General features: G+C 47.0%; 3 protein-coding genes across 8 annotated transcripts; 2 read left to right on the top strand and 1 right to left on the bottom strand.

The window, feature by feature from the left end:
* Window positions 1-7,715: 7,715 nt before the first annotated feature.
* On the top strand, window positions 7,716-31,987 carry RAVER2 (ribonucleoprotein, PTB binding 2). 4 transcript variants are annotated; one of them, XM_065737440.1, is made up of 12 exons: window positions 7,716-7,904; window positions 12,529-12,595; window positions 15,764-16,233; window positions 19,245-19,436; window positions 20,324-20,450; window positions 20,983-21,065; window positions 24,531-24,632; window positions 24,827-24,938; window positions 26,064-26,290; window positions 28,625-28,736; window positions 29,083-29,228; window positions 31,820-31,987. In XM_065737440.1, the coding sequence occupies exons 1-12, from the start codon at window positions 7,719-7,721 to the stop codon at window positions 31,964-31,966; spliced, it is 1,971 nt and encodes a 656-aa protein (XP_065593512.1). In that variant the 5' UTR covers window positions 7,716-7,718; the 3' UTR covers window positions 31,967-31,987. The 4 variants fall into 4 exon arrangements, with proteins under 4 accessions (XP_065593512.1, XP_065593492.1, XP_065593501.1 ...); XM_065737420.1 differs by having other exon boundaries at window positions 26,061-26,290; XM_065737429.1 differs by having other exon boundaries at window positions 20,980-21,065.
* Window positions 31,988-33,946: 1,959 nt separating this feature from the next.
* Window positions 33,947-81,981, bottom strand: JAK1 (Janus kinase 1). Of its 3 annotated transcripts, XM_065737279.1 has the most exons (26): window positions 81,936-81,981; window positions 58,041-58,120; window positions 56,755-56,953; window positions 55,006-55,129; window positions 50,621-50,774; window positions 48,903-49,066; window positions 48,331-48,673; window positions 48,043-48,216; window positions 47,137-47,294; window positions 46,277-46,400; window positions 45,283-45,469; window positions 43,344-43,450; window positions 42,194-42,340; window positions 41,404-41,491; window positions 40,739-40,866; window positions 40,157-40,292; window positions 39,569-39,720; window positions 39,233-39,383; window positions 38,190-38,284; window positions 37,579-37,771; window positions 37,379-37,503; window positions 36,682-36,854; window positions 36,176-36,293; window positions 35,814-35,924; window positions 35,489-35,620; window positions 33,947-34,419 (listed from the first exon to the last, which is right to left on the bottom strand). In XM_065737279.1, exons 2-25 carry the CDS (start codon window positions 58,044-58,046, stop codon window positions 35,519-35,521), a joined length of 3,459 nt encoding a protein of 1,152 aa, XP_065593351.1. In that variant the 5' UTR covers window positions 58,047-58,120; window positions 81,936-81,981; the 3' UTR covers window positions 33,947-34,419; window positions 35,489-35,518. The 3 variants fall into 3 exon arrangements, with proteins under 3 accessions (XP_065593351.1, XP_065593333.1, XP_065593342.1); XM_065737261.1 differs by lacking the exon at window positions 33,947-34,419 and having other exon boundaries at window positions 35,171-35,620; XM_065737270.1 differs by lacking the exon at window positions 33,947-34,419 and having other exon boundaries at window positions 35,171-35,620; window positions 58,041-58,116.
* Window positions 81,982-95,019: 13,038 nt separating this feature from the next.
* On the top strand, window positions 95,020-104,110 carry AK4 (adenylate kinase 4). The gene is made up of 5 exons (XM_065737683.1): window positions 95,020-95,397; window positions 100,201-100,320; window positions 101,805-101,977; window positions 102,806-102,924; window positions 103,529-104,110. Exons 1-5 carry the CDS (start codon window positions 95,253-95,255, stop codon window positions 103,641-103,643), a joined length of 672 nt encoding a protein of 223 aa, XP_065593755.1. The 5' UTR covers window positions 95,020-95,252; the 3' UTR covers window positions 103,644-104,110.
* The last annotated feature ends 1,654 nt before the right edge of the window (window positions 104,111-105,764 follow it).

Genomic DNA, 105,764 nt, shown 5'->3' with positions numbered 1-105,764 from the left:
CTCTGTTGCAGCTCTGCCAGAAAGATCTGAGTGCTGTATAACGTTGCTCCTTGAACAGCTATCAAAAACTCCAAGCAATCAGAAGCCCCTTACTTTTATCTTGTTTTGTTGTTGTTTTAAATTACTGTTTGGCTTTTATTTGTTTATGAGCTGCATCTCATTTCTGCTTTACCACTTCTGTTCTAGGACATATGGAACGTTCCTGGTTCATGGGATCTGGACAACCTTGCTTATGCTTCAAGTAATGAGAAGTGCCAAAGCTGTTGCTATTAAGGAATGATTAAGGAAAAACAGAAAGTCACATCTAGAGGTGTGTCAGATGGTAAATGCAAATGCTGACCTTGTTTTAGCAGGAGTCAGTATAATGCTGATAATGATACTGGAGTTCATCTAAAGCAAAATGTGATAAATAACAAAGGGAGCATTGACACAGTCAAGGTTTATAAGAAGCTGTGTGCTAGCCCTCCCATTTTCATTGCAGGTGCTGTTCACAGCCTTCCCACCCCGTTATTATTTTACTGCGTTGGCTGTGGAACAAGATCACAAATGAGCAGTTGTTTGCCTGACTGGGATTTATATCCTGCATCCTCCTAATTTATAACTGTTAGACTTTGTGGCCATAAGTTGCTAAGTTGCTTTAATGTCCTGTGTGTTTTCTTCCATTTTACTGGGGAAAATAATAATAATAAAAAGTTATCTTCAGGTTTTAGGGTTTTTTTCCCCAAGCAGTGATTACAGTGAGTTTTGCCCTCAGTTTGCATTCACTAATGTTGAACAGACATAATGCTTTCAGTCTTTGTGAAGCGTATTGACTTTTGCAGTACGTAACAAGCAGGTCATCCCCCCACAGAACCAAGTAGAGATGGAAGCTGTTCACGTGTTCAGAGTATGCTGCTTTGCTATGGAGGCTTTTTTTGTTTGTTTACATTATTGCCTTGATAAAAAATATGATTTGGAAAGAAGAGTACGTTACAACCGCCCTGTGAGCGTTTTATAAGGCTGCTTACGCCATGAAATATTATCTTTAACCTTGCCCTTGGCAAGGAGAGAGAAGAGATGAGAATTCATCAGGTTTCCCATGTGCAGGGCTTGTGACTATAAGTGGTCAAAGGGAGATCTCTAGCATTCAAAGGCTTTATTTTGTAAAGTAACCCAGAAATGGAGAGGAGAGAAAGTATATTTGTCAGAGTAGAAATGATTGCAAAGCTGGCAGCAGGCGTGGAAAAGGGGAGGAAATAGGAGGCTGGAGTCCTGGATCACATTAAGAGAGCATAGGTAATCCAGGAGGCTGTATGCAAGGGTGAAGATTAATTTGCAGTACTCATAGCTCGTAGGTACCCCCTCCATTTGTTTTCTGAAAAAGAATCCCAGCTATGGCTGAGACTTTGGAAGGAGCCTGCGCCAAGCTTTCAGCTCCTCTGTCATTCAGTGCTGTGTGGAATATCAGTTCCTACAGCAGTTAGTTCTGTTTCTGTCGGGTTGTGGTTTTCCATACAGTGTCTGTTTTGCCATTGATCCTAACAAGGAAAAAGTAATACAGACGTAAGAATGCTTTACTTTACTTATTTGCAGCTCATCTCCTTGACGAGAGGTGATTATTTTCTCTACTTTATGTGCTTTGAACTGAGTCACGGAAGGACGTTGGCCCAGAAGGGCTTGCGTTTTGGAGCCAAGGCTACAGTGGAATTTGGACATTCAAGTCCAAGAGTGAAACTTGTTAGCAAAGTGCCAAACGTAACTGGTGCGTGCGCAGAACTGCTGCCAGTTTTATCTCAGTAGAAGAGGCCGATGCTTCCCTGCCCCACCACCTTTTTCATTGCCCGCTTTGGATGGTGCATTTCAAGGCTGGGGTACTCCGACCCTCTGCCTTGGAACCCCAGGGAGCCTGAGCTGGCAGGACTTCAGGGCGTGTGGAAAGCAGTTTCCGAAGTGACTTACTGACTGCATAGCAGCCTGCACCATGACGTGTACTTGTTGCCTGCCGAGTCCCAGGGAAGGGTTTGATTTTCTACATTTCTGCTGCAAAATGAGTATCCAAAGTACATAAGGAAGAGTTTCCTTCAGATAATCAGATCTGCTGTGTTTAACCAAGGCTTTTGTTGTGATGCAGGGCAATTTTATGCCATCAGAAAGTGGTGATACCAGGCAGCAGTACTGATGACCTGAGCGAGGAGCACAAGTTGGATGCTGCTGAACATTAATTAGGTGTGGAGTTTGTACCTTCAGCTCAAAGATGAATCACAGGGGTCTTGTATAAATTCTGTAGGAAAAACAAAGAAACTAGTTCTTATTCCTGGGCTGAATCCATTGGTGGTAGCAGCAGGTGGTGCAGCTCTAAAAACTTGGGAGCCAGTGGATACCATTGTGTTTCATTTTACACTTCTGTCGTTGACACTGGCAAAAGCACCACCTGAACAATTGCTCTCCACTGTTATTACCACAAATGGAGCAAAAACAGCGTTAGCAAAGAAGGGAAAATGTTGGCCAAAAAGCACAGCCCAGGAAGCTTTCTACCCCACCCTCCACCTGGCATCGAAGTGTGACACTGCCTGCTCCAAAGATAAAGTAAATCACCTCCAGCCAGTAGTTTTTACAGGCAGTATGTCTGTGGGGAAAAAATATGAAGGAAGAGGTATTTCCACCCCACACCAAAGTTCTGATAAAGCTGACAGGCTGCTTTTTAAGCATAGGGCAAGGGTTGGCCTTAGATGAGGCTGTTGGTGGAGTTTTCTTATTTTAAAGCTGTGAGAGGTGTAAAATCAGATGCACTGAGGCTGGCACCGAAACCAGCAGGAAACGAGGAACTTGGTCGAATAGTGGTAGAATTCCTCTTTTCTGTAGTCCAACTTTCTGTCAGCTTTCAACATCTGATTTGCTTCAGCTATCCATTCTCCTGGCATAATGCATGCAAATTGCATGCAACTGGGAGAGACTGAATGCCGAGTGATTAAACTGGGTTATCTAATTCCTACAAAATAGTATTAACCTCTTTAATATGTTTATTTCGTTTGCAGCTTAATGGAGGATATCTCTATATGCTGTGTTACTGCTCTAACAGCCAGGTGACCTGGATAGCTGGGAGTGGAGGAGGTTTTTTTGCTTCACATCAGGACAGTAGAAACATGCAGAAGTTAGTTAGACCCTGCAGTGTGTTTATAGCAAAAAGTTGTGTTGCGTGACGGTTCCTATGGAAACCTTTTTATAACCAAATGGCAGAACACTTTAAACTCATAAATTTGTCTTAAGAACGCATTGGGAAAGTTGAGCTTGCATTGCATCCTCCATGCCAGTTTTCCATATTTAACAAGTTCACTGTGTTTTTAAGGAGAAAATACTGTGGTGGTATTTCAAACCTCCGACCTCGACTAGCAGGGATAAATCACGGGCTGGTTCATCGAGTCAAAACGAATGGCTGATAAGATGCCTGCTCTGATACAGGCCAGCTACTCAGTCACTCACCTCCAGGATTTTCTTCAAGTCTACCATCTGTAATCACTGCAAATGAGGCCGTGATGGAGGCGTGCTGATTCCACGAGTGAATGCTTTGACTTGGTGCTAGGACTTTGCTGTGTTTCAATGCAAAATGATTTTGCATTTTCCTCTGAACTCTCAGCATTCCTCCCCAGCTCCTGGAAAATAGGCACTTGTGGAGAAGCTGAGACAGAACAATCTGAAACTCCCATTAGCAGCACCCAACAGGGCAGCCAGTAAAAACAGTCTGTAGGAATGCTGGGTGGGCTGTACCTGATTTTACTAGAAACCTAAGAAACCTTTCTCTTCTAGCACTGCCAAAACATACTTGCTGTCAATAAGTTATTACTAAATTTGAAATTGGATCTGGATGGGGGAAAATAAGGCCTATGAAAAGAAGAATGGTGACTTAAAGCAGTGGGAGCATTGTGTGAGGAGAAAGTGGTGCAGAGGTTCCAGCCCTTGGGCCCAGAAATGGGGGAGGACTGCACTGACAGCTCTTTGATCTCACTGTCTTTCGTTCCCCTTTAGCAGTCAGGAACCTGGCTTTGTTTCGTGGTGCTTTGCTGGGAGTTTTACTGTGCTTTTGCTGTCTTCAGATGTAACCTTCACGCTGATTGGCTAATGATATGCATGGAGCAACAAAGGTTATAAATCCTACTGCAAAGACTGCGATTCCTAAAATAGCCCCATTGCAGCGTAATGGTTTCCTGAGAGTAGTTACTCACCCTACAAGTTATGGCTCTTAGCTCTTATATCTTTTCAGTATTTACTTGCAAACCACTGCGCTACAGAATGGAAACAGAGATGTTGCTAACCAGTCTCTGTTACTGAGTTAATCCATCATCCCTGATGCTCTCAGGAGCAGTGTTACACCAAGTTTAACAGCTATCAAATCCCACTTAAAACGTTCAGCTGTGGGCAAAGTCTCCTGGAGTGTTTTTGTCTGTACAGAAGAGTGTTTCCAGAGTAAAGAGACGGCCCATTTTTGGTCATGCACTGTAGTACCTGGCAAATTCCAGTGAATGTGAGCTACATACGGTACAAATAAGGCACACACAAAGGAGCACAAGCAAACTGGGAATATCTGGTTATTGACTGCATCTCTGAGTGAGGCACGTGGCTGCTGTGACCTCTGGAGCAATCTGTTGCCCATCTGGCTGCTCTCAGACAAGATGGGCACTGCTGCGATGTGATTTGGTGGCCCTGAAGTCTGATCCTATATTACTGCCCTTCCTAAGAGCTCAGAGAACTCAACTCCAATCAAAATACATCAAAATACCTCTTGTATTAAAATGAGCTTAGCAGTTAATTGGGAAGACTGACCACAATAGTTGTTGTCTCAACAAAATTTCAGCCTAGAAAGCTGAGGTACAAGTGGTACATCCAAGTTTGAGGCAATGCTGCAGCTGACTAGGGGAGGGATGAAGGTTTTGTTCCTGTTTTGTGGCTCATTGTGCTGTGCTGGGTTGGGAATTTGTTACCAAGTTCCATTTGTTTCTTGGTGATCCACACTGTTACTCCATGCACGATACACTGAGAATGCCAAATGCATTCAGATTTGTCACTAGAAGGGCGGAATGAACTCCTTTTGGCGTGTTTGTTATATTATAGAGTAACAAATGTAGAAGTGTGAGATAAACATGTTGATGGAGCTCCTGCGTGCTCATCACAGAACTAATGCACACCTGCAGCTTTGGGTTTCAGAATGGTAGGTTCCTAATGAAACAAAAGGAGCAGCTGGAGGTGGCAACAGTGGGGATACCAGGGACTGAATTTAAGTGTTGCTTGCACTCTGACCATTAACAAAGCAGTGCTTGAAGTGATGCTAGCAATGGGGAATTTTAATGGGAACTTAGCTACTGATGAATTCTGGACACCCACTGCAGGAGAATGATTCAGGTTGTAGAAAATGGTTTGGATTTCTCTTTCATATAAGAAATCCATTTTCTAAAGAGCTCACAGATACATTCCCAGTATCCACAGTACTCAGTTACCTAGCAGAATTAAAAACTGTGGCTTTTATCTGCACAGATCAGAGCCTGTTTGTACATCTGAACACAGATGCTTGAACCCGGGCACATCCTTAATTCTGGAAAGATGTTTGTGCTGCAGTTGCCTTTCAGTGCTCTCTCTCCATTAAAAGAATGGCGAGAAAAAAAAAGAAGGCTCAAAGCTGGAGAAACATGGTAAGTTAATCTTCAGCTTAGAAGAGCTACAAAAGCCACTCCAGTGGACAGGGCCATTATTCTTAATTAACAAGGAATTTAGTGAGCTACAAATGAATTACTGCAAAGTGGCTTAGCTGTAATAGCATCAAGGCAGCCACGCAACCAAAGCTGTACTTACAGATCACTCTGGTTTTCCACGATATTTAAATGGTGGTTTTTGGGTTATGCAGCAGTTCAGAAACTTAATGGACGTGCATTGGAAAAGCAAAGGCTTGTCAGAGTGCAAAGCATCAACACGTAGGGCTTGTTCTGCAAGCAACTGTACTCATAGAAACGTATGTTTACCGTGTCTGAGTGTGGAGGGATGGTCTGTAACAAAGAGGAAACTTGGGTGCCCCGCAGCCTATCCAACAGAGACGACAGCTGCTTTTGAGAAGGCAGTTGTTACAGGTGTGATAAATTACCAGCAGCATAACAGGTGAACCAGCGTGTGTCCACCTTCAAACTGGAAGAATTAATGTGGTAATTAATTACTCTGCTTTCACAGCTTCATTAGCTTCATTAAACCATGTGATGTTTGGGCAGATCCGTAATTTCTACTCTAATTGCTTCATCTGGCGAGTGTTTCAGAGGAGGTGTTACATCTTCTATTCCCAGCTGAGTGAGTCATGGTCCCTGAGTAATTTATATCTCCTAATCTGTGACATGATTTGGGTGGGTTTGGAGGCGGCAGTTTGTAGTATTGCTTCCTCAATGCCATAATTTCAATCAGTTTGTAACTACTCACTGCCTTCTCAGTCATTATGTTTTATTTATTTTCCAGGGAGTAATGCCATAGGTCGTATTATTGATAGTTTATACATCCTTAGGCGTAAGTTATCCAAACCTCAGCCAATGCTCATCAGCCCCACCAGGTCCTTTAGACCAGTTCTCACCCAAACCATTTGTTGTGATGCGTTTCTCTGCTTCAAGTTGGAAGGCGATGCTAACAGCATCCAGACAGGCTGAACCTGGCTCTGAAGTATCCCCGTGATAAATATGTGAACAGTTAGCAGCTGCCCTTTAAATTTCCCAGAATTTCACTGAACGTAATGCAGATGCTGAGAGAAGAGGGACCGCTGCCTGTTGGCCAAAAACTGGGGAAGGGGAAACTGGAACAGGAGCCTGTCTGCTCTGACTGCTTCTTCTCATATATATCATCAGAAGAAAAAGAGCACCGTCATCACTGTTTGCTCAGTAGCTTGAAAATTAATGTTAGAAGTGATGAAAGTCCAATATTCTTGGCAGGTTTAACTTGGGAGCTTTGGCTCGGACCAAGGTGTGTTTCTGAAAACCTAATGTGCGTTTGATGGCTGGCTGTTGTGTGTTTGCTGGGTGTTTGCTGGCTGGCTGTTTCCTGCAGCTGTAATCCAACCCCTACAATACCATTTTGAGCCTCATCAAGAATCCTCACCCGGAATTAGGCCCTCTTGATAAGGACGTGTTCCCATATACCTGTTCTAACTCAAACTGCGTTTCCCATTTCCTTTTGAAGGCCGTTTCTCAGGCTTGGATTTTCTTTTGCCCACTCTTAGTGGTCAGACCCATTTCTAAAACTGGACACATCTGTTTATTCTTCATTCCGTTATCCACCCGCTGACAACGTTAAAAACCCGAAATGTACTGCGATAGTGCAAGCTATCTTCTTCTTCTAAGAGAAGAAACGCGTGAGGGAACGACGTGTGCGTTTCACTGAAGCGCCGTTTGCACAGGGGCGGGCTTTGCTTTCGCAGAGCGGCTGCACGCACCTGGCTGCCATGTGCCACGGGCCCCGGCGGAGGGAACTCGGCGTGGACGGCAGCAAGCAGGCGCCGCTTTCCCCGTGGGGATGCTGTGCCCTATGTTCGGGCCGTACCCTCCTGTGGGGACTCCGCAGCGCTGCTGGGAGCGGCAGCGGGCCTCGTGAGAGGGGAAGGTGGGCGGCTTCTTTCCTTCCTCCCCCGTCCCCACCCCGCGGGGGCAGGCTGAGGGCTGAGGGCGGGGCCGCTCGTCGCGCCTTCGCGGTTCCCCCCTCCCCCCCCCGGGCGGCTCTGCAAGATGGCGGCGGCAGCCGAGCGCGGCGCGGAGCTGCCCGCTGAGCCGCCCCCTCCGCCTCCGCGCGGGGTTCGGCCGCCGCCGCTGTGCCCCGAGGAGGTGGCGAGGCGGCTGGCGGTCACCCGGCGGGAGCTGAGCAACAGGCGCAAGATCCTGCTGAGGAACCTGCCCGCCGAGAGCGGCAGCCAGGTACGGCCGCTTCGCGCAGCCCCGGGGCTCAACAAAGGGCGGCCTCGAGGCTCCGCTCGGCTTCTCCCGCCGCTTTGTTGCCGTCGGGGCGGGAGGGAGCGGGCGGCTCTTCCGAGCGCATCGCGCGTGTGGCGGTGCCGGGAGCTCGGGGAGGAGGGGGGAGCGGCTTCCCGGAGCCGGAAAGTTCCGCCGCTGCCGGGCAGCGCTGCGGGGCCGCCACCGCCGCTCCGCTGGGGACGGGGCTGCCCGCCGCCGCCGTGGGGCTCCGTCCCGCTGCCGGAGCCTTTGGGTCGGAGGCAGTCGGAGGTGTGGAAGTGAGGATTTCGCGTGATGCCGTGTGATGATTTACACGTAGAGCCTCACCTCTATTTATAGCAGCCCGAGGGGCTCGCCTGCAGAAAGGGCTCGGGAACTCGCGGCTTGCGAAACCCTGCTAATCCCCGTCGTCTACTCGAGAAGCCGTCGGCGCTCGCAGCGAGCTTACCGCCGCGGACGGGCGGAATGGCCGAGCGGTTGGGTGCCCTGCTGCCGCCCCACACCCGCCCGTAGCATCCCCGCGCTGTGTTGGGATGGAGCTCCGAGAGCATCCAGCCCCGCTCTGCCGCAGGTGTGTGCCCCAGCAGGTGCGGCTGTGGCACCGCGCACCTCCAGGGATGGAGCACCCGCGGTTCAGCTGTGCTCGGCTCGAGGGAGGCTTCTGTCCCGGGGCAGCTGAAGTGTGCCCGCATCCTCTGCTGCTGTGCATTTCCAAAGCTCCCTGTTTTTGAGTCAGACTAACAGCCCCTGGTAGGTGCTGTGCGGGGGGCTCGGCTCTTTGCTTCTTGCTTAGCCAAGTAAAGTGAGATAAAACATTCCTGCCCTGGCCAGTTCGTTCTGCAACGTGGAGCAGGTGGATGTTGTGAAAATGCAGTCAAGTGTTCCGGAGTGGGATTTCATAGCTGTAATTATTCATCTCCAGTCAGCGGAGCATTGGGTTTGCTGTCAGTCATCGTTACCTTGTGAGGGGTAAGGCCGAGATGCACCATTCCCAATGGGGGTGGGCAGGACCTGTCCTGGGGAGGAGGGCAGCCTGGCCAAGCCTGTTGTGCGGGGAAGTTGGCCTTCCTAAGGAGCTGACTTCACGAAGTAGATGTGGATCAGATGAGGCAAAATTACATCGTGGAAGTTCTTCCTGCTTTCGGTTTTATAGTGCAGTCTGCAAATATGTACTTGGCTGGATTAATGTTGTTACAAGGGGTTTTCTCGCTGAAGAAGGTGTTTCTGCAACAGACCTGTGGCAAGAAAAACTATGCTACAGCTCTGTCTCTCATCAGAGTAATCCCATCATCTCCCTGTTAGGACAAAGGGCAGCAGGGAGGACCCAAGGAGGTCCTGGCAGTACACTGGTATGTGATGTTCTGTGTTAGGAAGGGCAAGATCATCCCACTGGTGTCAGGCTTCTCTAAGTGTTGATGGAGGGCCTGTCCTGGTGGGGGTTAGTGTCCTCCCGTGCAGCTTTGTGGGGTTATTCTGTTGGAGTATCATACAGTAAATCTGCTGTTGTACGTTTTGTTGTTTGTGATTATTCTGCTGGATTAGAAGAACTGTTTTTTATTTCTCCAAGCCATTCATTTCTCAATTACTAGTTTGCCATCTATGTCTGATTGACTTCCAGACAAGCAGTAGCTTCTAAACGAGAGAGAAGCCGGTGGTCTGTCATACTGGTTCAGATCCCTTGGGACTGATTCTTGAAACAGCAGAATGGCATTCCCTTTTTTGCTGGGCTTCGTAGCAAAGCACACAGTCTTCTCTGCTGGGGGTGGAATATCAGCAGGGACCCTTGGCTCTTTGATTCCCTCTTTGCAGCTCAGGAACAAGGGCTGCAGAACGAGGTTGCACCTGTTTTCAATCAGCTCTGTGCTGCACCTGGTTGTCTTTGAATGCAGCTGTGTTTTAGTGGTGGTTCTGCTTTTCTCCTTTAGTATCTGAGGGCACAGAATGAAAGAGATGTTCTGCCTTAGTGCAGGACATGAAGTGAAGGAGAGCTCGTTAGTTATTTTCACATCCTGTAGCTCTGCTGTGGTGTGACAGAACATAGGAGAGATAAATCACATAAGTATTGATAGGAAACCAGCGCAGTCCACCCCAGATAGGTGTTCATTTTGTGGTTTGGGATGTAATGTTTTTCATCTTTCCTTTAACGTCCATACACTGTGCTATGCCCAGGATGACTTCCAGTCCCATAGCATTTCTCTTATCGACACACACTTCTCTAGAAGATCAGAGAAATTTTTTTTTTCATTCCCTACCCATCTTACGTCCATGAAGAAGTTGCTCTTCTCCTATCTTAATGACAATATTTATGTGTATTATGGTGTTAATGACCTTTGTAGGGGTCAGACATGGAAGTCAGTCTGCAAACACAAAGATGCCATAGCTGTAGTGTGCCCCAGAGGCCGGTAGCAGCCTGCAGGTGCAGCCTGGCTCCAGTCCCAGCTCCCAGGTTTGTGGCTGTGGGAAAGCAGACTCAGGGCTCTGGTTCTCTCTTCTGGATGCCTTGGGGGTTTGTGGGGGCTCTGCTGCGTGTCCTGCTCTTGGCAGCTGCATGTGCCAGCTCTTCTTCTTCAGGCAGCATTGGAATACTGAGTTGAAATATTTCAAGGTGATGTTTATTTTAGTGGTAAACCACAGAATCCCAGGGGTTGGAAGGGACCTTAAGAGACCATCAAGTCCAACTCGTCCCACAGAGCACATCTCTACAATAGGTCGCACAGGTGGACGTCCAGATGGGTCTTGAATATCTCCATAGAAGGAGGCTCCACCACCTCTCTGGGCAACCTGTTCCTGACCGTAAAGGAGTTCTTCCTTGTGTTTGTAGGGAGCTTCCTACATTCTAGTTTGAGGCCGTTGCTCCTTGTCCTATTGCTATGCAGCTCTGGGAAGAGCCTGGCCTCATCTGTTTGCCTCCCACCTCCCTTTAGACATTTACAGTTCCCCCTCAGTCTTCTTTTCCCAGGTGAACAGCTTTTCCCCGTACAGGAGATGCTCCAGGCCCTTTGTCACCTGTGTGGCCCTCTACTGGGCCCCTTCCAAGAGATCCCTGTCTGTTTTGACATGGGGAGCCCAGAACTGGACTCAGTATTCTAGACGTAGCCTCCCCAGGGCAGAGTAGAGGGGGAGGATCACCTTTAAACAACTTTAAATAGCGTACTTAAAAGCATTTCCAGTCTATATTTACCAATACTTTCTCTCAAACACCCTTGGATATACTTGGTTTTGCATTTCCTGCCAATTCTGAAGCATGAGCTGATGATTTTCTTCTTAAGTGAGGAGAGGTAAATGCATCCCCTTTTTTCTGAGCAGAACAGACGTTCTTGCTTTGCTGTCTTCAGTGCTGCGGTGGAGCTGAGCTGCACAAAGCTTTGCATGTAGTGCCACATCTGCTCATGGCTGAGTTGAGCTGTCCTGGAGTTGTCAGTGGGATGGCCAGGCCTCCCCCCCACCATCAGTCTCTGCAGCCTGCCCAGCTCGTCTTGCTGCTCAGAAACCATATCCTCACCACATCTGATCGGGATGGCTGGTGGCTTGAGAAACACTCTCCTGTTTTATTAATGCAGTGCTTGACAGCTGTTAACTAGTGAAACCAGATCTCGGCGTTCCCTGCACTAAAAGGTGTGCACCTGATAGCAGTCAGGAGAACCCAATTAACCTCCAGGCTGCAGGTATTGGGTTAGGTGCTGGCAGGAGGGCTGCTCTCCTGGAGATGAAGCTTTCAGACAACGTTTGTTGACTGTCTTGGCACTCAGCTGGCCTCACTGCAGTGTATGAGACCCAACTGAAACAACAAACACGTCCAGGATGCTGCTCTTTTGGGGTGATTCATGCCCATCTCTGCATTCCTGCTGCTGATTGTGGTGTCTGTGGGGCACGTGGACTTCTTGCTCATGTTGAGGAGCAGCAAGATCAAACTCACACAGCTCTTACAGTCACCCCTGCCCCCTCCTCCCTCTCCTGTGCTCTTTCTCCTTTAATTTATGGGAGCAAACAGTGCCCTTGGGGTTGGTTCTCCGTGGGATGCCTGTGCAGTAATTGCCAGAGGATAGGTTACATGGAGCACTCTGCACAGGATTCACTGCTGCCCGAAAGAATATTCATTATTAAGAGAGCAGAGAACTCCCGAAGTGAACTTGAGCAGTGAGAGGAAACTGAAGCAGCTGTTGTGTTTTGTGGCAGTGCTGTCTGCCCTCGGTAAACTGCACCATGTGATGCTGCTCATATCTCGTGTCTGCCTGGAATTTTAACTGTAATAGCTGTACTTTGGAGACAGTTATTTTGCTATTTAATGAACTGTGCTGTCATTTGTCTTTATCAGAAGGCAGTCAACAGCATGCCACCTTGTGCTCATGTGACTGTGTAAGGAAAAGAAATTAAATCACGTTCAGTAAGACAGCTCTTTGCAGGAGATAAAAACACTGCTGCAAAGCATAACCAGCTCTTCTGAAAACAAATATTTGATAGCGTTTCTATGGTGAGATTTCTCTGTTTATTGGGAAAGTTTTGTTTAAAAGTGCAGCTAAATTCATACACTTGTGCATTTGATCTGGTGAACTATTTAGCTGATGTTACTTGTACTTTTCTCTTTCAGGAAATCCATGACTTATTTAAAGATTATGAAATAAAGTATTGTTATGTGGACAGAAATAAAAGAACAGGTAAGAGCTTGAAATCTTCCAGCATAACACATTTCAGTTCTGTGATGAAAGTAGTGAGGAACATCCTGTGCCACGGACGTGTCTGGTGGCACGCAGCCTGATTTGGTTTGATTTTTGCTTGAATGTGTCTTCAACCTCTTCTGAAGCCATTGGAGAATTGGAAACTCTACTGACAGGCTGGCCCACTGTGATCCTTCTCTTCGGGCTGCTCTCAGGCCGTTCTCTGCCCAGCCTGGATTTGTGCTTGGGATCGCCCCAGCCCAGGGGCACGCGGCCTTGTTGAACTCCATGAGGTTCACACGGGCCCACCTCTGCAGCCTATCCAGGTCCCTCTGGATGGCATCCCCTCCCTGCAGTGTGCCAGCTGCACCTCTCAGCTTGGTGTCATTGGTAGAAGTGCACTAAATTCCACTGTCCGTGTCACCAGCAGAGATGTTAAACGGCACCAGTCCCAGTACTGACCCCATAGGGACACCACTTGGCACCAGTCTCAATCTGGACATTGAACCGTTGACTGCAACCCTTAGACTGTGACCTTCCAGTGGTCCATCCATCAAATCCATCTCTCCTTGGTGTGGAGGCAAAGGTTTTGTGTGGGGCAGTGCCGAATACCATGCAGTAGTCCAGGTAGATGGCACCAGTTGCTCTTCCCTTATCCTCCAACACTGTAATCTTGTTGCAGAAAGCCACCAGGCGTGGTTTGCCTGTGGTGAAGCCATGCTGGCTGCCACCTCTTTGTGGTGATGGTTCTACTTATTTAGCATGAGCTGCTTGTGTGAGGAACTCCATTTGTAGCACATATCTAACAAAAATAAATACATATGTCTCCTTTTGTCTGAAGGACCTAATGGGAATGTTGTAGTGCTCTGTAGACCTTCCCCATGAGATCTTGACATTCACAAGATTACAGAAACCCATTTAAAATCACAGTAAACTCAAGGAAGTCACCTTTAATGATCTCAGAACATTTGAAAAAAAACCACAATGTTTTTAGCTTAAAAAAGCTAATAGCAAACTTTAAATTGGTTGTCTTTTATCCATGTCTTCTGTGTAACTATTCCTAGAATCCCAGATATTGTGCTGTTATGGAAATACGTGATGCTGTGTCAGAGCACAGGCTTGCAGAGTAACAGATTGCTCAGGAATATTTTAATCTCTCTCTGATTTCCACACCACTTCATCCTCATCTGATTACCAATACATCTCTTGAGCTACTGCAAATTGTAAAATCCACTGCAGAGGCATGATTTGCCTGTTTGTTCAAGCTGACAGCTTCAGGATGTGTAACAACATCCCCTTTGACTGGTGTGTCAAGTACAGCATTTGGCACCAACGCTTTCCTTGAGTCTTTTTCTTTGTAGTCACAGCTACAGCCCAGATTAGAGCTTGCTTTAGGGCACCCTATGAGTGTTTACATTTGACTTAGAAATCTTCCTTCAGACCGTTGTAACTCCTGATTATTTGGACGGGAAAGAAAATATTAGCATTTCTGCCCCTGAACGGTGCCATCTTACGGCGCATTTGCTTTTATTTTTTCTTCACCAGTGCAGCGATGGTGGTAGGAGAAACAGATGTTTTATAGGTGATCTGGAAGAGAAGATGTTTTCTGTTTAAAGAATAATCGTGCAACCAGAGCTTCCTGGAGTTGAATTTCAGGAAGCGGTTGTGTTTCAGCGTGGTGTGTTTTGCTGTGACTAGCAGAAATCTGCCCGTGGTCACCGTGTGGTCATGGATAGGAAAGGAGGCGGAAAAATTTGCATTAAAATGCCATCTGAAAGAGGAGAAACAAATAATTAAAAACGTTGTCTCGATAACTGTACTGGGAGAGCATATACTGATATATGGCAACGAGCTTTGCACTGCCCTGAGGTTTGGGGTAGCTTTGTGGGTTGTTTTTTTTTGTCTTGTGTTACTCTTACAAAAGTGATAATTGTGTAGTGAGGAGGAAAGCATTGTTTATACTCATTTCTGGACAACAGACTCCAAATTTGGATGTAGAATAAGAAAACATGGTTAGCACAGTTTTCGGGCTGTGGCTCCAGACATGTTTCTTGGAATGAGTATTGTTGCTGCTCTTTCCTCTCTTTCCTTTGGACCTTTTTGACTGGGCTCCTTGTTTTTCCCATCTGCATCACGAGTACCCACAGCAAACTGCAAATGGCAAAAGCTTCCTGCTCTGTCTCCAAGAGATGCAGGGAAAGTTGTGTTTGCTATGGTTGAATGCGCTCTGGTGGCTTATGTCCCACCATTGCAGCACGGGCAGAAGGCAGGCTGGGAGCCTCCACAGGCCACAGCACAGCCTGCAGCAAGCAGAGCTGTCCCGTGGTGTTTCTGTCACCAGTGACACTACTTCCAGGACTGTGGTGTTTCTTTGGTGTGGCACAGACATGTAAGGGTGGCATTTGAGGGGTCAGGAGCAAAATCTGAGAGGACAGTGTGAATGGATGACCCATTAATGCCTCTCGTAGGTTAACCTTCCCATTTCAGTTCATTTTGAGGCTAGAATGTTTTACAAATTTGGAGCTCTTCACAAAGAAGTTCATTCTAGACACATGCAGAATCAGCTTTGCACTTTGTGCAACCGAAGGATGGGAAGTGTAAAATGTCCTCAGTCTCCAGCTGAGTGGTGAGGAGTGGAGGGATGGGAGCGTTTCGTTTTGTGGATGTGTCCACATCTGAGGCTGTGGCTGTCGAAGGAGAAACAGCAGCCTGATTTTGGGGGCAGCCCCTGCCACCCTCCCAAGGGCATTCTCAGCCTCATGCCGTAGCTCCCCATCCTCTGTTTCCTTCACAACCAGTAGTTGGTTATCGTGAACCATCTTGGAACATCCATCCCACCAAGGCCTAGCCCTTGGGTACCCAAGGAGGAGAATGCTGAGCTGCCTTTCCCACCACTGTAGTGTGCTTCCAGCTCCTTGCAGGACGGGGTTGGGGAGCAAGATGGGGCTGTCTCAGCATCCACATGAAATGCTGACAACCCTTCAACAGAGGGCAAGGAGGGAGAGGACAGGGGTTTGTCAACGCGTGGTCTTGTCCACGTCCCAGCGTGCAGTTGTCAAGGATATGGGGCTCAGCAAGCAGAGCTTGTTTTCTGTTGGCTTTTCATAGAGGAGGTGGGCTACGGTGTTTATATAATAATAAGTAATGTAGTATTTCTTTCTCTTTCAGCATTTGTTACTCTGTTAAATGGAGAGCAGGCTCAAAATGCAATTCAGAAGTTTCACCAGTACTCTCTTCGAGGAAAAGAAATATCCGTGCAGCTCCAGCCAACAGATGCTTTGCTGTGCATTACCAATTTGCCCATTTCATTTACATTAGAAGAGTTTGAAGAACTTGTGCGTGCTTATGGCAATGTGGAGAGGTGTTTTTTGGTCTATAATGAAGTTACTGGTCATTCCAAGGGCTATGGCTTTGTGGAATATATGAAGAAGGACTCTGCTGCAAAGGCAAGACTGGAACTTCTGGGGAAGCAGTTAGACGAGAGCACTCTCTTTGCACAGTGGATGGATGTGAACCAGCTGACTACAAATCTAATTCACTCCAAGTGCCTTTGTGTAGATAAATTGCAAAAAGACTACTCCGATTCAAAAGAACTGTTGCAGGCTTTCTCACTGCAGTACAAACCTGTATTCTGCCAGGTACGTTGCATTTATGTCTTCTGGAAGATGAAGGTTGTGTTTTCAGTAGCTCTGTTCTCATCCTGCGTTGCTTGCTTGTCTTAGATTTTTCATTTAAGCTGTGAATGAGTATGCATCTGCATTGCAGCATGTGTTGTGGTACAGATGTGTTCCTGGTGTGAGCTTGCTGTGGCTGGATGTGCCATCTGGGAATTCTGCAGGGGACCGCTCCTGTTAAGAACCACTGAAATGTTTATAACACATCCCGTTCCCATATGTTTTATTGAATATTGGTTTAGAAATATTTTAGAGGGCTTTTAAAGTGAATATTGCTGGTGGGTTTATTGTTCAGTTAAAGCAAGCCCAAGTATGAATACCATAAGTGATAACTATATAACTATATAACTACATAACTATCTTTTGTCTAGATATGTATGTGTGTGTATATAACGTGTTTTTTCCCTAACTGGGAAAGTTGTAGGCTTGGGAGCTTGGAAGCACTGGGCTTGCCAGTGATAGAGGTGCTACTTGCAGGCACAGGAGAGGTAGATCCTTACAAGTCCTTGCAAATGGTAAGGATTCCTTTTCACCATTATGGCTTCTGAGATACTGGACTGCAACATGCTGCTTGTGGGAGTGTTGTAGACCAGAGTAGTATAGACAGGTCATAGAAAGAAGACTCTATTTGTAGTCATGCAGTTGGGTACTATTTCACTTGTTTTTTGTTCCCTGGAGTGTCTTGGAAGGCTGCTCAGGGATTAGCTTCAAGGATCAGTAACCAGAGGCTTTCAGTGTCTAAGAGCAGAAGGCCCATTAGGCTGTCTAGCCTCACCACCTGTTGGCCATCACATTTCCCTAGTGCTGTTTAGGGCCCCCATCATTTGTAATTGGTTAAAGCATATCCTTGTTTTTCCTTGATCCACATATATCAGGAGATTGAATAAAGGGCAAGTGACTCTTTCCAGAAGGTGCCCATCCCTCATTCTTCTGTACTCTTGTAGGCTGAGTGGCCTTTGCTCCCCACTATTTTCTTCCTTAGCTTTTCTTCCACTTGCTCCATCTTCTTTTAATAGCTGAACATATTGATGCTGTGAAATCTTTATTTTGGGGCACTTTTCTAGCTCTCAGACAGTCCTGAGGCTGTTACCAGGTCCCCCAGCAGTTTCTCAGTGCTCTTTTAAAATCAGGAAATTCAAAGACAAGTGTTCTCCTTTGATAAAGATTGTTTTCAGCAACACCATTCTACTGTGCAGTTAAAGGCAACTGAAAATTGACTTTTACCTTCCCTCTTTAATTACAGCCATACACGAGGCACACTTCATGTAGATGAGGAGCGTATGCCTGCATTTATGCTGTGTCAGTAAATGGCATTAAATAAGTGTTTCTATGAAGTACAGGAAGTAAAAGGGATATATCTCAGGAAGTAGGCACCCAGACAGAATTACACCCAAGATGTGTTGTCATACTGCCTGAAACTTGTATAAGCTCACTGTGTAACAGACAGGCAGGTTGACAGTAGAAGCATGCTAGGAGAAGAAGAGTAGGTTTACTTATGATGGTTTAAGATTTATTCCCAGTAACTCAGAGAACAGATGTGTGGTGTGTTCTGAGCTGTGCCTCGTGTCTCCCCACAGGACTGTTGGGTAAGGGAGGCTCTGCCCTGAGCAGCAGGGGAAGCAGCTCTATGGAGTGGGCAGGGAGGAGGGTGAGGGCAAAGCAAATAGAATCGATGGGTTGAGGTGAAAAACTATGCACTGAGACAGAAGAGGAAGATAGTAATAGTCACAATAATAATATACATTTACAAAACAAGGGATGCCCAGTGTGTTAGCTCACCACCCACAGACAGATGCCCAGCCAGTCCTCCTGGCCAGCTCCCCACAGCCATGGATGCCATATGGGATGGAATGTCCCTTTGGTCAGTGTAGGTCAGCTGCCCTGCTTGGGATCTCCTGGCTGCTTGTGTCCCAGCACCCTCGCTGGTGGGGCAGCACAAGGAGCTGAAGAAGTGGAACGTCTTTGGCTCTGTGCTGCCCTGCTCAGCAGCAGCTGAAATGTCACTGTTATCAATGTTCTTTTTCTCCTAAAGCCAGAGCATAGCATCCTACCAGACACTATGAAGAAAATCAGCTCTGCCCCAGCTGAAACCAGGACAGCTGTTTTTCTGATTTATTTCATTTTTTTTGTAAGCTGTCATTTTTTGAAGTCAGCTTGATTTCTCCTCTGCTGCAAATAGAATTGTTCTATCAGGAGCAGCTGAAGCCAAGTGTTGATATGTGGTTCTCAGACAGTGGCGTTTCCTAGGACTTACAGGAGCACAAGTTGTCTTCTGCTCCTTTGCCCCAACAAAGTGCACAAAGAAAGCTCCTTCCTTTCTCTGTGACTGCAGTAAGGTCCCTAGTTGCAAACCAGCATTTTCGTAGGTACTTCATGTCTGTGCCAGTGAAGCTAAGCTAGGGACTAGATTTTTTTGCCTAAGCTTTGTACTCTCCCTTTTCACCCTCTTGTTTTGTTCTGCTGGATTTAAATCTGTTCATTCTGCTATAAAAACTCTGCAAACAAAGGGCAGAGCATTGTTGGACAAGTCAGCCTCTTTGCAGTCTGCTTGGCTGATCAGCCTGGCATCTTCTGTGCTGGCACTATGTTCAGCTGCAGACTTCAGTCCCTCCTACGAGGCAGAATACAGCAGTAGAAATCAAAACAAACAAACAGAGGTCGTAGCTCGTGGCTGCGTTGAAGTTCTCCTTCTCATCTTATTTATTATGTAAATTAAGTGTTTCATAACTCAGGTTCTCCACAAGATTAGATGAAAGTTATGGTGGTAGTTCAAGAAGATGCAGCAAGCGTACCAAGTCTAATGAGAAGCTGTGATGCTCAGCTGAGAACATTCCAGAAAGAAGCATGCTCGTTTGGGTGGATGTTACCATCCCTCAGCTTTAGCAGGGCGGCTTGCAGGGGTTGGGTGCAAACGTTTCAAGACAGTTCCTGAAGTTCTCCGTTTTGTTGAATTGCGTTGTGAAATGTTGTTGCAGTTTGCTCAGGACGAAGATAGTTACCTTGGTGACTTTGCAGTGGTCGAGTACGAAACTGCAGAGCAGGCTGAGAAAGTGCAGGAGGCGATGGATGGCACGGTGATCAGAGGGAGGAGGGTGCAGGTGTCCTACTGTGCTCCAGGAGCGCCGGGCAGAAGCACGCTGGCAGCGCTTATCGCCGCGCAGAGGATGGTAAGATTTTGCACTTCTGTTTTCACAAAGAGTTTGTTAAGACTCGAGCAAGCTGGGCTGTCTCTAAGGCATTCAACTGCTTTGCTTTAGGAAGCACCTTTGGAAGAGTTAGCTGCTTGGGCCTTGCTGTGTGTTGGCCAGTCAGCCCAGTTCAGTCTCCTTCCTAAGCAAAGCACGGCCATCTATTGCCAGGAGGCAAAGCAGAGCTGGAGGATATATAAAGTAATACTTGCAGAGCTCTGGGGTTTTATTAAGTTTAGTTTTCTGACAGAGGAACTGTTCCCATTCAGAGCAGAAGTAAACGGAGGTGGAGGCATTTGATGAGCTAAAAAGGAGTTTCAGTTTTGGTTTAAAACAGGCACTTTGACTGTTTTAAGGTAAATTTCAAGGAAGGAGAAATAGTTTAATTTCATGCTCGATACAAGAGAAAGCTTTTCATACCCACATGTCATATCAGGTTATTTCCTAGAAAACTGGATGGAAAAAGTGTTAAGAGGAAGCTGTCCTAAAGGTAGAAGCATTACTTTGGGTAGGTCTGGCCCATGTCTTTATATGAGACAAGTGGGGCTATGACAACACTGCATGTGCTGTTTATGTTATTGCCCCCTTTTGTGTCCTTTATTGATAACACTGTCACAGTTTGAAGGAAAAAACAAAGGGCAGGTGGGGGAGACAGCACTTGTACTGCCCGAGTGAAGGCAGTGCTGATGCAGCATCAGTTAGCTGTGCTGGACAGAACGGAAGAGTGAATGGTTCAGATGTGCACTGTGCACATCCAGACTTCCCTCTTTAGGATACCTTGTTCAGAGAAACAGCATTTATCCAGAGATGTCAATGGATGCGTTGCTATCTCCTGTTTTTAACATCTTTCTGTCTCTCCATTTGAGATGAGGAACAATAGGAAAGGATTGCTTCCGGAGCCGAATCCGGTGCAGATTATGAAAAGTTTTAACAATCCAGCAATGCTGCAAATACTGCTGCAGCCCCAGCTGCGTGGACACGCTGTCAAACCTGGTAAGCCATGTGACAACTGGTTTAAAACAAAACCCCGTTCTTACAAAGACTGCCAGCAAAGGAGGGAAACACCACTGCTCTTAAAATGTGTGCAGGCAGCTTCAGGGTGTCTGTGTAGATACTTTCTCACAAGCAGGAGGTGGTTTGGCACGCTAGTCTCAGGTGGTGGACAGCTGAACTTGTTGCAAAAATGCTGTACTGCTTCTCGCTTTTCAATTCTAACAATAACATCAGAAGATATCAATAAAAATGGTGTGGGGAACCCTGGTGTGGCAGCCAGCTGCAGCATTTCTGCCTCTCCAAGCAAAACATCAGCTCCAGAGGAGCTCCATGCAAGTGCGTTTGTTCTCTAATTGCTGCTGATTGCAGATCAAAGATGACTGTATGGAAAGGTTCATTGTAACGACCCTTAGTGTACTGAAAGCTTTGTAGGAACCCAATGTAAAAAAAAAATCACAGATTAACTCCTCTGAAGGTGATTGCTTGCCTGACTTACTAAGATGCTGCAACTCTTGTCTTGTTTCTGAAGCAGTTCTGGGAGCAGCTGCGGGTTTGCCTCACCTTATGAACACGGCAGTCAGCCCTCCTTTCCTGCAGCTGAATAAAGTCCATCAGGTAGGTGTCAGAACACACATTTCTGGAGAGCTCGGCATGAAAAAGAGCATTCCACTGTCTGGTTTCAAAAAATTTCAGCTGAAATCAAGTGCTCTTACTAAAGCGATCTTTCGAAACAAATAAGAGCAAACCAACCACTCGCTGTCCACAAGTGACTTGTTTTATCTTACTTGATGCTTCTGTCTGCTAACACCTGCTGGCACAGAGATTACTGACAGAAAAACTCTTAAATCAGAGGTCGGGGGGTCTCACATCCATTTCTCTCTCAGCTGCTTACACGTGCTTCATACAGAGACTGTGTTTTATCTTCTTCAAGCCAAGAAGCATTGCACCACTGGAAGTGTTTTTATTTTAAAGTTTGAAAACCAGGGTGTGCTATGTAGGCCGTAAAAATAGGAATTGCAGTTGTTATTCCTCAGTCTAAAAAAAGAAAATAAGGCTGCAGGCTGCTTCAGGTGTTTTCAGAGTGCCTGGAAGTAACTGTAAATTGGGTCAGATGTCCATACGGGCTCCAGAATCTCTGTAAGTCCTACAAAGGATACTGGGGATGAACTGGGGATGGGAGCAGTGCCCGTGGACACGGCCCAGCCCTGCAGCAGTGCTCCTGGCCAGCAGCCTGCTCCAGGTTCTGTCATTTCTCCAGCTCCTCCAAGAGCCAGAATTTACCTTCAGTACCAGTAGAGGGGAGTATTCTGGAGTACCTTTGAGTACTGTTTTCACTTGCTATTGCAGATGTTTCAGAAATTCCCATGTAAAAGTAAAATCCAGTTCTTGGTTAGTTCTTCAGGCAGACACAGTGCAGACGTAATAGATGTTAAAGAAAGACTTCCATCCCGAAGGATGAATTGTGCAGTGAAAACCATACAGCATGATTTGCTTGTACTTCTTGCATGTAAATGGCTTTTTCCTTTGGTATATGTAGTTACTGCAGCTCTCTCTTGGAGAATCTCTGCTTCTTTGGAAGGCAGTGTGAATGTTTTCTAATCACAGCTGGAGAGAGGCATGTTTTACACAGCTAGCAATGTGATTGATGGTGATCCAGTGGTTTTGGCTTAGAGTTCTGCAGCCAAACAACTTTGTGCTTTCTCTTTGGATGGACTTCCATGTCTAATTCTCTTCCAGGGGACTTCCTGTCAGTTAATTATCTCCAAACCTGATGGAATAATCTGAATTTTATTGGCAGTGATTTGATCATCCCAATCCCTTCTATTAGACACATTTTTCTGTTATTCAGTGACTTATTTCGGAGTACTCTCAGAAGGCAGAGAGCCAGGTCACTGTTGTTACTGCGTTGAGACACAGTGTGCAGCGTGCAGGAACAGACACTGTCCTGACTTGACTCTCCTTCCATCTCTCCAGTTACACACTGGTTGGGTTTCCTCTGTGTCTTATTCATTTTGTTTTATGAGTTTTGTAAAGTGATTTAATGGGGAGCAGCAATATTCTTAGCACAACTCTAGAACAGCCTTTTAGAATAACTGATAAAAAAGAGATTGAACAGAGAGAAATGTGAACAAGTGGGTTATTTGTGCAGTACAGTTTCAGCCCCAGACACTGCGTGACTTCTGATTTTTTATTGCAAATTCTCTTAGTTCTGGTTGTCGCGTGCCAAAAACAATGCATTTTAAACTTTCACAGTGATGTGTTTTCCTGACTCATCCAGCTGTTCCCTAATTCCTTCTTAACCAAGAGGAGTCTGAGCGATCTGATTTTTGTTTCTGAAAGTTTTCCAGTTGAACTAATACATCTTTATTGGTGTAACAAACTTTAGAAGGAACACCCATTGGCAGTGGTGACATTTATCAGCCATGAGTGATTTCTGCTGGAAATCACTGGCACAGTTAAAATAGCAGATGCAGAACTAACGTCTGTATGACCCTTTGTTTTAGATTTCCATTTACTTCAGGATCCAACACTGTAGCTCATAAGATACTGGTGTGGCTCATTTGGTGTACTGTTATAGTTCTTAAAGAGTTGGAAAAATTGAAGAAGTTTATTTTAATAAGAAAAGACCATATTAGAAAGCTTTTACCTCGTGGTTTGACCTCATTACACAGAGATAACAACCAGAGCTTGATGCATGCGAGGAGTGTTGCAGGAGACCCTAAGATATGCAAAGCCACACATCCTGAAAGCTTCTTTTTGACTTTAGCTTAGTTACCTGGTTTTGGTGAGCATTCTGTATAGGAAGCTTTGGACAGCAAGGAAGGCTGTGCTGGTTGTGATTTGACACAGTGTCTCGCGTGTCTGTTCGTTCACTATCAAGCAAAAAGATCTGTAGAGCACCTGCTGTTTTGCCTGGCAGATTTCTCTCAGGAGCTGCTGCCAGGAAGTTTCAAGGCAGTGATCACAACGTGCTTTTGGGATCCAGAGTGGATGTAAGTTTTCTTTGGAGCCTGAGCACAAAGCACGTGATACAGCAATGGCAGACTGACCATGGTGCCCCCAGGGCTCTTGGTGAGGTGTCTCAGCTGTAGTGGCAGACACTGTTTCAGGAAATTTGACTGAAATACTTGTATTTTGTGAACTGTGGCAGTGCTAACAAGTTGTCATCTTTTAATCATCTTCTGAAGTGTTTGTTGGAAAACATCCTTTTTAATGTTTCACAGAGAAGAGTTTTGCGTAGGTTTCTCCCAATAGAAGGGGGAATAAAACCTTGTGGCTATTGCACTCTGAAAGTAATGATACTGTTTGGCAACTGCAAAGCAAGGATTGAGAGTCCCTGCCAATTGTAACAGAGTCCTGGAAGCCGTGCAGATGTTTGGTGGAGATTATGTATTTGAAACGCAGTGCAAGGCACGATGCAGACATTAACAAACAATGAAGTCCTTATTCATACAGCTCGTAATCTGCTGAAGTCCTTGTGTCTCATCTTTCTTATTGGCATGCTGTAGGTAGCTCCCCTATCTCTTCCTTGTCTGCCTGCAAAGGCTTCAGGCACGGGTAGGTTTCCCTGTTGGCTGAGACCAAAGGGCGTCAATGGAGCCTAGGTTCTGTTTGGAGTATACTCTTGTTCTATTAGAAGCCATCAGAAAATTTTATTTGTGGTTATAAGGTGAAAAAAGAGCTGGGACGGAGAAGTTAAAGAACTTGAAGTCACTTTGTGTGAACAAATCAAGAGGGTCAGGTTGGACATTGGGAAGAATTCCTTCTCCCAAAGAGTGTTGGGCCACTTTTACTCCCCAGGGGGCGGGGGAGTCGAGGAATGTGTGGATGTGGCACTGAGGGACGTGGCTCAGTGGGGAATACTGTTGGTAGGTGGGTGGTTGGACATGGTGATCCTGGAGGTCTTTTTCAACCTTGGGGATTCTGCTTCTAATTTGGTTCTGCGGAGGAAATAGCTGCTTTCCTTGTTGACTTAGTTTCTGAATTAATTTGAATTTCTGTAAGCAGGATCATCTGAAAATGTTTTGGGAATGTGCAGTTTTCCATGACTGCTAACTGACACTTGTACTGATTTCACAGAATTCGATTCTGGGCAACACAACTAACCTGCTGCTGCAGAGCCCTGCTCACCTCCCATTGCCGCAGCAGCTGATGAAGATGGAGAACATCCAGACCAATAGTGTAAGGTCATCACTTTAATTTCGGCCGTCTCTGGGCCTTCTTAGAATTGATAAACAGTTGAATTTTGTTATTTTTTCATCCAGTCTAATTTAACTGCTTAGTGCATGTAAAAAGATTGACTGAATGTGAAAGTTATAAGAAACAGCTGCAGAGAGATCTTAATTGTTTACACGGTTTTCTGTTGTTCCTTACAGAAGCCAGGTTTGCTGGGAGAGCCTCCAACAATGCTGCTGCAGACAGTGCTGGGAATAGGGGTAATGCCATCAGTGAATTCAGGCATGGGAACCCGTGGAGAAGCTCTCAAGTGTAAATGTCATCTTATTTCATACCAAATCAGTACAAATGCTCAGCTTGAAATGAAGCACCTTCCTTTCTCCCACATTATCAAAAGCTGTGTTTGAACCTTGGCACTTGACAGGCAGTAGCCATAGAGCTGGGCTATACAGTCATCCAGCTATAGAGTTACGCAAGCTAGCGACGATATCGCTGTTCAGCTGGCTTCAGCCTGCTGACCCAGCAGGTTATGGCCATTTGAACTTGAAATACCTTGCTTTGTTGCCTGGTTTCTCTCATCTGTTTACTCAGGGAAGAAAGAGGACGCTGTGGCATTTGTTGAATATTTGCAGACGGTTAAAAATTCTGCCTGTTCAGTTAGTACCGCGTTAAGAACACGTGGAATATGCTTTTCTTCAAAATCCTGGGGGTTGTTTCAAAGAAGGTAAATCTGAGGAGCTGAAGGAGCACTGCACGTAGTTCCTTTGCATTCAGTTCATTAAGCAGTAGAGCTTTAATGTCCAGACTGACAGATACTGGCCCTGATACTGGTTCCTGCACTAGCAGTGCCCTCAGTTTCTATGAGGAAAGATGAGTTGTGATACTGCTTAGAACTTCTTTCTCTTTCCTCCACCGAGAGCCATGTACTCTGAGGTTTTACAGGCAGCTGGATTGATGGCAGTAGTCAGGAGCAGGGAGAAGCCTCCTTCTGTGGGAAACAGCAAGAAACCCACGCTGAATGCCTGGATTTTAATTTTAGAGATGGCATTCTAGCTGTTCTGTTTGTGGAGAATTTTACTAATGCACACGGAAGTTGGAGGTTTTTCCCTGCATCCTGCACAGGATCCCTGAAGGATGTTGTTCCTAGGTTTTGTGAAAGAGAGGAACTTGTTCTGATAGGCATTGTTCAGAGATCTCGGGCTTTTCTTTTATAGAATTAGCTTTCAGTGACATGTGCCCCCTGCGTGGTAGAAGAATAAAGGCTAAATCAGAAGCCAGTGTTCTGTGGTAGCTGTGAAGTAGATCTTTACGTGTTCTTTGGATCACTTAATAGAAACCACCAGCAGAAAGTACTGATGAAGCCTGTCTAACAGAAAAGTTTCTCCATTTATGGTTGACTGCAGCATCTAATCTGCCTCCCAATTCAAACAGCAGCAGCAGCAGCAGCAGGGATGGGCTTGTTGCCATTCTTTCCAAATCAGCACATTGTTGGACAAGCCATCCCAGGGCAGAACAACGCTCCAGATAAAGCACTGAGTGCTGAAGGGGTCGTGTCGGGATCGCAGCCGTATCACCAGAGCGTCAGCAGCGCTGCGGCGGGAGCCCTGCGGGCTGGGCACACCAAGCAGCAGAGCCAGCTGAAAAGCACTGATACGAGTCTGGGGGTAAGGAACGCTGCGTGCTGATAGTGCTGGGGCTCTTCTCCTGGTGCTTTTCATCTTACAACCTCAGGGGTTGCTCTTAAGCTTGAGCGTGAGGTTAAGAACAACTCCTTGTATTTCCTCACTGTGGAGTCTGTTAGATCACAGGATCGTTCCTGAGCCATTTTAAGGTCATTCCAGTTACGAATTATAGAGAAAGAACAATAATGCTCTTTGGTGGTCCAAGTGAATTAACAAAGGAATCTTTTTACAGCGCTGGAGGGTTTTTTTTCCCCATGTGTATGCTTCATAGTATTTGATGATGAAATTATCTCACGGGCAGTGTCCCTGTTAAACACTGAAAACTGAACTTATGGTTGAGTTTCATGACTAATCAGGAGCAATTGTGCTGGCACAGTGTAGGACCTTTCGATTTCCAGATGGTGTATATATACAAATGTATGTGTGTATGTTAATTTTCCATTTGAAGTCTGTATCCCCTCAGCCACAGCTGACATCTCCTTCATCTAAAATTAGTTTTAATATTCATTCCCATGAAGGCAGAGGGGGAGACACATAGGATTTAACCTGAGCTAAAATGGTCTACTGAAGTTTTTTTTGACATATTCTGTTACTAACAGGATCCGGTCTATGCACTTACTTCTTTTTTTAATATTATACATACGTATTTTGATGTTTTCTTGCTTAATTCACATCCCATCTCACCTTTCCTTAGGTATTTTTGAAGCACCTGACGTATCTCTTTGTAGGTATTGGTGTCCATGTTTGTTAGACAGCTTTGATCCTACTGCAGAAAGTACAGTTGAGTTTTACCTGTGGGTGGATTCACAGGGTTAAAATACACAGCACGCATGTGTGGAAATATATAAAATCAGTATTTTGTTCCTTTGGTGAGAAGGGAATGAGATTAAACAATGGGAAGTCTAGATATTCCATTGGTTTCAGTGAGTAAATATAGTGTTCACATGGGTTGATTGCGATAGGATGAGGGGGAATGGTTTTAAACTCAGATGGGGGAGATGGAGGTTGGATGTGAGGAGGAAGTTTTCCACTCAGAGGATGGTGATGCACTGGAACAGGTTGCTCAGAGAGGCTGTGGGTGCCCTATCCCTGGAGGGGCTCAAGGCCAGGCTGGATGTGGCACTGGGCAGCCTGCTCTAGTGCTTGGTGACCATGCCCACGGCAGGGGGTTGAAACTGATGATCTTTGAGGTCCTTTTCAACCCAGGCCATTCTGTGATTTACCAGGAAAATCCCTGTAGATATAATTGTTTACTTCCTACATCAGTAGACAGGCAGCTCAGTTAGCAAGCATCTCTTCCATGGCAAGTCACCCAAGTCCTGATCCTTGACCCTGAGCTGCCATCCCATCCCAAACACCTCTTTAGTGTTTGGTTTCTATGAAGTTGGTGACTTTAATACCGTTTTACCATCCAGAAGCGATGGATTTTCTTTTTCTTTAACGAGCTTTGAAGGAACGAGCAAGGGAAGTGGAGGTGAGGATGCTGTGTGAACATCTTGGAGCCATGTGATCCCAGGCAAGCGCTGCAGCTTGCCGCTGCCCCTTGTCTCATCCTTATTTCTGCTGCTCTTCTGAATGCTGTACGATTCGTGTAATGTTTGTCCCACCCAGCCTCTCAGTTATTGAAAACAGCAGCTGCTGGCAATGCTTTTTCCCTTGGAATGAGTTTTGCTTTTCTCCCCCATTGCACTGTTCATCTGTAGGTGCACATAACCTCTCTTTAGAGAGCCCTCTGCTACCAGGGGACATGGGCCACCAGGGCGCCCTTCGTGGGCTTTCATAGGGAAGAAAGCACTGCTGGCTGTGCAGAGAAGTGACTCACTTCTGATGCTTCATTTCCACTCATTAACATTTCCCTCTTTTAAAGTAAGGGTTTATAAATAGAGGGATGGGTAAGATGTGATATAATGGCAGATTGCAGACGGTATCATCTCTCCGGTCCGGGGTTCGTTTGTCCTTCACTTGCTTTTGACTGTGGGTGACCAGAGCTGACTTTGTCTTGGCCATGAACAGAATGCTGCCTCCCTAATCTTGAGTGATTAGTGGTGATTAGTGTTCATTTACTTGAACTCATAAGGAGGTGGTGGTTGTTTAATATCCTTCAGTAACTGAGAGTCTAAAGGGAAACATTCCTACGGAATCATTTGTCAGGAAAACTATGTGGGCAGCACGTCCAGATCATTGTCCCCACGATTTATTTTAAAAGTTTGTCCAGGACAAGCTAAGCTTTGTTGAAAATCACGCCGGGATGCTTATCCTGTTTCTGAGATGTGTGTGAATACAATGCATTCTGATCTATTCCCCTTTTTCACACAGACTCCTTCGAAAAAACAGACTTCTCTGCTAGGAGAACCGCCAAAAGAAATACGCCTTAGTACCAACCCCTACTTGAATTTGGCAAGCGTGCTGCCTGGTATCTGTCTTCCAGGTAAGCAGACATTCAACAGCTGTGTTGGAAAGTTTCCTCCACCAGAATGTGGCAGATCCCTGTTGCCCTTAGCAGGGATTGCAGTGGCCGCAGCATAATAAAATCCTGAATTCTGCGTTGAAATTGCAACGTGATCCCTCCTGCCTTTGTGAGGAGGGTACATTTGCAGCATTGATGGGCGAGCTGATTTGATAACCTTCTAGAAGTTCTTCCAGTTAGTCGTAGCACTGCTTAGTTTTAAGCACAGTCTGATGGGAAGTAGCAGTCCCAGACTGCTGCTGAACGAGCGTGCAGTGCACTCTGTGCAGTTTGCATGAACTGAATGTGTTCCTTGTGTTACAAACAGCGATTGCCAGCAAAGCCACGAGTCCACCACAGCAGAGCGGGCTGTCCAACAACATCATGGATGCTGCTGTGTCTCAGGGAACCACATCACAACATGCAATGGAGAATTATTTTAATTACACTCAGCAGCACGGGGACTATGCGCAGGTACGTAGTGTTACAGCGTTCTCTTCTGCTGAGTGCTTTGCCACCAGGAGCTGTGGCAGCAGGTTTGTGGCAGGCTGAGATCCCTGCCTGAGCTGCTTGGTACTCAGAGCACTCCTTGGTACGTGTGGTCTGACAGCCCTGCACGCAGTTGAGCAGCAGTGCCTGATGTGATGAGCCCCCTCAGGTTGTCCCCAGGCTCCCCTGCAGCTGAAGCCCACCCTCTTCTTCAGGGTGAAGGCTGCAGGTCCTCATTGCTGATGGTTTCTCCCTTTCAGCTGTGCAGACTGCTTTTAGCACAAAGCACACCTGTCTGCAGGCAGAAAAAGCCTCAGGGTCATAGCTGTGGGAAGCTTGCTTCTTGAGAGCCTGAGTTTAGTGCAGTCCAGTGGAGTTGTTCTCATGCAACTCCTGGCTTGGCTTTTGTCTCTCTTCCAAAGCTTTTCCTATCCTACAACATTTTTAAAGTTTTCTTGAGCTTTGGCTAGATCCCAGAGAAGAGTATGCTGCGTGTGGCAGAAGTTGTGGTGTATCTTTGGGAATGTCTGTAGCCTTTGCCTGCTGGATTCACAGATTGGGATTTCTTCACCATTTAGGGATCAGGGTGCAGCTGTTGTGCTGCCTCTGTTCTGGAGGTTGTTTTGTCCTAATTCTGAGGGTGATACAGAGTCACAGCATGGTCCAACCCAGAGCTGTTCCCAGCAGCACATCCACGTGGGTTTGGAGATGTCTGAGGAGGAGATCCCAGCCCTGTGTGAGGGCATAAGAGCTGCTTTCCTTTGATGTGATCTCAGTAGACCGCTAATGGGAAGAGGTTTTCTCCTCCGTTATGGGAAGCTGCTGTGCAGTGCTGTGAGTGTTATGCTCAGGCATGTAACTGTACCCAGACAAGAGTCAATGACATTGGGAATGAAGCCTCTGAGGTGAGAATTGCTTTTCTCTGGGTGCCTCTGTGCTTCAGGACCCTGTGCTGGTGGGGTATGAAACGCTGCCACCAAGAAACAGAGCACTGTAACATCACAGCCTACAGTGCCTGCTCACAGGTTGGGTTTTACAGTGGAGCCCAGGGGTCATTGCAGCCAGGCAGCTCTCAGCTTCCTCCCCAAAACCCATTGAAGGTGAGAGGAGATACAGAGCGGAGCTGCAGGCACAGCCCAGCCCGCGTTGCTTTGAGTGCTGTTTGTCTTATGCTGCCACCGAGTGGCTGCGTGGTAACCGAGAGGATCCCGAGGCACAAGTGGCTCAAGTGCTCCCTGGGAGCAGCAGTAGGACCAGGGCTGGGGGTCACTGTCCCTGGGGGTGTCCCAGAGCTGTGGGGATGTGGCACTGAGGGATGTGGGCGGTGGGCTGGGGTGGGCTTGGGAGCTCACATGGCTTTTCCACGCTCAGTGATTGTACAGATTGAAGCTCTGCTCTTCCTTCCCCAGTGCTTAGTGCTGCAAGAAGTGTGAGGGAAAAGCAGAATCTTTCTTAAAGCAAATTCTTGTTGGTGACAATGACAGGTGCCCTCCTAAAGTGGCAGTGGACTTTTGCAGGGAGTAACTTGAGCTCCGAGTGTGATCTAGCAAGGGGAGCTCCAGAGGTTTGCTAGGGAACGTTTGGCTCAGAGACACTTGGTCAGCAGGGCTGCACTTTCGGTAAAGAATTGGTTTCCTGGATTGTGAGATGTGCTAGGGTTCTAAAACACCCGTTCCAGCACGAAGCAGAACCCCACATGGTCTGATCCAGGAGCCAGGCATCACCCAGGCTGCCTGCTGTGGTCAGGTGGAGGCGATGGTCACAGGGCACACCAGAAGAAGGCAGATGGTGCAGCCCTTGGTAATGAAACCAGTGTCACGCTGGTGGAGGAGAGGAGTGATGAAGACTCAGTGATGAGGGCGGTGAGCTCTTTGTGTAGCTCCTGTGGCTGTAGGTGCCATGGATGTTGTAATGCTGTGAGGCATCCCAAAGAGCTGAACGTGAGCCTGGCATACCCCAGTGCCCTTGTTTTGGGGCACTGGGCCCTGGCCCACCCCAGAAGCATGCTCTGGGACACTGGGACTGTGCATTGGTGTGAGGCATCTCAGTCCAAGCTGTGATTCAAAGCAGGGTTACTGCTCTTTCCTTCACTTGGGTCCCACATGTAAATTCCTGCCTGTGGGTGGCCAGCAACACAAACACACTTTGGCATGGCTGGACAACAAGACCTCAGACACATTGCTTGTAGTGCCGGGACACCTTAACCTGTTGAGCTTTTCAGGGAAAGCCGTTGTGCTCCAGGTGCCCCACTGGCAGTGTCCTTCAAAGGGTGAAGATGGCCGGAGCTGCAGGGAATAGCACGGCCTGGCAGCACGCATCCCGCAGCGTGGGCAGCAGCCCTGCCAGCCCTTTGCCCTCCCAGACATGCACACGCAGCACCTGTGCATTTACCATCAGTTTTTAGGGAAAGGGCACAACCACTGACTCATGAGCTGTCTATAGCTGACTGTAAAGCAGAGGAGCGGGCGTTGGAGCTGGTTGCTGGCTCCTGGTCCTTGCTGGTTCCCAGAGCCATGCTTTATTTATTGATGCAGTTGCTCTGGATCATGTGTCGCCTGTTTCCTTCTTGCCCTTAGGTGGCTCCGGCGAGAAGCGAGAAGCGAAGCTCCTCGTACCTCATTGCCTCCCCAGAACCTGGCCCGGTGGAGTACCTAGGCCAGCACGCTCAGGGCTCCGCAGTGCGTTACGCAGAATCCTCCCTGAAAAAGAAACGCGTCTACTGAGACCCGGCGAGCCGGCCCTGCCCTGCGAACCTCTGCTATTTATTGCTGCCTTAACTTCAGACAGATACCTTTTCTTTCTCCGTGGGTTATGAATATCCCAAGAGGAGCAACCCTGTGTGACAGGCAGGTTTGCCAAGTAAGCTGTAGGCACCGAGCCGCCGTTGGCCGTTTCTCAGTAGTGTGATTTGCCTTCTGGAAGGGGGGAGGGGGTTTCCTTCTTCATCTGCTACCGAAGCGAGCAGAGGGCTGAAGCCGACCCAGAGAGGCAACTGACTCTGGTAGTTCTTGGCAGCATACAGCCGAAAGCAATAAAAACACTGAGGGGGGAACGTGGATCCTTTCTCTAGTCCTCAGGCTGAGGAAGTTAAAGACAAAGTCTTAATAGTAATTCTCTTTCTTATTTTTTTAACTCGAGAACGTGGGGTTGTTTTTTTTTTTCCCAATCTTGCGTATCCCAGGATTAAGATTTTCTGCATTTACAACCTTTATATTTTTAAGATTTCCTCTTAATCCTGGAGTGGACATAGACATACCAAATGTATTCCTAGAGTCGCTGTGACCTTTTCAATAAATGTTCCTTCAAAGTGAGATCCTACGCAGCGTGCTGCCTCGCAGTATGACGTGGTTTGGCCAACAAAGTCACCTTTCTCTGCATTGGGCAAAGAATCCACAGCTTCCCCTTGGAGTAGTTGAGTTGGTGAATGGAGCTGTGTTACACAGCATCAGAGGCAAAGCACCAGCTCGAAGGAGCAAAGAGCAGCGGGCTCCTGCAAGCTCTGGGGGTGTTCTGCAGCCATCCTCCTTCCAGCAGGATCATGGTAGGTGCTGGGTGGAGGTAACAGGGAGTACACACCGCCTCTCTGGCTTGGCCTGGATGAGCTGCACATAGAGCAGAAGTGCCCCTCCAGTTCTGCCTGCTCTCCTCTATTTATTTATTGTTTCCAGCCATCTTTGGACATTAGCTGCAGTCCGAGCCCTGCTAGAGCAGAGCACCTTGGCTCCTGCTCCCTTTGCTTCTTCCTGCTGCGTGGAGCTGCCGGCCAAAGGAGAAGCCTTAGTTTGGCACACGGCGGTAGGTGGGCGCTGCTCCGCGTGCGTCTCGGTGTCTTTTTATTTTTCAAAAAGACTCGCTATTTTTTGGCTCATGGAGGCACTCTGGGCCAGGCTGTGTTTCCTGCTGTTGCTCCTTGTAGCTGAAGAGTGAGCGAGCTGGGGATGATGTTTGTGGGGGTGGGGGCTGCTGCCTCATAAGCCCAGTGCAGATTGACTTGGACTCTGCTCACTCAGCTGCCATTAAGACTGCAGAAGCAGACCTGAAGCCCTAGCTTGGTAGACAGTACCCAAGACATATTTTTTAATACCGATTTGTCTCTATTTTTTATGAACAATTTAAGCTGTCTTTCAAGCTTTAGTGTGCGATCAGAAGAAAGATTATTATTATTTTTTTTCCAGGCTTTCTTTCTTTTTTTTCCATCAAAATCTCTCCTCCCCCACTGGGTTGTGTGGTTAGGCAGCACGCACTGCGCACAGCGGCGCGGTTACCAGGAGACACGGCGTTGGGGGGGTGGGATTCTGTATGCATCGATAAGTTCACTTGTAATATTTTGTTCAGACTGTTTGTATACACAACTTTCTTAATTTGTTACCCTTTTCAGTGAAAATAAAGTGTTTGGTACACATTGGCAGTGGAGTTCTGTGGAGGAGAAGCATCTCTGGCCTGCCTTTATGTAAGTGCCTGTCTGATGTAGGGGGAGGTTGTTCTGAAGCCAGCATGGGTGTGTGGGAGACCTGCAGACATTGCCCTTGGGGACGGGGAGTGGGCACAGTGGGGTGGGGCTGGGGATGGACTGGAGGGGCTCAGAGGTCTCTTCCACCCTTAAGAAGTCTCTGTTCTGCTGGCCATTCCTGTACAGGTCACGTTATAAAACCTTCCTGCTTAATGTAGGTTGTAAAAAAAAAAAAAAAGACATTCATGTGGAGGAAAAAAAAAACCTTTATTAGATTTGTTTGTATAAAGAGTAACAAAGTGCTTACGGATTGAAATAGGGCTCATACATGACATACATACAGAAAAAAAACAAGTAATACTGTAAAAATAAATCTGTCCTGGTCGCTGCTCTTAATTACAATTTTTTTTTTAATATATATAGAGAGAGATATTTAAAGACGTCTTTCTGTTATTGCCAGAACTATTTCCACTTTTAAAATCCACGTTTGGTGGAAAAACCAACTTTGCCCAAAGGGTGGGGGGTCAGCCAAAGATTTCCAGTTAACCCAGTGCTCCTGGAAGAGCCCAGCCTGACGGGGCAGGGCCGCAGTGCCCTCACGCGGCTCAGTGGCACTTCGGTGCCAGCCCTGGTCCTGCCAACACCGCGTGCGTGGTCCCAGGGAGCCTCACGGGGCTGTGCTGCTCTGCTGGGCAGCACAGCATTTCACAAGCACGGGGCTGGAGGCTGAAGTCGAACGAGACGACGGCCAATGCTGTTATTTAAAGCAGTCAGCCAAGGGAGCAGCTTCACAGGAGCAAACTGCTGGGATGCACGAGCATGCTGCCCAAGGAAGTCACTGACAGAACCACGTGTGGCACAAGGTGACTTTTTTGGGTCAAAGCATTCCTCCCTTCTGCTAGGTAAGCTCTCCTGCTGCTCCCATCTCTCCTTCACAGAATTATTCTTTGCTGGGGGAGTGTTCCCCCTAAATCTGTACACGGTTTAGTTGTCTTCTCTCCTCCCCCAAGTTAATTACTTTCCTGTGCACATTTCTCAGCACTGTAGCTCACTTAGTCGCAGTACAAGCTGGAAATCAATGTGTTGGCACATTTAATATCTACATCAGGAGGGGGGAAGGAGGTTTTAGGGGGAGAGGTGGGTAAGAAGGGTGTGCAGGGCTGGCTGGGAAAAGCAAATACATTTATCCAGAACGGGCTTCTCAATGAAATGCATAAATATACATGCTCATTCATGCTTTTCTTTTTGGAATATGACAATTGGACAACACCAAGTATATTTAAAAGCCTGAAACTGTAGCTGGCTTCACATTATTTTCTTTAGGGTTTTTTTTTTTTTCATGCCCAATTGGTGCTTTGTTTCAGAGCTGTAAGTGCACAGGGGCTTGGGCAGCCAGAATTTTCTACCAGCTTCCTCAGAACTCCATAAAAAGTGGCAATGATTCTCTTCCATCCATTCACTCACAGAAGCAAACCTGTAAATGCCACAGAGTGCACTGAGATGTGCAGCACTGTGGTGATTTCTGACACTGCTTTCAGCTCACGTTCCTCAGGATGGTTCAGAGTGGAGCGAGACCAAAGAGAAAACTGTCTTCTTGCAGTAACTGGTACAAGAGCAGGTGAAGCCGTTGTTTTTGCCATACCTTGTTAATTAATTTGATCCAACTGTTGACTGATTTTTTTTTTTAAAGGAAAACTGTTGGAAAAATAATCCTTTGAACACACTAGCACAGTCAGAATACAAATTACAGTAGTTAAAAAATGAAAGGTCTTGAGCGTTTAGATTTTTCACACACCTCTGAAGTACTGGCAGTATAAAAACTGAGTTACATCTTGCTCATAATTGTCTCAAAGCCTTGGATCAGGTTGTGAAAGGTTGTCCGTTTGTCATGCTTGAATATCCAGCATTTCCTCATCAGCTGGTCGATCTAAGAGAGGAAAAAGAGAAGGTGCTCAAGATTGAGTGAAACAGAGGGAAGCACTGCTGAAAACCAGTTAAAGGGAATGCCTAAAGAAGGTGGAAATGCCATGAGGGACTCCACAGGGAGGATCTGCACCCTGAGTGTGCTGCTGCTTATTCACTAAAGGAATTAGGCAGTGATAGACATGGAGCTGTGTTACCTCCTCGGGGCAGTTGGGTGGACGTGGCAATCGCTTCTCCTCTTGGAGGACACGCACGAGCCGAGCTACTGTCATCTGCCCCTGCGTGGGGCCAATCATCTTCAGGAACTCCTGGGGAAAGAGCAGCAGGCCACGTGAAAGTGAACAGATGCCTGTCACGTACACACGTTACAAAGCAGGAGTAACATCTGTACGTCCCCAGGACACATAGTCACCACAGCCTGTCTCAGAACAGGGTCTTCAGTGAAAGACAACCACGAGGGTTGCTCTGAGAAGATAAAATTCTTTCCATTTCTCTTTTCCACACAAAGAAAATCTGATGTGAGCATCTTTAGCAGCAACTTTCCCCCACAAGCACTTACTGTCATGGGGCTGGACTCCGAGTCACAGTAGGTGAGCAGTTCGTACAGCGTCACCCCGAACGACCACACGTCCGAGGCGATGTAAAACTTGCTCTGAATCAAGCACTCTGGAGCATACCTGTGGCCACAACAGGACAGTGTTAAATGCTATTCAGGGCTGCACCACCACTGTGAAGCTAATGTAAGAGAGCTGAAGAGGCACGTGCTGCATTTGTCCTTACACAGAAACATGGCCGCAGCCACATTAAACAAGGTACATCTCACACAGCTAATCACTGTGAGGCTAAGGGAGACCTAAAGCAAAACCCATGATCATCGAGTGCAGGTGGACACTGATGCAAGAGCAGATTAGTTTAGCCAGCCAGCTGCCTCCTCCTTGCTCGGATACTGGACCAGTACTGAGGCCTCTCAGGGAAATGGTTAAAGCCTTCAGGACACCCAAACTAACGGGAGCAGATGAGTCATTCTGCCATGCAGTGTGGTTAATGAAAACAAGTTGTTATTACCAAAATACAGGGCTGTCCAGGTCATCTTTGACAGTGTAGTACTCCTTGTCAGTCTCGATGGCTTTGGTGAGACCAAAATCCCCAATTTTCACTCTGTTCTCACTTTCTACAAGGACATTTCTTGCTGCTAAGTCACGGTGCACGTACTGCCGGGAGCCCAAGTAGTCCATCCCCTGTAAGAGGAGAAAGCCTTTTACACTAGTTTCTCCAGTACTTCACATCACTGTTTTTTCTCCCTCCTTCCCCTCCAAACATCCCTTTGTTCATGCAGTAGCACTCCCTCCTTTTCCATGGAAAGCTCTGCTGGCACTTTCCAGGGTCCTTCTCTGTTCCACATCTTCCCTCTAAACTCTGCCTTTGGGTTCCCCATCTCTTGAGGCAGGCTGTTGTTTCTGCTCTGTGCCTTTTCACGTTCAGCTGAGTGCCCACTCTCTCAGAGCCTTCTCTCCACGGCATCTGTTCCTCTGCATGCTGCTAGGACTGACTGTGTCTGTGCTGCTTCCAGCTGCCTGCTCTGCCACAGTGACAAAGCCACAGCCTCTGGCAGAAGGCACACAGCATTTTGAGGACAAAGCAGGGAGAGTGATTTTGACCGTAACACAAGCCTCCTTTCTCCTCCTCTCTTAGTCTGAGTGTTAAATGAATACTAAACTAATCAAACAGAAGAGTTACAAGAAAGCTGTGGAGCCAGGCTCACCTTGCAGATCTGAACTGCATATCTGAGAAGCTGTTTGAGATTGATTTTGTTCTTGTTTCGTGGCAGGTACTCCTTTAAGCTCCCAGAAGGAAGAAATTCCATGATGAGTTTAATCCCATTTCCTCCTAAAACCGAGTGCATGGTTAATTTACACTCACTCACCCATCATGAACGTCAGAACTTTCCTCATGAAGACTTACCATCTTCTGTGCAAATTCCCTTATACTTGACAATGTTCTCATGATACAGATTCCTCAAGATTTCTATTTCCTTCTTGAGATCAGCAATGTGATTCCCTCCACTCTCTGGCTTCAGAGATTTAACTGCCACTTGTTCTCCTGTATTGTCACCTTCTGGATCGTATCTGCAGAGTTCAACCTTCCCGAAGTGGCCCTAATTGTCAAGGAAAAGAGCATCACTTAGCAGTCCCTGACCAGAATGTCACTGATGCTCCACTGGAGGCATTTACAAGTGATGTCTTCCTGCTGTGACACAGAAAGCACACACAGATCTATGCACACACACACACACACACACCCCTCTATAAAAATGCAAAGGCCAAGAGACCAGAAGTTCTGCTGACAGTTCAGCAGGATTAACCAAGAATGCCCAGGCACCTTTATCTATGCCTGAGTGCATGCACACCTCCTCCTGATACCCCCACTCCCCCCCCCATACCATGTTAAATGTTCAAAAATGATCACAGCTGTTCCTCATGCTCAGCCCTGACAGGAATCAGGGGCGGTCTGCTCTGGGAACAGTCCTATATCTCGCCTCCAGTGTATGGACCTAAAGCTGACATTCCTCTTACCTCTCCCAGATCACGGATTCTCTTCAAGAATCGTTTTTCGAAGAGCGTGGGATCGACCTCTGTAACAGGCTTCTTCTCTGAGACAATATCAGGGTCTGAGAGTGGAAAAGCACCAAGTTAGGCAGATTCCTGAAAGGACATCTTGGTCTTGTCAGACACTTAGGGCACCCTTGTTCATCTGCTGCCCGTAGTGCCTCTGTCCCCACTGTCTCAACTTCTTTTACTTAAACCTTGCCTGGTTCTTGGCAGGGAATTTCTTCCATTGCTATGTGCCAGTCTGTCACTTTCCCAGGCTGACTCAGTCTTCTCTCAGCATGCCTGCCCACCTGCAGTACTTACTGAGCTTCTGTGACGATGGATTGCTAGAGACAGAAGATGTGGCTTTGCCCTTGTGTGCTCATTTTCTTCGGTAACACACAACGAACCAGGAACTTCGTTAATGCTCTGATGCAGTCAGGAGTGCTGCAGAGATTTCATGGAGCTCAAAGGCCACCATGAAGCTAAACTGGAGCTATTGGGCAGCCTCGTTTCTTAGAATACAGGCAACACCTGCTCCTCCTACATTCTTTGTTTAAAAACATTCAGGGCAAGAATCTTACTCCACCAAGGAGCAGCAAGTGGGTACCTGACAAAACATCTGCAAGATCACTGTGGAAGTGAGACTGTTTTGTACTTAACACTACACATTACAATATATGGTTTCTAAAGAGCAGTTTAGCTGCCAGAGCTCAGAGAGTGTTGGGCTCCACGCTCCGAGACAGCATTTGAAGTTGGGTGGTGCTGCTTGGAGCCAGGGCTTGGGCTCGATGTTCCTTGTAGGTCCCTTCCAACTCGAGATACTCTTTTGATACTGTCACCATGCAAGAATGCTCCTGTGAGAGCACAGAATCACAGAATCACCAAGGCTGGAAAGACCTACAAGATCATCCAGTCCAACTGTCCACCTCTCACCAACAGTTCTCTCTAAACCACGTCCAGCTTTACCCAAGCAACCCTCACTTCCCTATCCAACTCTCCAGTCAGTCACCAACACCAAGCCGTACTTTGCTCCTCCAGCTTGTTGATGTCTCTCATGATGGCTCTGAAGAAGGGTCTCTGGTGGGGGTCGTAGTTCATGCACTGTTTCATCAGGTCAGCTAGCTCCTTGCACGACGGTGTTATCAACATGAAATGCCCTTCGTAGAACCTTTCCTTCTGTGAAGTGCCAATGAAAATTCCCACATGAGTTTTAGCTTGTTACTTTATCAACCTATGTTCTACATTAGTAGATAAGACAACTTTTTCTTAACTTCATCAAGTTAACTTCTATTAGCAAGCTGATAAATGGAAGCTGAAGAAGATAAATGTGACTCGTCAAGGTTTAGGCAATGTAGTTTTACCTCTGCCAATGTTTTGTCTTTCAGTGGTGTTTCTCCATTATAGCAGATTTCCCACAGTGTTGTACCAAAACTCCACTTATCTGCTGCAATGCTTAAATTTTTGGAGTCTTCAACACATTCGGGTGCAATCCAGGGGATTCGCTCCACACATTCTTCAATAAAACAAAGAATCAAAGCAGTTTGGAATTAATAGGAAAGTATTTAAAAAAAAAAAAACAGTCCTCCAACTTATTCATGTCTTAACTACAAAAAACTGAAGCCAGAGTATTTGCTCAGTTTTGGGAAATCATGATTCTGAAATCCCTGATCTCATACAGACATTTCCATGGCTTTTATAAGCTCATGTCTGGGCCATTCAGAAACAGATTCTTTCTATACTGTCTCACTGGATCTTGAGATGGAATTAAGTAAAACAAATCCAACAGGCTCCAGCCATCAGCGGTGCTCCTTCGCTTCGGTGTTGTGGTTTTCAGCTTCACAGTAGTGCACTGCTTTTATTCTAGATCCAGTTCTAGACGGTATAAATGGTGGTTTTAATTTCCCCTTCTCAATCACAATGAAGAGAAAAATCCAGTTCTTGTAGCATACCTTGCCTGGACAGCACAGTGATTGGTATTCCTGGGTCACTCAGCTTTATGAAAGGACCATATTCGGTGTCAATCCCCTCTCTTGCCAGTAGGATGTTTTTAGTACACACGTTTCCATGTACCAAATCCTTATCCTCCTGTAGCAGGGTAGGAAAAGAGTGCAGTGAGTGCGCTGAGCAATGCTCTGCAAGTGCATTTGACACACTATAGCATCAGGGTATAGAACGCTCCAAGCTGAAACCCAAAAATACAGCTTGGAAGAAATTATCCTAGAGAAAACCAGGGCAAGGTTTTGTATTTGTAAATGTGGTTAATTTGGGGGAAAAAAAAATCCTTTTTCATGACAAGCAAAACTGCAATTTCCAAGTGATGGCAAACACAAGCACAAAGAACGTCTGGTTTGCTGCCAAAGAAGGTGCCCATCCCCTTCTCTGAGAGTCTCTCCTTATTTAAAGCAACAGAGTTAATATTAAAAAAAATATCCCCTACGCTGCACAGACCCACTGCCCAGTTAGTAAGCTATGCACGTGACACCTACGTAACCTCAGACTGCAGCGAGCTAAGGGCAATGCTCGTGTCTTACCAGGTAGCTTAGTGCACTTGCAAGTTGCTTGGCTACGTTGAATTTCCAGGGAGTTGTCAGGAGTTCACTTTTCCGATGCATAAACAAATCCAGGGGCCCAAATTCAACAAACTCTTCAACCATGATATCTACAAAGCCAGGTGCACAGTCAGCATTGCAAGCACCAGTGTCTGGAGCAACCTGATACAGCTTGTTGCCATCTCCCACCCCTGCCCCAAGGCAAGCTGCTTAGAATGTCTTTATTTCACCTTCTTTAAAGTTTATTTCAGTGCTCAAAGAGAGACTGTGCATAGTAAAAAAACAGTAAACCAGGAGCAAAGCATTTCCAAGGCAACGGAGCAGAGCCATGCCAGGGAGATGGCTGCTGCTGGAAGGCTGGTTTGTACTGACACTACTGCCACCACTTTGCCTTTCTGACCTCAGGGAATCATCCAGTATGACATGTATTCAAAGGAAGCACTGCAAAGGAAATCTGATTAATGGAAAGGACCTTGCAGATGCCTGGCTGCTCCAATTCCACTTCTGTCTGCTCTGAAAAGTCAAGCAAGAGATGGCAGCAGCCAACCACATCTCCCTTGAGAACAGCCCTGATATGAATGGCTGTCCTGTACCTACTGAAGCCTGCTGCTTAAAAATCCCATCTAAGAGATGTTAACTGAACTCACTTTCTAAGTCACGGACGCAGACTCCATGGAGGAAGACAATGTGCTTATGAGAAACCTGCCTCATCATGCTTGCTGCTTCAAAGAAGGCCTGTCAGAAAGGGAAGCAGATTAGCCATTCAATCACTGTGGCAGTCATCCATGCAGTTAACAAAGCAGAAGAGCAATAACATACACATTTGCAGAAGATGAATGTCCTTCCCACAGCAGGGTTTGCCATCCCCCCATCGTAACGGGGCAGCAGCAAGCTGCCATGGATGCACTCACTGTTCCCTGGGTCACATCAGCAGCCAGTGCTCTTCTCTGCCCTCTCACAGACAGCAGGTCTGAGCGTCCCTCTGTGATGCATTAGCCTCTCTTTCCAGATGATTAAGCAAAATGCAAATCAAATAACTTGCTTGCGGCCACTTGAACAACTGATTTGGTGAAAGCCTCCCGAGCTCACTGCACAGCACAGGGGCAATTTCTGGTACAGTGCAGTACCTTCACTGAAATCCTTCTCTCAGCTGACACGGTTCAGACCTGAGGGATGGGGGTGCCTGTGCATTTTGGACCACAGCAAGGTCTGGCTCCATTTTGCTTGTGCTTACGGCCTGCACACAAATGCAGCTTTCTAGGTATCTCAGAGGGCTGATCCATGATAGACCGGTCTGCCTAAATTGCTGAGAGATACCCCCAGCATTCTCCCATTCTCCCATTACATTCACCAGCCCTGTTGTTCTTAGACACTCCACAGTTACAAAGAGGTGAGGTCCAGTGCTTACAGTTCAAGACAAAAAAAGAAACAACTTGCCAAAGAAATGTCTCTGTGGCTGGGGTCCAAAACCTTGAGGAGCACTTTAATCTCTTTCTCATTTTGATATCCTTCATTCTCATCATCTTTGTAGTTAAGAATCCCTGAGTAAATCTGTGTTCTTGTCCCTCTTCCAAGATGCTCACCCTATAAGACATAACACAGCACATACTTTCAAATGAGGACACGAAACAACCAATGCAGATGTACAGAAATACACTCTATTCTGCCTCTCAGAATCAGCCCTACGTACAGGGTTAGAATCGTTAGAGTGAAAAACCAAGTGACAGTGTGTTATTCTTCAGTTTAGTGATCTCTGAGAATGCTTACCACTGTAAACTCATTTGATATTAAAGGGCTGGTGCCTCTCTCTAACATTGAGCAGCTTCAGTGTAATCTAACATCGTTAGACTAAACATCAAATGAATAAATAGTAACTGGCCTCTTATTTACAATAAGCTGCTACTGAGTCGATCTTTTATGTGCTTCCAAAAGTTAAAGGAAATCATATTTCAGTAGAACACTTTGTTTTGGAATGTAATTTCCTCCTAAATAATAGAGGATTCTGTCTTGGGATATTTTTGAAGGAAGTCTGAGTGCTGCCTGTTAATACAGTAAACTAAAAACACTTAATATTATCCATTCCTGTTTTCCTCAGCCAGTAATGCTTTTCTTTTTAAAATAAACCTGCCTGATTTAAGAGGCAAAGACTTTTCCAAACAGTCACAGTCATTCATGCATTCAAACCACTGTGTGTTTTTTATTCAGGTGACACGTGCCATTAACTGCAAAGGACCATCAGAAAATTTAGCCACGTGCTCAATCAGTTTGGAAATTAGGTTTTGAATGCCAAGACTGTTTGAATCTTTTGGATGCTTTGCCTTTTATTTCCCGTAGGATAAGCTGCCTGTTCCTGCAGTGGGTCAGGCTTCAAGAGGTGCAGATGTATGCTACGGCACGATCCAGGTAGCAAGAGCAGCTCCTGAGACTTCCATGATTCTTCAAGAGTACTTTACAAGCAATTCATTCCAAATGCAGTGGGAAATTGCTCCAATATCCATTTGTGCAATATCCGACCATCCGGAATGCAGTGATTTTATATAACCTGAGGATGGAGGGCTGCCACACGGGTAGATTCCAAGACACATACCTGCATTATTTCTTCTTTGCGGATTCGATGGAAACTCAGCTGCCCTAGATGGTAAGCAGGCTGACATTCCTGAGCCTTCTTGGTTGCAACTAGCAAGTTGGAGATTTCTGGAAGGTGAGGAGAGAGAACATTCCTGAAGACTTCACAAAGATAACTCCATGCACTCACCCTTCTCCATCAGTTACATTTCTGTATACACACACTGCTAAGTAAATTCCCAAATGAGAAGGGAGAAAGGAAGAAACTGATCTAATTCCTGGGCAGGTAAGTTCTGCTCACTGTTTCACAGAGAATTCACCAAAGTAAAGCTATTTTATAACGTATATACAATCATATTTACAGGCACTGCTACTGCCACAGGTGAGGTAAAATAACACACGTCTCTACTCTGCCTACAGGCATGGCCCTTTTCAGTGTGCAGATGGGTATGAGACTGCAGGAGCCTCATTTCTTTACCACCTTGAAAGTTTCTTTAAAGTGCTCTGGGAGACATCTATTTTCAAAGCACAAGGACTTAAATTAGGGAATGGGAAACAAACAGAAGGAAAAGACTCGAAAACCTGCTGCTGCTTCCCCACACAGCTTCTTGTCAGGGAGAAGCAGTTAGATCTACATAATTCATTAATTAATAATTTTGTCTTCCTGTTTCGGTAGCTGGCATTATTAATGACAATATAATGACTTTATACGCCTGTGTGCATCTGGCTTTCCCATTACTGGGAGAAGAACATGTGCACCAGGACTCAGAAAGCAATCAGTGACAGACCATACGTGCAAAGCACTGTTCCTATTTGTGAGATTCCAGAAGAAAAAGGGGAAAAAAGCCAACAGAGAAGAGAGAGAATATGGAGCAGCAAAGATAATACACTGGGTCCCACTGAAGTTCAGAGGTGCCACTGTGCTGACTAAAGGAAACAGTGTGCCAACACAACACTGAGGTGGGCAGAAAACTCCTTGATCTGATTATTCCAAATGCAGCTGTCAAAGTTTGATCAACAGGTCCAAGTTTTAATCTCTCTGTGCTCCAGACAATTACCAGTGTTCTTCAGCAGGGTGGAAAACTCACGTGTGTAGCTACAGGTTACTCTGCTTAAGACCTAAATAAGCAGCTAATTAACGCAGCTCAGTTATTCCCCTCATTCTAACAGGAAACCATTATCTGATCAACCCAACCATGCCACTGCGTGTTTCCTCTGTCATACAACATTCAGCTGCACGATAATTGCACCTTACAGCACACGGTTCTGGGAAGTGTTGGCAGTAGTAGCTGAATGAATGCACATTCATCACCTACGATCTGATCACACAGACAAATCCACTGCTGCGGGGGTGCTCTGCTCAATAACACTCCAGCCTAGGTCTGGTTCACTGCTTTGTGAACAGTAATCAAGTAAATAGCACATCATCATTAACAACAAGCAAGCTCAAATGCAAGGCTGCCTCACAACCCCTTGCAGGCTGTGAGCCTCCTTTGCTGGAGCAATGCAGGCTGCATGGCCACGCATACGTGACTTGGTGGAGAGAAGGAAGGACCTTATATGGGCCTTGCTTTGACACAGCACTGCAGCCCATGACTCAGAGTCAGCTGTGACATTTTGGTTTTACACAAATCTAGACCTCAGGCTCCACCATCTGCAGGGGATACTGCAGGGGCCCGTTGTGAAGGTGCAAAAGGGGAAGCTGCTGTCATCAGAAAGTTCATACAAACAAGGCTCTTGAAAAGCACCAGCCCATGAACATCCTGTGCTGACCTTGTAGCACTAAAGGGAACCCCCTAAAGCTTTGCTCACAGTGCTTGCTTTTGTTTCTTGACAAGGCTCCCCTTCCAGAGAGAAGCAGTGAGTAATAAAAGAGCTTCACACAAGAATACAGAAGAGAAGACATTAGGAATGCTTCCTATTGCTGAAGCTTGTTGTTTCTCTTAAAGGACAGAGGCTACCTCTTGGCTTTGGCTGGCAACACCTCTTCAGTGTAAAGCTGATGTTGTCTGTGCGAAGGATCTGTCCTTTCAGGTGGTCCATCAGCTCTTTTAAGGATGCAAAAGATCTGTTTGAACCATGTAGGAAGTACCCGCCTTTCTTCACCTCAATCTGGAAGTTCTTGTACTGGATTGAACTATTTATCATCTGTAATTAGAGAAGGGAGGTGGGAAAAACAAGCAAAATACTGGTCACTGAAGTGAAAGAACACCTGTAGGAGTGAATATATTTATAAAGCCTACGAATTCACATCCGGGACCAGTTAAACATTTGCTCCTACATTGGGTTCCTCTAAAACTCCAACAAGAGGAGAAGGCCCCAAAATTCCTGTGCCCTTCAGCCCCAGGAAGGCTCACAGAAAGAGTGGAAGAAGAGCAACATAAGGATGCAAACCTCTAACAAGTCCCAATTCCCCTCGGTCAATAACTGCCGAATCAAGAATCTGGAGCATGGTTTCAAAATCTCACTTAAAAACAGCAAGAATGCCTTTCACAGCCCGGGCTGTCCAGCAAAGATTTCAGGCTGTGGTTCAAATCCTCCAGTTTCACACAAAGGTACTGGGCAAGAATGACTTCTGTATCTGTTATTCTTCTTCAGTATCATTAGAATTACATTCACAGAGCTAAATCAGGGAGCATTAGAGAAGGTGCAGCAGCAAATTCTGTCTGCTGTTTTCCCAGCAGGTGAGTTTCCAAAGCTGAATTTACATCACGTTCATGCAGTTTCACTGCTATGGATGGAAGTGTTCTGGATGCAACAAATTACATTTTCAGAGCACAAAAAAGTGGGCAAAACAAAGCTATGAGGACAAGCATCCTCCACTTGCACTCCAGCTGCATCCACTGTCAGAGAAAGCTGAGAGGGATTCCCCTACAGAACATAAATGTAACACTATGGGTGATGGGGAACCACCATTCAGCTAGGTAACTGCTGGGAAGGCCACACCTGACGTACCTCTGGGCCTTCAAAACAAGTCACAGTCATGAGGATGTGGTTAAAGTTCGTGCAGCTCCACCTCAACACATACATTCCTGCTTCATTCCCTTCCTGTCGCAGTTTGTTGATGGCGTATTCAGTGCTGAAAGAATCAGTGTGAAATTGAGGAAAACGTTAAAAGAGCAGTTGCATCCAAAACCTACTATTAGTAAGTACACAGGAGAGTAATCCTATATTTGGAATAAAAGCATACACCCACAACTCCCAAATATTTATACTATTATTAAAACATAATGTGAGTGCATTACACATGCTCACTATTTATTATTATTTTTTACACAAGAGCAAAGAAGGAAAGATTTCTTGATCTCTTAGCACGCCCACTGGGGAAATTCTGCCTCCATCACAGTGCACATGCAAGCTCTCTTCTAGTTTTCTACATGCTGCATCTGAAAATGTGAAAGCCAGGAAGGTGGACAGAAAGGAGAATAATTCTTTCAGTAAAATAATAAAAAAAGAAACATTAAGTATTGCACATCCATCCACTTACTCATAGGGCCACTGTAAATAATGATCATATTTCATTGCCTAAAATATTCCCATCTGCTCAACGGACCATTGTAGCTATTAGTGAAATAAGTCTCAAAATACTCCTGCAGGAGGAAGCATGGCTTTATAGATAAGCAAACCCAAGGGGAGAGAACTGGTGATTTTTTTCATGGGATCAGAAGTAACAATAAGTTGTCCTACAGCCTTTTGGTAACTACTTCTGGTCATTACAGAAACCTATCAAATGTTGGATTTTCTCTATGTGTTCCATATGCAGCAGAATTAGAAGATTCATCATTCGAGTGGGTAAAATAAACCAGTTCACTAACCAAATGGGTCCGTGGCAACCATTTTTTATGTTGTGTTCAATCAGTGGGGGAGCCACATCCGTGCAGAGATAATGGTGGGCATCTGCTGTAAGTCTGAAGTATCCATCTATCAATGATGCAAACGACAGAGCTTCATCATGTGAGGACAGTTTTAATTCCTACAAGAGAAAGGTATTTTAGTCAAGAATTCTTACAGTTCTGTTAAAACACTGCAGGAAGGTTTCAATATCCAGCAGTTTTTTTCACAGCGGGTATAAAACTGTCCAGAAACATGGCAGAAAATCATTCAGGGGGCAAACAGTGACCATTCTCTATCCTCCTCACTTATTACTGGCTAGAAACTTTCATTCTCCTATAGCATGAATCCTATGTGAGATCTGCAATGCAAACTCTTGTGCTAATTGCTGTGAAACCTTGCAAATTCAAGAGCAGGGCAGTCACGTAGGATGGGAAGCCAAGGGACAACCCAAGCAGTTGGTTTAGGAACACTAAAATTGCTTATCTGTGAACTGACACTCCTCCCTCTCTCTTCCAGGGTCCCTCTGCCATCCTTACTGAGCTCATCCTCAATCTGATTTTGCTAATCCAAGCTGTACATAGGAAGGCCACGGGTTGAGAAACGTAGCTAGGAGATCATGAAAAGCTTGGGGAACTGATAAATACTGGTGGTATGCAGTAACAAGTGCAGAGATATAACCATCCTCATCAACTTGCTACTCTTCTAATTAGCACTTCTGCATTTGTACAGTGATGAATACAGCATATTTTAACTGATTTAAGTGATGAAGACAGCTTATTTTATTCAATAGTCCCATTAAGAAAGCGTTCCCCAGAGAGGCTGTCACCTCAATACCACGCCACTAGCGCCTCCCACAGGAGGGAAAACTATCCAGCTTTGCTTCTTACCATTTTTTTGTTATCCTGCTTGTTAATGCTAACAGTAGACTCCTTGATGACAATGTGGGTGATTTCAGGAAAGTAGGAAAAATTGTTCCACAAATCTCGGGTTTTGTATCTTTCTTCATCCTTTTTGATTTTGCCATCAGATTTTTTCTTCTTCTCCTTCTCTGTCTGTACAGACTGCAAATACATTCCAGATAAAATTCATAAAAGGAGTCTGACAGTGCCTGAAAATCATTTTTTCAACAGCTGTTATGGCCCCAGAAGCAGCCTTCAAATTCAAGGGATACTCACAGTTGGCTTGAGCCGCCACTGAATTCCATTGTTTCCCGTCACGATGACTTCATACAGCGGAATGATCTCACCATCTCCGCAATTAAATCTATTTATTTCACTCTCAGATGAAATGAGCAGAGATGAAGTCTCAAATATTTCTGCTCCATAATATTTAGTCAAAGTCTCCATTGTCGATAAGTATTTCACCTTCAGATCGCGTGGAGACACGCTGCTGTCACAAATGGTTTTATTGTTGAACTCTTTAAGGAAATGCTTGAAAACGTTGTTTATCCGAATCCTGGTTAAGAAGTTCCTCTGTCTGATAGTCTTGTTCAAAGTTTCAGGAATATAATGTTTATAACTAGAAGGAAAAACAACGCTGTGTGTTAATACGGTTGTTGCCTAAGTTCTTCATTCTAAAACGTGCTCATTCCTTACTCTTTGAACGTAGTTTGCAGAGCACAAGATGCAGCAAAGCACTGTGCAGTTGGAGTGCTGGAGCTTCTAACACCTGCACAGTCAGCCCCTGGAAAGTAAAATGCTTAAGATCCCTTTTGGAAGCCAAGGGCAGCAGTGTTATCCTGACTTACCTGATATCTTTGGGCAGCTCTGGCAGCTTCACATTTTTCTTGATAGCATAGTGAGAGATTGCAAGCACAGCCATCCCCAGACACTCGTTTTCAATTTCATGAACTTCTTGATCATTTTTAGGGTCACGGATTGGTGCCAGTCCTTTCACTAAGTCATACTGACCCTTAATAGGAAGCAGAAAGACGAAAACAAGTGACTCCATCTGGCATTTGTCATACTAACAACCAACATCACAAGAGTCACCCAAAAGCTGAAAGTCGTGACAAGAAGGGGCAGAGGATAAGCACTGCACAAAAGATGCCATCTCCTCTTAGAACAGTGAGTGCAGGAAGAACTAGTCACCCCACAAACCTGCCAGTTTGAGAAATATCAACATCTGTGCCCTACAGAAGCGTTTTACAATTAGGGTTTGTGGAACAGGTGGCATCACCACGTGTATCACCTCCACATTCCCACAGGTTTTCCACCAAGAAAGCAGGCAGGCTCCCAGGCACAACACCTGCACTGCTCAGAGACCCTTCCAAACACTCCTCTGTAAAAAAACAAAACACTTTTCTAAATTATCTGAAGTACACCCTTGCATTTTTTCTGTAATCAATGAACACTTTGCCTCTGTTTTACCTTCCATCCATCAATGGATTCTCTCTGTGAACTCCCACACTCATTCTTCAAGCTACAGCTCAAAGCTTTAAGACTGCAAGCTCTTGCCCCTTGCTCTGTGACTGTCTGAAAGGCACATGGTTGTCAAAGCACATGGATACCTCTGTGCCTTGCATTAGCATGAGCATTTTTCTACTTGTCTTTTATAGAAAATGTGATGACCAATGGTAACATACAGCCTGACACAATATTGTCTGGAAATATTCATTATCCTACTCATACTGAGGTTTCACAACAGAAAAATGAGATGTGCTGGAGCAGCTCCATGCCATCAACCTTCTGAAGGACACAGCCACATTTCCAAGTCTGAAAACCTCGTAGCTACTGAACTCAGAACTAACTGCAATCATGCTCCCCTCCAGTGCATTTACATTTACTCATTTCACAAGCCTTCATCAACTCCAATCTTTTTAAGAAACTATTTCCCTTCCCTCTGCTGAAACCACAGTGCCTTGTTTGCAAAATCACTGGTGTGTACACAACCTTTGTTGTGCTGGGGAACACAAGCTTTCTGATACAGGAACCCGTGTGCTTGGAAGGAGCAGCATGCAGCGTGCTGCCAGCAACTGGGAGGCACAGCAGGAGAGAAGTGCACGTAGGCAGGCTGCGTGGCTGTGGTGCTATGAGTCAATTTTTGAACACCACACAGTAAAACAGACTCATTAAGAAGTCACAACATCGCAGATTTAATAATGCTACTGTTCATCTGTTGGACTGTAGATGTCAAAGTCATTCTGGGCAGATTTTTCACAAAGGAAATGATGACAGCGTTTCTATTTTAAATAATAGTTAATATTAAAGAGAGTGTGCTGTAAAACTGAGCTTTTCTTGGACAGTAAGGCAATTTCTTTACATGTTCCATAAAGGGTTATTCATGCAACAAATCCTCTTTTCTCCACAGTGCGAAAGAAAACCCTCACCAACACCAACCACCAAGAAGTAAAGTTAAACATACATCACAGCTGGAAAATAAGTTTCTAAAGCAAAGTATTCCTGCTGGATCTGATCGTTTTTGTGGGGGTGAAACAGCACGGACCCCTTGCACACAGCCCCCTACCTGTGCAAAGATGTATTCCAGTGAGTTTGCATCCAGGATTGGGGTTCCTTCTGGTGCCAGCTTCTTGTCGTAAGAGCTCTTCGACTTCTTTGGGGAATGCCTCCACACCGAGGGTTCATTTTCACTAGTCCCATGCCAGTTTGTAAAGTAATATCTTGCAAGAAAAAGAAGGATTCATTAAAAAAAAAAAAAGATTGGATACCTATTTTAAACTTTCAGAAGAAAATCAGGTACACATCAAAACCCTTCAATCTTCTGCCTCAGTGTAAGCCAGTGTGCCTCTACCAAGCATTGGTTTGTCTGCATTCCAAGATCTATGGCTCAGCTGAAGGGTTATCAGGGCTCCAAACCTCCTCTGCACTGAGTACTTCCCTCTGGGCTGCACATGGAAGCAGCCATGCACTGGAGTTTCTGCTTCCCTTTGGGTTGGATGGAGATAGTGAAAAAGAAACTAATTGCAATCATCCAGTTTTTAAGTTACACGGTCAATCTATCAATTTTATGTGCACTGCAAATAAGCTCTTTACTCATATCTGCACACCAAGCTATGTACTTAAAAACCTGCTAAAATTGCTGGCATCTGCTGCAAGTTTATGGAATTGTAGAGATCAAGCCTCTGCTAGAGGCTGTTGAAAAATCGTTGCCTAAATTACCCCAGAAATTTGTTTTTCTCTGGGTTCTATTAACATATTAAATCAAGTGAACTTCAGTTAAATCTGGTTTGAATCATTGTGCTTTAGGAGAGTTCATGCCTTGTGCATGATGGTGACGTACTTACAATTAGAAGGGCACGCCTGAGCAGATTACTCAGCTCTAAGTAGGAAGGATTTCAGTAAGAATATGCCACTCTCACTTCAGAGAAGTACTCAGCAGTAGCCAGAACAAGCAGTGCAGAAGGACTTAATACAATGGGAGGTGAAAAGGAGACGTTCCTGGTGCACAGTGACCACAGCCAGCTTCGTATCCTGACAGCTAAGCTTCTAAAGCTTTCAAAGTCTGCCTAAATGTGTAATCAACAGAATCACAGGGAACTTGTGCAACCAAGAAGCTTAACACGAGAAAAAGATGAGATGTGTTTTGGTCCTTTCTTTCCCTCTGATACGTCTTTGAAGTCCCACAGAAGCATACGTATATAGCGTGGGCAGGAACACTGACACACAACTATGCCAAAAACTACCAACAGGGACAGTAAGGCACTGCAGAAATCCTTTGGTTCAAGCACAAAAAGCAAAGCAAAGCAAACTGCTGCCTCCAGGAAATCAGTTTGTTTTAACATGTTCCTTCTTAAGATGGAAGATAATTAATAACTCCAATTCTTTTGGTATTTCCTGAAAATAATTATGAGCTAGGCATTGTGTATTGTTTGTAACTGAGTGGAGAACTTGTTCTTTTACCATTAAATGTCTACAACACTTATAAGCTGCAATAAAAATTAGAGCCCCATTGTTTGTGGAACCATATAAACAAAGCAGAAGAGTCTCTGCCTTGAAGGAACTGATGGGCTTGCAGTAAAGAGAGAAAAAAAACCACATTATTCCACTTTCGCAACCAGAAATGGGAGCACCATTTCTGGTTGCTCCCATTTCCAGAAGCTCCCAAATTCAGAAGTCCTGCAGACCTGGAAAGGAGTTCTGAGATCCATTCAGTCTGGCCAAGGAATGCTCTTCTCTTTCTCCTATAGTGACTCTGAGGACTCTTCTTTCCCATACTTCCACAACATATGCCTTAGGTCCCTTTGGCATGCCAAGAAACACTGCTACCACTGGCTTCAACAACAGCCAGCTATGAGATAGTTAAACTCCTCCATCACCCATGTGCTAATGAGGCAGGATGTTACAAAACACTGTGGTTTCTTTTGTTGTAGACTCCTTTTGCACTTGATGCAAGAGAAAGAAACATGGGGCTTGCTGCAAAGATTCTAGTGAAAAAGCCAAGTCTTTCTAAAATCTAGTGAAAACTGTACCAGTGGGCATGGATTTAATGGGGAGAGGAGGGTGGGAAGCCCACACAGTCAGAAACCAAGCATCAAGCTTTCAGCAGCAGAAGACAACAAGATCTAACATCTAAAGGCATTTCAAAACGCTGAGTCACATACCTTCATTTAATAGATACATCATATTAATAAAGCTTGGCTAAATCAAATCTATCGATGTAATGACATTTCAGAAATGAGGTTGTCCTCATAAAACTGATTTGTCTCCAAATGACTCCTCACAACCTAACAGCCTATGAAAAAATCCCAAGCCGTATTCCTTTCTCAGAAGAAACTCAGCCTCCCACAGAGCTCTGAGTAAACAATATTCATTCAGAGAAGTTTCACAATCCTGTGCTGCTCGTCATCTCTCAGTGCTCAGCCCTACCCAGTTCAGGTGCCCAAGCCAAGACACACAACGGTCAGAAGTGAAAGAAAGGAAAACCCCACTTCACCAACGCACTACAATACTGCTGGGGAGACTGGAACATGCAGATTTCAGCACCTTCATTTATATAATCTTTCTAAAAGCACATTCAATTACTTTCCATACATCTATTGGCCCAAAGTTTGCCAATTTTCATGCATAAAGTACATGGACAAAAGAGAGTCCCCTGCCAAACTTCAACTCCCAGCTCCAGAGCTCACAGAAACAAACCACCACTACTACAAACGCATTTTTCCAAGGCTTCGTTCTGTATTAGTTAATCAAAACATCGAGTTCCTAATCAAAGGATTAAAATATCTTTCTTTTTTTCTCTTGCAGAGCGAAGCAGATCGCATCAAAAATGTCCAGGCCCAGATCGTACCGAGAATCTCTTTTGTTATCAGCATACTGCTAATCTGACTGCTCTTAAAGCAAGAAAGGGCACTTAATGCTCTGTAAGAGGCCATCAGAGTCCTCCCAGCTTTCTTCAGTCACCCAACCCCATTATTGTGCGCTGTTTATCAGCCAAACTTAATCACAGCTGTTTAAATCCAAGATTACCTGAGATTAAGTCATTAATGCTGCTAATAAACAGTGGTACAGAAAAAGAACAGACTGTAGCACCCTCTTCCTCTTTTAAATATAGGTATCAGTACCATCATTGTTTGAAAAGCAAAGATCTTTTTGTTCACTGTTGATAATTCTTCCCTGTAACAACTCATCCAATAATAACAATTCCAGTCTAGCACAGATTGCAATCACAATGCAGTACCTTGCAGTCGAAAGGTCATATTTACAAAGCTCTCTGTGTAAGGAAAGGGGCTGTTATCCTCCAACAAGCCTAGAGATCAGTTTGGATGCACAACCTGAGTGTCACACCTTCTCTTATCAGCATGTACAAGTTACAGTCATGCTGTCTTAACTTCAAACTATCAGAAAAAACACATAATGCACACAGCTGTATCACAGCTTCTTTTACAGTTGTTTCTCTCTAAACTCCACACTGACTGTGTGTGCCAGTATTGCAACTCGTGGCAAAGAAGGGATATGAGGTAGAAGCTTATTATCTTACAGTATGATGACCAGTGGTGGACTTGATTTAGGAATTTGGGACAAAGTTTCTAGACTAGTTATTCCTGGAAGAAAAGCTTATTGTACTTCTTGCCTACATCACACACTTAAAGCTCATAATGACGTAAGAGGGAAAAGACAGAATAAAAAAGAGAAAAGGCAGTGTAATAGTTGCAGAAGTGGACTTCTAACAAAAATAGTATATTAAAATAATATCAAAAAAGAAGGACAGCCTTCCTTCAGCCAGTGCACGTGCCAGCATGTCATACTGCTGCTTTCACTTGGCAGTGGCTGAGGGCTAGAACGCCCATTCTCCCCCATGCATCTCAGCAAGGTACATGCTACACTTTAACTCCCGAAGTTCAACCTGATGGTATAGATAGAGCACAAAGATCCCTCGAAAAGGGTCTGGATTTTCTTGTGCCTTCTGCAGGCTAGTAACTGCCACCCACAGTCAGGCCTCACGGATTCCCCCACAGTCCTACAGGAGAACACCAAATGCATGTTGCTTTGTCCTTTCAACTTAATAGCAAAATTCCCACTGACTTCAGCAGGAGCAGGGTTCACTGTGAATCCTTCAAATGGAAACTGAAACATGCCAAATGCTAACAAGATAAAGCAACATTTTGAGGCCTTTTTTTTCAGGTTAGCTTTTAGATAGTTCAGTCACCTACAGCTTCATGAACATGAGTTCAACTTCTGGTGTGTTTTCAAGGTTATATCACAAAGATGAAAAAAATCAGGAGACGTTTTAAGCTTTTCCTGTTAATGTTTTTTTTTTTATCTGTGAAGGGCAAGCTGCTGCTTTTGGTTCTGCTTTTTAGCTTCTTCATTGTGTTCAGTAAGAGCATCTATGTATTGTTAAGAAAAACCCGTGGCTCCCAAGGAGTCATTTTTCAGCTGTTTTCCACTTACCTCATTCGATAATAGAGCCGATGTGATGTTTTCTCATCTACCTTAAAGACCTGGTTTGGTGCATACCACAGCCTTGTGTTCTCATCAAACAGTGCAAAGAGATTATGGCACAGAGGAGATATAGCTGTCAGAGGAAAGAGAAGCAGCATGTCAATTCATAATGCTGCCAAATACATGCACACTCCAAATACGTGAGGAGGGTTTTCCAACGTGGAACAGACTTTAACTGGTAGGTTGAGGCTGAGCTGTGTTAACCCTTGTACATCACCCCAGAGAGAAGCAGGCCACAGTTTCCTTACAGAGGTATGGCTGTTTCAATTCCTTGCTTGTTTCCTGTTCAGCAGGAGGCAGTACCTTTTTGCAAAAGCCCTGTCTGGGCAAGCAGCTCTGCTCCATGCATGTGCCTAAGTGCCTTTCTGAACTGGGGCCAATTGCAGAGTCCTACAGAACTCAGGGAAACTGTTCCTGTTTCGAACTGGGAAGAGAGTAAAAGCGAAGAAGACAAGGAAGTCAAACCTGAACAACCTAATGGCAAAGCTGACAGCAGGTGGGGCTGGGCAGCCACAGCTTTCTGCATGCCAACCAGTAGCATGCAGGTGCCACCAGAGGGGTAACTACCCAAGCTGTGGCTTACAGCAGAGACCAGCATCACCTCTTTGCTGAAATGGGTAAAATTTCTGTACCTCACAGTGTCTGCCATGGACTTAACAAAGGCCAAGAGGAGGCAGATGAAAGTTCCCATAAGGATAGCTCACCTAAAGTCACTTCTTGAAAGGTTTTAAATTTCTAACAGAAATTACTGGCAGCAATTGCACAGTCCATGGGTTCACAGCTCTATAAACAGCAGCAGCTCATAGCTCTCACATGCTGACACAAACAGGTGAGCCTTAAGCACTCCTCATTTTCATTAAAACTATTCAAAAGCAATGTGAGTACTTATTTGATGAAATCCGTCCTTCAGATTCCCATCATTCTTCTCTTTGGAATGGTGGAGAAAGGCAACTCTCAGTGTCAGAAGAACCAAGATGACGCAGGGAAAGAAAACTCTGGAAGCCATATATGTCAGAAGCAGGCAGTTAGCTGCTCCTACAGCCAGCCTTACCACTTCCATATCACTGAATAGTATTTAGTGTTCCAGGTTTAAACATAGATTCAATTCACTGATTCCACCTGAATAATCATTTTGCTGGGTCAAGGAACACAGTGAACAAAGCAAGACATTTTCATTATGTATTTTGTGGTCGTACAAAGTTCAGGAAACTTTACTGGTCAGTTATTAAAAGTAAAGATACTGTAACTCTACAAAGGAGTGTTAGGCAACAAAGGAGAAAAGTAGAACTGGGAAAGCAGCAAGTGAATACATTTTCTCTCCTTAGTCCTCTCCAGAATAAAGTGAAACAGACCTCAACAGGCTTACCAACTAGTGCCTTAGGTAAAAACATGTCTATGTAACTTTTTTGTATACTTTGTCCTCCCAAAATAAGCCTGATTCCATCCCACTAAAAGAAGGAAATAGTAGTATCTGTCAGAAACCAGGCTGGGAGATCATCATGTTACATGGATCTCAGGAAAGTCACTTCCATTTCTTCCACTCTGAACAGCTGAAGAACCCACAGAGCAAAGATTTCCATCCTGAACAATATACCATGAACATTTTTCCTATAATCACTGACTTATGCTCAGAGGATATCCATTTGTAATACCATCAGGCCTTGTCATTGAAAACTCATACAAAATCCATATACTCACAGCACTTCTGGGCAGCTTCAATGCACAGCTCCTCCGACGTAAACTCACCACTGGTGTAACAAATGGGGCTTTTGTCTTGCAGGTAGAAAAGTATTTCTAAGCCCTGATGCTGAGCTTCCAGGTTTACTTCGCTCTTCTTCGTGCTCCTCATTTTTGCACAGAAAGCCATGGCTTTGCAGTCCTCTTTTACATTTAGATACTGAAAGGAGAGAGAAAACAGTTAAAGAAAACATGATGACAGAGAGTGTGACTGATTTGGTTCATGCTTCCAGCTGTTAGCTCAGGAGGCAAGTACTCCATACTGAACAAAAGACAAAAGGAAAGAAAAAATGTGACTGCAAACAGACTATTTAGGTGATAGAATAAACAAAGTGCAATTCATGGATAAAATCAAAGATGGTTTGAAGGCAAAGAAATTAGAGCTAAGTTTGGCTCTGAGTTTTGGTTCATTCTTATTTTGTGTGAAAATCCTTGTCAGTACACAAGTCTGGTACTAGTGAACACTGACAGGGTAGGCAAAGCATTTCTCCAGCTTCTCATACCAGAATCCTGATTATTCAAACCCAGAGCTTTTCATAAATGAGGGGAAAAGTGAAGCAAGAATTCTCAATGGTTATTCTGCTGCTGGTAATGCTGTTTCTGGTAACAACTTCATTTCTGGTGCTTCCATAACTATTCTGAAAGTTTCATTTTCTTACTGTAAAGCAGGAATAACTTTCACATCCTTAAGCACCAAACTGGCTGAAAAACAATCAGTGAATGCTCCAGACTGGCTAATATAATCATATTAATATAATATAATATAATCAATATTAAATCATATAATATAATCAATCAACACTTCCCTTAAAAAAAGAAGTTAGCTTCTAATTTTACAATCTACTTTAACATGCAAACATTTTTGAAAGCTTCCTCCCCTCTCACCCTTTGCCATTTTTAATACACTTGAGGTATCAGGGTGAAAAGGCCTTTACTGGAGAGCTGTTTTTATTGTTAAAGCAGCACTAAGGAGGTTTGATGACACCTCTTCCGTGCTGCCAAGAAGGATCCAAGCGAGCAGCAACTCGAAAGGAAAGGCACGTGGCATTTTGTGTCTGGTACTTAAATAGAAAGAGCAGAAAGGAGCTGGATGACCACAGACTTCAGCTATTATGGGGTCCGTGTTCCACTTTTTACTAAACTTCAGCTCAGTCAGTAACAAGAGCCCAAACCACCAACTCTGCAGTTTACAAACATAACTCTCCCACTGAAAACCAAACAAAGCCAAACCTCAGAACCCAACACACCTGCATTTATGTGCCTGTCTGATCCTCTACGCAACTGAAACAGATTATCTTCACGCTCTCCAAGAGTAACTCGTGTCTGGCTGGGAAAAAAAAAAAAGTCAGGAATTAGTTTGTACAGTATCTGAGGCACCAAATACACAGTCAGGCTGATAAAAAGCCACTTGCAATCAACTTGATGGGATCTTGCTATTAGTGGACTCTAGTCAGGGTGAGCATCTAGGGGTGTAAATCTGCTCACTTCTTCTGCCTCTTTGGATGTGCAGATTGAGAGGCAAACAAACCCAGGGGGAAAGCCTCAACTACTTCAGTATCTCTCCACATTTTCAGAGCATCAGCAATCTGTTTGGGGCCATACCCATGGCAGCCCTCAGCAGTGACTCAAAGGAGTCTTTTTCCCTTTGCTTCACGGCTTGACAAGTCACTTCCTTCTTCCTATTTTTAACTGAATACTGGTAACTCTAATTCTTCCTCACTCCCTCCTTTCAGAGTACCGGGTTTTGTCCTTTACCACTCTCCTTTGCCACGTGGAAGATGCAGAGCTCTGGATGGGCAGTGAAGGATGAGGAAATAAGTATCAGAGAAGGCTGGCTCTGCTCACATGGGACACTGCAGTTACTGCTGTGCCTCAGGCAGCAGGAACACCTTCCAATAGCCTATGGTTTTTAAGCCTTTCCTAAGACCACAAACCACCTCAGTATGCTGGAGCTGGCTTGCAAAACGACTCCCACCCCAAGTTACAGCTCACTGCTAACCAGGGAAACAGCAATCCATCTGCACCTCTTTAATGCTAAATCTGAGGTTCCATGCACACTCTCTCAGCAATGATACAGAGAAGAAATAATTGATAGTGATTACTGGAACATGCAAACAAGCTGCTAATTATTTCTGCAGAGCACCAGAAAATTTAAATGCAAAAGGTTAAGAATGGAGCTGAAATCTAACTGAAAATACTCCCTTTAGAACGACAGATCTGACAAATGAAACTCAATATATTTTAATGCTTGTGTGGGCATAACATTAAAAAGATTGCCTAGAGGTTTTGAAATGTGAAGGGAAATGTAAAACCACTGTCTTCTTACAGATGCATCAATTTAAACTGCTGCTTTTCAGCACAGCATTCTTCAGCTTTGCTTAGTAGCTCCTGCTGCTTCGCAATCATGACAACGACTCCCAGAACACCAAAGAACCATAGGCACTGCTTCATCCAATACTCTTTTGAGGATGAAGAGAACAAACTAATGTCCAATTTCTAGCTTGCTGTTTACCAACAAGTTTTCCAGATAGTCCTGTGTTCAGCATCAGGAACGCATCTTTTATTAAACATAACCTAAAGAGTGTCTCACCTCCTAGCAATCCCCACAGCAAAATGTAGCTTTGGCCATTGGAAATGCTGACCAGTGCATACACACACACTCACCACCTTTGTGAAATGCCTTATTTTGGGGGCAGTAAAGCAGGGAGAGCTGATTCCCAGCTCAGCAGGCCCACCAGCCCAGGGGGACAACAATTTGTCCTTCTCAAGTGGGGATCAACCATATGTGTGATTCTCAGTGCACAAGCACATAAAAAACACCAGGGCTGCCCAATGCCATCACTGACATCTCATCTCTTTGGACTCAGTCAACGAGCAGACCTGGAGCCCATAGAAATCCCTTTTAACTCATGCACAAATGAGGACCTCATAAAATTTTGGTATCAGAAAGACAGAAAGTCAAGAACTACAGTGAGGGTTGCTCCAAATTGATTTGCTTCTTGTCTGGCTACTAAACCATCAAGACTTTTTAAAACTGAGAACTATCTGGTGAGAAATTCCTGTTCTTCCCTACAGCTTGCTGCAGCCAAGTGCTCTTCAGTAGATTACAACAGTTGGAGCCCAATACTCCTGGCATTTCTAAGGAAAAAAGGGCAACACACAACACTTGAATAACCCCTTCCAACCTCTGTACACCTCAAAGGTCAAGGAAATAAATGAAGGGAAATAAATACTTTTTGTCCCTGACCAGAAGAGGATGTCCATATGCTGACATGGATGGGGAAAAGCCACAACATCTCCTGCCAAGCTGACATGCTCTGTACCCAGTGAGAGCCCACACCCCACAGAAACACCAAGATGTGCAAGAAACTCTTCCCTTGAATAAGGAAACAGAGGATTAAATGGTCAGCTGGGAAATACTTCAAGGTGTCAGACACCACATAAACCAGCTCCAAGCTTCACTGGGCATTAATAAATCTCATCCCACACAAATTCAAAGGAAGCTATAGATTCCCATAGATCCGTTTTCCTACCTTAGCAACAGATTTGTAAATGTAAAATTGGCCCAGGCAAAGGGTGACTGAGCTTCCTACACATCTTGGGGAGCAAACAGGGCATGGAGTGTCTGTTTTGAGGTGAAAGTCCCTAAAATGCACGGAAAGGAAAATCCCAGGTAGCGTCTGGCTGAACCAGAACCAGAACCAGTTTTGTGCACCATTTTTGGGTTCTTCCTCTTTTTCTCTCTCGCAGCCCGTTTAGTTTCTCATCTCATGAAAAGGACACTGCAGGGGATGTTTACGGTTGCTTATGCTCGGAAACTAACACGTAGACTTTCCTCAAGTGAACAGAGCGTGCCATTTTATAGTAATAATAGTCTGTGTCAGCTGGAAATTTCTTGACTTATTCTTTTCGACACACCAAGAAAGAACCAGAGCACAGGCGGTACAGCACAGGGCATCCCACTCACGCAGCACAAGCTATTACATTGCTCTACGTGACACATTTAAAACAAACCTGGGTGCTCTGCTTAACCAGCTTCTCCAGTCCAAACAAGGATAAAGGACAGGACTCCAGCACAGCAAGCAATGATCAAGCAGCACATTAAAATCCCAAATCTGGGTATCCCACTGGGTATCATGCTGCTGAGCACTGCTCTCCCTGAGCCACCTACAACCACCACCAACTCCCCTTCGGTTTTTCTATAGCATTCATTCTGCGATATGACTGTTGCACGTTGTAAATTTTGTTTTAAACATCGGGCTGAGAGAGCACAGGGTGGAAATTTTCAGCAAAAAAGTTAAGGTTAACGCACAGCAAAGTTCTTAGAACTGAAAAACAAGGTGCCCACCATCGGGTCCATCGGCCAGCCTGTGCTATATGCAGGCCAACGTTACCAGATGTTCTGTGTTTCCATTTTCAGCCATCTGTCTCTCCACAGCAGAGGCTGCAGACTCCTATCGTGTTCACATCATAACTCCTTCAGACCAGACCGAGTGCTTTATGAACCCACTCAGTTCACCATCACACTGAGAACTAGCAGTGCTCATTTCCTGTGCTTTTCCAACTCAATTTCGACAACTTCTCTGAATTTTGTGACGTCGTGTATGTGGGAAGGACTTTTTCAGCTCGCCCATCAAGCTGTGTGCTAGTTTACCACTGTATCATCCTGTCCGTAAGCGCTGCTGTACATGTGTGCATGTGCACACAAACCCAGGCATAATTGCTCTCCTTTCAGCCTAATAATCCTTTGTACACCCACAGGGTTTCTCCTGGCTGGGCTGGTATGGAAGGAACAGCGACCAGCAACTTTTATAGCTTGCTTCTTTTAAACTGTAGACATGTATTAAACCCTTCCTCATCCACCATTTCTGTTGTAGTAACAACTTTAAATTATACAATCTGTTATTATACCCTTTTATTGTCACTATTAAACACCTCTCAGCTAAACCAGTATCAGTTTCATAGAAATCACAGCATGGCTTAGGTTACAGATCATCCAGTTCCAACCCCCTGGTGTGGACAGGGTTGCCAACCAGCAGATCATGCTGCCCAGGATCCCATCCAACCTGGCTTCAGGCACCTCCAGGTTAAGTTAAGGTACCCACAGCTTCTCAGGGTAGCATCACCATCCTCCGGGTAAAGAATTTCCCCCTAAAACCTAACCTAAATCCCTTCTTTTAGGTTAAAGCTATACCCCTTGCCCTGTCACTATTAGACCATCAGCCTCCCTCATGCTGAAGCTCCCCTTCAAGCACTGGAAGGAAGTCCTTGAAGGTAAACATATTTGTGTATCAAATTTTGACCCATTCTGGAAACCTACCATGCAATGACATGAGTTTTGTGTCACTACTATGTAGCCAATACCTCCAAACTTTCTACACACCGAACTGTTTTTTTTTTCCTCCCATAAACCAATCACATTAAAAGTTTTACTACTAAGATTGATGCTAATGGAACTGGAGGGGGATTCCAGGCTTAAAGAGGATGGACAGCTTGTTTTTATCCCTGCCTAGAGAATGACATTAATGATCCTTTTCCTATTCTAATCTTTCTTCCATGCTGCTCACTGCTGTCCCTCTGTCTGCACTCCTCAGAGGTGATGGAGGCACTCTGGCAGGGAGCCACACCATCTTCCAAGCAATGAGGCACATCTTCAGGAAACTCAGCCTCTTCCTGGTGGTATGGCACTGATTGAAGGGGTTTCCTGAAGTTCAGTTTCTGATGCATGGAAAAGCTTGCAAAAAAATCAGTCGGTGTGGCAAAGATCTCCAAATTTGTGTTTTCTTGGATGAGAAAGTGGTAAAGGTGTGCCACAGAGGAAAGCACGCTGTAGGTGTCACATAGATCCACCAGAAAGGAAGGAGTGGAAATGAACAGAGAAAGAAAGGAAGAAAAGCCACAAAACCACACGCAGCATTTCCTCTCTGGCAGCAGAGAGACTACAGGGGCCAAGGTCATCATGCAGCTCTCTGCTGTGGATGCCAAGGGATCTCAAATGTACAGGGGAACACTCAGAGTCCAACAACGTGTTGGGACTTTTATAGACCTTCAGCACTGCCTTGCTTCCTGCAGAAAGCACCCTGGTGATCCACGGCCCCTCTGCTCTGAAACAGCGATGTGGGAGCAACCAGCAGCGTTCCCATGCAGCCACCAGGATGGAAGTGAAGCACTTGGGTTGTCCAGCCTTCCAGAGCAAGCTCTATAACAGCTCCTCTCTTTATCCGGACAGGATCATGAGGTCACCATCAACTTTGTGCTACTCCTGAACCTTGAAGTCCCACAAACTGCACCATGCTGAAATGTGCGATGAGGAAAGCTGGCACCTGAGGACTCACCAGGCACCTACATGCCACAGTCCACCCATCTCCACCCTATTCATTCACTCATTTCAGCTGTTCAGCAGTATGCTGGCAGAGAGGAGATGAGCTGCAGGACCTGGACGTGGCACTGAGTCATTCCACACTGCCTCTCTTCCTCTGGGTAATTACTCAGACTTAGCGTGTACCCGGGAGGTGACTGCTTGTATCCCATTTTTGCAAAACCACTACATCTCCTTCAGCATAATAAAGAGATGACACATCCCTTCAAGGCCATCTCCATGATCCACTGGTGCTCCCCAACAAGGGAATATTTTGTTTTGAAAGAAAGAAAGAAACCTTAGATTTACAATGGTGGAAGCCAGACTTCCGATCCTGTCTTAGATCTCTAGTAAGGAGTAAACGAAAACAAGTGAACAGCTGATGCCAAGCAAAGGTAAGACTGGTTGAACATCACCAGAAAGCTACCATCCTGCAAGTCAAAAGAGGAGAAATTCAATGACTTACCAAGGCAATCAGCACCCACCCTAGCAACCCACGTGGGTCTGCAACTTGGCTGCCTCTAACACAGGGCAGAGTTAGCAGCCGTTTCTCCAAACACCAAGGGGATGAGTAAGCAGGCTTCACACACACTGCAGCTTTCTGGTTTGTGAGTATGTACAGCACGCAAAGGGGCTGGGGCTTGCTGGTGACCACAGAGCTACTGCAGAGCTGCCCTTGGCTGGCTGCCCCCGGCTGCTCGCAGCCCGCTCGAGTGAAGCTCCCAGCACAGGAACCACGCGGGGTCACTTCTCTTGTGGTCAGCCCTGTAGCCACTTCCCTGAGAGCAGCTACTGACATTCTTAACCTTTCTCATTTTCAACTCACAAAATGGAACCCCTCGTCCCAATTCCCTCCATCCCTTCCTTCCTCCTGCCCTGAGCTTGGGGGTCACCAGCCCCCGGGCCCTGCGCACCCCATGTCTGCCCACCATGTGCACAAAGAGGATTTGCCACAGCAAAAATTCCTCACCCAGAGGAAGGATTTGCACAGTGTCATCCTTCAATAGGGCAGAGGTGCCCAAAACATCTCCAGAGCAGCAGGAAAGAGCAGCATGGAGCAACCTCAAGTCAATCACAGCAGCCCTCAGAACAAGCTAACCCACCAGCACCCCCCTGCATTACCACTGGGTCAAAAAGAAGAGCCACTAACCTACTGCAATTAAACTGCTAATAAAGGCTTCAACAGCTTTAAATATTTGGTCATCATCTACTCTGCACATGGCAAGAGCTCCCCAGATACTTTTAGTTGCAAAGATTTCTGGTATTCACAGGCTTCCCGTGGTGGCTTTGCACTTTAGTAAGTGTTTGATGGTTTGGGGTTTTTTTCTTTGTTTCTTTTCTCTTTTGTTTTAATGTGGTGAGAAGATAATTTTAAAGCTCACTCTTAGGGGCTCACCATTCAAAACAAGCTATAAACAAAAGCAAACAAAACATTACCAGTTATCTTTGTCCTTCTTTACAGAGCAAAAGCCACCAACAAAGACATCTGCAAACCAATAAACATTCTTTCTATAACGTATTTACAAAGCCATCCAATTTCACAGCAAACTTTGGGTTAGCTATCAACAGTGAGAGCAACTTGGCCTTAAAAGTCTCCCCACCCCCAGCCCAGCCCCCCATCCCACTGCCCACATCCCTGCTGCCCTCCCTGTGCCCCCAGTAACAGGGCACCTTTCTGCCCACTGCTCAGCCCAGCTGGGCCAGGGAACCCCTGGCTGCAATCTGCAGCCGACAGAAACCCACAATGAAACACACGGGTGGCATTGCTGTGCCCCCCAGGCAGAACATATTTGAGAGAGCAAAAAGTCAGCAATGGGAAGAAACATTTACCTTCAGTTTTCCTCTCTGCCTCCTTCCTCCCAGTTTGTGCACCAGGTAAGACTGTGATGATGCTACCTGCTAGCACTAACGTGACACTCCTCCACTCCAGATGGTCTTCCTGCACAGCACTGAATCCTCTGACAACCAGAACAAAAGCTTCTGGTCCAGAAAGGCTGCTCCCAAAGACAGCACTGCATCTCTCTCAGCCGTGCTATAATCTCTGTTATCTCAGGCAAACTACCACTTATGTTTGAAAACACATTTGCTCCACAACAGATTATTTCTGCTGCTGCTGAGATCATTTATATGCAGATGCTTGGTTGTAAAGAAGTTCCCAAGAGGTGCTATGGGAAGCCACAGACATGAGACTGGTTTATAGATAGACAAGTGCCACAGCACTACAGCAGCCAAAAACAGAGGGTAAATGCTTTAACAGGTGTAGGCACAGCAAGGAGGAAAAGTTACTTAATACCTGAAAGCCTTCAGGCTAACACTGCAATAAACAATAACCAAAACCTTTGGTTTTCCACATACGTGCATAAGAGAGATGGAGAGAGGAAAACAAACAGTAAGGAGCTTTCCAACACAGAAGTTCCCATGGAAAGTTACTGGGCTAACTATGTTAACCTTCATCACAATTTGGACAGCACGCAGAAAAGATGTTTCAAGCTTAGACATGCTGGAGGAGAGAGACTGGCCTAGCACTTGGTGTTATAAAAACCAAAGCTGGGGACAGGGCCCAGCTGCAGGGACAACGGAGAGCTGTATTTTTCAAGACGTGCATGGTTGGAAATGACAGACTGACTGAGCGTTGTTAAGACACCACTGTCATGAGTGGAAAATGCAGTTTGCTATCACCCATCTGTTGTGATAAACACACATAGCAATTATTGTTTTATGATTGACTGATCAGCAGAGTACACCTGTGAAACAGCAGTAAACACCTGTGTTATTACTAGTCAGAGAAAGGAGCCCCAGCCAGGTGTCAGAGCGAAGCAAGAGGCAACACTGAGGTCCCCCTTTCTCCACCATTCATAGCTTTGTTTCTGCTTTCAGCCCTTGGCCAAGGCCAGGTCTTGTTGGGGAGCACAGGGAGCAGCTCAGCCCCAGGTCCCTGCCAGGGCTGCAGAGCTACCTGCAGCATCCCTGCACCAAGGGCTTCTTTGGATCAGGCATCCCAAGGGCCAGCGAGGGCAGCTGCAAGCATGGGAGAAACAGAAAGGACAGAAAACAGTGCATAAACCAACCTTCAGAAAGAAAGAATTACAGTGACAGATCTTGAAACTTTTTATTTTCAGTCTCTGCCTGAAAAGTCTCCTTAAAAAGCTGAGCATGGCTATACCACTGCTCTCCCATGATGAGCAGCACAGGTAACAGCTGATAAAGGAGTCTGCTCTGCCCTGTGCTCACTCTGGTCTCAGTAAACCATTTGTTAAAGGTAGTGGTCAGAATGTGCTTCCCAGTGGGAGCTGAGAGTGGCCAGCAGTCCCAGCACGTCACCCATTTTCCCCATATGCTGACTAAAGGCAGGCATCTGCCTTTGAGCTGGATGCCATTTACTCCTTTTATTGCCAATCTAGACAACTAAGTCCAAAACACTTCTTCCCCCTATTCCAAACCAGAAACCTGAAGCAGGCCAAGCGAGGCTGCTGAGCCTCTCCTTAGACTGAAGAGGGACCTCACGTCTGTAGCCACACTTATCTCTTTGGACTGGAGATTCAAAAGCTGGACAAGCAGATTCTCCCCCAGGACTTCTGTTTACATTGCCCACGTCCCTCCAGGAAGAGGAGATAAGCCCCAAGCATCATCTGTAAGGGTGATAAAAGCTACAGATCTCATTTTCAGCCCTTATTCTCAGATCCGAAACTGTGACAAAGTGTTAAAACCAGAAAAAAAAAAACATCATTTTTCACAGCTGCAGGATTGTTTCCTCCTAAATACCAAATACAAGTAAATGAGCAGAAATCAGTTAAAACAGAGGAAGCCAATCAGTGAAAGTCAGAAAGAGCTGCTTAGAAGGCTTGGGCAGACAACTCGAGCTTTGCCAAGAGCATCACCTGCTCCCTTCAGCATGCACATGGTGTCAGCACAGGCTGAGAAGGAACCCGAAGATCGAGCCCACTCCTTCACCATCACCAAAGCAGCAGCCACCAACAGCCAGCCTGCCTGCACACCCCTGGGCTGATCAGCAGACAAAGCAGCACGGTGCTTTAAGACACCATCAGAGATTAAGGACTCCTTACAGCAAAAGCTATAACATTTTTTCTCCAGTAGAGAGCAGAGAACTTGATGAATATCCAACTTAATTGTGAGTGCTATGGCTTGGCACGGTGTGCTTGCCACGAACTGTCAGAACACGTCTTTTGTAAACTACCAGCTCTATCCTAGTACCGTGCCAAGCAAACAAAATATTTGCATTCCTAGCATTCAATCTCTTGAACAAATACAACTCTATTTTTAACCCACCAGATAAATGGACTGTTTTACTTGTTGACCTCAGAGTTGTGTCAACAGCAGTTCAAAGGTAGCGAGACACGTCACTGGCTCTGGTGTACAGCACTGAGCAGGGGTGCTTTGTTTTTCTTTTAGGGAGTCCTGTTTGTGCAATGGATGTTAGAGTTTACACTGCAGATTTCAAAAGCATCCTCTCACTGATGGTTTGGTCACAGAATGACTGACTTATGCTTATCTGTACTCAGATGCTGTGGCTAGCACCTGATACAGAGGTGGGGCAGTGAGCAGGGTCCCACCCCATACAACAATCTCAATCTGGCAGCCTCAATATTTTTCTGCCTAGAAAGTTTTACACATTTTCTGGTTTACCAATCCAATTTAACACTTCTAAATTTTGGTAGGGCTAAATCATCTCGTGCTGATTTATGATTCACTGCTGTATCTCCTCAGGGAGCACTCGCCTGTCCCATTTGCACTGCTGTTGCATGGTAACTTGGTGGTCTCCCCTTCAACAGTGAAATCATCCTCCTATGAGCATCACACAAAAGCTGTAAAGAAAATGAGTCACATATACTTTATATTTCAGAATAACAAGTGGGACTCTTTGAAATCCAATGAGTTAAGGCCTGTAGAAAGTAAAATATATATATAGTTTATATTATCATGTAAAGTTACATTTTCAGGAGTCTGTTAGCATTCCTTTATAACATAAAACTTTACAGCAGCTTACCATCAGCAAGAGCAATTTCCTAACAGTTTATGGCCAATCCTCACCATTCACTTTCCAACCATAATTACATGTCAGTCCTTGGGAAGCACACACTGCTCAGCTGCAGCCCTCCCTCCCTCTTTGCACACTTTAGATTCAGGAGCACTACGTTGCTGCGGTGGTTTGACACCAACAAACCAGCAGGCACTGCTTTGCCTCCTCCTGCTGAGGAGCTCCCAAGGCAGAGCACACACAACAGGTCAGCCTTGCTTCCCAACAGGCCGACGACCAAAAGTTATCTCAATTTTCACAGCCCAAACAGGCTCAGCTTATCGCAGTTCTGCCAAAAAGCCTCCAGTCTCAAGAACTGCAATCAAACCTCGCTCCTTAGCTCCAGTGCCAGCGCACAGCTCAATTAACTTAGCTGTCCATTGGAAACATTTATCAGCAGCATGAAAAGAAAGTGACTGCCAGCCAGCACAGGGCTTCCACTGCTGTGAACAGCACCCACACTGCAGCCACTCCTGCAGACTGCCAGGAGCTGAGGACGGCAGGGGAGAGGCAGCTGCAGAGCTGTACCAAATCCACAAGCCATGCTCTTGCCCCTGTGTTGGCTGAAGCCCCAATCCTCACTCAGCAGCAGTAAACAGGAAGCCAACACTGAACTCCATGACACATACGTGCACCCCGAGCAGCCTCCAATACTTCTTCCTCCTGCAAATACAGCTGTCAACATCTGTAAAGATGTGTCTGACAAGAAGTGAGTCAGGGCTGCACCTTACTGGAAATAGAAGCCGCTGAAGTGAACGTGCTGCTTTCCTAGGAAAGGCAGCACTCAAAGGCTAATGTCAACTGCAATCAGAGTGATACTACAGAAATGCAATGAACTGAACATTCACTGCAGCTAAAACCCAGAGACACTTTTAGAATAAGTCACACCCCTTACAACAGACCTTCACCTGGTGAGGTGAAGAAGCATCTTTAGGTACCACCACACAGCTCACCACTGCCTGCCTCATGCTGAAGCTGTGGCTCTGCCCACTGGCTCTTAGGACATGTCTAAGCACCAATTTTCCCTTGTAGGGCCAGTCTGTGAATTCACAGATGCAGTGAATACTGGGCTGCAGGACTTCTGAAAGCATGAAGAGCAATGAGAACAAAACCAATGCCAAGATCTAAGCAACTCAGAGAAGGCAGGACTGAAGACATCACTCCAAATCAATAAAACAAGCCACTGCCATGAAAAGCAGCTTGAATACCTAACAGCTTTCAACTACTTTCCTGTAAAGGACTTAGTACAGTAAATGTGAGTAAGCAAATATTAAAAATAGCTAAGCAGGGGCAGTCTTGTTCAGTCGGTGTTAGCAGTGACTCAAACACAATGACTCACCCTGAGCACCTCCTCCATACCTACTTTCCCAGAGCTGGCTGGAGCTGCTCTCAATGTACACACTGGACATGTCACTGCCAACCCTGGGACCTCTGAGATGTGCCCCACACCCAATACACCACGTTTAAGTTAAGTCATTCCACCTTTAATGATCATTTATAGATAAATGACTCACGGGATTACACCACAGGAGACTGAAAGCTAATGCTACAAAGGATGAAAACTTATCACGTTCTCACAATTAAATCACTCCCAAAAAGTTCTACAGGTAATTACCAAGCTCCTCATTCTAGCAAATACCTTCTAATCCCTCCTCCCCTCCCCACTGCAGCCACACTGAGTTGCTCTAACACAACTTTTGGGGGAGTCCACATGTTGGGTACATGGGCTGTCTGAATGCAGTCCCTGTGGCATTCTTTGTTCAGGTCATCAAAAACAAAAACCCCAAACTGATATAAAACTCTCTGAATCTGTCTTACAGGAGTTTACAGGAAGTACTGGCCACACATGGGGAATTTCCATATAGTTAAGTTTGTAACTTCTACGCTTTCACTGTGCATTTACAATCAAAACATCAGAAGAGAATGGAAAAGCCATCACAAGAGCTTAGTAGCACCTGTACAATCAAGACTAATCAAGCTACTCACGATTACAATGCACTTACTACTGCATGTATGCTATAGGTGGCAATGTGTGATCCAGACACTTAATATTCACCAGCACTCCTCCAGAACTACTGACGTGCTAAAAAAAAAGCATAACTACTGAAGTCTCTGTCAGATTTGCAGCAACATCCTCTGACGCAAATCACATTATTTCAATACCCATGAATTAAGAGACCATTAATAAAAAGACAAGGGGAAGAAAAATGAGAGGTCAACAGCAGCAAAGCAACGCACAGTCAGTTCATCTGACGTTGCTCTGGAGGCTGTGTAAGGGCTTTTTATGATATCCTTACTTCTCACTGGCAACACAACCATAAGCTTCTTTTGAGGATGACAACACTGGGGGAAAAGCAAATGCACGAGGAGCACCAGAGCCCTACAGCTTTGAGGACAAACACTAGCTATTTTGGGGAAGGCACGGGCTGTGGAGCGTTGTATCTGCACTACTTCACTAGCTACTGCGTGCACAAATTCCTCCTAGTAACTTCTCTGTCACACCGTGCTTATCTTAAAAACAACCCCTTCCTGCTCTTCTCCACCAGGACAAGCCGAAATCACTTGGTCACTTGGAAAAAAGTGAAGAGAGATGAGTGTTATGCCCAAGCTGACCCATCTGCTTGGCTATCAAACGGCACCTGCCCACTTCCAAACCCAACTGAGGATCGCAGCAATAAACTCCGAGCCCCAGCTGTCAAGTCAGAAAAACAGGAACTGTGCTCGAGGGCTGGGGGTTTGTATTTCCCCTTTTCAATTTGATACCAGAACTAACAATATATTTGGCATTTAAGAGACCACGAGACATAACGCGTTCTGAATTCAGGGAGGGGAGGAAGAGGCGCATTTGAAATCAACTCCTCCCGAAGTTGGGGCTCTGATTTTCAATAGATTGGCTTCACATGGCTCTTACTTCTTTCTATGAGTGGCAACATACAGGAGAATCAATACAGCCCCAAAGCGGGAGGGATTGTGGGGAGGTCTTCCCACCAGAGAGCTGGGAAAGGGGGCAGAGAGAAGAATTTTGCAATGACAAAGCCTGAATTTCAGAACTGAGGACTATTGAGCAAAGGGGCAGCTGGGCTCCGCCTGCCTCGCTCCAGGCCTGCAGCCAGGAGCATGCAAATACTGCTGCCCTGGGGAAACACACTTCTCTTAATGCTTCCTACAGAGTAAAGAAGGAAAAAAGCTTAGGGGTGCAAAACTGGCTGTTCAAGTGCACTTCTCTAGAAGCCAAACCCAAACTCAGCGCTCGAAGATGGCCATCTGAGCCTCAGCTCTGAATACTCCTAACCATACAAGTACTTCCTTTTTTTCTGTCCTTAGAATTGCAGAATGGTTGTGTTGGAAGGGTCCTAGAAGATAATCTCATAGCAACCCTCCTGCTTCAGGCTGGTTGGCAAACACTAGGTCAGGCACCAGCTTGGCTGCCTTGGGCTCCTCTAGGGACGGTGCACACAGAAAAGTAGCTTAGAAATTTAATTGTAATTAACATGCAGGAATTTTAACAAAACTGTCACATTCTCTTATGCTTGTTGGGTCATTCTAACATGCAAATATCTCCACAGCCTTACTCTGCTCAGACCCTACAACAACCTGCCACCCCACACCAGGCAATCCGCATGGTTCACAGCAGCACTCTGGAACGCTAGGCAGCCCAGCAGCTTCACTCCGAACCACTGTGCCAATGGGCTGCTACCCCCTGAAAAACAGACTCAAAACGCACAAAAACTTTAACAGAGCCATCATGCTGGGCTAAATTCAGATTGCAGTTTAGAGTCAACCAGCCATAAGGTCCATCTGTAACCCCATCAAGTGTTCCCTGCTTCAGAATGTTTTCTCTAAAAGGGAAAATATTTCAGTAAACAATAAGCAAGCAGTAGTTACATTAAGCAGGTATCTGTATCAAAGAGATTTCGAACAGAGCAAAACCACAGCAAGTAGTTACAACTGATCTGGATAATTTGCTCCTAAATAAAAGCCAAACCCAGCCGTAATTCCTGCAGAAACTGGGAGGCATCACTCCTCCAGCAGCTTCCTTACGTAATCTGACATTCATCATACAAACTTCATAGAGAAGAAATACACTGTTTCTCAAACAATTCACCAAAATCCCTCCCCCTGTCTCACAGTCTAGAATCTTGGCTAGCATCAAGCTACAGCTCCTCCTGATGTTCACTTTTACAGTGCCAAATAAAGCTTATTCTACACTAAACACACAGAAGTTGTACTTTGTTTTTCAGGTATGCAAATCCTGTGCATACGCAGTGGTCCACAAGGTTACCTGCAGTTAGAAATGGCACGCTGCATTTCTCCATACCATTTAAGACCCAATCTGTGTTTGCAAATAGGAAAAAAAAAAAAAAAGATTCCTTCATTATGAAGGAGAAATAAATGCAAACCCCAGTGTGCTGTAGGTCTGTAGATACGACCATGATCTGAGCACCTGATGGAGCTGTGGATGTCCCCATTCTCTGCAGGGGAGTGGGACCAGATGGTCTCTACAGGTCCCTTCCAGCTCAAACAATTCCATCACTGCTTTTTTATAGGTATCCCAGTACAAAATCATTCCTTACTCATTATTAGTACCTATTCTTTTGAGGACTGAAACAAAAGGAACGACTGCAGCAACAAAACCAACCACAGAACATTAGGATTTGTTCTGGAAGAAATTCAGCTTCATTCACATATCAATATAAAAATAGAAGTGTTTGGTGCACAGGGGATGCAGCACACATTTTCTGAAGCACAAAGGTGGCATTTGGCATTACCAAAAGTTATCAGAATCAAATTATGATTGTCTTTGCCCACATCCAGTGCCTCTGCCTTACAACCACACCATAGCTACTAAATCAAAGTTTGAAAAGAGCACAGAATGATTGCAAAATTAATTGGTCAGAGCTCTTTCCCACCACAGATCATTCACACTCACGTGAAAAAATACACAAGTTCATTTTTTCAGTTCACAGCTTCTGGAAATGAACAGGAGCCAATTCAAATGGAGCCACAAAGATACACCTCAGCTTTAAAGCAAGAAAACTTGACATGGGGCTCAGGATGCAAAAAAAATCAAGACACAGCCCTACAACAGCATTTCAAAACAAAAAATGGGTTGCAGAATGCTTTACTTACCGAAGGAGCCCCACACACCAGGCTTCTTTACATGGCTTCACTTCTCAGATCCAATTCTCAATGCAGTTGATCTCTGCTAACATTGCTTTTTTCTTAAGACTCCAGTTGGAGATCAGAGGATTAAAGTAGTGCCTGCGAGCACCTGCTCCGTGCAATGCCCCACTAGAACCCGGAGCTGTGTAGGGCCACAGGTGTGCATCTCTTAACAAGATTAGGATCAGAAGGTCCAACAGCACTTATTAAGCTACTCTCAGCTTTAAGTCACCACAAAAAAAAAGGATTTTCTTTTAAAGCATAATGCAGTTAAGGCAGTAAAAAAAAAATCACAGTAATGCATCAAAACCTTCATCTTAAACAGAAGAAGAAACTCCTTCTACCTCTGGCAATGCTCTGGTCCTCTGGAGTTCTGTTTTCCTACCTCGATCACCGCATGAACCTCAGCTGCCCACGTTGGAGCTCCCTTGACCTTCAGCTCAGAACCAGCACTGCTGAAAGTGCTTTAAAAGTGTGAGCTGAAGGACGTGGTAAGACTTACTTCTAGACAAAGCCATGGAAAAAAATGCCACGGTCCTAAGAAAAAACTTCACCAGAACTGTCAGGAAGAACTGCAGTTTTGCATCTCAGTTGTGCTTTAAAGGCTGAGCCTGCTTCAAGAACTCATCCCAAGCTCTGTGGTGTGAAATTACTCCACGGTGTGTAATTACTCCACTCTAGCTATATGCACTGATCTGTCTGTGCTGCATTTGCTTGGAATTCCAACACAAACAGAAGTTAGGAGGGGGTATGTATGAAAGCAAGTGTAGTGATTTATATTCATTGCTAATTGAACTTTACCATGCAGCTAAGTAACACACAATGGGTTGGAAAAGTCCTAAGGCATTTGTTCAGAGAAAGCAGGAAACAATCTGAAGGCACGCAATGAGGCCATGCCAGCATGGAGAGGGGAAGCTAATGCATGCTCCAGAGTTCTCCCCCTATAAAGGCAGAGTCCTATCACAGATTTACAGATTGGCAGGTCCTGACCTCATTACAGAGAATTCATTTAGTATTCAGAGCAAGGGGGTGGCTCTGAGTGCTTCCCTGCATGCTAAATGACACGCTGTGTATACACAGCGGTGCAAGTTAGCTCCAGAAGAAACCTACTTATGCATACAGGGCTATAAGAAGTTGAACTGCTTCCTCTTCAAGGCACGCTGGCACCCCAAAAGCAGGATTTTCACAACACAAAGCATTCAAGTTCAAACATCCCTGCAGAAAGCAGGGGAGGGAGCTGATGGGAAGCCATCGCATTGCAGCAGGCACCCATCCAGAGCACCTTGCTCAGCTGAAGGGGCGACAAGCCACAGCAGGAGAGCATTAGGATAGGACCCTGTGACCTGCAATGTGAAACCAAGGTCTTACCAACAGCCCTACAGCACTGCTTCCCTCCTCCTATGCATACACAACGTTTTTCTTGTCTTGCTGCCTCATTTTTCTCTTGCAACAAACAACAAACTTGCAAGAACACAGTGCAATAAGATCTGGAGATGCCTTCATTGCAGAGAAAACTTTCAGTCAACACCAACAAAGGTGAAAAGTGAATCCATGCAGCAAAGCAACAGACTGGATCTTGGGTCTCAAGGTGTGCTCACATAGACTCCAGTTGCTTTTTCTTTAATCATCATTATCAAAGTGAAGCAAGCCCTCTGCTTGCCAGCGTCTCACTTACACAGATTTAACTTGTCTGTTTTGCAGTCACACATACAGGAAGTTGAAGGAACTGAAAAACCACCAAGATTTTTTTTTCCTGTAACTTGGCAGGAGAATGCTGTTCTTATTTTGTAAAAATGAGTGGTTTTTTTTTTTTCTTTTAAAGTCAGCTATCCTTAAGTGTCCTTTAATTTGCTAAGCACACTTTTGACAGTGAAGTCAAACCTATTCTCCTCCATATTCATTGAAGATAAACTTACAAAAAAGACACTGCTGGCCATGAATTACTACTAAAAAATAATTAAGAGATGGCACAAAACCACACAAGCTGATTTTTCCCAGATAACACTGGTGGTAAGACTAAGGCTCCCAGGTCAGAAGCTGAGCAGGCGGTGCCCATGCCAGTGACATGCATCTACATACAACACATCCACCAGGCTACAGGGGGCTTGTTCTGAACCATCAAAAAAACAACCTGTATCTTCCACAAGAGCAATGATAACTTCTGTTGGTGCTGTGTTTTCTTGGCAAGGAGCAGCTACAGCCCTACAAGCCCACAGGGATCAAACAGGCTCATTTGCTCTGACTCGCCATCACTTCACAGCTGCACCAACCCTTCATTATTACCCGTCTTTTAAAAGACAAGAGTTAAGAGACTTGGTAAAAAAAAAAATCAATCAGCAACAGTCAGCTGAAACACATTTAAGCCACTATCTACCCAAACGAGGCACAGATGTTTCAAATAGAAAAACAGTTACAAGTCATGAGGGCACCTCACTATTTCAGGTGGTGGTGGTGACCTTTCTCTTCCTTAAGCTTAAGTCCCTGACATACAGAACGTCATGGGAGGAAAAAAGATTGGATTAATAGGGGAACAACTGCTTGCAGTTTCCAGTAGGAGAGTAAGAGGGGGGATGAGGTGTTGAGGGGTGTTCACCCTTAGGGTGCTGTTAGCAGCCATTGCTCAGCTGGAGTCACCAAAACACCAGCTGGGGCAATTCAATTCAAACCAAAAAGACAGCACCATCAGCCAACACGGAGCTCCAAATCTAGGATAAAACACAGCAGGAGCAAAGCAGGAAATCAGCAAGGTTGGAATTCCCAGCGAGATGGCAATTGCATGAAGTGCCATTTGTGCACATACTGAAAAGGAATCCGAATGAGCAGAAAACAAGATTTCCCACAGCAAGATGCAGTCACCAGGAAACCTGCTTCGGTAACTTATGACTGCCCTGCTGCAGATACTATCAGTGGGAAGAAAGCCATCAGTCCTACATGGCTCTCCAGTGAAAAAATGAGAACAAGAAGGGCAGAAGACTCAACTAAGGAAAAAAAAATAGTTTTGATAGAAATGCAACAAATCAGTGGGAGGAAAAAGCAAAAATAAATAAATAAATGAATAAAAGGGTAAATAGTGGACTAGATTTTGTCTTTTCAGGGGGACAGAGGGCTGCAGTGCAGGTCAGGGAGATGTAAGGGGGACAGGAGAAGCAGGTGTGCACAGGTCAGATTTGCCAATTTACCCACCTGGTTTCTTTTGAACTTTTAAACTCTCTCAATATATGGGCTCAGACAATTTCAAAATTATCACCATCTCTTTTGCCACTCTCTGAGGAAAAGTGAGATACAGAAGCACTCAGGAAGTGAAAGGTTATGTCCTGTGCATCTTCAGTAAACATGAAAGAGTGTACAAGAAAACCATAGTGTGAGCTGTAAACTGCAAGTGCCAGCTTGTAAATGTTCTTGATCAAGTCTCAGAACAGAGACTTCCTTTCCAGACAGGAGACCACCAAGTTCTGATGTGAGAGATGCTGACATTCTTGGGTCAGTAAAAAAACAACCACCCAACAAGAAAAGAGCCACCATGCAAAGCAGCAGGTGTAAATACGAAGGCGTGAGTCCAATGCAACACTTGAACTAGTTGGTACCTTTTGTAATTACTTAAGAAAAAGAAGGAAAAAAAAAAAGTAATGTCCCACAAAGTAATACAGTGCTATCAAAAGCCAAAAGCTTGCTTTGAAAGTATTAAGTGCTGGTAAAATCCAGAGCAGGTATCTGTGGATGGTAAGCAACAGGAAGCTGTTTAGACTGCACAAGTGCCAAGGCCTGTAAGGTTTGTTTTGTTTAATATATTGCTTTGTGCTCCTACTGCCTCAAAACGGGTATAAAAGTTCAGCCTGCCAAATTCATTTCCTGAAAAACTGAATCAGCATACAAACACATTTCTCACAGCCCTCCCTCCCCAAGCTGCAGATGCAGTATCTTGGTCTGCTCCATCCTCCTGCAGTAAGGCAGAAAAGGCTCATCTAGGGGAACAGGAGCATTTTTTATATTTCCAAGTGAGCTCAGAATCCCAGAACAAGATGCTGTACTAACAATGACCCAAACCTGGGCAGAAATCATGATGCAGGAGGTCTGCAACACCAAAGGCCATTGGGTTTTGAGCCTTATGTCTCAGCTTGCAAACACCTGGGTATGAACAACAGCCCCAGAGCTGGGTAGAGCTGCCCTCCCCACCTCAGGTGCAGCAGAAGTGCTGAGCACTGCCCAAGGCATAGGCCACTCTGCTGGAGCAGCAGCCTCCAGAATCATGGTTTATAAGAAACCAGCAGGTCATTTCACAGGAGGAAATGACAGATGTCTGCACCACTCCTCCTTCATTTACAGCTGACAGACACCCAACACTTTGATCTGCAAGGAGCTGTGCTTGCCATACCACGTGGGCGATAATTTGGTGGCAGCAATTACTCTTGGGCAGGAATTTTGACAAGAGTCAACATTACCTCAATATATGAAAAAGGAATTCAGCAAGTCTGGTGCAGAAACACACTGTGGGAACAAACAGGCTGCTTAGCCAAAGTTAGGCACAGCTGAAATTGAGAGAAGGGACTTGGAACCCACACCCCAGGGCTCCAAAACCCCACCAGTGCTGCACTATACACTTATCCATCCTGTTCTTATCTCCGTGAGCCTTTCCACCTCCTCCTTGTGTGTACATACACAGAGCAAGTCTTGACTCATGGTAAATGCTGCAAAACCCAGAGATGATAATACTAAAGGCTGAGTTGATTCAATTTAATGGCAGATCCTCCTTCAGGCAATGGAGCAGCTTAATAGAGAAGCCTAGAGCACCTTGCAGAACACAGCCACCAGAGGTACACCTATGCTGGATGGGTTTCCTGCAGCCAGCCACTGCATATGGCTTGTTCCCTGCCAGTGAGCCTCCCCGGCTCCTCCAGGAGCTCAGCAGCTCTGGCAGAAGTGTTTCTGAAGACAGCTAGCAGAGCCCCTGTCTAAACTCCATCACTAGCAATGCTAACCCTCTTTCCCCCAATGCAACCCATTTTCCACCCCTTTGGTAGCTGCCAGCACACTTGTTACTCAGCTTAGTTCTCCTGTTAGGTTCCTCCTTAGACAAAGGCTGCAGTTTGATCACTGCCAGGCTTTCATCTGCATCCCTCCCCTTACCTCAGGATGACATGCACATCCTGAACTTTTCTGTTAACTTTCTGTTTTCAGCCCTTCCTTTATTTCCTATTTTTAATCTCTCGCATCATATAAGGAACAAGAAAGATAACCAAAAGAACACGTGCAGCGGTTATTTCAAAACGGTGAGTATTAATAACCACCATCACATAACACACAGAGACCTTTGTTTTATTATAGACATCAAAAGGATGGCAAAAGGTAATTAGGGAATTATACAGTGTAAGAGATGCAGACTATGCTTTTCCACATATGAAGCTGCTCTATCACTTATATGGCTATTTATATAATCACGGTCATTTATAAAATCAGTTTAGGGGTTAAAGAAACATCACCCCTGCCAGAAAGCCTGCTGGAAGGTTTACAAGGCCTTCAGCTACCCTCATCACGAGCAATTAAAATCTCAGGACCTGCTCCTTAAAAATCCACCTGTTCTAAACCAGCCAGGACATTACATTGCATTTCCCACTTCCCCTCTCCAATCTGAACCAGGAGAAAATGCAACCGGCTTATCCAGGAAAAGCAATATCACCTCCCCAGGCCACCCCTGAGTAATTAGCACCTTTCAGCACTGTCTCAGTACTTCCAAAGGATCAGGGGAGTGGAAAAGCAAAATGCTGCATGGGACACTCAGAGCCCTTTAGTGACACCATAGCAATAGCTTAATGCAACAATTCAGCTTCCAGACACCCCAAAACGATACACTTTCCTCCTTGATGAGGTTCCAGCATTTTTTTTTTTTTGTTCCCTCCAACCTGCCAAGGCAAGCATTATCAGCCCTTGAAAAAGCTTTCCTTGCAGGAGGCAGGCTGAGGGATTAGCTGACAGAATCGCATGCTGAACAGTAAAAGCCAATTTCTGTCAGTTTGGCAAGTGTTTGCCATTATCAATACCTGAAATCCAATTGCATCTTAAGTGCTCTCCAGACTGTGAGTGCATTTACAGGAACAATGCCCGATCGGTAAGAACCTACAAACTGTTGGACAGATTACAAAAGAGCAAATTGCATATTGCCAGTTCATAACAAAATGTTTTATTTTGGATCGTTTTTAGCTCCTGTTGTACATGAGTCAGGAACGAAGACCAAGCAGTCTTCTGTCTGCACCCCCATTTCTTATCGCATCCTCTGGTTTATGAGTCCCGTTAACGACCCTTTTCAGATCCAAACACAAACCAGTGTCAAGGGTTTGCTTTCATCTACAAATGTTTTAACTTCTCAAAACAACTCAACCACCTTCCTCCCCACGTAAACACACAGAGCAGCTCTTCCTTCTGCAACTGCTGCCCAACACATCACCCAGTTGAGGGCTCCCCATTTGGCTTCGTGCTTATTCTGGAGCTCTTCCTCATACTGCAGCAAGCAGCTGCCAGGTGCCAGGAAACCCAAGGCCGGGTCTGCAGGGGAAAACCACCCTTCACTGCGAGCCAAGGGAGGATGGGGAGGAACAGGGTAGGAAGTCTGTGAAACCCTCCTGTCCTCAACAGCACACGCCGTGACAGGATGCTGCTGGAGAACACTAAAAAGGTTTTGCCCCTCTGCACAAAAAGGGAAGCTGGCTTCTGCAGATTTAGGTTTTTATCTGCAAGACTGAACCACTACAGAAGAGTTAGCCTAAACTTACCCTACTTGTAGCTCTTATTCCTCCAACAAAGTGGTCTGGGCTACCTCCAGCCCCTCCAGACAGGAGGTGGGAGAGTTACATTAATTTTAAACCGTGGACTCTAAGAAAAAGAATGAGATGAAAAGGAGCACCAATATTACGACTGAGCACTCAGGTACAGTTCACCTTTTGCTCTGCAGCTAGTGCATGTTTGCTTTCCAAAGACTTGTATCAGATATTCTCTCCAGGTTTTGCTTCTTGTTTGTTTACTACAGTCATACACCAGATGAGCCAACGTGAACATGCAGAAAGAGCACGTTCCCAAACCATTCTACATTTACACAACCTGCTTCTGAAGAAGGCCACTTCAAAAGACTTTCACAGAGCAGAGACCTTCCAGGAGTTAACAAGATCAGATTTATTCCAGCTCCACGTTTATATTCTAGAGCAAATTCAGACCCACTCACTCTGATTTTTCACAAGTTTTTCACCTAACCATTCCCAAAGGTCAAATGCTTGCAGCTTTGCCCTGTGTGAGCACAGTGTGTGCTCTGTTCCACTGGGCTTTGGGGCAAGCAGCCTGCAGATACGCAGACAAGCAAGATATTCAAAGAGAACCAAACCACTGCAAATACATTTAGAGAAGTGCACAATCTGCCTGTGATCGCACACTTTGAGTGCTGCAGACCCTCCAGCACGGGCCTGCTCTGACCTGCTGGCTGCTCAGAGCAGTGTGCCCTCAGCCTGCCCTGTATCAAAGACCAGTCCCACATTGTCACCCAACACAGACCCAGATCGAGATGCAACTTCCTGTGCGTTTTAAAAACAAGAGCCAGAAGGAAATGCGGGCTGCTCCTCATATATGGGCATTACAGAACCAAACTGCTATCTTCTGCACTGGTGAGCAACCAACCCATCGCCAGCACACATGCATTCTGCCCCAGGACATCTCTGAGCATCTTCTCCCAGCAAGCGTTAAACCAGGCCGACTGCAGTTAAATATAAGCACTGATGCAACCTGGGAGGACTCCCAGTGTCCCGCACACAACGTGCTCCAGCCCCCAAGCACGGCCCTGCTCCCCACACCACGCTCCCAGCGCCTTCCTGCCTTGTTTTCAGCATGGACTCGAGGTTTAATTTCAGCAGAGCTGGGCCTGGCCTCTCCTGCCACCAACACACACAGCATAGCAGCGGGGATGGCATTCGGACCCTTATTTCCCGACTCTCTACGAGCTCTCTCCACGTATTTTTACAGTCCCCGACTCAACACCGGGTCGGTGGGGAAGGAGCACCGCCGGGAGGGGTTTGACAGCCGTCCAAGAAGCGTCTCTATCCCCGGCACGGGGCCGGGCAGCAGACCAAGAGCCGGGCCCGCATCTGCCCGCCCGAGCCCTGAGCTCGCACAGACGAACAACGCAGCGCTATCCCCGGGGAACTCCGCTTACCGAAGCGAACCGAGGCCCGCCGCGAGCTCAGCGCGATCCGAGCGGGAGCAGCCGGCTGTTTTCGGCTTGACTCAGCCCCAGCACGGAGCTCACCCCGTCCGCTCCCCTCCCACCGCCGCCACGCTTCCTCCACCGCAGCTCCGAACCCCCGAGCGGGGCCGGGCGGCTCTGCGGGACCCAGCGCTGCCCCCCGGGCCGCTCCTCCCCTCCCCTCGGCCGCCCCCTCTCTGCCCAGCGGCCCCGAAGACGCTCCAGGGGAACCCCACACCGCCGCCGGCGGCCGCCATCACCCGGAGCCCCCGCGGGCAAAGAGCCGCTGCCCGCCGCCCACCACCACCATCCGCTCCTCCGTGCGAAGCCCGCCCGAGGACCGCGGGACCCCCTCCGGCTCCACTCACCTCGGGCGGCCGCGCCCCTCAGCCGCTCTCCTCAAGGGGCCGGGGGGACGGCGCGGCCCGGGCTCGGCGAGCGGAGCCCACGGCGCTCGGCGGCAGCAGGGCGGCGGTCCGGCACGGCGGCGGCGGCGGGGACCGCCCGCGGAGCATGCGCCGGGCAGAGCCCGCCCGGGGGCGGCGCGTGGCTGCGCCCGCCTCCCGCAGCGGGGCCCGGGGGGATGCGGCCCCGCGCCGCCATTTGCCGCCGGGGGAGGGTGGGGGGTGAGGGTTGCGTGGGGGTTATGTGAGGTCTGCGTCTCGGCTTGAGTGCAGCGGTAGCATCTCAGTGTTACTGAGGTTGGAAAAGTTCTCCAAGATCCTCCAGCCGACCCTCACGGCCCGCAGTGCCACATCCCCACGGCTCTGAACACCCCCAGGGACTGTGACTCCGCACCACCCTGTGCTGGTGCCTCATTGCTCTCTGGAGAAGACACTATTAGCCAGCCCGTTGTTCTGCCTCAGCGCTGCTGCGAGGCAGGGTAGTCTAGCTTCCAGCTCAGGCTTGCATGTTTCTTCCCTAATCCCGACTGAAAAGCCCAAAGCAGAGCCTGCCTGCGTGGTTCTGCTCCTCTCAGAGCTCCTTATCTTCCAGTTACGGTGTGGCATCTGTGCGTGTGGATGAGCTCCGTAAACCCAGCTCTATCTCCACACGGACGTGCAGTGCACACCGCGGTGCTTCCGTGTTTACACACCTTTCTCTCTACACAGAAAAGAAATTGGTTTCTTCGTTGTGGTTTCAGACTCTCATGCTCACAGGAAAAGGTACGAATGGAAGCGATGTCAGTAAGAAAACGATTTCCCCTTCCCACATGCACACTTCTATTTGGCATTTTCTTCTGAGAGAAGAACCAATCCACTGCTGCACTTCGGGGGGATTGTCCTGAGAGACAAATCGTTCGTTAAAAAGAAAAAAAAGCCAAGCCCTGTTAAATGTGACTGCTTTCAACACAGTGGCAGTTTCTTGTAATTCACGTCAGTTTAATCAGAGCACGCTGATAGCATCTTTTTGTCAGAGTCTTTTGATGCACCCACAGCACGTGGGTGTGCGATGCCCGGCTGCCATGGGCGGTTCATACGCCGGCTCACATCGCTCCCAGCCTGCCTGCCTCATGCTTGGGCTGTCCTGATCCTCCAGCCTTACCTCCTTGGTGATCAGGGCTGATTGCGCGTGATGGCACCAACGTGCATCCATGTGGCTGTAGTTTACAAACTATAGATGTATTATAGTTCATTTTTTTCCCCTCTCTCAGGGGAAACAAGCCGTCCATTCCCCACCCCTGCTTTCAGAGACGCCAGGGAGGCAATGAAGCACAGTTTGGATGGTGTTGCAGTGTTCATCTTCCCCTGCCATGGGGCATCACTGACCCTGCATTACCAGCACTCTGGGTGCTGTCTTGAGCAAAGTGCCAGAGTCTCACCCATTTTGCTGAGGTTGGAGGGAGAGAAGTCAAACCTGTGACCGCAGTGGGCAGCTTGTGCAGCCATGCTGTGGCTCTCAGAAAACCCCAGCCTTTCCTTGCTCTCCTGCGCACCAAGGCTGTGCTCCCACTGATTTGCTTCTGCTCTTGTTAGCCCTCTCCGTGGCCTTGCCTTGCACAGTTTCCCATGGTGGGTTTCCATGCTCAGTTACATATCAGATTCGTATTAGTTATGCTTCACATTCAGGACTCGTTTCTTAGCAGTTGTTGATGCTGCAAATGTCCTTAAATCCAGCTCAGAGCTACAAATCAAACCAAAGCTGAGGAGGTGGCTGTGACAGAAGGATTGCATAAGGGGCTTAGTCTGGGGCTGCTTTCAGTGGCCACAGCTCAGAGCACAGCTTTACCTCTGCCACTGTCTAAAAGAGCGCCCAAAGCCTGAGCCCATGCCCAGGGATGACCCAGGATCCCAAGGGCCATGTTCTTCAGTGAGAGCTTAATTCTTGTGTGCTCACACACCTGTATTCAGCACATGGGGCCAGGCTCCTTTGGCATTTGGAGCCTTGTAGAAATTGTGTTTTATTCTTTTAGCCCTGCCTGCAACGTGAGCTTTTCACTTTTTCTCCTTTGTTTCAGGACACTGTTGTCTGCTGATTTCTCCTGGTTGTTCTGTAATGTCCTAATTGGGGTGAAATCGACATACCCCTAGAAATTAATCCAAAATTATGTTAATAACAGGGCAGGATTTCCAGCCCACCCCCAAATGTCACAACAGTGCTGCCCATCTTCCACAGAGGAGCAGCACTGATTTCCATCTCTGCTTTTTCCAGCTTTCAATTTCACAAAAATCTTTAGGAATTTAGTATTTCAACAGCTCCGTCTTGCTGCTAAGTTGACTGGAATTGACTGTTGAGTTCAAAAGCTGTCAGGGAGGACAGGCAGGCAGGCAGGCAGACAGGCTGCAGTTTCAGAAACCTCCTTCCTTGGGAAAGCAGGCTAACTGCCCCAACCCTCCAGCCTGCATTCACCACAGCATACCATCCTATGAGAAGGATGTAATTTTGTATTAAAACATTTCAAATTGCTTTCTTTGTGGAAGCAATCATGTGTATTTGTAGCTGAATATGCTTTCATGCCTACAAGGACAATAGGCTTGCAAAGAGCTGCAGAAAAGGCCCTTGATGCAAAGCAATTTTTCCTTATGCTGTAAGTACTGCAGTGGGTAGGAGTGACAGGTCAGAAGAATCACTCAGTATCTCCCTTATTTCTTCACTGTGCAGCTTCCAGGAAGCACTGACATCCTCCAAGAAAAAAAAAAAAAAGGTAAAATACAGATAACCAGGCTGTTCTTTCTTGGTATTTATGAATTAAAATTCAAACTAAATTCAAACAAATTATTTCTTACAGAAGAGAGTAGGCAGGTACATATACATGTTCTCTTCACTTCCCTGTTACTCAGTGCAATTTTCAAGTTTTCAGAAGTCAAACCTCACCTTGGCATCACTTTTCTTTTGAAAAGGTGCTGTTTTTCACATGATTTCAAACAGTATAAATGTTTTAAAAGCTGGGTTTTTTTCTTTCATGACACTTCAGACTACAGTAAGTGGCCCTGCATACGGTAAAGTGCTTTAAATCACAGACACTGTCAGCTTGGAATTGACTGGACCTATACATAAATGTGATTTAACACCATCTAAGTGGTCTCAGTCTGTCATCAGTCTGTTTCTTGGCAGTATATCTGGGGCCTGGTTCTTCTCTCATGTGCTGGTGAACACTGGGAGGAGGCCATCAAGTCAGAGGAGCTGTGCAAGGTGGAAAATGGGCCACTGCTTTTCACTGCCAGCAATTCTTCAATTGTAATGGTACTACAAAGTATTACAAGAACAATCACCTGTGCTTTTGTGTGCTTCTGTGGAGCATCAGGCCATGCTCAGTGCTGTTCAAATGACTTTTTTTTTCTTTTTTCCAAAAGAAAAACATCCTTCCTGCAAGCCTCCTGTAACATAGATGACACTGAGTTGGGAGATGGTGTCAGTCTGCCTGAGGGTAGGCCCTCCAGAGGGATCCAGATCAGCTGGATTGCTGGGCTGAAGTGAATGGGATGAGGTTCAACAAGGCCAAGTGCCAGGTGCTGCACTTTGGCCACAATAGCCCCATGCAGTGCAATAGGCTTAGGGCTGAGTGGCTGGATGACTGTGAAGAGGAAAGGGACCTGGGGGTGCTGGTTGATGCTCAGCTGAACATCAAGCCCACAGTGTGCCCAGGTGGCCAAGAAGCCCAATGGCATCCTGGCCTGCATCAGGAATAGTGTGGCAGCAGGAGCAGGGAGGTGATCATCCCTCTGTACTCAGCACTGGTGAGGCTGCACCTGAAGAGCTGTGTTCAGTTTTGGGCCCCTCACTGCAAGAAGGACGTTGAGGCCCTGGAGCGTGTTCAGAGAAGGGCAATAAAACTGGTGAGGGGTCTGCAGCACAGGGCTATGAGGAGCAGCTGAGGGAGCTGGGATTGTTCAGTCTGGAGAAGAGGAGGCTCAGGGGGGACCTCATTGCACTCTACAACTTCCTGAAGGGAGGCTGTGATGAGGAGGGGTTTGGCCTCTTCTCCCATGCAACAAATAGGACCCGAGGGATTGGCCACAAGTTGTACCAGAGGAGGTTTAGATTGGACATAAGGAAAAACTTCTCTCGGAGAGCGGTCAGGCACTGGGGTGGCCTGCACAGGGAGGTGGTGGAGCTGTGTCTGGGTGAGGAGCTACGAGATATGGCTCAGCAGCTTGCGGTAGCAATGGGAATGGGTGGACGGTTGGGCTAGATGATCTTGTAGGCCCTTTCCGACCTTGTGATTCTAGGACTCTACGATTCTACATGCTGTCCAGCATGGCCATGCAATAACTCTGAAGAGTGTGACACCCCTGGGTACTGCAGCAATGGGATGCGACTTGGCATGGGGGCTGGATAAGTAGATACGTGAGTGCACAAGTCCTTTCATCTGGTCTGCAGCTGTATCTGAAACTTCCTGTGCTCACATAACATGAGCGTAAAAATGTCTGCGACGCTGCTTTCAAAGCACTTGTCCCTGCTTGGAAAACAAGTGAGAGTTCGAGACATCTGGAATGTGTGAATTGTTTCTTCATCATTAATGTCTAAGTATTGTCCTCAACCTCTTTCTTTTTGTTGTTATCAAGCTAACTAGGGCTTCTACTGATAACAGTTTGGGGAGGAGATGTACTTCTCGTCACGACTCCTAATTTATTTTTGGGAAAAAATGAATGATGCTGCCTGCCCAAAGCAGTGCCCATCGGAGGGTGCGGTGGCAGCAGCTGCAGAAAGCCAGGCTGTGGGGGATTTCCTGCCTGGGGCCAGCGAGCTGCCAGAGCCGCGTGGGAGCTGAGCACGTAGCTGCACTTCTCACCTTCAAGCAAACTCGTGGAACGAGCAAAGCAAGTCAGTGTTCCCACAGGTGTCCTTCCTTCAGCTGTGTCCCAGCACAGCCATCTCCAAAGGGATGAGTTTGGTGCTGGCACACTGCAGCCATGCCACCAGAGCGAGAACCACTTGCTCATGCACAGATGCTTGTTTGCATGCTTACAAGTATACATACTTGCTTATATAATTCACCTACAGATACACACACACACACACACATAAACCATCAAAAGCTAGATGCAAATGCAACAGCAGCAGCACATTACATTTACATCCAAAATTAATTAGGTTTCATTAGCAATAAGCCTCTGGGGGTTTTAATTTCCAGAACTGCCGGGAGCATTGCATTTAACCCAGAATGCAGCGAGGCTTCGGCTGCTGGTGGGGCAGCATCACACGCTGCCCTGTGAAGCTGCTGTTCTGCACAGGATGGAAGTTTTTCCAAAATACAACACATGACATTTTCTGTCACTCTGGGGTCACGAAGCCAGTATGTTTCGTATATGAAATGCACCAAACTGGCAGGAAGTCTCAGGGACTCAGTAGAACATCAGCATGGAGCCTCACATGTTGGCTCTGCCTATCGGTGTCCATCTATAGTGGGCCAGCACTGACTCCTCCACACCACTTCCCTCTAGGAGAACCACTTATGCTTGAATGCTCCAAATTTCTGACCTCAAAGGGCACCTGTGAGTTCGTATCTTTGCTTTGCACCACTCCCAGGCAGCTCCCAGCACTGGGGATAAGACCTATGGCTGACGTCCTCCTGGGAGCAGCAACATGACGGCGTTGGGATGGGGTCTGTGCTTCTGCAGTCCATCTGCTGGCACCTCGAAAGAGAATCATTTTCTTTCTCACAGGCTTATTTTTAGCCAGGAGGAATCTGAGGCTTGTGGAAATGTTTAAACATGTCTCTCTTGAATTATTCAGTGCACTCTGCCAGCTTCTGGAGTTAATTAAAATGGAGGGTGGTCAATAGTGAGCTCTCTGGATCACCATGGGGAGAAGGACAACAGCAGCTGTGGGACCACTGATAACCACCTGTCTCTCCATCCCTCCCAAGCCCCACACAAGCACTTGAGTTTACAGCAAAATGTTTTTGCCTGGAGCCAGGAGCGATGTACCCACCAGCCACTGCCAGAGGTACCACGGAGAGGCTATTTTAGCTCAGAAGTTGGAACTTACAGTGCCAACACATCTCTATGTTTGGAGGGTGCCCAAGGGATTGAGGCAGAAAGGGGCCCCCTACCATGCCCGCCTCCAGGTCACACCCAGATGTCACACCTCTTGTTTACCTATTTTCTGCTGCAGTTGAGTGAGGCTTTTTCCACTGTCAGATGAGCATCCTCATATAGCTTAAAAATAAAAATAAAGACTAAGTGCAGCCCTCATCCTTTTAAGTCAATGGGGAAACTGAGATCAGAACCAGAATTTTACCTATCATCTGAAGAAAAGCATGTGTCTGAGCCAAAGCCAGAGTCAAAGGTTTCTGCTCTGGCTCCAGCAGGGGTTGGTCCCAGAAAATGTAATATTAGCACATTATAACTGCGTGACCTTCCACTAGAGTATATTCATTCACACGTACCTTCACAGCCCTCTCCTATTCTTGAGAAATGTTATGAAGAGCAAGTTAGATACTAAGTCACCCAATGTGGATTATATCATCTGCCTGAACTCGAACGACAGCAGTAACTTTGACATTATACCACACTGAAACACTCAGTTCCTGTTGCGTAGTTCTGTCCCCAGTCACATAAATTCAAGTCAGTTTCCCTTTGTGAATGTACTGCCAAAAACCTGGGGTTTGTTTCAGCTCAAAAACGTTCAGCGATGCCCAAATTCCTCCCCCCACCACACGCACACAGCTTTAGCATGAGCAATGTAACATACATAGGCAGAAATATTGTACATAGAAGGGAAAAATGATCATGCTGCTCTTTAGCTCACTCAGTGTGCTTGGGGACTACTTTTCCCAGTAAGAGGCACGTGTCATTGCCATTACTGTTACTGCATATGTTTGCTCCAAGTGGACAAGGACCCCTCACCCAGCAACAGAAGCAAGAAGGGAATCACAGCACTCTGCTGGGAACAGCTAGAGTGGAATGCAGCTCAAACACATCGATCCCATCTTATGCTAGGAAGTGAAAATACTGCCACAGTTGAGCTGAGCATATCTGTAATCAATGAATGTTGAATTCTCTTTATACTCAAGAAGTTTTGCACGCGATGTGCTTTAGCTGAGAGTCTTTTGGAGGTGGTATGCTGAGATGACACCTCTAGACCTGAAGAAAAATAACACTGTGGGGCTGAGCTAGTCACATTTCCCATCAAGCCATTAGACTTCGCCAAAGTCTTCTCAAGCTTGTTTTATTTATTCTCCTTTGCCCAACATTTCTAGGCTCACGTTCAGGAACTGCTTGACCTGACCTAAAACCAAGTTTGTCATCATTACATTCTGGTACATCTGATGCAGTTATCAAGACACTGCAATTAGGCTACTTGATTTATAAAATCGTTTACTCAAGAAGGCCAGGACTAAAGTTCAAGTGGAGCTGCTCTGCACTAGTCAGAGACAATAAGAATGAACAGTAACTAAAACACTGTCTGAATCATATGTGGCACTGCTGGACTTTGGAACAACAACAGTGTGCTTGCAACTCTGCTGGGAGGGATTCTCTTCCCTCAGTATAAACAAAATGAAGCCTTCTGGTACTAATGCTTCCTGCTGTATGGCAAGAGAAGTCACATTAAAAAATAAAAAAGGGAAAAGTCAAAACCTCCACCTGGTTCCAAGGTTTGGTGCTAGCAGACAATGGATGCCTTTTATCTCACTGCTGTCAGGAGCAGGTAGCAGCTTGCTTCTCCCCTTAAAAGGATGGCTGATGGACGACAGCCAGGCATGGAGCTGCTGTTCTGGTCTGCAGAATCACAGCCCTGAGGAGATATCACAGGAGCAGAACTGCTGTTCTTCTCAGGCAGAACGTGGGTGGGAAAGCAACAGCCTCCAGATGGGAAAAGGGACTTTCCTGCTGGAAAAGCCTGAGAACCACTGGGGTGGAACAGATCCAACCAGAATGACAGCTGAGATATGTCACAAGAAAATCGGCTGTCCTTGGGATCAAAACCACACATTACAGAACATTTTATCAGAAAACGGACTGCCTTCAGAGGGCTTATTTTTGAGCAAGAAGTGATGTGACACGTCACTATACGGACGTTGTTTACATCTTGCTTTAACACAGTTAGTGGGAGGAAGTGTTCCACTGCCAAAAAGGACTCGATAGCTGCATTGTTCACATGTAGCAATATTTAGGCATAGCAAACCCACGGGTATTTCTAAGTCTGACCGACAACGATATCAGTAGGAAGCGACAGGAAAGAAGGATTCTGTGACTGCTGAGCTAGAGAGAGAGATAAAGGCTCCCAATTAAATCTGATCAGAGAGGTGCTATTCTGAGGCACAGACAGCATTTTCAGTTCCTGTCCCATGCCAGAACTCAAAGCTGTAATTATTTTAACAGGAAACGAGAATCATGATGTGAAGCCCAGAGGTATGTCATTTCAGCTGGCAGTTTTGCTCTTTCACCAGCACTCAGTGCATGCTGCAGTTATGATGTCTCACTAAATGGCTCAGGTAGCTTATCACCCCAGAATCCTCTCCCAGGCTAGGCAGGTAGTGAACCTTATTCTTCAGAGCTGGTATCCAGCAAAATTTGTGTCTGCCCCTAAGCAGTTATCTTGTCTCTCATGGAGAAGAGGACCAGCCCCAGCCAGCTGCTCCATGTTGTGATGAGCACAGCATGACACATAAAGGGTAGCGAGGGCACTGTGCTGCCGGGGAGGTGACCAGCTCTGCATTTTGGGGCCAGGGGTTCCTCCCCTTCGGCTCTGGGAGGAGGCAGAAAGGAAATCGAAGGCTGGCTCTGCATAGATGTTAATCTATCTAGAACTTTTAACTCTTCGTAGCAGGATGTCTTATTATTTGTACAGCATCTGGTACAGCAGAGCCCTCCTCTACAAGCAGATTCTAGCAACTATCAGCACCAATAATTTTCCCCACTCAGATGAGGCAGGCTGGCACAACGCTCCATGGCAGAGGCACAGCACTGAATCTGCTGGCTCACAGGCAGCCAGCAGGACAGCCTGGCAGAGCTGCCTTCCAGTAAAGATCAGAGAAAACATCAACTACGTAATTGCTGCTTGAGAGTGGCCGTGGGCAGAGGCAAACCTCGACCTTGCTGGCAGGGAAGCACAGGGAGAGGCCCGGGCAGCTATGAATCACCCAGCCCTGGAGGAAGAGCTCTCTAAATGCTGCAGGGTTAATGAACTCTAGGTCTAACTCCAGTTCAAGACTAAACAGTGAGCTCTGCAGAGTGCTGCAGCTCATCCAGGCCTCCTGCTGCCCCGAGGTTAAGGAGAGGGGGCCTGCAGCACTGCCAAGGAGTCACACAAGACTGTCACAATTCCACCCAAACCTTTCCTAGAGGTTTGGGTGGAATTGTGACAGTCACCGAGGCAGGGAAACCCCAGCTCTAACAACACAACTACTAGCTTCTTGAAGCCATGTGGCCCTGGACTGATGACAGACTGTGATATGAGCCCTGTCCCAGCATCCACAGCCACGTAACAGGGTACAGACAGCAAGTTAGGACACTGTTCAGTTAAAACCATGCTATCTGTAACAAGAAGTGTTAAAGCGTATCTAAAAAGAAGTTTCTGTATATCTAGAGTACTTTCCCTGTCCTGGTATCAAGTATACAACCCACAGCTCCACTCCAGTACTCCCCAACTTGCACAGGACCCTTTCAGGATCATTTTTTTTTGCCCTTTCAGAACCACTTTTGAAGCTTCTCAAGCACAGCATTTCTGGAGGATCTCACATACCAAAACAGTCAATTAAGAACCAAACTGTCAATAAACTATAATCTTTATTCAAGTAAACCTTTTCTTGACTTTTACATCAGGGGTATGTTTAGAATGGGGACACCCACCTCAGCAGGATACTGTGCTGTACGTCCATCCATCAGGTGCAGGCAAGGGCCTCTGAAGCTCAGATGGCTGCCATCCTTCAGTTATCACAGTACTGTACCTTTACAAGAGACAGCATCAGCACTGTGATAACTGAGCCAGGGCAGCCTGTCAGTCATCGTGGCCCCTCCGCAACGCTGCCAGGCCCAGCAGACACGTTCTCCATTCCCCATCCCTTGCATGCCTCAGAAGCTGGGACCACCCCGATGGGTTCCCCAGCTGCCAGGTGTGAGGCTCAGAACAATTTAAGAGAAGAACTCTGCATCTGGGGCTTCAGCGCCCGAAATTACCACAATGCTACCAAAACAGCCATGGTAACTTCTCCCTGAATCAATCCAACAGACAACATTAACTTCTCGCTCTATAAAAAAAAATAAAATGCTGGAGAGAATGAGAACAAACCCTTTCCTGCTTAAATTCATTGGAGCTTGAAGGCAGCATTTGTTTTCTGCTACTCAAGTGCTGAATACCATGAACCAGACAGTGTGCACACCTGGCCAAGGGCCAGGTGAGTTAATGGTGCCACACTGTGTGCAACAGTGAAGGGCTGGGATCACTCACAGCACGAGTACGAGGGTAGCACCACACCGTGACCGCACTGCATACTGCACTGAGCAGCAGAGCAGGCTGGCAGGAGGTGGAATTTTACAGCACCACAAACACATTCAGCTGGGCTTAATCACAGCTGATCACATGTGCTCAGCAAGCTGGGATCGCAGACACCCGCTCCTGTGCCTGCTGATGGCTCTGATGGAGCAGCACCAAACAGCAAGCAGCCAGCTGTACTGCCAAGTGACTGCAGCTGGAATAGGCAGAAGAGGTGACCACGGGCTGCAGATGCTTCACTATGCAACTGGCATTTTTAGGTGCTAAGATCCAAACATAAAGCTGTGAAATAAACAAGTACACTGCAAACAAGTTCAACTTTTCTCTACTTGCATTCCACCTCCCCCCTCCCCTTTTTACTTTTAAAATGGGGATTGCTGAAAAGATCATGGCACTAATGCTACGTGCACACACCTTTGATTAAGGGAATCAAATACACTGAGCTCTGAAATAAGCAAATTAAAAAAAAATAAAACATGTAAAAGTTAATTTGCTTCTAGTTATTAACAACTTCATTCATGATGCTGATGGACTTCATCAATACAATATGTCCCTGCACTTCCAACTGGAGGGCACAGAAACTCCAGATGTGGGTCAGCATTCTTACCAGCCCACTTACCTGGAAAGGGCACATCCAGAGTCATCATGGAGATTGTTTCTAAAAGAGAAAAACACAGCACTCAGATGGATCCAGCTATCAAAATGGTGTCTTACAAGTTTTCAACTGAAGAGGGCAATGGAGAGGCAAATATGAAATAGCTGAGCAGAAGCACGCAGTGGAAAAAAATATTTGTACATTTTAAAACAAACTACAAACATACATTACATAAAAAGAGGACAGTCAACAGATTATGCAACACTGATGTCAGATGATGACACAGATGACTTAAATGTATAGTCTAAAACGTGCACATTTACCATCCATTGTAATTCATTACATCATCTGCTGCTGCAGGAAAAACAAACAAAACTTTCTGAAGAAAAAAAGCCAACAACAACGACCTCATGTAATTCTGTACATACAGCCACGGCTTCTGAAAGGGAAGGAAGAAATGAACCATTTGTTCTTGTTCTGAAATGTTATGTTACCATTATTATTCCAGAAGTAAAACTCCACTGATTTCAACTGAACAGAACGAAGGTAGAAAAAGGAATCCTACAATTCAGAAGCCTAAGTGATAGGAGAAGAATTGCTGTTTTGTAGTTGATGGGCTTCAAGTTCTCATTCCATGCTCCAGCAGTTGCCGTGCGCATCAGCAAAGGTGAGTTGCCCCTCTCCAGCACTCTGACACAAAGATCATTCCAGGTACACACACTCTCCAGTTGCACTCAGGCTCATGGCTGATGCCATTTTCTCCAGAGAAGATCTCACCCTTATTCCAACACAGAAACCCGGTCCACAGCACACGCTTATCTCCGCACTGCCTCAGTCAGGCTGCACGTACACAGGCTGGATGCAAACAGGTGTGCACAAACACGCTGCTAAGCTCCCTGTTATTATCCCAGGAGCCCTCCCTTCTTTCGAAATAACAACCCGCACGAGCTCGGAGCCCAGCACACGTCTCCGTCCGCAGGTTGCGTTCAAGCACCGCATGTTTCCACACACTTTTAAAGGTGCTCACTGCCCGCCCTGTTCCCCTGCTGACAGCCCTACAGGGCGGCCCGGCTCTCAGCTCCGGGGTTCTGTCCCCCCAGCGCACGGCAGTGCCGCTCAGAGGGGCTCCCACCGCCCACCCCACACGCGGCTCGGTACCTGAGGCCGCCGCGGAGCGCTGGGAGGGAACCAAAGCGATCTCCATCCCCACTTGAGCCAAACCGCGAGGAAACCTGAGGGCAGAAAACAACAGCTCGGAGAACGCAGCGACCAGACAGCCCCCGTGGGGACCCCGAACACCCGGCGGCTCCTCACAACTTTCCCTCAAAGCCGCTCCCCGAGGCCCCGTGCCCGCGCCGGGACCCCCCCGCAGCCCCCATCCCCTCGCCGGGCCGCACCCCCGCGGCAGGCCCCGCCCGCGTAAACACCGCCGCTCGGAAAACAACAGTGCGCAACGACGGAGCGCCGCGCCCGGCCCCGCCGCCTGGGCATCCCCCGCGCTGTCCCCTCGGGGCCGGGCTGCGGGGCCGGGGCCGGGCCAGACCCACCTGCGGGCGGGCGGCGGGGCCGGGGGCGGCGTGACGCAGCACGGGCGGGCGGGCGGCGTGAGGGCCGCCATCTTGGCGTGTGGATGGCAGCGCCGCGCGGCCATGTGACGGCCGCTTCCGGAGCGGCGCGGGGGCGGGGACGCGCACGCACGTACACGCGCACACAGACACGCGTGGGTGCCCCGTGCTGCTGTGTACGTGCGGGGTGGGGGGGGAGGGGTCTCCTCGGGCCGTATCCTCAGCGCGGAGGCCCCGTCGGGTCGGTCGCACCGAACCGTACCTCGTCCCGCCCATCGGCGCGGGAGTCGTCGGGACTACAAGTCCCAGGGTGCCGCGGCCCGAAGGGGCGGGCGGAGGGTCTCCCACTCCACGCCTCGCTCCCCCCCCCCCCCCCCCCCCCCCATCCCCCTCGCCCTCCCTCCGTGCTGATGTGTACCGTGTGCGGGGTGGGGGGAGCGGCGCGGCGCGGCTGCTGGCGGTCCCTCCGCGTCCCGTTCTGACGGGGATGCGGGCGCCGTCGGGGTGCAGTGCCCCGGCGCTGCGGGTCCTCCTCCTACACCGCCGGGTTCTCCCCGCTCCGGGGCTCCGCGCTACCGCCGCTTAACGCGCTGTGCCGCCCCGCAGGGACCCCCATTCCCCCCGCCCGGCTCCGGTACGCGGCCATGGCCTCCAAAGTGCTGCGGGCGGTGGTGCTGGGCCCCCCCGGCTCGGGAAAGGGGACGGTGTGCGAGAGGATCGCCCGCAGCTTCGGGCTCCAGCACCTCTCCAGCGGCCAATTCCTGCGGGAGAGCCTCCGCGGCGGCGGCGGTGAGTGCCGGGGGTCGGTGCGCATCGACGGGGCGGGAGAGGACCGCGGGGACCCTCCGGGTTTTGTCCGCCCCGCCGCCCAGCGGGGGCCGTCTCTGGATTGCAAGCGGTGGCACCGCTGGGTTTCGTTTATCATCTCCCCTCCGCGTCTTGAGTTAATCGGGTGACTGATGGGAAGGGTTCTGTCCTAGTGCAGCTGGGGGGGCACCAGTGCGGATGGGACCCTAGCGTATTCCGAGCTGGAGGATCACCGTGTTCAACCTCTGGAATAACCCACGTGAAAGTATTGAGTTTATTGCGCACAGGAGTTTGGCAAGAGCAAAACTGGGGATTGGAAGTGCGTGGTCTTTAAGGTGCCTTCCAACCCGAGCTGTGGTATAGGAATGCTGCAGAGGACAGATGCTTGAAGTTGTGGTGCAACGGATGCATGCATTCGTGGGGATCCCATTGGGAAGTGGGGTGCTGTGAGGTGCTGCAGCTGTGCCATCCACTGCAGGAGGGCTGGGGAGAGGCTGTGGGGTGCCTGTGTGTGCCCCCACTCATTAAGCTATTGCCAGAATAAACAAGTGTGGGGTACAGCAAGCCTCAGCACATCCTGTATTTCACATCCTAAGCCTTTTGGAGAGCTGATAGCATTTGCTATGCCCACAGTATGCCCATAAACTTTATGGGCTGGCAGCTGGTGGGGGGCTGTGGTTGGGCAATACCAGCTTACAGCAGCTCCTGTGCTCTGCTGCTGTGCAAGGGACCTGCCCAGGAGGAAACTGACTCAGAAGAGCCATGAATTGGCATCCATGCAAAACAGGAGGGGGGGAAACCAGGCGCACTTTCCCTTTTTAGAGGTGTGACAAGAAGGGAGGGTGAATGCTGGGAGCTGTGTGCACTGCGGGGTGTTGCTCACCACCCTGCCGCTGGTCATGCAGTTAAAAAAGACCCAGATTTCCTTCTATAAATAAAAAGCACAAAAATATTTCCTTTGGAAAGATGCTGGAAATTCAGGAAGTCCAGCTAACTTTTGACTGTGCTGCAAAACACCTTAGGGCAAACCAGGTGGATGTGCAGGGCGTGGAAGGGCGGCCGTGGGTGGGGAGTGCTCCCGTGGGCATCAGGTGCACAGTGCTGAACTGTGTGCACCCACGGGCTGGTGAGCCCAGGGCAGCTTCCCTGGGTTTTGTTTGCTGCTCTTTCTGTAGGAGAGCTCTGGGGATGCTTTGGGAGGAGGGAGCTGTGAGCTGAGTTAGCCAAAGTCTTCCAAAGTAAACTCGGGTTCCCAAAATAGACAATGCTGAGAAATGTGGACAAAACTGCTTAGGAGTAAACCAGCCTCAATCTGGCACAGCTGATTGTCCTTTCAGGTGCCACCCCTGGCATAGCCTCTGGTCACAGCTCTCAGTAAGGTGCAGCTATTTGATTTTTTTCCACTGTTTGCTTTGGACAAGCTGTTACATGAGCATGCTGCCATGTGCCAGCTCTGGAGGAAGCTAAATGGAAGTAAATTCCCTCCCTGGGTTTATCATCTGTGCCACTGACATTGCACTTCAGGGCAGTTTTGCCATGTTACAGCACCTAAAGGACTGTTTTGGGGGGGGGAGGGTTGGGGATTAGAGCAAGGATCATAGGTGGTTTTTGTCTATGGTGCTGCAGGACATGGTTCATAGGAAGTCAGTTAATCAGTATCTTGCTTAGCAGCTGCCCTGTTGTACAGAAGTGCTTTTTGTGGATCTTGATGAAGAAACAGCACTTTTGGTGCTAGGCAAGGCGTGACGGAGGATGGTGACTGTTTTATTCATCCGGTTCAAGCCTCAGTGCCCAAGGCTTTATTTCTGGTCTGTGCAGCATCCTGGGGTCACAGCAGGACCCAGTTAATTTGCAGTAAAACTGTGTGCTCCAGGCAGTGCCTGGGTCTGTTCCCTCTCTGCTCTTTGTGCTGCTCGAGATGCAAAAGTGGTTCCAGGGCCCGTCTGCTCATGGATGTCCCCAGAGCTGTGGCTGTGCCCTGCTCCAGGTCCTGCCTGCAGGGATGGGGCAAGAGCCCTGGGCTGAGGAGAAGCACTGGGACTCTGAAAATTAGGGGCAATATCTGGCCTTGGCTAGCCTGGGTTGTTATAGCTTGGTGCACAGATAACCATGGTCAGTGCTACATTAACCACTTTGTGCTTCTCCTGCTAACTCCAGACTGCACTGCTGGAGCTTCTGTAAGAAGTCATGCAAAAGGTTGCCCTAAGGGACCAAAAGTCCAGGCTTATTTTGCAGTGTCCAACCAGGAGCTGCTGGCCAGGAAAACTCTTGTGCTCCACGCCAAGTTCCTGCACCTTGTGCTTGGGAACAGCCTCTCCTTGGGCCCCTGCAGCCTCTCCAGCCCCTAGCTAGTGCTGCTGCCTTTGCAGGAGGTGTCACGAGGCTGGGACCCATCGTGATTCTCTGATAAGAGTTGGGAGGCACAGATGAACTAGGGTTACAGCAGGGGCTGAAGTCCTGTGTTAAACCTGCGGTTGTTAGCTTAACAGGGTTAAGTGATAGCAGTGTGGATTTTGGCCCTTGTTTGGGAAGGATGAACCCCCAGATCATCACGCAGCGGGATCGAGATCTGCAGGGAGATCTATGCATGGGCATGCCTAAACCCTGCTGCCTCTTGGCTCAGGGCTGGGGCAGTTTCACCACAGAAATGCAGAGGATAGATTGGGAAAATTGGAGATAAAAGCAACCCAGCAGGGTTGTGCTGCAGGGGTGATGAGATCCAGCACATCCCAGGTGCTGGGGGCCAAGGACTGGGTTGCCCTCTGCATCCTTTGCAGGAGCGATCTACCCATTCTGCGGTGTGAGCAGTGCCTTGAGAGCTTGGGAGGAGGCTAAGCAGGGATGGGGAGGCTGGGGGGCTCCAGTAGCAGTCTGAAAGCATTGCCCCCCCCCCCCCCCGACTTGGTACATGCACTCCCACTGTGGTTCATTGCCCCCTTGCTGATGTGTTCCCCACTGCATGCAGTAGCAGGAGCAGCAGAGAGCTGCTTGCATTGTAGCCATGGAAAAGCTGCAGCCCTTTGGTGCAGAGCTATGGGCCTTGGGTGGACATGTGAGATGCATTTCCAGACTCCCCAGCTGTGGCTCGGGGTATTTCTTGTCAGCAGCTGATCTTGTGGGTCCTTGGGACAGGAGCAGGGCCTGCAGCTACAGCCCGGGCTCTGCTCCCTCAGCCAGCTGCATCCCTGCAGGCCTCTGGCAATGTGCAGGCTACATGAATTAATACTAAAAAATGTAGGTGGATGCAATAATATTTATGCCCTAGCAGGTCTCCGTGCTGGTTGCATAAGACGTAATGTATTCTTTTCATCATCATGTGCTTTCCTAAGCAGGAGGGCGACATATGGGCAGTGACAAAGAGCTCCTCGTTGAACGAGGTATTTTCTGCAGCCCTGGGCATGCACTGAGGCCACGAGCACTGGTTGCAGAACATTTGTGGAGCGGGGGGAAGGGGGCCACCATCGTGCCCCTGCTGACTCATTCCTGCAGCCTGATGACTCAGTGCTTTGCAGGCAGGGCAGCCCCTACGTGCCCAGCTTCATCCACACGTTGTTTTGGGGAGGTTCCCTGCAACCCCGCACACCCGGAGCTGTGCTGCGTGGGCTGCACCAGGCTCCATCCTCCAGGCGAGGTGGGCTCTCTCTGGGAGCTGTGCATCTTTCATGAAACCCTTCTGTGTGCCAGAAATTCAGGCTGTGTTCTGGTGCAGGTGCCTGACTGGCTTCTACATCTTGCTGCAGTCTGGCAAACCAAAGCCTGGAGAGTCCCTTCTCCTTCAGCCAGCTTGCATCTTTCAGCTGCTTCACCAGTGTGGGGTATTGAGACTGTACACTGTGAGGCTTAGGCAGAAGAGGGAGCAGTGGGTCCCTCCTGGAGGGGGAGGTCGGCTATGGACAGGTCCCACTGGTAGAAGGATTCTGGGTGGTACTTGTCCTGCTGCACCTCCCCCTGTGCCCACCCACCCGTGCAAAGCCCCAGAAGCCTGCCTTGAAGTGCAGCATGGCTCTCAGTACTTCAGATAGAGGACTCGTGCTCTGAGAGGGCTAAAAGGTGCTATCCTCAACCTGCAAAAACGGGCTGCAAAACCCATTTTGGTGACAAATGCTGTTAGGTGCTCTGTGAAGGGGCTACACAGAGGTTTTCTTACCAGAGTGCATTCTGAGTTGAGGCTCAGAAGTCTTAAAAGCCTGCGGATGGAAAGCCATGTTCTCCTTTCAGCAGCAGTAACAGATGCTCAGAGGCGTGGGTTTTCAGACGAGCTTGCTGATGATGCCTGTTTACTGTCGCATTTTACATGTGACTTTGTGAGCGTTCACCCCTTCAGATGATTTATAAAAGATGGTGCGGCGTCTCACGATGACAGTGGTACATGGAAACAGGAGGAGGCAAACTTGTTTTCTCTCAGTCAGGTTACAAGCATTACCCAGAAGCATCATTTGTCCCCATAACTTTATGGGAAGCTTCTCTGAGGCACAGTAACTGCAGCTGTAATGCTGAGCATGTAGCAGTGTACGTTATTATGTGCAATGTACAGGGCAGGAGGTGAGCCTGGCAGCTGAGCAGAGCTGCATGCATGCAGTGCCTTGGTGACATCTGATGCAGGCAGCCCTGCTCATGTTACCCCTCACCACCCATTCCCTGGCTCCAAGGAGCTCTGTGTTCCCCGATGCGCTGCCGAAAGGGTGAGCGATCTCCGAGGGCAGGCAGAATTTGAGGAGGAGCAGCAGTGTTTCGTGCAGAAATGTCATGCAGTTTTAATTTTCTTTTTTTCTTTAACTTGAACAGAAGTTGGCATCTTGGCAAAGCAGTACCTCGAGCGGGGCCTCCTGGTGCCGGACCACGTCATCACACGCGTGATGATGACGGAGCTGGAGAAGCGGCGAGCAGAGCACTGGCTGCTTGATGGTGAGTGCATCTGTGTGGGCAAAACCCAGCCACCTTCAAAGCATCATTCTGCTCCTGTTGGGTTTGGGAGGACCAGAGGTGGCTCTCCTGGTGCTGCTGGCAGCAGATGGGAGGGCAGGTGGCACCAAACTGCTAGCGGGGGCTGTGCTCTTGGGGGTAGCATGGGGTACGCCTATGTTTTGTAGTAAATCAAGAGCTTGAGGAGGGACTCCGTAAGTTTAAAGTTGCAGAGCTAAAAGTAAGAAAAGACCTTCTCTTTGCTGTCAGTTGGGGTTGGTGGTGTTCACCGGTTCTGGCAGCAGATCAAGGGAAGAAATTGGCTTGTGGCTGTTGCTTCCCTGAGCCCTAAGAAACAGGACACATGCATGCAGTTGTGTGTAGGGAAGGGAAAGGAGAGAGGTGTTTCATAAAGCAGCCCCTGGGGCCAGCATGCAGAATGGAGCTGGCTAAGAAAAAACCTCTTCCCAGCTCCATCTGCATCTGAACTAGCTGTGATCCCAAGCCATGCATCCACCTGGGGCAGAGAAATGCTCCAAGCAAAGCCTGAGTGAAGTGAGCAGCAGGCAGCTCTGATGGCAGCACTGAGAAGAGCTCGGGGTTTGGGCAGGGGAAGGGAGGGTGGGACTTGGTGGGGTGCAGCTACGTGGGTTTTTGGGCACAGTCATGTGTGACTTGGAGAAGAGCAGCCAATCTGGTGGAGCACTTTCAAAAAAGCTTCGTACTAATACTCTCCTTTCCTTACTTTGAAATGTTCCTTTGGTTGTTTTCTATTAGTGAGTTGCAACATGGGGAAAGTGGGCGGGCAGAACACCCCAAACTCAGTCTCCATTGTTAAAATTTCATTTCTCTTATAGTAGCACTACTCAGTTCATGTGGAAACACAGTGATTGGCTAATATTACAGCAAGTAGCACTGTACAGACAAGTATTTTGTATTACAGCTCTGCTGTCTCTGCATTCACAAGAGTTTGCATCCCAGTGTTCACTCAGACCCAGGTTTGCCTTCAGGGTGAAGCGTGGCCATGGGTGCAGCATGCTTATTTCAAGCAGTCCATTCAGTAACACAAAGAACAGTCCAACTTGACTTGGTAAAGCAGATCACATGTATTGATTCTCGTGCTAATTAATTAGCTCTGATAACATCCTAGCAAGCTCACAGCTAATGATGCTCAGCTGGGGAAAGGCCTGGGATGTCTCAGGGGTCCTGCAGGTGTTTGCTGAGCTCAGTGGTGGCCTGGAGAGGTGGGGAAAGTCCTCGTGCTGGGCACTGCTTCCCAGAAGAACATGAGCTTGCAGAGATCTGTGTGTTGTATTTTGGGAGCTGGTGCTGGAGGAGCTATTTTCTGCAGCAGCCATCTGGTGGATGGCTCTTTGGCACCATGTGCACTGCAGTGAGGAGCTGTGCTATCTTTGCAGCACCTTTGCAGCAGGCAGCCTCGTGCTTTTCTTCCAATCACCCTGGTGTGCTGTGGTGCGTGCCTGCAGGTTTCCCACGGACGCTGGGGCAAGCTGAGGCACTGGACAGGATCTGTGAGCTGGACGTGGTGATCAGCCTGCACATCCCCTTCGAGACGCTGAAGGACCGCCTGAGTGCCCGCTGGATCCACCCAGCAAGCGGACGGGTCTACAACATGGAGTTCAACCCTCCTCATGTGCATGTAAGAGCTTGGAGCAGCCTTCTGCTGTGGGAGTGGGCTGGCACGAGCTTCTAATACCACTGGGGAAAAATCCTATGTAGTAAGACCATATCAAAAGCAGCACGGCCAGCAGAGCAGGGTAAGCTGATCCTGCTCCTCTGTGCTGGTGGGGCCTCACCTGGAGCACTGCGTGCAGATGTGGAGTCCTCAGCACAGGAGAGATGTGGAGCTGTTGGAGTGCCTCCAGAGGAGGGACACAAAAATGCTCCCAGGGATGGAACGCTTTCCTATGAGGACAGGCTGAGAGCAGGGGGTGTGAAGTGTGGAGAAGAGAAGGCTCCAGGGAGAGCTGAGAGCAGCCTGTCACTATCCAAACAAAGGATGTAAGAAGGAAGTGGGCAGACTCTCTAGTGGAATGTGTGGTGATTGGGCATGGAGAAATGGTTTCCAACTAGAACAGGAGAGAGAAAGATTGGATATAAGGAAATTGTTTTTTTCGTTTTGTTTTGTTTTTCTTATGATAAGGGCAGTAAAGCACTGGCACAAGGTTCCCATAGAGGTGGTGGTGCTCCATCTCTGTAGATACCCAAGGTCAGGGATGGGGATGTGAGCACCTATGGAGCTATGGGCATCCCTGTTCACTGCAGGGGAGTGAGACCAGATGGCCTTCAAAGGTCTCTTCCAACTCAAACAATTCTATGATGCTATGATGACCTGGGGATGTTGGGGCACCAGATGGCTTTGGCCTAGAAAGCTGTCCTGCAGAGTTCTGCAAAATGCCTTTTGGTAAATGAGGTTTGTGCTAAGTGCTCGATGAAAATGCTCTTGACAGTGTTTGCCTTTGTGCAGGGCATCGACGACGTGACGGGCGAGCCGCTGGTCCAGCGTGAGGATGATAAACCTGAGGCTGTCACTGCCCGGCTCAGAAAGTACAAAGATGCTGCAAAACCAGTAATAGAGTTATACAAGTGAGTTCAGCTGTGCAAACAAAGCACAGCCCTGCTGCATTTCAGGGGCAGTACACCCAGGCCTGTGGAGGTGGTGCCCTGCAAAGGGTGGTTCACTCACCAAACCAGCAGCAGCTTTCTGTGCTGCTTCAAATAGCATCAGTGAATGGGTTTATTAAATAATCCCCTGTGCTGTGCAGATCTGGTGTGGTATGTTTGCAAAAAACAGTCCGAGGCTCCTGGGCTTGGCTTTTAAATGAAGAACTGAGCAATTGGCAGCAAGGCAGAGGGAGGAAACAAGGGCAAAGGGTGGTAGAGAACACATAGATCAGAAGTATTTACACCTGAGGGGGTGATGAGAGGCATCCTCCAGCCCCGTGCGTGCAGACACATGGGAAAAAGCTATGTTGTAAGCATCTCAGTAATTGCATATCTCTGTAGTTCAGAACTGTTGCAGCTTTGAGCTGTGCATTGCTGCACTGATGCCCTGGGGCTGGCTGGGGTGGGTGTGCTGTAAGCAGATGGTCACACTTCAGGATCTGACCCTGCAGTCCACACTGTTATTTTGGAGTGGAGAAATGTCTTGTCCTTTCCCTCTTGGCACTAACTACTCGACTCTCTTCAGGAGCAGGGGTATCCTGCACTCCTTTTCGGGGACAGAGACCAACAAGATCTGGCCGTATGTGTATGCTCTGCTGTCCAACAAGATCCCGCCCCTGCGCTCAGAAGAGGAGCACTAACCAGCCCGGGCCAGGGACCAGGAGTTGGTGGGATAAGTGCTTGGTTTCTCTGCACGTTGCTGGAGCTGTGCTCAAATTAGGCAATCGTGCAGTACCACCCCCAGGTGTGCTGGATAACAGCTGTGGAAACACGGTTATAACCAATATCCAGATGAAAAGATCTATGCTTCTGAGGTCAAGTCTGCTAGAATAAGTGTTTTTTTTCTTCTGAGGCTAGAAAATATTCCTGCCTGTGATCCAACCACACAGATCAGTGATGCAAACCTAGGTCGTGATTCTTGCAGGTTTACACAACTTGCTGTGATCTCCCTGCCACCCCTGTATGAAACACCAGCCTATCGTGTGCCATTCCATTGCCCTACAGTACTGTTTACCATAGGTCACTCTGATGTCTATTTTTTTTCTTAAATTATTTTCTATTAAATTTATTTCTCAGAGAAATAAAGCTCTGCAGTGCAAGACTTTAACCCGGTGGGAATTGATGAGGAGCACAGAAAACATTCACACTAAAGCTCAGAAATGTGAAGATTGCATTTCCAGTAACAGTAGATGTAGAAGAGGGAAAACACAGGAGGGTAGAATATGTAACTTATGCTTTTCCCATAAGAGGAGATGAAGAAAAGAATAGAGAAAGCTGTGTCACGTTTAACTTGTTGTGAGCTGGTTGATGTGGAGCAGGGAGGTGAGCAGTTCTGGGGGAAGAACTGCCCTGCTTTGTGCTTACCTCATCTGTAGTTTTCCACGCACGAGGTACAGTCCTGTTTTAATAGCTTCTCCCAAAGATTTTAATGTGTTTTGGTTTTGGGGAGAAACCGAGTCATTCCTTGTTCTTTGCTGCCTTTGTCCCACTGGAAAGGGGCTGTCCCGAGGACGTGTTCACCTGCAGCAGCTGTCCTGCTGTCTTGTCCCTCGAGGGTTGCCAAAGTGAGTGCACCCCTTTCTTTCAGCAGTGTTATGTGTGAGCGTGCATCTGTCTGAAGTTAGCATGCTCCTGCTGCCCAGTGTTTGGTTTGCAAACAAGATCAGGGCCGTGCTGGTGCTGCTCCCACCCCTGCGTGCAGGAGCTCTGGGCACAGCCACCAGGTCCATGGGGACGCTCCCCTGGTCTCCTCCAGTTGCCTTATTTTATAGACTCTATATTTAAGAGAAAAAGTCAAAGCAAGGTGTGTATTTTTTAAAGTTCTAAGAAAAAGCTGAATTTTAGCATCTGCTTTGGAGAATGCTTTGCCGAGCTGCTTGCTGCAGTCTGCCAGACCACGGGCAGGGATGCAGGGAAGCTGTCACTGCCATACACCCGTGCAATCAATTAGAGCTGCCTGGGCAAGTTCCTGTTGCTGAAATGTCACTGTGTTATTGCTTGAAGAACAGCTCTGCAGCAGGGCAGGGTGGACCAACTCTTGAGGGAAACATTTTTTTTAGGATTTTTTTCCTTTAGGGATGTGCTCTGGGAGTGATTCTCTGAGCCACCTCCACCTCAGTGCCACCAGGAGCTCTGCTGGTCCCTGGCTTGGCTGGGGACAGCTTTGCCCTTGCTTTTTCCTGATAACAGCCAGAAGCCACCAGGATGCCCCCCAGTAACAAATCTGGCACATGAGCAGTTGTTTCAGAGGCTCTGAGCTGTCCCATAGACACAGAGCCCCACGGCCACTCATGCCTCCAGCCCTCAGGACAGGTTTTTCTACAAGAGTTGTACTGTGCATTGGTGGACCAAACCCCGACGTGTCCCACCGGGCAGTGCAGCCCTCACTCTGCCCCACTGTGCTCTCCTCTGCCCCTGTGCTGTGAATCTCGTGCTTCCCGCAGCATCAGCCACACTGTAGGGACCAAGGGGCGGCGGGTGCCCACATCCCAGTATGTGACACTGAGTTTTGCTCCAGGAGTTTCCTCCCGGGGAATCTCCATTGCTGTGCTGCTGCTTGGAAGATGTAAATAAATTTTTTTTCTCCTGCTTATCCCTGGCTTGGTGGTGTCTGTTGTGAGTTTTGACCCAGGGTTTGTCCATGGGAGACTGGCACCGGTGGGCACAAGGAGGATGGGGAGGAAGGAGAAGAGCTACAGTACCCCCACTCAGACTGGAGGAAATCTCCCTCATGTGGCTTTTGCTTTGAACGTGATGCTGCT

The sequence above is a fragment of the Cyrtonyx montezumae genome, unplaced genomic scaffold (genome assembly GCF_038088225.1).
Source record: "Cyrtonyx montezumae isolate F1298 unplaced genomic scaffold, pur_monq_1.0 scaffold_1, whole genome shotgun sequence".
Taxonomy (NCBI): Eukaryota; Metazoa; Chordata; class Aves; order Galliformes; family Odontophoridae; genus Cyrtonyx; species Cyrtonyx montezumae.
This window is presented reverse-complemented; position numbering and strand designations above follow the sequence as displayed.

Excerpts from the sequence above, each read along its gene's own strand:
- RAVER2 (XM_065737409.1), top strand. The coding sequence starts at position 7,719 with ATGGCGGCGGCAGCCGAGCGCGGCGCGGAGCTGCCCGCTGAGCCGCCC. Across the intron at positions 12,596-15,763 it reads GGACAGAAATAAAAGAACAG|CATTTGTTACTCTGTTAAAT; the intron begins GTAAGAGCTTGA and ends TTTCTCTTTCAG. Across the intron at positions 21,066-24,530 it reads AGCTGAATAAAGTCCATCAG|AATTCGATTCTGGGCAACAC; the intron begins GTAGGTGTCAGA and ends CTGATTTCACAG.
- JAK1 (XM_065737279.1), bottom strand. Across the intron at positions 43,451-45,282 it reads TTGCCAGCCAAAGCCAAGAG|AAATCTCCAACTTGCTAGTT; the intron begins GTAGCCTCTGTC and ends CTCACCTTCCAG. Across the intron at positions 37,772-38,189 it reads GAATCCGTGATCTGGGAGAG|GGCCACTTCGGGAAGGTTGA; the intron begins GTAAGAGGAATG and ends CTTGACAATTAG.
- AK4 (XM_065737683.1), top strand. The coding sequence starts at position 95,253 with ATGGCCTCCAAAGTGCTGCGGGCGGTGGTGCTGGGCCCCCCCGGCTCG. Across the intron at positions 95,398-100,200 it reads GAGCCTCCGCGGCGGCGGCG|AAGTTGGCATCTTGGCAAAG; the intron begins GTGAGTGCCGGG and ends TAACTTGAACAG. Across the intron at positions 100,321-101,804 it reads AGAGCACTGGCTGCTTGATG|GTTTCCCACGGACGCTGGGG; the intron begins GTGAGTGCATCT and ends GCGTGCCTGCAG.